Source organism: Nipponia nippon, unplaced genomic scaffold (assembly GCF_047370975.1).
Source record: "Nipponia nippon isolate SJK-2023a ecotype South Korea unplaced genomic scaffold, ASM4737097v1 scaffold_1, whole genome shotgun sequence".
NCBI classification, from domain to species: domain Eukaryota; kingdom Metazoa; phylum Chordata; class Aves; order Pelecaniformes; family Threskiornithidae; genus Nipponia; species Nipponia nippon.
The window spans coordinates 79,132,333-79,244,575 of NW_028262290.1; the positions used below are offsets into that span (position 1 = coordinate 79,132,333).

At 41.9% G+C, this 112,243-nt stretch overlaps 3 protein-coding genes across 12 annotated transcripts; 2 read left to right on the plus strand and 1 right to left on the minus strand.

Moving 5' to 3' along the window:
* Nucleotides 1-6,128: 6,128 nt before the first annotated feature.
* Nucleotides 6,129-61,330, plus strand: MARCHF6 (membrane associated ring-CH-type finger 6). Of its 6 annotated transcripts, none has more exons than XM_087760696.1 (26): nt 6,129-6,216; nt 11,007-11,103; nt 11,973-12,046; nt 21,575-21,718; nt 25,898-25,970; nt 28,001-28,169; nt 29,938-30,130; nt 30,436-30,497; nt 32,551-32,583; nt 34,281-34,332; nt 37,801-37,859; nt 38,476-38,556; nt 39,780-39,848; nt 39,965-40,039; nt 40,894-41,028; nt 41,529-41,648; nt 43,472-43,572; nt 44,274-44,411; nt 46,250-46,451; nt 50,816-50,885; nt 52,054-52,250; nt 53,655-53,789; nt 55,910-55,999; nt 57,442-57,574; nt 58,497-58,632; nt 60,552-61,330. In XM_087760696.1, exons 1-26 carry the CDS (start codon nt 6,198-6,200, stop codon nt 60,640-60,642), a joined length of 2,748 nt encoding a protein of 915 aa, XP_087616822.1. In that variant the 5' UTR covers nt 6,129-6,197; the 3' UTR covers nt 60,643-61,330. The 6 variants fall into 6 exon arrangements, with proteins under 6 accessions (XP_087616822.1, XP_087616856.1, XP_087616812.1 ...); XM_087760730.1 differs by having other exon boundaries at nt 6,131-6,216; nt 52,069-52,250; XM_087760686.1 differs by having other exon boundaries at nt 6,169-6,216; nt 11,004-11,103.
* Nucleotides 61,331-64,557: 3,227 nt separating this feature from the next.
* On the plus strand, nt 64,558-78,486 carry ROPN1L (rhophilin associated tail protein 1 like). Of its 4 annotated transcripts, none has more exons than XM_087760760.1 (8): nt 64,558-64,805; nt 65,492-65,651; nt 67,007-67,095; nt 69,823-69,980; nt 72,072-72,195; nt 72,367-72,528; nt 74,931-75,106; nt 76,863-78,486. In XM_087760760.1, the coding sequence occupies exons 3-8, from the start codon at nt 67,033-67,035 to the stop codon at nt 76,924-76,926; spliced, it is 747 nt and encodes a 248-aa protein (XP_087616886.1). In that variant the 5' UTR covers nt 64,558-64,805; nt 65,492-65,651; nt 67,007-67,032; the 3' UTR covers nt 76,927-78,486. The 4 variants fall into 4 exon arrangements, with proteins under 4 accessions (XP_087616886.1, XP_087616912.1, XP_087616896.1 ...); XM_087760770.1 differs by lacking the exons at nt 64,558-64,805; nt 65,492-65,651; nt 67,007-67,095 and adding exons at nt 67,572-67,625; nt 69,190-69,218; nt 70,629-70,652; XM_087760778.1 differs by lacking the exons at nt 64,558-64,805; nt 65,492-65,651; nt 67,007-67,095 and adding exons at nt 67,581-67,625; nt 70,629-70,652.
* A 148-nt stretch (nt 78,487-78,634) lies between these two features.
* SNRNP48 (small nuclear ribonucleoprotein U11/U12 subunit 48) lies at nt 78,635-87,459 on the minus strand. Of its 2 annotated transcripts, XM_087760741.1 has the most exons (9): nt 87,207-87,459; nt 87,016-87,129; nt 86,746-86,806; nt 85,982-86,056; nt 83,378-83,566; nt 82,338-82,459; nt 81,779-81,894; nt 80,512-80,676; nt 78,635-78,920 (listed from the first exon to the last, which is right to left on the minus strand). In XM_087760741.1, exons 1-9 carry the CDS (start codon nt 87,321-87,323, stop codon nt 78,881-78,883), a joined length of 999 nt encoding a protein of 332 aa, XP_087616867.1. In that variant the 5' UTR covers nt 87,324-87,459; the 3' UTR covers nt 78,635-78,880. The 2 variants fall into 2 exon arrangements, with proteins under 2 accessions (XP_087616867.1, XP_087616875.1); XM_087760749.1 differs by lacking the exon at nt 83,378-83,566.
* Between the last annotated feature and the right edge of the window lie 24,784 nt (nt 87,460-112,243).

The window sequence follows — 112,243 nt, forward strand, 5'->3', positions numbered from 1 at the left end:
CTTTAGCACCTTTAACCAGGCTGAGGCCCTGGCAGAGGCCCATCTGACATCATGACTGCATTAAAAATGAGTAATACAAAATCTTTAACTGATTCACAAAGAAGATCCAAGAAAATATAGGCTTTGAGTAGTAAATGTGTTTGATGTTCCATGTCAGTCACCCAACTGAAAATCCACTTCGCTGAGCCAAGCATTTTGCTCTCCTCTTTACAGACATCAAAAACATTAAGTGGTTTCTTCACTGTATTTCCTGACCCTACAGTAAAGGAGGTACACACAGCAAATGCATCATTGCCATAGGGGTAAAACCCCAGCAAAAGGTGGGGTTTATGCCCAAATTCTCAGTGTGCAAGCTACAGTAAGTGAAAGTTACTACAGAAATCATACTTCATAAAACAGAGGTCATCGGCTCTGATCAACCTGTAATAACTCTGACCTTTAGACCATAGCTCACTTTTCTCTGGCTAAGACAACTCCAATTGTTTTTCCTGTTGCTGCAAATGTTTGAGAAAAAGTAATGACAATTCATTAGAAATCTAAGCCCTTTTGTATTTTCCTCCTAGTCAGTGCAGGAGAAGCAGAGGCAATAACATAAGTGTCGTTATAGAAAGTATCTGTAGTGACTATGTGGATCATTCTCTACAATAGACACGTTCTCTTTTTGGCAGCGCTCACAGTTTTAAATGAAGTAGAACTGAACCCTGCCCTGAAGAGTTCAGTTTAATTTGGTTGCCAGTCATAACCTCCAGTAACTTCTGGAAGGTCAAGAAAAGGTTTCTGGCAAAATAAGATTGCTCCTGCTAAATACTGAGGATAATCCCTAACTGCTGTCACCTCTAAGGATATTTTCACAGATTTTTAAAGACATGAGAACCAACATGTCCTCAGAAGGACTTACAAGCAGTCACCTGACAATGCTAACGTGTTTCACACCACATCCTCTATTACCAAGGAGAAGTATGCAAAAAAAAAAAAAAAAACCATTCTAATCTAATGACACAAATATCTAACTACCTAAAAGGTTCACCTGAAGTTGATAGAAGTGTTTAGGTAAAGAACTGTATGCCTCAAATGATACTACAGTTATTAGGAATGGGATATTCTGGAAGACAAACACAGCCCTTTTTTTTTTGTTTTGCACCCAGGAGTCCTTCACCGAGCAACAGCAGCCACAGAGCTCTGAATCCCAGGTAGGTTAATAGCAGCCATCAGCTCCACGCTCAGCACAACAGTGGGATCCCAACCAAGTTGGTAGGGCCTATGTTTTAAACAGAAAATCCACTGTAACTAATACATGTCAAAAGATCCCTGCTGCCTTTAAGCAATGTAACTTGGTGATGCACATTCTGCAGATCTTAAGAAGAGTCGTGAAGTTCTGCAAATATTTCTTTAATGTGTCGAAATGGATATGTGTCAATCATCCAAGTATTACCTAGCTTCTTGAAATCTAGACATAAATAAACAGCCTTGATTTTCTTCTCCTGTCAAACCTGTTCAACAGTGATTTCTCCTGTATCGTTTTAGACTAGGTTTTTTACACTCTAGCAAAACCTCACCTCTCACTGAAAATGGTAGTGAGCATAGTTTCTTTCTTGGTTGAAACGTTAATAATCCATAGAACAAACCCTGGTGCATAGTCAAGCATATCCTCAGAAATATTTTGTAAAATACACAGATCTGGAGCCTATATCATGGCTGTGTCTGATGGTGCTGAGCCATTATGTCCATCCCTAAATATATGTTCGGTGCAGTACTGCTACGTGTTTTATAGCATACAGCAGGTGTGCAAAACATGAATCATAAGTCACATTTTCGTTCAGCAAGCTTGATTCCTCAGATAGCTACTAATACTAATCACAGCCTCGGTTCGGTAAGAAGCAAACACCAGCTGAAAGGAAACACATCGGTCAATACCAAGGCTTCGGAGTCAGTACCTGTCATCAGTCCAACAGCCTGGGCCATCCTCCTTGAGTAGCAGTAAACATTATTGCCTACGCAGTACCTTTGAGACTGCTTCTCTCCATCGCTGTGCCAGGAATCCGCTGGCACAGCAGCTACCTGCTGGTGCGGGGGAGCTTTATGAGATGTTGTGGCAAAGCGGCCAGGCACCAGGCAGCATGTCCTCTAAAGGCCCTGCAGCGCACGGGGAGGATCCAGGGTGGCAATGGCTTTTGCCGTGTGTGTTTGTAGTCCTCAGACCTTTGTGCTTTCTGATTGCCAGGTTAGTTTTCCGTAGGCCATACTTTGTGCTGTATACCAGAGTGCCTGCTCTACCAGTTTTTCTCCTGCCATGGAAACTCTAGGCCTCCCTAGCAGTGGTGCATCAGTTGTTTAGGAACCAGATACCTGTTCACCCCAAATACTGCCTGATTTTTTAAGATAAACAGACATCCATTTGGTTTTCCTTAAGATAATCCTTTATGTTTTCCACGTTTCTGTAACTTGCTGTTCATAACCAGCTGAACCATTTTTGTGGTGAGAGTCAGGCAGACAGCTGAGGAAAAGAACTAGGACAGCAGTGAAAACCACCAAACTGGTTGAGAAAATAAATGCGTTTTGAAATGTTCAGCTAAAGAAAAACTGAAAAGCATTAGCTTTTGCTGTTTGGCTTTTTCAATGCTCTGAACTTTCAAAATAACTCTAAAAACATAAGGGAATAATTTTTATGAAGTGTTGGGCTTTAACCCCAGCTAGCAACTAAGCACCACCCAGCCGCTTGCTCACTCGCCCCCCGCGGTGGGATGGGGGAGAGAATCGGAAGAGTAAAAGTGAGAAAACTCGTGGGTTGAGATAAGAACAGTTTAATAATTGAAATTAAAAAAAAAAAAAAAGAATATACAAAGCAAGTGATGCACAATGCAATTGCTCACCATCCGCCAACCAATCCCAGCCCGTCCCTGAGCAGCAATTACTGCCCCCCGGCCAACTCCCCCCAGTTTATCTGCTGAGCATGACGCCATACGGTACGGCATAGCCCTTTGGCCAGCCTGGGTCAGCTGTCCTGGCTGTGCCCCCTCCCAGCTTCTTGTGCACTGGGCAGAGCACGGGAAGCTGAAAAGTCCTTGACTTCGTGTAAGCACTACTCAGCAAGAACCAAACCATCAGTGTGTTATCAACATGATTCTCATCCTAAATCCAAAACGCAGCACTATGCCAGCTACTAGGAAGAGTATTAACTCTATCCCAGCCAAAACCAGGACATAAGTAATTTTAACATGGGAGAAAAGATGGAAATGTCATAGCACAAATGCTGGATAGTTTCAATTTTGCAATATTTATTTTGTATTCTCTGAAGAGAACTTTTGAAAAAAAGACAGTATATTTTCTAAGCATTTAAATGTTACAAAACCAAAATGTTTTACCAAAATAAAAACATGCTCAAAAGAATCTTACCTTTTTTCTGCTCCTCCCACCCACTCTAAATATGCCCTTCCTTTTTCCATAAGCTTCTGTGATTTGGGGTTACATCTATTACTGTCTCAGGTTTCCACCTGCAACATGTCCATATTTCCTCTGTTATCCAGATAATAACTTCTTTGGAGCAGAGATTTTTTTTTTCTAGTATGTTTGTTCAGTGCCTGTTGGCACTAATTCTTGACCTTGATGACAGTAAGAAGCTAATAACAACCTCCTAACATCCTCTGTACCAAAAATTAAAAACTACTTAAGCCATGGATATTTCTCAGGCAAAGAACACCTAACATATTACCAAACAGAGAAGGATTAATAGTATGTTCACCAAAAACACCAAGAAGGCTGAAAGAGAGAGATTTAATTTAATTTAACTTACACTAAAATATTCAATTTTTTTTCTTTTCTGTTTAAATTATAATGGCCTGCCTTTGACTCATGTTTACCGGTAAGCTATTGAGTAGCCCATACTGAAACACTGCGTAAGAACAAAATTTTGGGATTAATTCACTCTAAATGCTGAGAAGGTGGTATACATGTAATGTTTGTTAGTTAATTTAAGTGGCTGAATAGATTGATACAGACAGGAATGAAATTATTCACTGGCAACATATAGCGACTCATTTTAAAAGCTTTCATCTAATTTAAAAAAGCCTACCATGAAAGACCGAAATTGGAGAATTATACACATTAATCCTGCCAGGGCCTTTTTAATGTGAATGATAATATAGAGACTTTTATATGACATTTAATTTATATTTATCACAACAGAGTAACAGCAATGGTTACACGTTTGGGAAATAAAGAGTGGTAATTACGAATGTACTTGGAAATTGAAGTGCCCCATTTCTTGGGTTTTTCATCTGGTTTTTTTCATTGATTTTTCCTTGTTCAGACAAATTGAATATACTGGCATTTCTCATACCCTCAGTACTATGCTGGCACTTTTTTAATATGCCAGGATAATTTGTCAAGATGAAAATGAGCTTACTTTTAAAATAAACTGATTTTTTTTGTAAGTTGTAAGTGGGAGTTTTTTCACCTTGCCTTTCTGAGAGGAAGGGCACAGAAGAGCTCAATATGATAGCGTAGCCCACGTGTTTTATTGCAGCATTTTACTGTAATTATACAGCTACTGGAGAGCCAAACCGTCTTCACATTTTCCTGAATTTTTTTTCTTACACGGGCCAGTATCCTACATCCCACCAGCAGCTCTGATGCTTGAAGAAGGTAATCTTGGAGGTACTAATGGGGTTAAAGTTGAAGAAAAAGAGTTATAAAATTGTAGCTTGGGCACGTGCCACCTCCGCACTTTAAGTCCGGACTTAAACTACCATCCACTCTACTGCTGACATGGTGCCTGGAGGCTTCGTGTAAAGGATTTAATGACTGGTTGGGCACAAAGGGTCATATGGTAAAAGAGAGCTGAAAGTTGGTATGACTCGTTGATCAGCCTGAGGGTTTAAGATAGATGCTACAATGGAAAACTAACATAATACACACATACATTTCATCAATACAGAATTTCTATTTACCCTTAATACAATGAACTTCTGTTTTCTTCCTTAGTAAGATTCCTGCCAGCTCATCTGAGAATATCTGATAATCACAGAATCATAGAACACCAGGTTGGAAGGGACCTCAGGGATCATCTGGTCCAACCTTTCTAGCACAGTCTAGACGAGATGGCCCAGCACCACGTCCAGCTGAGTCTTAAACATGTTCAGCGTAGCGGAGTCAACCACTTCCCTGGGGAGATTATTCCAATGACTGACTGTTCTCATTGTGAAAATTTACTTCTCATGTCCAATCGGAATCTCCCTGGGCATAACTTGTCCTCACCATGTGACTCCTTGTAAAAAGGGAGTCTCCATCTTCTTTGTAGCTCCCCTTTAAGTACTGGTACATGGTGATGAGATCACCTCTAAGCCTCCTTTTCTCAAGGCTGAACAAGCCCAGCTCTCTCAGCCGATCCTCATACGGCATATGATAACTTTGTGCGCATCCGCCAGAGTACAGTTTTAATGTACGCTGTCTCAGCTGCTTAGGCCAGCAAGACCTGTACACGTGAATGACGAAGCTAAACGAGATTTTTGTGGTTTACTGTAGAGTTTATTAGTTCTGTCGGAAATTTCAGGCTGAGGGAGGAGAGACGGGATTTGAAGAAGCGGGCAGGTAACAACTGCCCCCCGAGCAGGCGCGGGCTCCTTCCAGGGCCACCACAAAATCCGTGGCCTGCGGGTTCCTGACCCCCGAAACACCGACCCTCCCGACAGCTTGGCCGACTTCAAGGCTGAATGCGGTGTTTCTCTTTGGTTTGGGGTAGAATTTAGAATCGGTTTTAGCTGTGTTTTGTCTGACTTCCGTGCTCTTCCCGCTACAGCCGCTGCCCCGGGCACGGCGGCCTCCGTGGCCGCCAGCCCTCCCGTCCTTCTCGCCCTTTGCCGCCCTGACTCCCCCTCCTGCTCGCTCCCGCCCGCAGCGGCGGGGCCGGGCGCTGCCGGAGGGGGCAGTCGCGCAGCAGCGACCATCGCGCCGCCAGCCTGAGCGGCGGCCGCCCGGCGCCCCGCCACCCCGCCCCGGGGCACGGCGGAACCGGGCCGGGCCCGGCCCGGCGGCCTGCACGGCCCCGCCACCCCCGCCAGGCGGCGCCCGCGGCGCGAGCGGCGCTCTAGCCCTGCCCTCTCGGTGGTGCGGTCTCTACGGTGCCCGCACCGCTTCCCCGCGCGGCCCCGCCCCCCGCGGTCACGCCACCCGCTCGGCCGGCGCTGCGTCAGCCGGGCAAGATGGAGACGGCCGAGGAAGGTACCGCGCTCCCGCCGCCACCCCCCCCTTCCCCGCCCGAGCCGGGGCTCTGCCCTTGCTGCCCCGAAAGGTGGAGGGGCGGGGGCGTCGCGGGGCCCGGTAGCCGCTGGGCGGGCCGGCAGCTGTTTACGCCCGGAGGGGCTTCGCCTACCGGGGCTGCAGGTGCTCGGGCCGCCGCCCCGCCCGGCCGCGCCCCTCCTCTGCCGGGACCGCCGGCCTGCGGGGGGGAGGCGGGGAACGGGGGGCGGGGGGGTGGCGCGCGCGCGGGTGCCCCTTACATAACTGCGGCCGTTGGGAGCCGCGCGGGGGGTGGGGGAGGGGAGGGCGGGGCACCGGCGCGGGGCCGGCCCGGCCCGGCCCGGCCCGGCCCTTAGCGGTGCTCGCCGTTACCGGTGCTCGCCCCGGGGACCCGCTGCTACCGGCTGCGCGCTTCCCCGGCGGGGGCGAGTGAGGGGTGTGTGGGAGGAAACGGCGGGGCTGAAGGCAGGAGGCGGGTGCTTGGGCTGGGGCAGCGCGGGGGGCCGTGAGCAGGGGACTGCCCCGGGCCTGCAAAACCCTCGCCGGGCCCAGTTTTGCTCCTGGCCGGCAGACGCTGTCGTACCCGGTCCTGTAACTTAGCGAGTTTTACATTTCCTCTTCCAGCTGAATAGCAATAGCAGCGGTAGCTGCTGCTGCTTCTTTCGCAAGGTTAACTTTGTTAGGTATGCTGGAAAATCTGTTTGAAAAATTGAAATAGCAAAATGATGCAGGAGCTGACTTGTTTCTCTGTCTCTTCTACGAGAGACTAAAACGTAGTAACTTGCCCCATTTTAAAAAAGAAGTTGTTAAAGAGATTGTAGTCATGTTTTTTAATGTGTGGTTTCCATTTTTAAGGGTGTTGCTTTACTTGAGATCAAATGCGGGTATGTTTTGTCAGCACCTTTGCTCTGCTGAGGTAATGTTGAGGAACTATATAGTTCAAGCTGATAATGCAGAACTTTCATAAACCAGGACTTCATATTGTAGTGTAAACCAAAATAAATAAAGGACGTGTGTTGTGCTCGGTTTCTTGCAGTATTTGAGCTTGCTTTGTCTTCTTAAGCAATAACTACCAATATATATTGCAGTAGCAAGACAGTTCCAAGGAAAGTGTTCTGTGTCTTGGCTTTTGTTACTTTGGCATCATTGTGAATGTAGCTTTTTATCTAGTGGCACTTGATTTTCCAGCTTGAGAAGATTAAAAAGAGAGAAAACTGGAAAAACATGAAACACCGGATGAAATAAGACAGCACTTCTGTAGAAATGTCCCTTGAGTTGTGCTGTAGACCTCTCTAGTGCTTGTGAAGACAGATGGTTTATCAAAATATTAGTGTTTTTAAAATCTAACAACTTTTAAAACTGCCTGCTGCAACTTTGTCATGCCTCTGTAGACCAACAGTTACTGACACTAATGAAATTAACAAAGGGAAACTTTGATCGCTTGGCCTCTGGTTGCCCAGAAAACATGGATTATCGCAAACTGTGAAGTGGATACTCAGAAATGACCGGCTGAATTCCCACCACTCCAGTAGTTGGTAAATCCATCTCAGTGGATTTAATTCAAACAGCACAGTTGATCGTTTGTTGCAGGCTGTTAACAGTGGTAGTCTTTGATCATACCTGCTTTTACAGGACTTGAGTAGGTGAACAGAGAGACTGGGAAGAAGAAGAAGAGGGGGCTGTTAGGCATTGTCTCCTTTAACCAAACCTTCGTGTTAAACTCTATACTTGGAATTTGGACTTTTCTCGTTTTTTTTATTTTTTTATATATGTATATATATGTAAACACACACACAAACACATATACATGTAGCCTTAGGTATTATGTTGTAGTCTTATCAATGTTGCCCTGAAAAGCTCTGAGTAGTAGGATGAAAGTAACTAGTCTATATGCTCACTTTCCATAAATACCACTAGAATGTTACAACTTCTACAGTTTCAAACTTCAGTTCCCGCTATTAGTATTTCACGACACTTGCCAGAATGCTGAAGAGACTTCCCAAGGTTAGAAGCTTTAAAGACTAGTAGCAGAAAAGACTGCGTTAGTGCCTTAAGGAAGAGGAAACCTGTGCTCTAACATTATTGTGTGCCTGAACTTCTGCTACAAAGTGTCAAATGGACATCCCGAACTGTTGGTAGCCCCTTAAGGGTGTTATGGCCATGGTGTTTCTGATGGGTTTCATGCTTGACTGACTTGTATTGTGGAGCTAGAAAACTTAACTGGATGGTGAGAGCTCAGATAAGAGAGGCAGTTTAGGGTAATAACGGTCAGAGCTCAGCGGCAGCTTCTTCGCCTCGGGATGAATGTGAGAGTTGCTTCTCTGTAGCACCTGAAAGCACCAGGTACCAGGTTTTGCTGATCAGAGGTACTTCTGTTTTCTTTCTAGTTAAATCAGTTTGCTGCTAAGTAACATAATCTTCACTTTCGGATATTACAGTGATGAACATTCTGTTAGAGAGGTGATAGGCAGGGAATCATTCTCTGCGGGAACAAAAACTGTATTGCCCAAGGTCATTCTTTCCAAAACACGTGCATGAAGAACAGGATGCGAAGCGCATGTGCAAATAGAAAAGTAGCATCTATTACACAGTGGAATGTGACAGTAGGTCACTAAGGTGCATAGCTTTACTTGGTGACCCTCAGCGGGGTTTATTGATATGAAGCTATCAGCTGCTTAACAGTCCAGATTGTTACACTCCTAATATGTTTATTTGGATTTATAGAACAAGTGGGAATATCTAGAAATTCTCATAGCCTTTGAAAAAATAAAATTTAGGTTTAACATCTTTTAGTAAGCGAACAGAAAATCCTTTTCCGAATAAAGAATTCATCTGCTTTCAGTAAAGCAAATTATGTTTTTTCCCAACAGTCTTGAGAATAAGTGGAGAGTCTGCTGTGAAAGCCAACGGACCATTAATGAGTGGGTTCAGAGAGCTATGGGGGTCTTTCAGAGATCAGCATGCTTTTAACTTGCATTCTTTGGTGCCAGAGAGTCATCTTAGAGAGCGGTTTCACATCCTGCCTCTTGTCCTGGCTCTAGTGCTTGTCTGACCCTTTATGAGGCTGGTCCAGCATACAGAGTTCTCAGCTTACTGCGGTGAAATAGCTCTGTTCGAAGGAATGCCGGAGGGAGGTGGGCACGCCACGGCTCGTGGCGGTGGGTCAGTTGAAGAGACCTGTCCTGTGCAGCCACCTGGAAACACTCTCTGTGGTAAAAGAATCGTCTGTTATGTGAAGTAGCAGTTCTGGTCGTTCTTGTCAGCAGTGAAACCAGGGGCTCTTGATGTGTGCAGCGATACGTCGTTGCTCAATATGGCTGTGACGGAAGTGCTCTTTATGTCTCTCTGTAGCATCATTGATGTGGTATGGAATATGTGTTTCTCCTAATTCTAGGCTTTTGGCCTGCATGAATGAATTCAAATCTCTTTTGTGGACACAAAATTATTTTTTTTTTCCTTTGGAGTCACTTGAATTCTTATGCTTTATGTGTAGAAACTGTTCTAATACTGTGTGAACTAGGGATATGGTCATATAGTGACTTCTCATCTTTGTAGAAAAACATTCATATTTTAGTGTTCGGTACCTTTTGGAACTTTTTACAGAAATACATTAACTTTCGGAGATGTCAACCAAGAACGAAGATAAGTGGTTCAGACTTGAAATTGCATATTTTCAGTATTCTTAGGTCAGTACTTTAAGTTGGTATTTTTCTAACAGAGATCTCTGATGTGCATTTGTTAGACTCTTGCAGGTTTGCTGAATGGTGGTTGATAGAGAAATAGTTAACGAGAAAATCCTAAACTGAAATCTTCTATAAAAATGGACATTTTGTGTTCATTTCCTTAAGAGAAGTAAAAATGCAATGGTATTAAAGGAGGAGTAAAGGGAAGATACCACACTTCTGTCAATAAGGAAATAAAATACTTAATTTTTATTTATATTTTGTTGTTTGTTTAAATGCTCTGGATAACCAAATGGTATTAAAATAGACATCTGTTCTTTAGAGGGAGAGGCTTACACTCACTTCCTTGTCCACAAAACATCTTGCAATCTTTAGTTATAAGAAAATGTCAAAAATAGAGAATAAAGAAGGTGCGGGACCTATTGAAATATTATTGAAATTGAAATTATGAAATAAGAAATAGAAAATGTCTTCCCTCTTGTGACTGGACTGTGGACTGCTAAATGGATGGCCTTATTCAACTCATGTAGCAAACTCACAAAATACCTATTTCTGTTTATTATGACGTGTTTTTTCCTTTTCACCAAGAGCACCAAGGAACATCCATGTTAGGTTCAAGAGTAGCAAATCGCGTGTTTAAGTCATTGTTAGACATTACTAACTCTCTTCTGCTCAGCCTCCATTTAACTTGTTCAAAACTCTAATGGAATTTTTCCATTTCAAAGTCTCCACTTTCAGGAAGATTATCCTTAACAATCTATGTGTTGTTTTAGTGATAATTTTTTTAGGCAAAGAGCACCTCTGCATGTAGTTTTACTGTGTCTATTTCCTAGAAATCTTAAAGATATAGTAAGACGTGTTTTGCATTTTTTATAACAGGATTGGGCAGATAACATTCTTGTTGCTTTTTCTGGTGATCTCTCAGTCTTCATGTCTTGCATCAGATGAAATCTGTCTTTCGTCCTCTTACAATTTATTCTGGCTTCGTTTTGCTACGTGGCAAAGTTTCTAGAATTTAATTGTATAATTTGTCTCGTAAATTTGAGTTCTTTAAGCAGTAGTGTTTAAGCTTTATGTTCTTGTCAGCAGATATATGCAGAGTCTGTCGGTCTGAAGGAACCCCTGAGAAACCCCTCTATCATCCATGTGTGTGTACTGGCAGTATTAAATTTATTCATCAGGAATGGTGAGTTCTGTGTCTGTGAGTTTTTAATTTATTTTTTTTTTAATAAAACACATTAACGTGTTTCTAAAAACAATACTTCGTAAGTCTTCAGGTTAACTATTAAGAAAATCCAATTTTCAGTAGAAATGTGTTAGAGGTTTTGATGTTTTTTACATGATGGTTCATTACAGTTCACAAAGAATTTAGTAATTATATATGAAAAGAAAGTACTGATAACTGTGCTTAGGACTACAGTTCAGCTCATACGTTAGCTTTATGAAAACTAAGCAGAAAAATCGGTATGTTGGGGTTTTTTTCTTCCCACTTATTGTTGTGAATAAAAAGAACATCTAACCTCATAGCAAGAAATAAAAATACCCTAGTACTTTTTGGTCATTTTGAGGTGCATGATCAGGGAAATGCTAAAGTGAAAAGTGTAATTCTGGTCTATAGCATGCATTCCTTCTGATGGTATTTTAATAGACATTCTTTCACAAATACAACAATTCTGAATCTTAGGTGAGTGCATGTGTGTGTCACATCTTGAAATATTTGTAAATATTGGTGTCACTAGTGGCTGTCCATGTCAGGAAATATGTTTTGAGTTATTAGCCTTTTCGGTAACACACTCAAAAGAATGTACTTTGTCAGTAATGTAAGTGATGTAATTGAAGAGTCGCTATTACTCATAGTCAGCTTACCTTTTTCGTTTTTTGAAACTTACTTGGTGGCCTAAGTGGACTTAATAAGCGTGCTAATTTAAGTCCTGCTTGATAGCACCCATATTCTGATTTATGTTTGGAAACAGAGAATTGGTATGTTTTCCTTAATGGAGGGATAAGGCAGAGAGATGTAATAGTGTGTCCTAATATGATCACTTTTTATTGCAGCTTAGTTCAGTGGCTTAAACACAGCAGAAAAGAATACTGTGAATTATGTAAGCACAGATTTGCTTTCACACCAAGTAAGTATGTTTTACTGTTCTTATTTTTCCAGAACTTCACTTCTTTTTTCTCTTAGTATGTATGAAGTGATTACTTTTTCATTCAGCATGATAAATCCAAACTTGTGTCTTAACTTCTATATTCTTGTTTGAATTGCAGTTCTTATGCATATTATTGCAGACTTTGTTTAAATAATGGATAATCTGGTTCTTTCATAATCTTACGTGAGCCATAAAAGAAGTAGTATTCTGTACCTTTTCTGACTGTCTCAGTCCCATTTTTTTGTTGCCAGCATTACAGCATATGGCACGTTTTCAGTGTCATTGATGAATTTGAGTGTTTGGAAGTCTCAATGTTAAGGTGAAACCACAGGAAAATTTGAATTTGAAAACCAGTTTTCAGTTACCTTTGAACTATCTACCTGCAACACTACCACATGACTTCTGTCAATTTCAGTTCAAATTATTTTGACAGATAATGCAAACGATAATTATTCCACTTGCATTTCAGTCAAGATACAGTAACTACCCAGTATTACATCGCCTTTTATGCTAGATTCAACTAAAGAAGTTAGGCAACTTATGATGAAGAATGACTGCATCTTTATGTAGTTCCCAGAGGGTTCTTAAGTACATTTTAACTGATAGTAGTAGAAATAAGTGAGGTCCTTTGGCTTGGTGGCAGGCTAGGCTCATTATTTAGTATTGCCAACTTACTGACTGTTGAACAGGTAAAGTGGTTCTTATGCTATGTATTTTTCCCATTAAATTTATTTGTGCTGATTTATTCTTTACAACTGCTGAACTCGGTTCTTCATGGTGCAGATATGTAATTTAATTTTTTTTAAAACTGACAAGTATCTGCACTGTAGAAGCTGTCTGAAGTTGGGAAAGATGATGAGGTTTGACTGTTTTAGGTGTGTGGTACAATAAAATGTACTTCACTAGTTTGTGCATTGGTAGAAAAAACTGAGGCTAAGGAGCCAGATGGTTTAGTACATGTATTGTCTCTTCCAAAAATCCTGTAATCCACCTTCCTTCTGTATATTGAACCTCAGAATTTTCCATTTCTACCAGCAATTAGTTAAACACATTAGACCATTTTTCAAATGATCAGGAGTGAAATGTACAATATTAAGTCTGTCTCTGTGAGGAGAACAGCATGTTTTATGTTGATCACAGCAATGCTTTCAGGTTATTCTTTTTAAATACTACGGAGACCTGTATAAGAAATGTAAGAGACATGTCATCTGCTTGCAGGTTTTATTTGTTAAATGTTTTTATAAAGGCATTATATTGTTTCTGTTTGGAAGCTTTGCAACTTAAAAGTGATCCCCAGTTCTCAAGCCCCCTACAAGCAAATTAGCCACTTTCAAAATTGCATTCTGCTACTAGGTCCTCTTTAGTGTGCAAGACCAGAAAACTAGATTTCAGTGACTTACTCGTTATTAAGAAGAAAGAAGACTTTCTAGTTTTGTCTGAGGGAAGAAGAGACAAAAATGTCTACTGTTTTCCTTAGGATATAGAAAAAAGAGGATGAGAAGTTCTAAATGAAATGCACTTTAGATGCGTGTTACTATTGATACTAGAAAGCTTATTCACTGCCCTTATCAACAGAGGTGTTCCTGCAGAAGTTTAATCCTTGACTGACATAGCTGTTAGCAGCACAGCTTGTAATGTAGTTGCAGGTTACGGACACGTGAGAAAACATAAATGAGTTACTGTGGTTTAACAAGTTACCATTTCTCATAGGAGCCTTGAAATTGGTAATAAGTGAACCTCTTTCTTCCCTGTGTAACAGAGTACTTCCTCCACATTCAGCCTCTAGCAAAGGTCTACTTATCTTCCTGTCACACACTGGCCACTCCCCAGACTTAGCACCCTCAGCTGATAATGTTTTCTTCCTGGCTTTCCATGTTGCACAGCATGCTTTTTTTCTACCAGGCTGCGCACAGTGGTCGCATATGTCAGGTACCTAGCACAGATTCCTCCAGCCCTCTCTACCCTGCGTCTCTTGTTTCATTGTTTCCCTCTCACTCATCACTCATGCAGTTACGGTTTCCTTAGTTTCTCTTATCCCTCTTTATTTGGAGAATAATGTGGATGTCCAGTCTGGAAGCTGGATCTGCTTGTGGGAGCTGGGAAAGAGTCACAGGTGCTGGAGAGAGAATGATAAGGCAGAGATGGGATTGATGTATATATGCTAGTCATCCAAAACTAAGTTGGATCTGGCCTATAACCATGACAGGTTTAAAGCACTTTCAGATAAGTCAATTTACCATGGGATGTGGTGGAATAAACGCATGTACATAATTAGTATCTGTGCTTCAATGGACAGGCAATAAGTTGAGAATAATAGTGCAGTAATACTAGCAACCCTCTTTTAGTTTAGCTTGGTTTGCTTGTTAAGGCTGTTGCTGTCATTCTGTCAAAAATGCTCCTTTGCTAGTATAACTTTTTGTGTATGGAGTATTCATAAAATATTCCTAGTACATATATTCTTTAAGTCCTTTACGATCTTTAAATTCTGTAACATCTTGTGACTTTAGCACCTGAGCTACTAGGTTAGTTACTGTTCGGAAGGAAGGAAAGAGTAGGAGGTTCAACTTTCATCTTCGCAGGAGTACAAAGGAACTGATTTTTCTTTTGAATAATAGCATCATTCTCTGAAAATGTTTAGTCATGTAGGCAAATAACTCAATTTCCAAATGCACACTTTGAAGCTAAATTTTATGTTTTAAAATTCATTCCTTTTCTGCAGTTTTTCAAGTTATGAATGAATACAGCTATTAAAAAAAAAAAGTAGCTTTGGACTTTTTTTGAATTATGTCAAGGTGCTTGTTCATTTTTAACTTGCGCATTTTCTTTCTAAGTTTTTAAAGAGCAACTACTCTATATTATACTTCTCCTCCCCACACATGCACTTTCCTTTGTCATGTGCTAGGATGCACTTTTCTTGATGTCACACTAAACATTCAAAAGCACTGACCCATGAAAGAAGGTGAGGCTGTATTTCCCATGAGAAGATAGTTTTCAAAACTTCTCTTTTCTGTAACATTAACATAAATATACAGATATGGAAGTAGACTAACCTGATCTTTGGTTGGAGATTGGGATGGGTTGATCCCTCTACTTCCTAAGCAGCTGCATTGCTGGTAAGTGGTTGATATGATATCACAAGCTTAGTTAATACAAAGGTTGTAAAATGGAAGGAAGCCATGTGGGCAGGATGTTCCTCAGTTTATAAATTATTATAATCTGAAATAAGCTTTTGCTTTATGCATGCAGAGTTACTAATTCAAGGCTTGCATGCACTTGGAACTCACTGTATTGTTGTAATCCTTGTTTGTTACTGTTTTTTCTCTTTCTAGTTGTTTGCCACCTTTGTTCACATGTCACTGTTAATGTGAAAGTTTGTTGGATGAGAAACTATTTGTTGATGTGAAAGTTTGTTGGATGATTGAGCACCTAAGCTTTCCTATAGTGCACTGAGATTCTCCACATTAAATATTCAAGGCTGTTTTTTTTTTTTTAAATTAATCCATAAGCCTTGATACTTTTTTCATCATCTTAAAACCTTCCGGATGTGACTAGCATATCTAGCTTAATGTGAAAGAGTTCATGGTTCACAGATTTTAAGGCAAAGAAAAAAGTATCACTCTGACATAATTGTAAAATATTAAATTATATGTTCATATTTTTAAGTAACTTGTGCAAAAACTATCGCTTAGTGATTGCATGTTGTTTGTAGTAACACTTAATTTATTAAGTTCCAAACTTTTGGATCTTTAATTTTGTACAAAATGATCTGTAAGAAGCTATGTAATTATACTAAAATGAGTGACCCATTTTGTTGGACTCGTCATTCAAAGTAATTAAGATTTTATTGGAGGATATAATAGGCTAATTTTTTTTTTACGTGTTCATTTTGACAACTTTAACACATAGCTTCAGCATTTCTAGAAAGTCTAGTTTGGAAAAACATAAACTTCTAAAACAAAATACTACATGCTGGCGCAGAATTCGGCATGTCTGCTGCCAGCTCCAGGGTGTGGAGTAAACATGCAGTTGAGATACGTATGAGTATCACTTCATATGTTTTGTTAGACCCATGGCTTGCGTGAGCAGGGGTGGCGTTTTTCTCCTTTTACCTTAGCAGTCTGGAGCAAAGTCTGCATATGTCTCAGGAGTGTGAAACCTGGAATGGTTTGGATTGGAAGAGTCTTTTGAAGATCATCTAGTCCAACCTAAAGAATAACGCACAACCCCTGTGTTGTGGTTTAACCTGGCAGGCAGCTAAACACCATACAGCTGTTTGCTCACACCCCCCCCACAGTGGGATGGGGGAGAGAATCGGGAGGGGGAAAAAAAAGTAAAATTCATGGGTTGAGGTAAAGACAGTTTAGTAGGACAGAAAAGGAAGGGAAAGTAATAATAATAATAATAATAATAATAATAATAATAATGATAAAAGCATATACAAAACAAGTGATGCACAATGCAATTGCTCACCACCCTCTGACTGATGCCCAGCCCATCCCCGAGCAGTGATCACTGCCCCCTGGCCAACTCCCCCAGTTTATATGCTGAGCATGACGCCATACGGTACGGCATAGCCCTTTGGCCAGTCGGGGTCAGCTGTCCTGGCTGTGCCCCCTCCCAGCTTCTTGTGCACCTGGCAGAGCGTGGGAAGCTGAAAAGTCCTTGACTAGTGTAAACTCTAGTCAGGAAGAACCAAACCATCAGTGTGTTATCAACGTGATTCTCATCCTAAATCCAAAACACAGCACTATGCCAGCTACTAGGAAGAGAATTAACTCTATCCCAGCCAAACCCAGGACGCTCTGTTTTACCAAACCAGTGCTTTAACCCATGAGCTATAAAACACATGGTTTTTACTTATGAATTATATAGTCAATTTCATGATCAGTGCATAAGGATGATTGAGATGGCATATAAATGGCTTCCAAGTGTAATACTAAATAGAAAATCTATGGGTGAGAGGACTGTAAGTGCGTCGATTCTGTGAAGTAGGCTAAATGACAGTTTTACCTAATCAGAGAAAGATGTTTTGCTTTCTTCCACACTAGACATGCACCTGATTAGGTTATGGGCAAATAAATACCCTGACTTGGATGGGGAAAGAGTGAGAAATGAAATCCACAGCATTGTGACAGCTGTGGAGAAAAATAAGACTATTTGAGCCTTTGTAATAAATAGTGGTAGGGTTTTTTTCATAGAGTCTGTGTCAGAAGGGTGTTGCTTTTCCAGTGTCTTTCTGCAGCTCTGCTTCCCCCAGTGAAAAGTAAGATGATGCGCTATAGGAAGGGACTCATGGGAGGCATGAAATCTGTACGTATAACATAAACTGGGAAAATACATTTAGGATCTTTATTTCCTTCTAGGGGGAAGATTTGCATTTTCAAAATGCTGCTGGCAAGTAACATGAAAACTACAAATAACTTGCCATTGTAGTTTATACTAGTTCATAATGATCATATATCTGACTTCTCTGCAAATGTTTGCATGCTTCAGAAAGCATCTACTTTTTACCTTGTGGCAGAACTAGCCATAAATGGGGGAGATAAACGTATTTAAACCTGCACAACCCGTTCTCGTTCATTGGGAGTAAGCCCTTAGGAGACAGGGAGAGTCTTGGACCATTGCTTTGGGACCAGTTACACATTGCTGATGATTCATTGTGGAGGTGGGTTTGTACAGGGATTCTACTGCTGGTGTGGGACAGGAAAGAGGAGCAAGAGAATTTCGGGATTAGGAAGAGCCTGGTGTTCTCTCTGTATTGGTAGTTTTTTTCTGTTGTGCAGCTGGCATTTATAACTACAGAGAGTGCCAGTGCTCCTGATTTTGCTGCTTCTTTTTTCTTCTTTCTTTTTTTTAATACAAGCAACAAAAGTGAAGTCTGAAACTATCCAGGTTTGCTAATATTTATGATTATCATTACATATTACGTTATCATAACAGAACATAGAGGTATTCAAAAAGCCCCTGTAATTGCTCAGATACTGCTCGGATGAGAGCTCCTTTCTGTACTCTCCATGTCATGACTAAATATCTCTCATATCCCCTTGCAAGGGAAATTGTGTAGGCAGTATAGTTTTCATTTGGATTAAGTTTTGGTACTTTGAAAAGATTGGGAAACAGAGACTGAATTGAAAGTGTGAGTTTGTTTATTTCTTCATAAGTTTAGTGGGAATTATAGCATTCAGGTTCAGCAGATTGTCCCTATTGTGTTTGTCAAAGTACAGTTGTGTGATGTTTGTACTAAATAACCTCTAAGGAAATGGGAATGATGAGAAAGCTTCCTGTAATAAACTTAAAGGTATCACTTCGGTGAGCTAGAGCATTGGGAACGTTTTTTTTTCCCCACTTTCCTGTTCTGGATTTTTTTTGCCAGCTGAAATCTGTTGACAAACTGTTTTCCTGAAAACTACTAATCATTATTGTCTACTTTCTTCCTTATTTTTTCTAGGAGAAGGAAAGTTTCTAAAGACAGCCTTGTGTTTTTCCTACCGTATTTGTGTCAGTGTAATAGCAGATTTTTGTCCTGAGCTGTGTGCTTTGGAGAAGCAAAATTGTATTTGTGTTCCTGAAAAAGTTAGTCTTATGGGAGAGGGTGGTGTGTGTGGAACAAAAACCCACCCCCAGAAAACAACCAGCCAAATGTGGCCTGGACAGCTCAAAGAACCTGAACTAAAACTCACTTATGCTCAGCCAAAGTCTGTTTGAATTTTATGCTGTAATAGAAAAAAACGATTGCTTTAATTGACCTCTAGCAGAACAATTTTTATTTGGAGGAACTGTGGTAAATAATGCAGGAAATTGGTTTCTCAAACTGATTTAGGAAGGATTACTGGGACGGGAATTAAGGGATGGAGGAAGGATGAGGAGGACAAGTGTGCAAAAGGGAATGAAGAGGATGTGTACCATGGTGGCAGGGGACAAAGTCTCAGGCCTCACAGTGGTCGTGGGGAGTGGATAAAAGGGGGTGGAATGTAGGGAGAGGATAGTGGTAGATGACAGACACAAGTGGGGGCAACTAGCTATGAAAATCACTGGCAGCAAGCTTCAGTGCTCCAGCATGCTTGCACACCAGGGGTTCCTGTCATGCTAGGAATTTTTGCATTTCACCTACCCGAATGTTGTAGGACATAGAAAGGCTTTATCTTATCATCATGGTATAAAACTTCTAGTGGTAGAAGCTATATATATGTTGATGTGTGGCAAAACAGAGAAAAAAAAGCAGTCTTCCCCTCCACCCCCTGTGCCCCCAGCTCCAGAAATCGTCAACAATCACCAGATTGCACCAAATTGTTAAAATTTGGGAATGTAGCTTGTCTTCTCTGAGTAGTAGCTACGTTGTGCATTTATTTGAATGCTCACCTGTAATCCTAAAGCCTTTAGAAAAATGAGTATGTAGCAGTGCTAACATTTGTAACCACTTCAGCTTCACTGAGTTAGGATGGACATCCTTTTTTACAATCCCCTGTGTGAATGTTCAGTAATTCCTGAAAGTTGCATTTTTTTTTAAACTTTAAACACTCCCAACTTCCCCCTAACAAATAAATCATTAATGCATAGTTAATGTTTTCCTTGTAGCCTCTTCTGCCATTCCAAAGTGTTGATCAAAATATATTTTTTGAAAACTAAAAAAAAAAAAAAAAGCCTCAAAGTATCTGCTGAGTTTGGTTGTGTTGGGTGATACCATAAATGTGTAACAAATATACTCTAGGTAGGTATTCTTGTAGAACCCTTAACAAAGGCCTGCTTGTCTCCTCTGATAATTTTCCAGAATGTATGTTCAGTGTGAGCTAAGAGATCGTTAGTAAGTCTTCAATTGGAATTTTCTGTGGTACTACCAAATTGTATACTAAATTTGTTTCTATAATAAGAAAATTGTAAATTGGTAGACAGTGTCAAAAAATGTGTGTGTCCTGCTTCTAGTTTACTGCTCTATGTTCTCACAGCTATACTTCGCTTAGCGTTAGATTTTTAGTCCTTCTTTCTTTTTTTTTTTTTTTACAAATTCCAGTTCCTTGCCAGATACCTGACAACCGAGAACCTTTGAAATTTAAAATCAGTTGCTCTTTGTCTTGCGCTTACTGTTTTGTTGTTACATTGTCTCAAATATTATCCACATGTTGTTGAAATGCACCAAACTCTCCACAATCTTTGGCTACTTCTGCATGTTGATGCTGCTTTCCTATGTTCTGGAGTTCTCTTTACAATACAGAAACTTAGAGAAGTATCCCTGGAGAGAAAAGGTTTTTTCTTCTGTAGTGGGTTCCTCTCTGAGATTAGTAAAAGGATGATTAGTAATGTAGGTAAAGGTAGCAGGGATATTCATTAGAGAAAAGGGGGGATGCAGGTCGGTTGCATGAAGCAGTGTTTCTCAGACTTTTAAGTCGAACGATTGTCCATGAGAGGGAAGGAAAGCTTTTCTCTAGTAGTTCTTATAAAAATTGAGTTCCCTTACATAGTTAAAAGTATGTGATCTTTTAAAAAATAGTCCATTAATTGTGTTAAAGGCTTCCAGCTCAGCTGTTTCCAACGTAACTGTTAAACATCCAGGCAGCAATGTCTTTGTGCAACTCCTAACTGTAGTTTATCTTCTTTATTCAAATCTGTTATTGATACTGTGCATTACCACTTCTTGGCATCCATATAAGAGTGTAGAAGCTAACTAAATGTAATGAAATTGTTAGAGATAGATGTTTTCTAATTGTTTGCAAAAGAAGCAGCCCTGTCACTGGTTTTTTTTGGCTTTAGAGTAGGGATGGGTTTATTTAAATTTATTTAAATTTAAAAAGTCAAGAAAATTTACTATTATGAAAATGTCTATACAAGCTAAGGGATTTGCATTATGTTCTGTAACAGGAGTGACCTTAGAAGAAATCTTGCGTGGTATGAAATAGATATCTGTTGAAAGTAAAAGTCATTCTGTGTAAATTTCAACGTCTGTAGATACTTAATCAGTTCCCTTCGCTTTTTCCTTCTGTGTGGTACTTTCATTTTGCATTTTTTTTTTTGTGCTGTTGGATAGCAAGTGCAATCTAAATTATCTAGCACAAACAAATTGACAGTATGCAAAATTGCTAAGTGCTCTTGTTCCTTGTGCTCTTTCCTTGAACTAGGTTTATAAGTAACAGACAGGGATATCTTTGAAGTAGTGCTGAGTAGGAGGGCTACTGAACTTAGAATCTGCTTTTTCTTGCATGCTTGAGCTTATTTTGAGATAATCAGAGTTTACCGTTCATAAATAAAGCTGTTAAGAAAACTTAGATAAATCAAAAACTAGCATGGTGTTTATTGATTTTCCCATTCCACTCAGTACACAGTGTAACAAATATGTGATGTGAATTTTTTGTTGTTGTTGTTGTTGTTGTTTGGGGTCATCTCTTGGGAATCTATAAAATATGCTTATTCTTCTAGGAAGCTTTTGTCAAATACAAACATTTTGTAGTTGGCAGGACTTATACATAAATGCTTATTTAAAAGAAGAACTGTTTCATAAGTGCCTTTTCTACACAGTTTATTCCCCAGATATGCCTTCACGGCTTCCAATCCAAGACATCTTTGCTGGACTGGTTACGAGTATTGGCACAGCAATACGATACTGGTTTCATTATACACTTGTGGCCTTTGCATGGTTGGGAGTAGTACCTCTTACTGCATGTAAGTATTAATTTTTTGTACCGTAATACTCTTATAGGCAGGAAAATATGTCACTTCCTGCAACAGTGTTGTGAGGCCATTGTTGGTTTGTTTAAATAAAACAAATCATTAAGTGAAATAATGTCTTTGAATTTTTTTCACTCGGAAGTTCTAGCTATTTGACTCTTAAGCCAGTAGTCCAATGCAGGAAGGTGTTAAGAAATAGAAGAAAATGCATAAAAGGGTTTTTAAACTTCTTATTCTAATAAAATGCTTCTTCTCAATTATCTTCTTTAAAATCTGCATGGAAGTTTTTATTTGATACCATATATTAATATTAGATTAGAAGAATTGTCCTGTTTTTTCTAACCATCTATAAATGAAAGCGCAATATTTTTTTTTATATGAAAAGTGAAATTCCTTTATAGTCATACATAAATTGATTAGTAATAAACTCTACTACTATAAGTAGAAAAAGAGGGCACATACTTAAATTACTGTGGTATCCAGTTTGAAATTCACTCTTCAGATACAAATGTAAAGAGAACTATTGATGTTTCAACAAGCTAAAAATATAAAGATGAAAAAAGGCAAAAGCGATATAGTGTTCAGTCAAAGAAATGATTAGAAGTGCATCTTTACAAGCAGTAATATACCCCTTGAACAAAAGAGCAGGGAGCCAGTAAATGCATTTCCCTAGACAGTTTGTCAGTATGTTCTGTGCTTTTATTTGTAGCTGGCACTGGCTTAGTTTGAGAATAGCACAATATTGGTATCAGCTATAAAAGACTGATCCTGTTTCTGCAGCCTGTCCTTCCTGTGCAAGAAAAAGCTTTTCTGGGCACGGAGTAAGCAAGACTTGCATTGAAACTAAAAAATATTTCAATTTCTTCCTTGTGTTTTTAGACAAATCTTGGTTTTCTACCGTTGTCTTTCAAAATACAAATGTTGTACACTTTTCTTACTAAAATTTCTAAAGGACAGCAAAATCATATTCAATAGATTAATTAAGGTAGTTATGTTTCATAACTGTCTGAAAACCCGATGCTGGCTCCTCAGTAATACTGAAATGTTGCCTGAAGTCACCACCTACAACTTAGTTACATAGTTTTGTGGTGGTTGTTTTTTGTTTTTGTTTTTTTTTTACAAATGTCATTTTTGTTTTTTAATACTCATTTACTAAGCCAACATAACTGACTTATGATTTTTGATTTATGAGTGACTGGTTTTTTTACTTTGTCATAATTCCTAACATTGCACATGTACCCCTGTTTATGGATTCCTTTAAGAACTAATGTACTGTGATGATAGAGCCATTCAGTCTAACAAACCTTGAAAAATCCATTTACTTCTTAAATTTGTCAGGATCTGTCTTGTGGATGTGATTTTTGTATAGGTCTTGTCTTCTTACATTAAATGCCTTTAATGTAATCTTTAATTTTCTGTAATATTTAAATACTTCTCAATGTAATCTTTTGCCTTCCCCATTTCTGTCATATGGCTCACATAATGATGTGTGGCTGGCTTCGCAAGGAAGTATTCTTCTCATTATTTTATATCTGGAAGAAAAAAGTGCAGCATAAAAATCTTATCAAACGTACCAAAGGAGATGTAGGGTTGAACAAATTTGTCTTCCAGATTAACGTGCTAGTCATGCAGTTATCCCATTGTTGGATAAATTCTACATTCTTTTTTGGTAATTTCACTTCTTTATTGCATACCCATCTTATATGGTTGAGTAAAAGGAATTTATTTCCCTGTGCATACCCTCAGCCTAATCCCAGCAGGCTCTGATACGCTATTGCTATTCTGTTAGCACAAAGCATATTTACATTAGTGGATGAAAAAAGGCCAGTTATACAGCTTGCTTGGATCTGTTCAGAGAAGTAGGATTAATTGGGCCAATTTATTCCAAAGTTATTTTATTCTCTGTGATAATTGTATTTAGCTGCATGGTTCCTAAGGAGAAATACCCAAGGTACCTATACAGTACATGGGGTAAGAAACAGGTGTACACGCTGAGTAAAGTGAATGTATACACTGAGGCAGTAGGAAATGCTAGAGTGGGAGTAGGGTTGTCCGAAGTGCTTCCTTTATCTCGAATTTTAGAAATCACTGTTCACACACCGATATGGCACATAAATGTATTTTTCTGGAGTGATTCAGTTGCCATTTAAAAAAAAAAAAAAAACAGCATAGCTGAAGAGAATGGTTGTATACCTGTTTCGTGTAATTGTATAGTGGTTAAAATTGTAGAGGTGTGTAATAGAACTACTTAAATTGGCATGAGTAGAGTATGAATGGAATTGTATGCGTGAGCACCAGCAGAAACAGCAGAAGGGCTAAAAGGAGTATTTGCTGTTTGCCAGAGAGCACTGTATATGTGATTTCATTCAAATCAAGAGGGAAAACAAACAGACTAAAGATAAAGTGTCAAGAAGATGAAGAACAGGACTGGAGTCATAAGATATACAGATAAGGAGAACAGGAGAACTGTGAATTTTGCCTCAGGCTCAAGAGGGATGAAAGAAAACAGTGAGGTAAAGATCCCAAATGACATCCACTCATGAAGAGTATGAAAGGCAAGTCTAAAATCAGTTCATAAATGCCAATCAACAAGAATCCAAGAGATATGATGAGCTGGTGTCCTTTGTCTTCAGTGTTGCTCACAAGTGATGCTGTCCAGACCACTTGGGCATACATATCTTAGTACTTGTATGAGAGTGAGCAAGTGAAATCTGTGAGGAAAAATAGTTTGCTTAGAGATCAATTTGCTTAGAGATCTTGTGTAATAAAATCCCCTTCCTATTCCATAAAATCTCACAGTGAGTTTTGTTACACTGGTTTCCTACCAGTGCAGTGTAATTGAGAGTTACAAGGCTTGTGTTCTTTGACCTTTTCAGCCTGGCAGAGTTCTCAGCGGTATCTTGCCCCTTTGAAGCTCCCCCACCATGTAGCTAGATAGTAGGCAGAGGCAAACTATTAAAACTCACTGGCAGCAGAGGATCAGTATCATCTTGCTAAATTTGATTCAGTGACTGTTCAATATAAAATGTGTAAGTAGTACTGACTACAATGAGACTGAACATTTTCATTAGATCAGCTACAGCCATTTTCTCTTTTGTGTTCTAACTAACTCTAGACCTTTGAATTTTGTAGTATTATTTTGTATTATTTTCTGTCCAATATCAGAACTTCAGTGGGAGGGATGGATTGCACTAGGGATGTAAGTGTTAACTTCCTCCAAGTGCTGTATTATGTCTTATATAAAAGATGAGCATAAACTGTAGCCCTTTGGGGCATTTCTGGTGGATTGACTCGTGAGAGATGCAGAAACATAAACTTTCTGTAAGTTCCAAACAGGTTTAACCAAGAGGTAATTACTGAGCTATTTATTCTAGGTCGCAGAAACCATAGTGTGCTAGTATATACTTGCGTACCTATGCCTGCCTAAAGGGTGAAATGAGAATCTTAAGAATTACATTTCTGGGTATGGGTGCCTTAATTCTTCCCTCATGCTGTTCTGAGCATCTGTGTCAGCCTCCTGTGGATCTGAACCTAATTTTCTGAAGTAGACTATATACACCGATAACCTACTTTTAAGATTATGTGACTGAAGAATCGTGGTAAAAAGCTAACATTAACTAGCATCGAGTATTAATCCATAAAACAATTATTTAAAACAGATAATGAAATGGTGAGACTCCTTGCTACAAGATATCATAATACTGAAAGTTCATACAGGTTCAAAATATGATTGAACAAATTAATGGGGGGGGGCAATCCATCAAGGATTAATTAGCACTGAGATATTATGGCACAGGAACTGAGCTGCTTATCGTGAAGCATATGAGAGTGTACTGAGGAAGTATTGCTGCAAGCATCTTTAACTTGCTTCCATGTTCTTCCTTAGGCATCTGTTGGTGTGACCAGTGCTGGAGGCTGGGTCTAACTTAGTATGGCAATTCTTACACTTTGAATGTATACTTTATCAAGAGTGTTCAGTTAAACAATAAATACAGCTTTGTTCCATGTGGTTGTATGTGGTCTTGAGTTCTGTTAGTTCACTAAAAGTTGAGATTTTTTTCCTTGTCATAAATTTACTTAGGACACCAGGTGAAAAGAGGGTACCTATGGTCCTTTCCAAGTGAAGCTATCACCAAAATCGAATTTATACCATAATTCTGTTTCTTCATGCAGGTCGTATCTACAAGTGCTTGTTTACTGGCTCTGTGAGCTCACTACTGACACTGCCATTAGATATTCTGTCAACGTAAGTACTTAAACAGCTCAATACAAATAACTTTTCTAGTCAGGTTTCACTGTGAAAATGGTTGCTTTGGAACTTAGTGTCCCTTTCTTCCAGTTATGCTTGTTATTCTTCCATCATCTTATGAGAGCAGCTGCCCATTACCCTTTGCATAACAAGATGTATGGCCAACAGTATTCCAGTAGAAATTATTTCACTTTGAAGTTCTGTTATTCAGGATCTTTGGAGATGGAAAACTGACTTTTCATTTACCAGGGCCCATTTTGTAGATTTGTATTTGATGTCAAAAAAACTTAGGCTGCAAAATTACACTTAATAATTTAAAAAATTAATTTCCTACAGTTTAAATCAGATGCCACATAGCAGAATATTAATATATATTGCTAATAATATTAATGTCACATTCTGCTTTGTTACATTTTCATATTTTGAATTTAATTTTATCCATCCTGAGCCTCTTATGTGATAAGGATTTTTTTTTTTTATTGGATTGCCTTCTAGCTGACATTTAGATTTTAGTGCTTCGATCACCATATGCTATTGAATATTGCCTATCTTTGTCTTTTTAAAATCAATATTACTTAAAGAATTGGTAAATACCAACACAACAGAGTTTCAGGCTGGTTCTTACTTTTTTCATTGTCTTGAACCTGAGGAACTGAAACTCGGTTTGAGTAGAATCAGTTGCAAGTCAAGCAAATTTTGAATGAATGTCCTGTGCGGTTCAGCTAAGTCATCTCAGCTGGGCTATTTGATTAGAGACATCAGGTCATGTTATGTTTAATTAATTTTTATTAATGGAGGGAGATGCTTGCTTGAGATTAATAACAGTATTTTTCCTGCTATCTCCCAGTAAGTGTAGATTTTATTTTTATTTTTCTGAGAAGAATCTGAAACAACTGAACCTAGAGCACCTCTTCTCCTGTCTTTTACAGTCTAGGCGAGAAAATAAGGGACTCAAGTATGTGTCAGATTTTAATGGCATGTGAAGCTGTGCTTTGACATGTATTTCTTTGGCAGAGACAATTTCAATAGCATCTTGTGTCATCTTTTCATTTTGGACTTCTTGTCCCCATGGTATTCACTGTGCTGTGCAGGCACAAGTGTTTGTGCAGCTGCATGGAGAGCCAGACAGATACTTCTTTGGGGATGGCAGAGTGCTGTGGTGGTGTATTTCTTACTTATTTTAAAGAACGCATTGCAGTTGGTTAGTTTCCTGAGCAAACTCACTGTGGTCAAGGAGTAGTGCAAGGGTGGAAACAAGTGGGAGGAGGTATCTGGAATTAGGGATGAGGGTTGCTTAAGCCAATTTAAGTACTTCTTGCATTGCATGAAACCCTAGTTTCAGTTGGCTAACTGAACTTCATTTTGCTGCTGTTTTACTGTTATAGATGACTTGATAGATTAGGATTTATAAAGTATAGGGATAATATCTGGGGTAAAAGACTACCCGAAATGTAGAGCAGTCGAAGGCAAACCCTGCAGTTCCGTTCTTTTGGTTAGGGTAGCTCAGCAGACAAAATGCTTCAGTGGACTGGGTATTATGCATCTAGCCATTTAAACAGATCTTTTACTGTAGTAGATCATTTATTTAGTGAATACTATGTTTCCTTTGCTATTCTTGCAGATTGTTTTTCCTGAACTACTCTTGAAGCTTTTCTTCATATTGAGTCAGATCTTGTTTTGCAGGAATATTTATGTTTAAACAGTAGTAATTTCACAAACCAAACCAGAGGGAAATAAAACCTTTCCAAATCAGTGTTTATCTTGGCACTTAAAACCATTTGTACACAGGTACATACAGCCTTCCTAAAAGAAACCTTCTTTGAATGGATTTTTTTTATATTAAAAAAAAAATTATGTCTAGATACTTTCTTCACCTAGAGACATAAATAAATTCAGCTTTTTGCCCAAATACCAGTTTATTTGTTGGTTTGGACGAGGAGCATCTGGTTGTGGTAGTTAACAGTGACTAAGTTTAGTCTTATTAGCAAAATATATTTGTCATTATTTTTTTTTTCTTTCTTTAACAGGGAGAACTTACTGGCTGACTGTTTGCAGGGCTGTTTTGTGGTAACATGCACTCTGTGTGCATTTATCAGCCTTGTTTGGTTACGTGAACAGATCGTCCATGGAGGAGCACCACAGTGGTTGGAACAAAATCAGCAACAGCCACTCAATGGTGTTGGTCAACAAAATGAGGTAAAACTTAACTGCTCAGTAGTTCATGATAACCTTAGAAAATGTGTTTTTGTGAATAAATACATTATCAGAACCAAACAGTAATGTTATTTTACTGCAGGGTATCTTTATTTGTACATTAGCAGAAGTTGAACATGTGCTCCTGTATAAACTCAGTGACACCACTGTTACATTTTTGAAGTTCTATAAAATGGAACGTTAATGGATTTGTTTAGTATATTTTAGTAGTATATTTTTTGTATATAATAGTATATAGTATATAATAATAGTATATAGTATAAAATAATATAATAGTATATATAGTAATATATAGAATATATGTACACTAATAATATAATATATTATTATATACTATATATAACTATACATAGTAATATATAGTATATAATACTATAGTATATAGTATATATTATATATAGTACTATATACTATATAATAATACTATATAGTATAAAATAATAGTATATTTTTTGTAAAGTAACTTTAACATTGTTTAGATTCTTATGTCTGTATCTTTACGCTTTTTAAAGATAATTTTGTGCGTATAAAACTGAATTGTCAGCCATAGTCAATGAAGATGCAGCTTGCTTTTATCTTGTCTTTCTCATAAGTATTTCAGTAGTTCATGAGGTAACAATTCACTGTTCTCAAAACAGCTGGAGGTTTTGTTGAAACCTCTGAAGCTGGAGCTTCTCTGCCCTCTCAACACACACACATGCACCCCTTTAGTGCTTACAGGAGCCTCTTGGGCAGGAGAAGAGGTGATATAAGCAATACATGCATAGGGGGAAATAATTAAAATTTTGTTTTCCCTTGTAATAAATGTCAATTTTTTAAAGACAGAGATAGAGATCTTCAGCTTGATGACTGACTTGGTTTGTCCTTGAATGACCATCTTTCTAATATAATGATAGTTTTCATAAGATCAAGAGAGTTCCCCTCTTTTGAGCACTGGTGAGACCACATCTGGAGTGCTGTATCCAGTTCTAGGCTCCCTCAGAACAAAAGAGACATGGACTTACTGGAGTGAGTGCAGTGAAGAGCCAACAAAAATGATTAAAGGACCGGAGCATTTGACATACAATGAGAGGCTGAGAGAGCTGGAACTGTTCAGCCTGGGGATGAGAAGACTCAGGGTGACCTTATCAGTGTGTATAAATGCCTGATGGGAGGCTGTAAAGAAGACGGGGCCAGAGTCATCTTGGTACTGTTGAGTGACAGGACAACAGGCAATAGGCTCAAATTAAAATACAGGAAATTCCATTTTGACACAAAAAAAAAAACAAAACCAACACCAACCCCCGCCCCTCCCCCCCAAAAAAAAACCAACCCCCACAAATGCAACCAAAACCCATCCAGCACAAAAAAAACGTGGTTTTTTTTGTTTGGTTGGGTTTTTTTTTTGCTGTACGTGTGATCAACTACTGGAACAGGTTGCTCAGAGAGGTGGTGAAGTAACTCCATCTCTGGAGTTACTCAGAAGCCAACTGGAAACAGCACTGAGCAACCTGCTCTAGCTGACCCGGCTTTTAGTAGGTGGCTTGACTTGACAATCTCTAGAGGCCCTTTCCAACCTCAGCTACTCTGTGAAGAAGTCTGAATGTTTCTCTTCCTCTTTTAAAAGGTTTAGTGGTTCCAAATTTAATGCTTATGTAAAAAAAATACATTATTAACATTTTTTCAATACTATTCATTTTTTCTATATACAGGATAAAAGTACAGAGAGAAGTTGATCAAGTTAACTGAATGCTAAATCCTGTTTCTGCAGGCTCAGGCTGTTGTAAATGGAGGTGTTGAAAACGCTGTGCTTGATCAACCTGCTAACCCGGCTCCTGAGAATGTAGTTGTAGGTGAGAACCCTGAAATTCAAGAAGAACAAGTAGATGAAGAGGAGGAGGATAATGAAGATGAAGAAGATGCTGTAGTAGAAGATGCAGCAGATGCAAACAATGGAGCACAAGGTAACAGGTGACTCAAAACAGTAATGTTCTAGTTCTTTTTAAATACAAATGAAACCATTGAAAATAGAACTGTCATAATTCAAGGAAGCTGTGCAAATTCCCAGTTCAGCTTATTTATCTTGTTTTTGCAAATTTCGTATATTTCTTTTGAGTGCTGAAGCATTTGCTTGCTGAAAAGCTATCAGCAGTTATGAGTGGAATGTTATGCACTTAAGTCTTTTTGTTCATTTAAAACATAGCACGGAGTGGTTACATCTTGTTTTGGCTGAGTCTAACAGCTGTAAAAATGGCCATTGTCTCCTCAGATGACATGAACTGGAATGCTTTGGAGTGGGATCGAGCAGCAGAAGAGCTTACTTGGGAGCGAGTGAGTAAGAATCATGTTCTTGAATTGAATAAATCAGACACATACTCGAAATGACTTGTAGTATTGTAACCATTTGGGATAGGTTTGGATACTGTTGTCTAGTATGAAAACTATCAGTAAGAGGCTTTAGTGACCTAAAAAAGACATTATATTAAAAACAAAATGTTATTATGCTACTTGTTAACTATCAAAAAGGCATTTCTTTGATTTGAAACGTAGTAGCAGCTTAAAACATGTTTTAGCACAGACTTTTCTGAAGTCTTCAACTTGGGCAGGTTTAGAGATGAATTGCAGCTTGTATTGAGGATGCTAGGTCAGATTAGGAGCACATAGGTGTTGGCGTTATGTATAGTTTAATGGTTAATTTTTGTATTCATGAAAGCGTTAAACTAAAGAAAATAGAGAACCAGAAATTTTGGTTAATTTACTTTATTTACATGTTTGCAAAAGACAAGTGTATTTCTTAAAAAATGACGGAGCATTTTAATGTAACATTGCTTCTGTTTTGTTTATGGATCACAAATTCCATAATTAGAGCATGAGATGCATGTACACAGTAATCATAGAGTAGTGTACAGACTCAAGAAGTAGTTTTTTTGTAGCTGGTTTAGAAGAAGCCAGTGTCTGAGTTCAAAGCTCACCATATGCAGCAAAATCTACCTGACGGTAGGTGCAGCAGCTTCATGTGATTTACCAGCGTCTCTAGTGCCTACGGCAGACAGTTGTAAAGCTAGTCACTGTATTCCTAGGCTGTGATATAGTTGTTGCCTTGATTGCAGTGTAGTAGAAATACAGTTTTCATCACAAGGGACAGGTCTTGATCTTTGTTTTGTGTCTAGTGAAAGCTTCTTCATTTGTTTTGAAAGATAAAGATGTTTAGTGGAAAAGGGCATATGTAGATTCAGGTTTCTGAACCATTCTACTATGTATCTCAAGATGAAGGTGTTATATTTCTGAACCCAATTTATGTGCTGGGAAATGCTGATGTACTCCTAATTGAAAATATTGTGCTGCCTCTCTATGAATATAGAAACCGGTTTCAGCAAACCCTTACAACCATTTCCAACCCTATGTGCTGGCGTAGGCAATAGACATCTAGTTGGCAATCAGTATCAAAGGTGGGGTGGGGTGGGTTTTTCTGCTATTTTATCTTGTGAAAATAGCATGCAAGCTTTCTCAATTTTCAGAAGTATTTGCATCTAGGTTTACTTTGTAAAATATGTGCAACTTTAATATCTTGAAACTTAGTGCAAAATCCTGGTACAAAATAGCCTTGAACCTCGTAATTTACAGCAGTAGTTGTGGAGTAGGAGTGTCTGGATTGAAATAGTAAGAAATCCTCGATTTGGGGGGGGAAAGGAGCGTTATTGGGGTTTGGTTTTTTGGTTTTTGTTTTAATAGATGCTCTATTTTTGGCTGTTCTGTGGATGTTTCCCATAACAGCTGTGCAGAGTGATGGAGGATTTGTTTCCTGTCTTCCCTAGCTGTAACCAATTATGTCCTGAAGTTAATAACATACAGTGTAGCAACATTATCCTGTTACTAGTTGCTTTTATACATTGAAAGTAAAATATTAAGCTTTGACTTTTCTCAGTGCAATGTAAACTGATACTTTGCAGTCAGGAAGCAAAAAAAAAAAAATCACTCTTGTATTTTAATAGAGTTGTTTAAACATGTTTTTAAATAACAGTTCAATCACTAAAATGTTTTGTAAATACAAAATCTTTGTTAGTCTTCAAAATCTTGGAGACACATACCCTATAAATTAATTGATTATATGCTTGGTTTGCCATATATAAATACATGTGTATTAAGATATTCCACATGTATATCACTGCCTTTGATCAACTGAGTTTACTATGTTGAACAAGAACTTAGTTTCTGTCTTTATCTTCAAGAATTTATGTCCAGGTTTTGTTGGTTGAGCAATAAAAAAAGCTTTTGACTGTATTGGACATCAAAAGTTGGTGTGGAAGAGGCTTCTATGAGGCTGATTTTAGATGCGTGTCATTTTTCTGATGAGTAAATAAAATTAACTTTCTTATCTTCACAGATGCTTGGACTTGATGGATCTCTGGTTTTTTTAGTAAGTGAAATCCTGCATTTCAAAAATTTCTATAGAAGTTTTTTTTTTTAAAGTAAATGTATTTTTTAAAATTACATCATTCTATTTGAAGTCCCTATTTTCGTATGATGTATGTTCTTTAAAGAGAGACTTTCATATGATGTCGTGTTCAAGCAGACTGTCTTTTTAGGAGTTTCGCAGAGTAGAGTTGTGTGTGGCATAAAAGTGGAATTTCTTAAAAGACATAGGTAACTTTGGATCACGTACTCTACTGTAAATAAAAAGTAGAGCCTTTAAAAAAAGCATACACTGAAAATACATATCTGTTCTAGCCTTAAGTTTTGCTCTTTATGTTGTGATTGAAATAGTGTCCTCATTCAGATTTCTCTGATTTGCCCTAATACCACCAGAATGCACTAGTGAATTCTTAGTGTAAACTAGATTTTAAAATTTAAGATCTTCACTTATGTTTCTTGATTTTATTTAGGGTTGAGGTTTTCTTTTTCCTGTTCCTCCCTAGAATTTTTCCCTTCTTGAATATTATTTTAATTAATATCTGTATCAAATCTTTTTTTTAAATCTTCACAATAGTCAGTCTATCTTGTGGAGCACATATCTTTTAAATTGGTTCCAAAAATCTTTATGATAATTTAGCAAAGCACTCCTAAAAAAGCTGTTGGCTTTTTAACACTTGTCTGTGGGTGAACCCATGTTGATTATCTCCCTGACAAACTCTTACATATATAATGCATATCTTCCAGTGGGTTTTGTCATAGCTTATTTGAAGGGCTCGCTCTGCTGCCCGTCCTACCTGACTGTTGGAGATGCCTAGCTCTGACTTCAGGATCAGGGGATAGAGAATGCAAAGAGTCGATGGCAACAAAACTTTAACCCATCACAGCTACATTCATTGGGTATCATCTGCCAGATCACTTATTTTTAAAAAGAGAAGTCATTTATATTTTAAAGAGGAAAAAATTATCTGTGCTCTCTTCCAGCAGTATAAATTTTACTTTATTTAATGTGTGAAAGAAATATAATTCCTAAATATGAATGTGTTTCTTGGATACTGTAGTGGATAAATGTCTCATGTCTGAAATAAAATGTCTCATATTTTAATGTAGCGTCTCATGTTTAAAGTAATGTAGTTTATTATGTCATTAGTGACTGACCTTAATTAATAATGTCAAAAGAATTACAATTCCAGTGTACTTATGGCTGAGTTCACATCTTAGCTAAAAGTAATATTAAAAAACAGAGACGCGCTGTCATTTCTAGAGTGAGAGCTGTCAGTTTTGTTAATGGGTTTCTTGTGACAAAGTCTAACTGTTAAAAGCTCAGATGAACGTTTTCTCTTTTATAAAACCAATATCCACATACATTTCATAGAATTGTTTTTAAGGGTGAAACTATTTATATTGATTTTAAAATAAAAGCTTATTTTTACAAAATAAGGATATTAAAGCCAATATAAGTGCTCTTATCTAGGTACATGTCCATGAACGTAAACAGATGCTTTCATAATCTGTCCTCCATGTTTTGGTCTTTGTGTTAGAGCAAATTTCTTGACTCTAACACGAGATGCGCTAGTTCTGGTAATAATAGGCAGTTGAAATAAGAAGTTTAGATATAAAAGTAAAGTAACTTATCTAAATGACTGATATTTATGTACTGTTTCCTTGTCGTCTTCCTCCCTCCTTCCCCTGTACTCCTTGCAGGAACATGTCTTTTGGGTGGTATCTTTAAATACATTGTTCATACTTGTGTTTGGTAAGTATCATTTGCTCTTAAGTTTAAAAAGATCCTTCTTTGTGAAGTGATAATGCAGGTTAATTTTAAGGCTGTTCTCAGAATAAATGAAGTTGTGACATCTAAAAATGGAACCACAAACTAACTGGGAATATGAATAATAAATCTTTATTGCTTCTAGTTTTGTCATTTTAATTCCTTTAAGTGAATAGGTTTAAAAACAGGAAATCTACCAAAAGCTTAATGTCAGCCAAAGCACAGAAAATAATATTTGTTTGGAATACTGTTAAATTAAAGCAGGAACCTCCTGGAATTTAGCTTATGAGCAAATGCAGTACTTTTAGGAATGGCTAGGATGGTGGGGTTTTTTTCCTTATAGTTTTTGCTAGATATAGTTAAATCACTTTTTCCATCAAGAATCCATTTTTGGAGCTCAAAATTGGGAGCGAGGGGGGCGTGCAAGAACATAGCTGACTGTGTAGAGTTGTCAAATGTGCTTTCATGTTGTGTCCAAAATTACTACGGAACAACTTTCCTTAGGTCATACAACTTAGACTGACGTAAATTTTAGAAAATAGTAAATTCTAATCAGTGGTGTATTTTACTTTATTTTCTATTCTCCTTCCTGTAGATGCTGAAGCTGAATTGCAACTTTAAATGTTTGCAAGACTGTTTCTATTTCTAGTATAAGATAGGAATATTTCCATGTTCTGGTTCCATGTATAGTTAGTGCTAGGAAAATTTCTTGGACATAAAATTTGTCACAGCTTAAAAAACCAAAAACAAACAAACAAAAAAACCCCACCAAACTCCCCAAACCATAGGTTTATATTTCTCAATCATTTGAACCCTAAAAGAAAAGGGTAAAATGCCTGCCTTATTGTAAGTAGCAGTATAGCAGTAAGCTCCCCTTTGAGAGTGTCTGGAATTCCTATTTTATATTTACTGCTTATAATATGTAGGGTAACTTTGCATTTCCACTCTGGTTTTACTGCAGAAAGGAGGGTAACAAATTTAGAATTTTTTTTTTTCTTTTTTTTAAGACCCTCCTGAGAGGCATTAGGCTGTGATTCAGATTTTTTTTGTTTTGTACCTTACACCTGTTGAGTGACACGGGAAAATAACAGCTCTTCCCTGTGCCTCAATTTTGCCCGTTTTGCTGCTAACAGAAGATTCTGGATTATGGTGCTTGAGCTCATTAGTGTTGTTAATTTGACACAACCGTGTGCAGAAGCAGCAGCATTTCAGTGACAAGATAGAGCATTTTATACACTTGAAGAGATACCAGGCACAAAATTTCACTTGCTCTGAGTTATAAGTTTAGAAAGGGATTGGTTATGTTGCTTTGGTTTTTTGAGTGGTCTTTCTTGGCAGAAGAGTTTGAGCTTTAAAAACTGATGTCATACGGTAGATAAGAAATTTTTGCTGCAAAGTAAAGCTCGCAATACTGAACCAGTGATTTCAGCATCTAGTTACTGAAACGAATCAGCAGATCAAAAGAAAATAAAAAGAATTATCATGTATATTTAATTCACAAGAAACTATGAAAAACTATAATTGTTCTAATAAGAGTTGGAAAATACTTGAATTATTTCTTTCTGATAATTAGTCTATTTTAGTCTCTAGTTATCATAAATTAATTAGGTTTTTTAGCTGCTATAAAATTTAGGCTTTTTTAATAAGTAGATAATAACTATGAAATTTCTAAATCCTTGATTTAAATTCAGTAATAAGTGAGTAATAAGAATAATTAATAAGGTTGTCATATAGATGTGTTTTCGGTAGCTCTAAGTGTGCTTTAACAAGTGGGAAACTAACAAGTAGAGAAGAGAAGGGGAGTGACTTTCCCAAGCAAGCAAGCAGGAGATCTGGGAATTTAATTTGTGCCTCTCAAGCCTATTTTTAATATCTTTCCCACTAAGTAATACTGCCTAATTTACAACTGCCAAATGTCTAGTTATTCATAATTACAGTCCTGGTGAGTTCAAATGTCACAGGAGGTACTTTCTAGAAGATTAAAACAGAAGGAAAGCATTTGGAACCTTAATTACTGATCCAGAAATTCTATGATGTTCTCTTGGATAAGTTAATTAAGTTCGACTCTAATTCATATTTTCTATAGCTCATTTTAGTACTCACAGAGGAGTTTTACTCTTTCATGCTCTTTATTAAAAGGGGTCTATTAGAAATTATCTTTTAAAGAAAGTTATTTAAAAAACATTATAAACTGTGCACTATAATCTCATAAAACACTGTCAAAAAGATATGACTTAAGTCATGAGTCTGATACCTGTAGGAGTCATGAGTGTGATTTTTTTTTTTTTTTTTTTTTTGGTCTCACTTTCCTTTCTCTTGTTCTTACTGGGCAGGAAGTGCTCAAGTCCTCCCTTTATCTTTTACATTTTTGCTATTCCCGGTAACTGCTGGTTTCTCTGAAAGGGACGTAAATTAAAACTTTCTGATCACTGATTAGGGTAATACAAGTCCTGCTGAATCTTTTCCTAGTTTTTTTTACATATTGGTCATATGAAAATGAGGAGGAGAGAGAAAATCATCAGGCTTTTCATTTGAGGGTATGTTTAGTCTACAGTAGTCCCCACAGTGGATTATCATGATATATTGAAGGCAATATAGGTAAAAATAAAAGCTTGCAGTTACTGCAGCCCTTTTACTTCCTATTGACTCCCTCTGCTCCTGTAGGAAATTGATGTTGAATTCTATAGTCCTTCGTAGCTTGGTTAGAAGACCACAGAGTGAGCTAAAACAACTACTTGATCCTGTTGCAAATACACAGGTCTCCAAAAATGGGGAAAGTGCTGTGTTTTTTAATTCATTCCTGCTGAGACCTCAGAATTGGCAAGAGTGAGTGCTCAGGACTGATGACAGTCGTTAGTACATTAATTCAAAGTACAGGACTTCTCAGTTGCTCCTCATCACTTCACTGGAGCATCATCTTTCTACCCCTCATCTTCTCTTCCCTTTCCAAATTTGTGCAGGGATTGCATTTTTCACGGTATTCTTAAGAATTAAAGCACTAAAACTGAAACCTTGCTAAAGCAAGTCCCATCTGACCAAAATGTAAAATGGCTACTTAAGTCTTCTAGTGCATGGGAAAGTGAATATACAGAACAGGTTCCTACAGCAGTCTATGAGACCGATACCACCCTAGTATGTAAGACAGAGAAACTGAATTGAACACACAGCAAGATGAACTAAGAAGGAAAAGACTGTGCTTTTATTCTGTGTAGTTTTATATTGTTTGTAGTCTTTCAGTGTGAATTCTGATCCGATTTTCAGTGTTTGTGAAATTATAGAAATATAACACTTGCAAATATTTGCACAAAAAGTAATTTTATTTTTTAGTCATTTTCACACCATTGATGAGAAGTAGAATAATTACTATGTTACAATACACATCCTGCAAATAAGGCTCCAGTTAGCAGTTTTCATGGCTTTTTTTTCCCCCTTCTTTCTGCTTACGTTATGCAGCATTTTGTCCATACCACATTGGTCACTTCTCCATTGTTGGCCTGGGCTTTGAGGAATATGTAAGTACTGTTTTCTAATTTCAAAATGAAAAAAACTGCTGCTATTTATTTAATCACAATATTTTTGTAGCGTCCTTCCACTTTTATTTGTGATTGCAAAAGTAACTTGTAGTGTCTCTCATTTTTTCTCCTCAAACCTTTTTTTAATCTGTGATTAAAAATGTTCTCACTCTTTCCAACTTCCTCCATTATTTACATTTCAAGTGAGGTTTCCTCCTTTTACAAAAAAATGCATACGTTTTGCGTTTTTTTTAACAGCCTCTTCTTCCTAATGTATTTTTTAAATTTGTGTACTGAGTAATTTTCATAGTTGATGATAATAGGTAATGAAAGCTAGGAGGTAGTGAGGTAGTGTAAGGTGACACTTTTTGTTTCATATATAGAGGTGGTTTCATGTTTGAAGAAAGTAGTTGTTAGGCTTTTCTAGTAAATGTAAACATTTTGTGTTCTTGATGGAGACACCAAAAAAGTAGTCGATTATTAAAATATGTAAAAACTAAAGAAACTTGTCATGCTTCTTGAAGAGTTGAGATTTGGAATTTATCTTGATTACATAAAAAGGAAATGTAATCTTTTGAGACTGATAAGACTTTCCCTTTTTTTCCCTCCCCTCCAGGTTCAAGCATCTCACTTTGAAGGCCTTATTACAACTATAGTCGGATATGTTCTGCTAGCAGTGACTCTAATTGTTTGTCATGTATCCTTTTGTCAGTAGTTACCTGGTTCGGATTTTACATGTAAATCATCTTTGCTGGCTGTATTTTGAGGAGGCACAGTCGTGATACAGATGCAATTAATTTACCATTTTGCTCTGCTCTTTTGGTGAAATTAGAAGGTCTCTTCTGTTCTCTTGGACATTTGAAAGTTGTCAGTGTGACTGCATTCTTCAGAACACTTGCACACATTTAACAACGCAAAATCATAGGCTTTTGTGCTTGCTTGAAGGCGTCCAACTAAATTTTGAAGGTCTGTCAGAGAAGATGAGTGTAGAACTATTGTTTTTTCCTCACTGTCCTTACGCTATTGCTGTGGGTTACGTATTTCCAGCAGAAAGAGAAATGAAGTTATGAAAATACGTAGAGTACAATGGGAACTTTATGCACATCTTTTTCATCCTGCCACATCTTTAGAGCGTGGATTGTTTTAGTTTCTCTTTTATGTCTCTAAACCACTGAGAGTTTGCAGCAAGGATTTATTTCAGGTGTTAACCCTCATTATTACAGAGAAAATTAAGTAACGGTGGATTCCTGAAAGCTAGAAGGATTTGGTCCCAAGTAAGAAGTCTGCATTCTAGCTGCATGTTTTTAAAGGGACTACACCAACTTCAATTTGAAAGAATCAACATTTGTTAGCAGTTTTCTGCTCAAGAGTACACAAAGCTAACATCACATTTAGACCACACCAATGTGCAGTGCAAACGTGGTAAAACAGTTGATTGGCATCTCTCTGTTTTGCTTCCTAAAAGAAAACAAAACAACCCCCCAAATTGTAATATGCATCCAGCTTTTCCTGGAAAAGGTGAGAATTTGTTTCAGACTGCATGAAAAGGAAAGCTACCATTTAAGGTAGGCCTTCAGTTTTGAAAGTTGCTTACTCATGGCAGATGTTTTCAAAGGCAACTGTTTATTGCTTGAGAAAATTTTTGGATGCTTAAATTAAGAAGGGTGGTAATACTGTTATTTATTTATTCATTTATTTTAGATGCATGTTTGGGGGGGGCTATCCAGCACATCAGATTGTGACTTCCAGAGTCACAGCCCATTTTGAAAATAGAGCCCTGATAAAATACATACTTCCTGTTTCACTTTTGTCTTTCATAAAATTTCCTGTTGCTGAAAGCCACATAATACAGAGTTTCATATTAATCAAACTATGTTATAAAGTATTTTTCAGTATTATTTTCTTGACAAAACTATTCAGGGTTTGGCAGCACTTGTTAAGTTCCAGCGATCACGTCGTTTATTAGGAGTTTGCTATATTGTTGTCAAGGTAATCTTATTTTTTTTGCATGTAGCAGAAAACCCTCTCAATTTAAGCTTACATTATAACTTTCTTGGCAATTTCTGTTAAACTAGTGAGATGTTCTTTTCTCTTTTTTCCTAAAGGTTTCCTTGTTAGTGGTGGTTGAAATTGGTGTGTTTCCTCTCATCTGTGGCTGGTGGCTGGATATATGCTCTTTGGTAAGAATGGAAATAAATGGGATAAAATATTTTTTAATGGTGTTTATATTTAAAGGAAGGAAAGTTCTGATGAGAAGAGAGTTGTTGATGTGAGTTTGATGACACTCTTCTGTTTTTATAAACATAGTGTTTCCAGAGGGTAAGTGTCTTTTAGGTACTGCTTAATGCTAATTTTGTTTTCCTTTGTTACTACATAAAAATTAACATGCTATTATTAAGATGATAAGGTCCTAATCCTTTTCACTTCATTTACAAGACCACTGTGATAATGAACTTACTTATAGGCAAACTTTTGTACTGAATAAACTTCTTTATGTAGCCATCTTACGTGAAACAGTAATGACTTCATATTTTAATAGTTGTCCAGTCTCTTTCTGTTTTGAACAAGATACATGCTGTGTTTGCTTGGAATTGAGAAAGACAGGGTTTTTTGTCTTGAAAAAAAATTAAGTGATTAGTTTCAAATGGAGAAAATTAATTTCTTCTAGCCTTTGTAGAAATACAGTTTTACTTAAGGGAAGAAGTATTTGCTTCCATCACAGTGCCACTTTGTTTAAACTGATTTATAACTTATGTGGTGTATGTTAGTGTTTGAGTTGACTTCTTTCTTCTTTCTGTCAGAAGAAAGAAGTTGATCAGAAATTGATCTTTATTTGCTGTTCTTGTTGTAAATGATTCCCTTTTATTTCCCAATTAAATGCTATAATTATTTATAAGGCAGACATTTAAATTAAATGCCTAGTAGTATGTATGAACTATATGCCTAGTAGTATATATGAACTAGGGTAAACAAAATGAGTAAGTGTGGAGGTTTGCCAAACTTTATTCATATTTGTTTGCTACTTACCTTCTAGGAGATGTTTGATGCCACTCTGAAAGACAGAGAATTGAGCTTTCAGTCTGCCCCAGGTACCACAATGTTTCTGCACTGGTTAGTTGGAATGGTTTACGTCTTTTATTTTGCATCCTTCATTCTTTTACTGAGAGAGGTAAGTCTATAAGAACAAGATTGGTATGTAACATAGAGAAGCTTGCATGTTGAACTGTTAGTTAAATCTTTCACGTGTGGGTATTGCTGCTACTGTGTTTTGTGTGTGTATATTGGATTTCAGCCTTACGTAAAAAGGGCCACACTGGTACTTACCGCAGTGGAAAATGAGAGTATATTTTACTTGGAGATTTTTAGGTTACAAAGAGTCCTTAAATGTGGATGTTGCCTTCAAATGACTCTAAATATATTTCAGTTGTTTAAGATTGATTAAGACTTGAAAATTAAGCCTGTAATTGGTTATTGCTTCTCTACTTCTCTATGGTAATGCTTCCTTTGTTCTATTTCTGTACCATTTTGTTGAACCTTGTTGAACTTTGTTCAATAAATACCCCTATTATGTTTAAAACTTATTTGCTGCAGTAGTGTTACCCAAAATGAAAAACAAAGAATACGAAGATAATTTTTTTTTCCTATATTGTTCTCTATTTCCTACTTCAGGTATTGAGACCTGGTGTCTTATGGTTTCTCAGGAATTTGAATGATCCAGACTTTAATCCTGTGCAAGAAATGATTCACTTGCCCATTTATAGACATCTCAGGAGGTTTATCCTATCAGTGGTAAGGACTTTTTTCAAAAATTTATGTATTTGGAAAGAAAATTTCATATGTTAGCTCCCATATATGCTGCTGCGTATTTAAGGAAAAACACCATTTTCACCGTGAAGGTGATTAGACACTGGAACAGGTTACGAACAGAATCTACATCTTTTGATATACTTGAGACTCAACTGGATAAGGTTCTGAGCAACCTGATGTAACTGAGTCTGCTCAGAGCAGGGGGCTGGGGTAGTTTACCTCTAGAGGTCCCTTCCAAACCAAATTTTTCTGTGCTATCTTCCCCTTAGGCAAAATCACAGGAAATGTTTTGTATTCAGACAACAAGTGTTTGTTTCTTTTTATGGATATTGTAAATCACCTAACTCTTTTGTGATGCTCTTAGTTATTGCAGTAAACATTGTGTGTCCAGTTTAGCTAAAGTAGTGCAGCAGGGGTAGAGTAACTATCTAGTTTTAGATTGGATTATGCTGATCCTAGCCAGTGGTGTCTGTTTCCAGGTTATCATTGTAAGATAAAAAGGTCTAAAGGTCTTGGAGATGTGTTCTCAGGCTGTGTTGAAACTGGTGGTTACTTGAACTTCACCTTTCGATTTTGCTTAGCTAATTAATTCAGAACTTTTACCAGCCTCACGCTAGAATATGGGACCCAGAATAGCAATCATTTACAGTTTACCATTTCAAAAAACGACTCAGGCTTTTCAGGGTGTGTTTCTTTCTCAGTATTTTTAAGAAATTTCTTGTGTCAAACATAAACTATTAAGTTTCAAGAAGAATTTTTTTTGCATTTTCAGTCTCTAGTGGTGCATTTATAGAAAGCATAAGAATGTGTTTAAAATGTACTTGATTTTTAATTTGGTTCCTTAAGGAAACAGGATTTATAAAAGCGGTGGTCTTCATGCACCTGATCCCCCTACTGAATTTTGATCTTTCAGCTAGTTTAAAATGTGAGGAAATGGAAACTGAAAGATCTTTTGACCTTTTGTAGATCTCAGTAATCCCAGTGCTGGGGGAGGGGGAAGAAAGTAGAACTGTCTGACATTATCCTAACTGCCAGCTGGCCAGCCAGTGCTTATTCAGCCGCAGCCCTATTTGGCGAGGGCATCTCAGCGAACTGGTCTGCCTGGGATGGAGTTAATTTTCTTCACAGCGGCCCATGTCCTTCTGTGCTTTGCATTAGTGGCTGAAACACTGTTGCTAACAGGCAGGTGTTTTGGGGGTGGCTGAACAGTGCTTGCACAGTGTGGAGGCTTTTCCTCTTTCCTGCTCCGCCCTGCTCCCCCACCCCTCCAGTGAGTAAGCTGGGGTCGGGAGGGGGCTATACCTGGGACAGCTGACCCAAACTTACCAAAGGGGTATTCCGTACCACGTGACCTTGCGCTCAGCAGTAAAATCTGTAGGAAGGGAGGAGGAAGGGGGGAATGTTCGTGGTTATGGCGTATGCCTTCCTGAGCAACTTTATGATCTTAAAGGTCTTTTCCAACCTAAACGATGCTGTGATTCTATGTGCTGAGGCCCTGCTTTCCAGGAAGTCACTGATCATCTGTCTGCTGATGGGAAGTAGCGACTGAATGACTCTTTGCTTGCGCACACAGCTTTTGCTTTCTCTATTAAACTGTCATTATCTCAATCCATGAGTCGTCTTGCCTTCCTTCTATTTTCTCCCCATTCAGCTGGAGAGGGGAATGAGCAAGCATCTGGGTAGGTGTTTGGCTGTTAGCCAGGGCTAACCCACCACACACAAGAAACCTGTCAGAGAGATGGGTGGGAAACTAGGTTTGGTTGTTTCTGCTATTGGGACTAACTTGTTTAACTTCCTTGTTTCAGATTGTCTTTGGATCAATTGTACTGCTCATGCTCTGGCTTCCTATACGCATTATTAAGTATCTCCTGCCTAACTTTCTTCCATATAATGTTATGCTGTACAGGTAAGCATTTAATTTAAAAAAGATGTTTTTTCAGTCTCCCAATAACTAGAAAAATGTGTATTTGCGCTCTTTAAGCATTAATGTGACATTGTTTGTGTGTTTTGTTTGTTTTCAATTAATCTAAACTTCATTGTTCTAGAAAAGTAAAAAGATAAAGGACGCAGATACATCATACAATTTGTCAAATAAAAAGCTACTAAGAAGAATAAAAGGCATTTTGTATTACTGCTGTAATGATAACTATTTGATTTTTATATGCCCTCAAAACACTTTCCCCTTCAACTTTATGATAGTGAAGTTGCTGCCATGTTTGTTTTTCAAAATACTCATTCCTGATTATCATTGCTTCAAGAATAAAAGAATATCTGTAACTGCATTTCTTTCTAATGATAGTAATATCTTTCTGTTTCTAAATAATAATTGAAACATGAATGATAGAAGTAAATAGAAGAGCAAATCATATTCTCTGGTATAATCTTTCTCAACATTTTTTCTTAAATTTCTTGTGGGCCTAAGTGCCTAAACACTCATGAACACTTAACCTGTTCTCGGAGTAGTATGTAAGGAAAAATGTCTGCAAAAATCTAAGAATTGTTCTTGTTGGCATCCAATATATTTTTTATTGTGGTGGTGTTAATATGATAAAAGATTACTATCAGAATGTTCTTTGTTTGACTTCCTTTTCTTCCCATTGTTTCTAGCGATGCTCCAGTAAGCGAACTTTCCCTAGAGCTCCTTTTGCTTCAGGTGGTGCTTCCAGCGTTGCTAGAACAAGGACATACAAGGCAGTGGTTGAAAGGTCTTGTACGAGCATGGACTGTTACTGCTGGATACTTGCTGTAAGTACAGAAAGCCAAAATCAACTACAAGCATTGTGTTCAGCTTGGCCTTTTAGCATGAAAGCAGCATGCTTTTTCAAGAGAGTTATCCCAACAAGTAGCGTTAATAGCTATTTTATATTTTATAGATAAATATGTGATGAAAAACTTCTATAGTGATTTCCTATGGAAGTACCTTCTTCTAAGCAGTAGCTGTACCTACTTCTGGACTAGTCTTTGACAAGTAATTCTTTTGGTACACTATTACAGCATTTGCTTAGTAAAAAAAAAAATTATAAAAGTATGACTAACAGCTTGTTAACTTCCTATTATGTGGAAAAATTAGAGGTAAGTGTCAGCAGAGCATTTCCGTGAGTCATGTAAGTAAAATTCATGTGCACATCTTGCATTTCTTACTATAAGAAGGGGGGGGGGGTGGTGTAGGAAAAATTATTTAGAACATTAAACTGAAGAAGTGAATACCTTTAAATTGGGGATTTTAAAGTTAAAAGGTCAGTCTCTGAAGAAGGATAAAACTGTATCTTTGTCAGCTGAAGTAAATGATTATACAAAGTGCGGTTCTCTAATTTAGACTGCCAGGCAGAGTTTTAGCACTTGAAATTATTTAGTTCATAAGTTGTTTGCCAAATTAGTCAAGAAAAAATTAAGGTTGATTATGTTTCTGTAAAGTTTTAAATTTAACGTCAAAGTATACTGGCATTCTCCCACCATGTCTTGCTCATTGTAGGTCGTGCCAATGCACCATTATTAGGATGAAGATTTATTCTTTGCTAAGTTATGTCTGAGACTCTGAGAAAATGAATGAAAGGCTTTTTTCTTCCACTGCAATCCAAAATATTTATTTTAGCTTCTCATAAGGAAACTCTCCCCACCCCTGTTCTCTTAGTTTGTATTTTGGAAAGTTATTTTTTGAATTAATTTGTCTGTGTTTTGATAGTGTTTAAGTATGACACAAGAAGAGAATTTCGGAGATGATAATAGAAATTGCTTTCCTTTCTCCACTGTTGCAGCTGTTAAGAACAATTGTGAAATATCTCTTCAGCAATTTCAGTTAAGCAAAGATGAAAATCTTTTCCTCTGCTTTTCTTAAAAAGCAAACTGCTGTGAAAATGTTTTCATCATCTGCCAGTAGAATATCTGCATGCATCTTACTGCTAATAAAAATTCTGCTAAAGCTGAGGAAAATTAACTTCTAAATGTTCAGATTGGGTTTGGGGTTTTTTTAATCAAACTCAAATAAGTATCTATTTCCTAATGATGTATGCAGGAAATATCAATGGAATACTTTTTAAAGTAAATTGAATCTTTCTATAATTGATGTTTTTAAAATGTTGTGAACAGGTTCTGAGCAATTTAGAATCTTCTTGAAAGACTCTGCCTGACTCTGCACTTCTGAAAGCATGTCTATAACAATACAGTACTGTCCTTGTACAGTTTAGGTTTGGAGGCAATTGTTTCCAATAGAGCTTAGTAGCACTAAAATAAAAGTTGTCAGTTGAGCTGCCTGCTTATACGAACTGAAGTATCGATACAATTTTCCTTTTATATGCACAACTTTAATACCAGACGTTTTTAAAGCAAACAGGTAAGTGATCTTTATTTGTGGCTGTATTTCCACTGTTCTAATCTGCATCCACACTAGCATTTTTTTTCTAAATATTGTGTTTAGGATGACATTGAATACATTATCAGAAAATGGCTTATTTTACTTTATCAAGATTCTGCAAGTACTCCTGTTTAAGTTTTGTACAACTTGTACTCATTCTGAGTAGGCCTATATTTCTGTAAGATTCTCATTCATATCAAACAAAACAAAGCTGAAATTTTGATTGTTACAGGGATCTCCATTCTTACCTACTTGGTGACCAGGAAGAAAATGAAAACAATGCAAACCAGCAGCCTAACAACCAGCATGCTCGCAATAATAATGCCATTCCAGTGGTGGGAGAAGGTCTTCATGCAGCCCATCAAGCCATACTTCAACAAGGAGGACCTGTGGGTTTCCAGCCCTATCGTAGGCCTTTAAAATTCCCGCTCAGGGTAGGTGTATTTAATGCATTAAGAGAAAAGGGAAAGGCATTTGAAAAATGGGTATAATTTTTTTTGTAAGAAAGATTTGGCCCACATCTTCTCAGAAGTGGTGGGTCATGTTGTTTTGTGTTTTGTACAGTTTGTATCCTTCTAAAAAGTAGACTTACAGTTCTTCTGACATACAGCTTTTTTCAGCCTGTAACTTAAGACCTTCAATTACCGTTTTATTTATAGATCCCATACATGTTGTGTATGATCTATTAGTTCACGTCTTATTTTCCTAACAGTTATTAATGGAGAGAAATACAATAACCCCCCAGCAAAAACAGGTGGTTCAGGAGTGTCTCTAACAAGGCATGGCTTTCGACGGGGCGTACTTCGGTCTTGTAGCTGAAGTGTATTTTGCTTTATTAAGAAATTAAATGGAGAACTTCTGTTGCATCTATATTAAACATAGAAACGTTTTATAATACTTGAAAGTTCTAAATCCCTACAGTTAATAAGGAAATGTTGGCAAATACTTAACTTTCTAGAATCATATATAGGTCAAACTAAATGAATTGTTTTGTTGTTACCAGCACTCTGAGTTAATCAAAAATAAACTTAAATACAGCTCACGTACCATGGTTTCAGGTATAGCTCAAGAATGGAAGTAATGGCTCAAGTTAGAACAGTGTAGTATTGCTTCTGAATTGTCCTTAAAATGCTGAATCTACCAGAGTTCTCATAACAAAGTACAAAATAAAGTGCTTCCCCCCTGCCCCCCCCCCCCCCAGTCCCTTAGATCTCAACCTAGTAGAACTGAAAGCGAATTTGAAAGTATTTTAGGATTTCACAAGTGTTGAGCTTCTGGGTGTTTGAAGCTGGGGCTTTTGGGTTGAGGGGGCAGAGTTAATTCCCTCCACTGCTGTTTTTACCCCCGAAAATGTCTCTCCACAGGAGTGCATGAGCTAGAACACTGTTGTAGAGGAACAGTGGGAAGAAGAAGCTCAGGGATGAAAAGGCTAGGGAAGCAGAATAAATTTGCCCCTCTCATAGCAGCTGCTGCTACCTCAGTGTGGTCATAACAGGAAGTCAAAGCATGCTCTGACTGAGACCAATTTAATCTAGCGTAAATACGCACTTACTGCTGAAAGGAGGGGTGCCGGTCCTCTTTCCATGGCAATTGCTCCTTTCTTCCCTTCTTAGCATGAATGCCTATGTTAGAACATACACGCAATGAGCTGGAACAGGAAACTGGTCCAGCTGAAAACTGAGGTGATACGGAGAAGGCATTAGTTAGACATGTTTGAAAGTTGAGATAAGACTTTATAGTGTTATTTCTAAAGAAAAATATGATACTTGTGACATTTTCACTTAGCCTGAGTCAAGTCCATATGAAGTTGCTGGGATGACAGACAGGTTAATTGAAATTAGTTCCCTGTTTGGCTGCTAAGGAGGTAATTAAAGTGGATTCTCACTGTGACCTGGCAATATACAACTGTAATGTGGACATGCTGCTTTCAAGGAAGGGGTGTGTTAACCTAGGAACTCATTAAATCCTTTCTAGCACTACCTTTGCATGGGTTATTTGATTTTTGTGGATGCCTCTGGATAAGGACATGTGCTGAAATAGTCTCCCCTGCTCAAACTACTGCGTAGTATAAGCTTTCAGTAATTTGGGGTGCTGACCTTGAACTAGTGATGATACCTAAACAGTTTCATATTCAGCAGTCAAAGACTGTTTTTTCTGGTCTACTTACTTTCATCTAGACATTTTAAGTTGTTCTTTGGAGACTTCTACAGAATATAGAAATAAAAAGAAAATCTGATTTAACTAAATTTCTTTCCATTGTTTTCATCAAGAGATATGACAAGCACTTGCACAATCTTGAACACATGGTAGCTCACTGATAGGATTCTATGTCCCTGGTTCCACTTGTTTAAAACATTTAAATAACGAATCATTCAGGATCATTGTAGGTGCTTCAGTTGTGATTTTTGGTGTATTGACCGTATAGTTCTTCTTGGATAAGCTCATCTTAAGAAAAATGTGTCTCCTTCACAGACTTCCACTGTGTAACACCACCGTATTTTAATTACTTTCTCAATTGGGATTTTAAGCATTTGAGAAGGGGGGGGGGGGGGGGGGGAACAGTGTAAACATCTGATCTTTTCTATGCTTTCATTAATTTTTTTTTCATTTTAACCAAGTTGTAAGATCCTAGAAGAAGGTGTTTTTTATTTAGTTTTTATTATGTATGAATGTTTTCCACTGGAACTCACTCATCATGTCCATATGGATTGAGCAAGCCATCAGAACAGCTCCTTCATGTTATTTCAGTTACAAATGAGCATGTAAAACTATGGTGTTGATTTTTAATTTAATTAAGTACATACTGTTAGTATCAAACAAAATAAAAAGATCAGATTATTTTTTTTTAATTATTCTGCATAAAAGCCTATCATTAGTTTTATCAGCCAATCTAGATAATTCTTCCAACTCATTCCTTTTTTAAACAAAGGTTCTCTTGCAGGGTCCTCCCAAAGCCTCTCCAGAACAAATGCTGATGTCTAAAATTTGTTGAATTTTCCCACTACTGCCTTGTCTTTCTTTAGCCTTCCTTTCATGATCCATAGCTGTCAGCAGAGCCTGCAGACTCTCTGGCAAGCTTTCTTCTGAGGATTTTTAGATTTTATTACTTAATTGTTGATCCTTAAAAAAAACCAAAACCAACTCTCAATAAAAATAAATTTATCATTGCTTTTCATAGACTTGGTATGTTATTTCTAAAATCCCTTTTGGCTTGTCCTGCTGTAGTTTTGAATTTCACTTACTAGAGTTCATGCATTTTCTGTTGTTTTGGGTTTTTGGTATTTTTTCCCCTGTGGATTTATTTCCAACTTCTGGAAATATTTTCTGGAAGCCATTTCTATTTTACTATTTACTGTGACAACTTTGGGGAGACTTTTTTTTTTTAAGTCTTAGGATTAATAGTGTGAGTTTGTGCCAAACCTTCACTTCAGTATATCTAAACGTGTCTCCTGTGAGCATTTTTCCTTTTGACTACTATTTTCAATATTCTTTTAATAAATGTCCTCACTTTAGCTAGTTCCCTTTTTTGAAATAATATTATTGTGGTGGATTTTGGAGAGAGGAGGACTGTTCTTGCCACATCTTTTGAGTCTGAATATGTTGCGGTCACTGTCAGTGCTTTTTCTGTGGCACGAATGGCTAGCTGCCTGTGCATTGTTTAGGTCCAAGTCAAGAGTTACTCTTCCTCTTGTTCGTTTTCTTGCTCACTGATCCAAGAAGCAGCCATGTATGGCATTTAAAAGCTTCATATCAGCTGTAGTCCTTCATGCGTTGTGTATTCCCACATGGACTGATTCCCCCCCCCCCCAGCATTCCCTAGGTAACTGTTTAGACAGTATTGGTCCCAGGCAAGTCACACCATGTGTTCCTCACCACTGAGAAGTTTTTTTGCCTGCAATCCAGTTGTCAGCTACTCTGGTTTTCTTCTCTCTGTCATTTGGGATTCCTAGCCCTAAAGAGAGTATTCTGTGTGAAAAAGAGTATGTGGCTGTCACCTGGCAAGTAATTGGGTATTGTGGAATCATCCCTCTTCACGCAGGCTAATGTCTACAAAATCACAAGATTTTCCTTCCTTTAAGCGGTGCTGAAGATCCTAACCTAGAGATGAGACTGATCTGCATTGTCCCTGAAAGTCTCATCCAGGAAAATGTGTGTTACAGATTTAACTTTCTCTTAGTAGTCTGTTATGATAAGGTGTTGGTGTTCTCACAGTAAGCTCGCTTGTTGTGTGGCTTTGATGATTAGTGAAGCAGAACTTCATAGCACATGGCGCTTGAGACATTCAAATATTTAAAGTAGTACATGAGAATTCTCTGACAAGATGTCAGCCTGACTAAGGAGCCACCAGCTTTGCTGTCAGCTGCTGATCACATGAACCTGAGGTCATCTGGAAGAACTTTCTCAGCAAGGTTTTCCTTATTGTAAAACCACTGTCTTGCTTATCTGACATACAGAGCTAGAAACCTTTCGGGGTTAATTGAGAGTCGTGCTGGTCAGTGCAGAAATAAAGAGATTATTCTTTAATGTAACATTACAAAGAACTTCAGTCATTCTGCATTCAAATATTAGTTTTTACTGTTGTGGCAACTGATGCGAAAAGAAATACACAACACCGTAGGTGTGCTGCGTGTACTGGGGATAGGTTTATCACTGATTTATTTATACAGTGAAACATCAGTTGCTATTTGAACATTCTAGTTCAGCTGCCTTTCTAGAATGATGCGTCTTTTTATATGGGTCTTTTGGCTTTGGTTAAGTAACTTTCTTATAAACTGTTTCTCTTTTTTTCCTCTTTCAGATATTTCTTTTGATTGTTTTCATGTGCATAACATTACTGATTGCTAGTCTTATCTGCCTTACCTTACCAGGTAAGTCTATTAATGTAAAACTGTGATTAAAAACAACTCGGCATGTTGCCTTGCTTAACAATGGCAGATGTTTTGAAACTATTGTTTAAAGGAGAAAATATGGAAAATTATGTCTTATTTTTAATGGTACATCATCAAATTGTAATAGTCTAAAATCTAAATGATAGACATAATACCTCTATTTAACTGACAGAGATTGCCATTTCCTTTGTTTTGTTGTAGAATAATTTTCTTTTAAGGGCAGGGCTCCAAGTGCTGAGACAATCTCTGTAGTAGTATTGAGAGAAAAAGAGAATTGATACTCTTGCACCTGCTTTACCATTTAGAGAAGGAAAATATATAGGTTGTTACCAGGTCTTCTACAGTATTTTTTTTTAATTAAATATTCCGAAGGTGTCATCATGACAGGTCACTAGGAGACTTTGAAGTGATATACATGCCACTTCCCAAATATGTATTAATAAGTACTTTAACCAAATCAAAAGCACTTTGTAGGGGTTTTTAAATAATTTGGAACAAATTAAGACATGTAAACTCATTTGAGTTTTGCAACCTGGCTATCATAGTACCATGTAATTTTTACCTCCTTGTATTAATGATGCTGAAGTCAATGATGTGTTGAGATCAGTTACGCATTTTGTGATGGTTTTAATAGTAGTACATAAAATAATTCCATTATAATACTAGTGAATAGAAACACATTAAAAAATGAAATGTAGCAAATGAGTCTCCCATTTTTGTCGGAGAGCTTCAGAAGTCCCATCAGTAGGTCTTAAAAAAATTATATGAGGTAGTAAAATAACCCAAGCATGGCTCATAAGATTTAAGTTGAAGCTTATGCACTAATCCATTATTGCCTTTGCAGTTCTGAAGATTAGTGTTTGGGCTCTGAATAGTACAGTATTCAGTGCTTTGTTTTGCCATAATTCAGATCACATTGCTGGTGTAATGAAATTTTAGGGAAAAAAAAAATCTGCATATGTATTTGGCATCATCTATGTAGCTATTTACGTAGTGCTTCACACATTTGTGCCTTATGGGTATAGTACCAAAATACTGTTTTATGCTGAATACTATTTGTGCATTGATATTTAACAATAAATTTGACAAGTATTTTTTAATAGGCATCCTTCCTTAATACATCAAAAAGTATTACTCTATTTAACAGTGTTTGTGTTTTCAGTATTTGCTGGCCGATGGTTAATGTCGTTTTGGACGGGGACTGCCAAAATCCATGAACTGTACACAGCTGCTTGTGGTCTTTATGTCTGTTGGCTAACTATCCGAGCTGTGACAGTGCTGGTCGCCTGGATGCCACAGGGTCGTAGAGTGATTTTTCAGAAGGTCAAAGAATGGTCTCTCATGGTGAGTCTTGAGAAAAATTTTTACTGAATTATCGAAAAAGTAGCTAACAAAACTTCTTTCATTTTTCCTTGCAGGTTTTACTCTGTAACATATACAACATTTTCCTTTTCAGATCATTTTGAAGTTTTTGCAGCTTACATTCCCATTGCATAGGCTAACTGTATTTTTGGAAGCCATTCAGCACAATGTTAAGCAATCTATGTAAATAAGTTTGCTTACATATGTTTATATATACATGGATGTTTTTCTGTTTTCCTTTAAAAGTGAATATGTTGCATTATATTATCCCATATGTGATGTGTCCTCAACTACATTTACATTTTCACATACACCTGGAAGCTTAACTATTACTCAATTAGCAACTTGACATTATCAAATAAAAAAAACTAGTAAAGCTGATAGATGATGATGAATGTGTCTCTACAGGGTAGCTTAATGCATATATTCAGAATGATCTTTATGATTTGTCAGATCTGAGTGTTGTTCAAATATTTTTAAAGACAAGGAGTTCAGATTCTCAGTACAGCAACAAATTTATATCACACCTTTTTATCTTGGTTTTGGTTTTGAGGGTTTCTATAGTAGATTTCTTGTCTAGTATAGTAATTTTAAACATCCATAGCATAAATGGTGTCTTGTGATGGACATGCTTGTGTGCTTATTGGACTATTACAGACAGAAGAGTAGTGTAAGTATGTATTTCATGTATTACCATGTTTCCCAAATACCTCATCCATCATTTTCATTTAGGAAATCTTTAAGCTTGTTTAAGAAAATTCAGAGCTAAAATGTAATGCTGTACTTGTCCTTTGTCCCTTCTCCTGTTCATGTCCCCATCTCCTGATCAGTTAACTTAATGTTAATTAAGTTGGACTAGTTTTGTGTCTGATTTTTGGATGATGCATGTAAATTAAGAGAATTCTAGAATAAAGAAAGATTCAAGCATGGTATTCTGAGTCTTTCGGTTTTAAGTCAGAAATATTCCATAATGAGTGAATTTTTAAGGTTTGGTTTTCAGTGGAGAAAAATCGGCAGTTTTGGAAAGATTCTACTCTAATTTTCCAACATACAAGAATACTCAATGTAATGAAGTGCCATTGGATAGTATTCCCAACTGATAACAGTCAAAAGTGATTTTATGGTTTAGAACTGTATGGACACCAGTAGGCACAATCATGCCTTTTTCTGGAGGGGGCACGGAATAGGACCCAATCTTGAAAACTTGCATTGCAAAACTATGTATGTAATAAAAATTATTTCTAGGGTTGTATATGTATGAATTAAAGGTCTGTGTAGTTTTTTTTCTTCAGCTTTATCTGTTTGTGTAGTTCAAATTACATTTTGAAGTTTAAACAAAAAGAATCCTCTGATAAACATATTAATTAGATGTCTTGGGTTTTTTAGATAATGAAGACATTAATAGTGGCTATACTGCTAGCTGGTGTGGTTCCACTTTTGCTCGGTCTTCTGTTTGAACTGGTCATCGTTGCACCTTTGAGAGTTCCTTTGGATCAAACACCTCTCTTCTATCCTTGGCAGGTGAGTTGCTCCCATTCTTCTTCTGCTGTTGATACATTGCTTTACTTAAAAGTAAGGGGTATGGGAGTTCTTGTTTCATGTTGATTTGGTGCTTCAGAGCATTTCCCATAAGTATGTTTCTATGTGGCAGAGAAAAGACAGCCAGTCTGGATGCAAAGATTATTTAAACCAAAAGGATATGCTTAGGAATTTTAAGTATGAAAAGCTGAACATTGTGGGATGATATCAGAGGATCTTTGCATTTCAATGATCAGATAGACACTTTTTTCAGTAGCGTAATTGTAAAGTTATGTACAGAAGTTAGTATAGCTGCATGTACGTATGCACAGACGTACATATTCTGTCTGACCTTTCTGGGAAGCTTTCTGCCTGCAGTTATGCAGCAAGAGGTTCAGCTGATCTTTTTTTCCATACAAGGTTTTAATTCGGTGATGATACACACTGTAAATGAAATTTTGATATGCTTTAGGATCATTCTGGTTTTAGGCTAAGATGTCAAATCATTAATACAAGATTTTGCGGTAGTAGTGTTTTGTTTTTCTTCAGTCAAGTCTCACAGGTTAAGGGAGTGCAAACTCTTTTCCTGCAAGTTGGTGGAAGAAATGAAGGTACAGTGGATTGAGTGACAAATGCTTGCACCACCTAGGCTGAATTATGAAATAACCTGTAACTCAAAGAAACCCTGAGGGAACCATAACTCAAAAGACCTAGAATGCCTATTACTAAATAACAACAAAGTGTTCAGAGATAGTGATTTTCCAAGCTGTCTACAAACAAGCTTTCATTTACTTTCAGTATCCAAATGTTTGAAAGCCATAATGCAAAGAAGAATTTGACTGCTAATTTAAATATTTCATTATTTTTATAATACAAGTATACTTTGGAGGTGTCTGTTTAAGTAAATGACTAATAAGTCAGGACATCATGTGATTGCAGTGGTAGATGATCCTGGTTTCCAAACAGTTATGGAAAGAATTTGTAATGCTAGAGATGCTAAAAATTCTTAATTTTTGCATGTTAGTTCTTTACAAATTTGTAATTAAATATACTGAAAGATTTTATTTTCATGTGGCAGAGCTTCCTCAAAATTCCAGATTAGAGGGATTTGAGACTTGTTCTAAATTAAGAAGGAGCTACTGAAAATGAGAGTAATTTCCATTTTTCACAAAAGAGAATGGAGTTATACAGAGGTTACATGCTTGAGCAAACACGAAGCAACTTTAACACTGACTTTTTTTGTAATAAGTTTTTTAACTTTTGAATGTATCTGGGGTAATAGGCATTAACAAAAGCTGTCTTTTTAAATAATTGGTTAAAGAAAATATATTTCCTGAGCAGTTTCAGAAAGTTAATTAATCTATGATGTCTTAAGTCTTACCAGTTCTGTAGCTGTTTATTCTGCCTTGTCAACCTGTACTTTGCATTCTGTTCTTGGTGGGTTTTATTGAAGAATCTCTTACAAATATCTGTAATCCAGAAAGGATTGACTTATGATGTCCAGTGTTTACTAGAAGCCCATAGTTATATTGTGTTCTTTTAATTCCATGCCATAATAATTGCAGTGTATGTTAAAGCATAAATTTTCCTCTGAATAGTATGGTGTTCTTTTGTGAAGAGCGTTCCCTTGCTTTGTTTATCTTGTCTCACATCAGGTAGGGTTTTGTGAACAATTAAAATTTAAAAGAGGGGGAAAAAACCTTGTTTCCTGACTTGTGTGAGCATCTTTGTATCTTGTTTCTCTTCTTTTTTAAAGGAATCAAAATAACTTATTTCTAGGTAAATGTTAGCAGTGTTAATTAGTTTGTACCAGAATGTTAGTCTGTTGCTTTAAGTAAGTGGAATGCTTTTATTTTGTATTTTCCTTTGGTTTAATAGTAGTAGCTGATGTTCCTGGTTCCAGGGAGCTGAGTATTTTACAGATGTCAGCTAAGCTTGAGAGCATCCTCTTTTTCTTAGGTGATTGCAGAAGATGTCACCTCTTGTAAACAATGTCCTGTGTAAATAAAATAGCAATTATCTTTTCACTTTATAAGTAATGTTAACAAGTTGCTCTAAAAGCTTTTGGTTGTCAAACTAGTTAAAAATATGTTAATGCTAACAGTCCATTTTTACAAAATTAGGACTGGGCTCTCGGAGTTCTGCATGCCAAAATAATTGCTGCCATAACACTGATGGGTCCCCAGTGGTGGCTGAAAACTGTTATTGAACAGGTAGGAAAAAATTATCCATGTGAATTATCTGTATAATACATTTTGGATGTTTTTTGAATGTGTGAGTCAGAAAATGGAGTTACTGTTGTAGTAATAGAGTAATTGAGTAAAACTCAACTAGTCTTGTAGAATCCTTTTAAATTGTATAGCCTAATCCATTAAGGTACAGTTAACAACAAAACAAAAATAAACCTCAGAAATCTGAAATCAAGAAAATGCTGCGTATACATACGTGCAATTTTATCGGGTTTGTATTAAAGTGAGAAACATCATTATTTCTTCAGATGAATTCACGTGTCCAAATACTGGACGTTATTTATGTCCACCACTCAATAACAGAGAACTTCTGCCTTCTCCAGAGCTGTAGAAATTCCCTCATTCATAGATGAGTGCCTATGAAAGACGGCATTTCCATTCCCCTTTGGTTATTAAGCAAGGCAGACAAGTTCTGTGAGCAGTTCTGAGTCACATAGCCTGTTGCTTTCTTAGGCAGAAGTATTTTTCTCTTGATTATAACCTTTAAGTTCTGTGCTTGTTGTCTCAATGAAGTATCTCAATTGTTTGTCAGAAAGTAACTTTTCAGCCCTGCGCTATATATAATGGCTATGGTGCATGTCCTGACCTCTGTACAAAAGGTGCCTCTCGTGATTAAGTCTAGCACATAGTCCCAGTTATTAAACCATTTACTGATCACTTTAGGCGTCACACCGGAGAACTGTAGTCTTAGTTCTGCGAGTGCCTTTTGATGCGTACTACGGCTCTTCCTTCTGTTCTGAATGCTCTTCCCTGGGCCTGTTTGTTGTACAGACGCTCTCCTGAGCCATCCTTACAAATGGTTACATCCAGGCTGCGGGACAGAGGCCATCACCCAGCTGTACGTGGTAGCCATTTGAAATTGGTCTTTTCCCATGATTAGTGTAGTCGTGTTGAGACCTTAGCTCCTCAAGAATTGTTGAGGCCCTGTCTTCAGGCACAGACTCCACATGCAGAGGCTCTGGGCTGCCCAAAGTGCAAGTGCAAAATAAGATCCTGTTTTCTGCCTGTGTTACAAATTTAATAGATTTGCTCTATTGGCATACACAGGATCCTCTTTCAGCAGGTTAACAGCACAAAGCCATCCCAGGTCACCCACAAAACCACCATCCACAGCTCTATTTAATGATCTTTCAGCTGGTCTCTTGCACTCCTGCAACCAAATCACAACGCTATTCCAGATTAAGTCGCTCTCCCAGGCACTATTTAAATGATTTCCTGGTACCCTCATGATGTAGATTGGCACAGAGTTTTTCCTTCTTTGACTGTGGCTGTCATGGTTTTCTTCCAGTTGGGAACACCCGTTTCCTCTCATAAGGAGGATTGTGTGAAACCTTGTAATTATTACTGTAAGCACAAAGCATGGTTTTCTTGATTGATCCATTCTACTTCTAACTTGTTCTTCTTAGGTATATGCAAATGGGATTCGTAACATTGATTTACACTTCATAATCCGTAAACTGGCAGCACCCGTAATCTCTGTTCTGTTACTTTCCCTGTGTGTACCGTACATCATAGCTTCTGGTGTTGTACCTTTATTAGGTATGTATGCATTCAGAATACCTGTTTATCATCTGATGGTTTAGAGCAATGTAAATACACTTGTGGAAATAAAAATTCAAGCTCTAGGTTATTTAAAAAAAAAAAACCAAACCAAACCAAACAACAACAACCCCCCCCACACACTATTCTGCCAGCAGATGTAATTGCTTAAGAATTGCTGTGTCATCTTAGAAGTTTGGGGGTTTTTGAGCAATGCAATACATTATTCTGACTGGCTTTTTAATAAACCAAGTGCAGAATGCATCAAGAGTATGGGACTGCATAGTATCTAACAGCAGAAATGTAGGTATCTAGCTAGTTTGGGAAAGGGATGATTAATTCATTTCTTTGAACAATCAGCCTTTAATTTTAGTCTCTCTTTAAGAGGTATACTGAGCTGAGGCCATCTTTTCTGACTTGTCAGATTCTAAAGGAAGCTTAGAACAGGTGAAAATACTGGGTTTTGTTCTGAGGTTTTCATTCAATATTAAAATAACATGTAAATTGTAAATACAGTTTATTTTTTTCAGACTTTCCTATCCCCTCATAATTGAGGGAAATAATGTTCAAGGAGTCCCATTTTATTCTTAAACCTCTCACTTCAATGCAGGCTTCTATAGTGTCAGCTTTTTTCTGATATGAGGTATACAGAACTCAGTCAGCAAGAAGAGCTGATAAGCCCAATTTTTTTACTGTGGATTTTCACTGTGTTAATGGAAAACTTTCAGCTTTAATGCTTCAGATGAGAAAGAACAGCAGCTGTCATGTTGGATCTCTGAGATAAATGGATGTGTTAGTTATTTCACAGCCTTTCTACTGAAGTTACAGTATAACAAAAAGTATAGAAGCAGGTACAGAAGCAGAAATGCATGTATTACTTTAGAAACATTAGATTATGGGAGGGTTGTGTCTTGTTTTGTAGGAGTTACCGCTGAAATGCAAAACCTAGTTCAGCGACGGATTTATCCTTTTCTGCTTATGGTGGTGGTATTGATGGGAATTCTCTCCTTCCAAGTCCGCCAGTTCAAGCGCCTTTATGAACATATTAAAAATGACAAGTGAGTATATATTGTGGAGTTTTTAATTTTTTCCACTTTAAATTGTGATAACAACTTCAGATTGAATTCAGGTGGTGTAGATACAAGGGATTTTAGGAAGCTTTCTAGACAGATGACCCTCTGAGGCAGACCTAAACTGTTCTTGGCAAATGTTTTATCTGTGGTTCAGGTAGATAAACACAGGAATAGACTGTCTTTATAAATGGAAGACACTCCCCTATATCTAACTTGAATGTGCTTTACCACAAATGAAGCTGATTGCTTGTTTGTCTCCCCCTCTTAGTCTTGAAGGACAAGTGAATGTAATAATTATGACATACCTGGAAGTAAAATCACATCTCAATCTGCTGCTTAGAAAACCACATCTCCAACCTTTTCTGCGTAACTGTTTTTCTTATTCTTTCTACTCATTAGTCCAATTAACCTGTTAAAGACCATTCAGCTGATGTGATATGGTTTGTCCTTACCAAATTTTGTACTGTTTTCTGATGTAATACTCTGTATTACTCAGATGCCTGATAAAATATTAATTTTCCCAATGTTTTTTCTGGTTATCCTGCTTAGTTTCTAAGCTTTTTTTTTTTGTGTTATCCTTATTACCTTATTTTTTTGTGTTACCATAATTACCTTATGCGTTGGTTACTTAGAAAAATAAGTTTTGAACCCCAGCAACTAGTCTTCCTAGGCTGCTTTTTTATTAAAAAGGAATAAACGAGTTTGTTGTGTTCATGTCCTGAGTTACCCTAGAACAGTTTTGCTTTCCACTGACTACAAAAGGAGTCAAACCTTAAATAAACTACTTTGAATCTTAGATGTTAGGAAGTGACTGATACATCGTTTGGTGTAAATGTGAAATTAATAGTATCTAGAAATATTAAGAGAGTTGTAACTAAAATTAAATTCTTGGCAGATCAATTTATATTTTAGCACCTTTTATTTGATCAGCTGATTTAAATTCTGTTTGCCACCTGCCTTCATAACATGTTCTGCAGTATTAGGCCTACTGTAGTATGTATAGCTGGTATTTATATTTACAAATGGGTTTTGAGCTAAATGTTAGTATCTTTCAGGCAGAATGCATATTGAATTGCAAGTTCCATTAATGTTACAGGTTGCTTCCTTGTGTAAATAAGGCATGTAAACAGCATACAAAGCTGTGAAAACATATCCAAGTGAAAATTACTTTGATATTAAATTAACTTATTAAGTGCTGTAACCGTCCTTGTAGACAAGAAGTTCGTACAACTTCTGATCTCATTTCAGGAAGTAAGCAAACATAGTCACGCTAGCCAGTAGAAATTTATGGTTTAGAAATATGCTTAATTAAATCTTTCATGTAACATATTTCAAAAGCATATACAAGTTTTTGTGACATTTTAAAATGTACAAAAAATATGTGATGGTTGTTTGGTGATGGTACCATGAGGAAAGGAGCGGTGGTGAAAAAGTTTCAAAAGGAGATGGCAGGTTTCAGGGGAAGCATTCATAGGTGTACGTGGCTCTTCTACGTGTAGAACCAGCATACAAATAGGAAGCGTGGAAAGGAATTGAGATGACAAAAAGTAGGAGTGTGAAACAGTGATATAGAAGAAGCAGGGAATAACATGAACGGCAGGAGAACTGCCAAGCTGGTGAGATAGTGAGACGTTGAAACAGATTTAAATAAAGGAATCTCACAGACCTTATGCTTGACTGGAGTAGCATTAGGCTATTTTCTCTCCCTTTCTCTCTCTGCCTGTATTCCATTATGAAATGCCTGAATGTTGATAAAAAAGATGAGGATGGTTGGAGACCATTAAAGGGGGGAGGGATCACTTGTAGAATAACTTTTATTGAAATGAGAAAGCTAATTGTGCAGCAAAGGAGACAGAGTAGATTTAACTTTTGTTAATTTCTCACTGTTTTTACTATAATCCCAGGTACCTTGTTGGGCAACGACTTGTGAATTACGAACGAAAGTCTGGGAAACAAGGCACATCAACAACTCCACCTCAGTCTTCACAAGAATAGATGGTCCTATTAAACATCTTGACCTTCCCTTTGCCTTTACATGTCCTTTTTTCATAGACTCTTCTCAGTCTTTGGATATCTCTCCCGATAATACTCTCAGCAGTGCTTTGGCTTCTGTTAGTAGCATCCAGATAGCAGTTAAGGCTCTGTTCCTTATCTGCATTTTCTGATGTTATCAATGCTGTCTGAGGTCTGTACATGTGTAAATAGAAGTATTCTGACACCCTAAAACCTTGGATTAAAAAGAATGTGCATTGTACATCTTTAAAAAACTATTATTAATTTATTAAATCTAGTTGTCACTTTATTTTGGACTGCTGTTCTGTTGACAATGTGCCACAAAGCAATAGTGCGAAGAGACAAGATGTTTTTATAAAATTTGGAGATTACTTTATGGTGTTCATAACAGTTCTTATTGTAGTAATATAGTATGATTTTTCATGAATGGAAAGGCCACACAGAGAATATCAGAAGTAAATAACTGTCTTACAGTCAGCAACAAAGTGGCTGTGGTGAGAACATAATGAACTATGTATCTTGCTGTCAAGTCTTTTTTATTATTTTGTATAACACCAAAGCTGTTGTACATTTTCTATTGCCTGATTGTTTTTCATGTGTCTGAATTTGTAATATTGTACAGTTGCTGTTAAATCAAGAAAATATTTGCTCTTCTGAGAATTCAGATGTACTCGTTGAGGCTCAGCTGGGTTTTTCTGTTTGGTTGGGGCGGGGGGGGGGGGGGGGGGGGCACGGGTTGGCTTTGGGAATCAGGATTTCCTGAATTGAAACAGTAAGTAAAAAATTTACGAAGGCTAGGTGATGGAAGCATTTAAAGGTACCAAGGAAAATTAGATAGCCTCACAACTTAAATTGTAGCCAATTATTATCAATAATAGAATTTTTCAGGACCTCAAGAGGAGGGATGAACCTCATCTGATGTGTTTGCAGAGAAACAAAGAGCATAGTGTAAGCAACGTTCTGACCTGGTCCTTAATTAAAGAGCTTGAAATCTTTTTTCTGTAGGTTACCAAAGTTTCAAATTGTAGTATGAATTTTATATTGCACAATTACTTAAAAAAAAAAAAAAAGACCCACAACAACAAAAAATCTCTTTCAGAAATGGTCACTGTGAATTTTTACGGGAATAATATTGAAGAAGCGATTCATCACGTACCGTTTGTTGCCTGTGGGGCAGGGAAATACATATGCTCTTAAAGAGGCAAGGAGAAGTTAGCAGATTCTTTGCAAGGACACAGTCAAACGAGCCACCAAATCAAGCCTGTGTTATTTCTATATGTAGATAGAGTTCTTTTGCAGTAATGTTTGGGGTTTTTTTATGTAGATATTTTAAAGAAAATACATAACAGTATCACAAAGCTTTAAGTAGCATCAAATCACATGCTTAGATTGCAGTATCTTTTCTAGATTAAATGGGGGAAATGTGAGTATCCATTGCAGTAATCAGAGAATTGATGGAACATTTAACTTGCTACTCGGTACACTGTCCTTCAGTATTCTGTACTTAACCATACGTGTATATAATTAATACTTGAGAATCTGGCAGCTGCTTTGAGATTGTCATCTCCTTTTATTGATGTTGCATCTCTGATCTGGCGTGTTTTGAGCTAATGTGGTCCAGGCTGTGATGGTGGTAGTGCATTTTTTGGTGTCTGGACTCATGTTTTAAGGCAGTGAGCACAAGCCAAACGCATATGCATCTAGTGGCAGGAGGATTGGGCTGTCACTATCAGAAGGTCAGAAACTACTATTTTACAGAATTACTGTTGTCCTGATGGTTTTCAACCACAAATACTACCCTTTGGGGTGATTTATTAGGAAATTTCCAGTGAAATGAAATCATAGAAAAATAACCAAAATATTTCTCTCTCATGCACTGTTGCTGACTAAATGCTAAATTGAGTATTCGCCCCATATATTTTTGATGTGCATAAATATTGCATTTTACTATTTACAGTGGTGTACATTGTGGGACAGATATATTTTCACAAGATTAAATTCACTGGTAACATACATTCTTACTTACGCCAAGATTCTGTCTTTGACACACCTTTCGTAAACAGTTCCAAAATGGTCTTGCCACTCAGATATTGCGAGCACTACATCATGCAGAATTTGCAGTAGTGTGGTTCTTGTAACTTTGTGTTTTTATCCAGACAAACTGGTCTTAACATTAAAATTTATTAAGAAAAAGCCTTTGTGCTGTTTCTTATTACTCTTATTTTGCAAGTCATGACAGAAGAAACTGAACTGGGCCAGTCATGTAATGTGAACTGTAGCTCTTTTAATGTCGCTTACATTATCTGTGCTCGCTCTTTGTTAGGAGAGCTGGTTTCACATCAAACTGTTGTGCTCGCTTTCGCACTGCTTTAGAGATCCCAGGTGAAGCAAAGTTTGTTTCTGAAACTGTCCACTGTGAACTTTCAAAAAAATCTCATCTCCTTATTTTTACATGTGTGTTGGGAAAGAAGATGGAGGTTACATAGAACAACAATTAAAGAACGCTGCTTTTTTTTATTGGTTTAAGTTTTAATGGTTTGCCTTATTGTGCTCTATGTACTCCTCTGGCACAGAAACTTGATAGTGAGTGTGTAAGTTAACCGAGAGCTGACGAGCTCTGTACCTGCGCCTTCCATCTGTGCTGGAGTCATACAGCATGCAGCAGTCTAATATTACTCTTCAAGTGGGAAAAATTCTGCGTGTCTGCACGCTTTCACCACAACTTGTGTTGACCTTGGGCCTCGAATGGAGGGGCTGGAGGTGCGTGCTGGCTTCGCTGTGTGCCCGTTGTGGCGCCAAGTATCTAATGCTGTCAGTCGTTCTACAGGCCTCCATCCAACAACTGTCAGACGGCTCCGTAGCTGTCTTTTGCACACTGAAATAAGTTCCTTGCAGCATGGCTTTGACTGGTTTTACACAGATTGCTTTATATTTATTAAAAAGCTAAAACTCTGCATCCTTTCTCTGGCTCCCCCTTCTCCGCTGGGTAAAGCCCAAGTTACTTGGTTTTGGTTGTGAGTGCCCTCTGGAACCCGTAACTACTTTCTGTCAGTAAGATGCCAGCTCCAACACCAATTACCGTATTCACGTCACTTTTCAGCTGAGTGCATTAATTCTTTCCTGGCTTCCCCCTAAGCTTGAGCAAACATCCTCATAAAAATCTGCACAGCAGCCCCACTGTTCTTCAGAGGACTCTGTAAAAAGCCCTTTCCCTTACAGGGCAGGAATGGCAGCGGTTCGTCGATTGCCCTGCCTGGCACGCTGATCAGCGTCGCTTTGTTTCCCCCTACGGCCCTGTCTGGCCGCTCGTTCGGACGGAAACCCTTTGTGGCAGGGTCAGCGTTCCCGTTCTGCTTGCCCTGCGCACGGCGCTGTACGGCCTCGGCAGGGAGGGGGCTTGTCCCGCTCCCATTTCGGGCTCGGGGAAGGTTTGTAATAAACCCAAGAGTGAGATTAAGACATGAACGAGGTCAAATGCCGCCACCTTTGGTCACTTTATTGAACGCGTATAGGTGGAAAAAGAGCGATAGGAAAGGCAGGAAATATTAGGAGGAAACTGAGCACGCGTTTGGAGAGATAAGCAGAGGATAGTCACCACCAGGGATCCAGCGGCGTCCCGTCGGTCCGTAGTCGCGCCTTCGGTGGTGGTGGGTGCACACACACGCACACACCCCCCGCGGTTCCGCTTCACACGCCTTTCATAGAGGGTCGTTAGCGGGCGGCGGGGGAGTTCTGGTACCGGCAGTCGGTAACTGGGCTCTGGCACATTTGGCACGTACTCACCATCTGGCACACGCGTGCACCTTTCGTGCGCTGTCCACGCGCCTTGGGTCTCGTCTTTCACGTGACCCCCCGCCACGTGACAAGTGGCCGGCCAGGTCCGGACGTCTCTGCCACCGCTCTGCCGGTGTCCGACGGTATCAGAACCTCCCGCCACCCCCGCCGGCTCACACAGGCTCGGCCAAGCAAGCTTTGGGACAATCATCTAACAGTCCAGTCTCTGACAGGGGTTCTTAGCAAAAATACCGGTAATAACAACATTAAACAGGGAACTGAACCTGGGTAGTATAATGAAGGTCAGGATGCAAAAAAAAGGAAGCTGTCTTCTGAAACAGATGAGGAAACAACTTTTACAAAGCATAATGGTAAGTTAGAGCTCTCCTACTCTGGTATTTCAGTTCTCAATTAGATTAACTGGAACTAAAGAGTTGCATAGGTAACAGCAATTTTATTAAATCTATGATTATTCCAGAAAAGCTGTGCTTCTGGTTTTAATTTCTTCATTGAGAAGTCACCATAAATTGAGAAACAATATGCTGAAATCAAAGTTACTCAACAATGGAAATTTTTAGAAGACGGTATTTCCAAAGGTCAAATACTATTCCAAAAGAAACTGAATGTTTTGAATTCAGTATCATACTGAGGAATGAAGCAGCGACAAGCTTATTTCACAACTCTGCACATCAGTTTTGCTGCTTATATGCTTACTTGCTGTTATCTCTTACTTGCTGAGTAGTGGCCAATGCCAAAGCTGCACAGGCGCTTTTTTTCCCCCCTGTATGAGGAGAAATCAAACGTATCTGGAGTCGTCTGACATCGGGGGGGCGGGGGGCACTTAACCTTATTTGTCTGATTTATGTTAAATCACTTGGCTTTCAAGGCCTGTTTCTGTTCCTGGAAAATGACGCTAGTTTTACCTAGAGGGAACAGACTTCCTCGTTGCTTACAAAAATAGAGAACACTGCAAAGCTCGTTATTTATTTATATGAATAGAATTTATGTATTAGAATCCAGACAGTGAAGACCTGCATTGGTGTGCCTTGTTCGGCAGGTGCAAATTGTGTAAATGGCCTGGTTGAGTTCGGTGAGGAACGTGCCGAATCTAAAAACACTGCTGCGTTACAATGGAGCGTACATGGGATATTTAGGCCCGTTGTGACCAGGAGTGGTGGAAGCTGGAAGCAGCAGCAGAATTTCTAAGCTGAAATCAGGTAATGCCGCTGTAAAGCAACAATTATGTCCATGGCTATACTTCTAATGCTCTTTATATAATCAGTAAAATGCATGGGGGGGGGGGAGTACTCAGCGTCTAGGAAGAATCTGAGTTACTTCTTTCACTGAAGCTACACTTGTGTATTTGCTACCTATGTTTTCATAAGAGTTTCATCAGCTTTTTCTGAACATAAATTGTTTAAGCCTTACTACCTTTATAACTTTGGGCCAAGATTCTCAACATGACCCACCAATGTCCCTCCCTCTCACTGTGCCGTGCTGTGATCTATTTTTCTTCCTCCTTGAAAGGGATTTGTTGACCTAACAGCCACATTCCTTACCTGTGTAATCCTGAGTTTCCTTAAACAACCTTGCATTAACCTGCCTGTAATTAGCAACTGTTGTCACACCACCAGCCCTCGAAACTGAAGCTGAAGCCTCGCTCCCTCGCCTACCTGTTGATCTTAATTTTCCTCACCAGCTCAGAGGTTATTCCCCCGCCCCGGCCCTGCGCAGTTAAATACCTGATCACCTCTGGCCAGTCGGGGTTGAAGGAGAGAGGCGAGCAGCGCCCACGCTCCTCTTTCTGCAAAGATCAACAAGCATATCCCCCGGAGGCTTTCTAGTACTTGATGCAGTATGTCGTCTTAATTTTTGTTACGTGTAAGCATTTCTACAAAGATTAATTTAGTCACACCTTTATAGATTAAGCATGTCCTGGAGCAGCATGCGATTAATTGGTCTCTTATGTTCCAATTATTTTTCATTCTTGTATGAAACCTTTAGCCTTTTGCTTCTTCCAACAGCTTGCAATTCATATAAAAGGATGTGTTTTAAGAACGCACAGTTCTTGATGAAATACTCACAGAAAATCTTTCTGCTTACGTGCTGCTGCGTCCCATAATATGGTCTGGCAGCTTTATGCACGATTTTGCTGCGCTGGACCAAATAGCTGGAAGAGCTGAGGGTACGACATTTACTGTGTGAGCGTCTTTAGGACAGTTCCAAGGGCGTCCAAGGACTGCGGATCACAGAGAATTTTGCTGTTTCCCTGTTAGCCCTAGACACCTTTGAAAAACTGCATTGTGAAATTAATTTAATCCCGTTCTGTAAACCCCTGCAGGGTAACGTTTGCTACAGGTATTTTTTTTGCTATTGTGTTCTTAATTGTTTTAAAGCATCTACCCATTTGAAGAACAGGTAAGTCATGGTATGTCAGAAGTTTGCTGTTTTCATGCAGTTGCAGGAATCTGCGAAGTATTTTGAGGCCCGATACTTGGCTGTATCTACGCAGAGTACTCCTGTTTTATGAAAAGATTAAACCATTGTTAACTTACGCTTTTTCATTTTCCAGAGACCACCATTTTATCGTTGTCCTGCATGGCCTTGCGTGTTCATCAGCGGGGACATAACGTGGATCAAGAAGGGCCGGCTTCAAATAAGGTTGTGTTCCTGTTCAGTAAGGGTTTGGCCTGTTTCACGCGTGCAGCACCCAAGTTTCTTTGGAGCAATGGCTCGCGAAGGCTTTCTGAAGCGAATAATCCCATTATCAAGCTCACCTGAGTGCTCGGGCTACTTACAGCCCACGTTAGAAGGAACAGGCGGGCACTGCCTATACCATCAAGCCGGGAGCCGCCCTGGCGTCCTCACAGAGGACGGGGTTCAGGTGACCTCGGGTGCTGTTTTTATCCACGAGCCGAGGTCTCGTCGTCCCCCGGGGCTCGGGGGTGGAGAGGGCGCTTTTCCTGTCAGCAGGTGCCGAGGAGCCGCTGGCACCGGCCGCACGGTGCTCGGTGGGGGCAGCCCCGCATTTCCAGGGCCGCGGAGGCCGCCCGGCTGGAGCTGCTCCTGCCCGCAGCGGGCGGCGGGGCGGTCAGTCGAGGCTCCCCGTCAGCGAGCGCCGGCCTCCCGCCCGCCCCGCCCCGGCCTCCCCCGCCGCGTTGCCCGGGCAGCGGGGCGGCGGAGAGGGGCAGGTGAGGCGCCCTGCCCGCGCCTCCCCCAGCCCCGGGGAGCGGCGGGGGCGGCAGCGGCCGGGGCGGGCAGGCCGCTGAGGGGCGGCCCGGCCGGGGGCTGCCGTTGCGGGGTGGGGGGCCCGGGGGCGGCTGGGCTCCTCCCGGCGGCGGCCTCCGAGGGGCTGCGCCGGGCGGCTGGTAACAACCGGTGCTGCCCACAGCTCGGGGCGGCCCGGGAGGGGACCCCCGGCCCTCAGCCGGCGGGAGGGGCCGGCCTGTCGGAGCCGGTCACCGGGCGGCTCACGGCCGAGCCTGGTCCTTGCCGGCTGGGGCTTGCGGGCTGCCGCCGCCGCCAGCAGCCGGGCAGGCCGAACCTGCCTGCGGCTGCTCGTTGGTCTCCGCTTTGTACCCCGAGCGCCGGCGGCGGGTTTGCGATGGGGGAACGGGAAAACATAAAATAGGAGCAGATAGGAGGCGAGAGGGGCTGGGCGGCCTTTGCGCTTGGCGAGGGAGTAACCGCGTTGGAGCGCCAAGGGGAGCTGCGGCCGTGGCCCGACAGCGAGACGTTGCGCAGGCTGGCTGGCCCGCCCGACCGCGTTTTTCTCGGCTCCTTGGGTCTGCACGGGCCCAGGAGGCTCCCTCTGGACATCGGGGAACACCTCCTCTCTGTGAGGGTGACCCAGCACTGGCACGGGTCGCCCGGGGGGGGTGTGGGGTCTCCCCCCTTGGAGACACTCCGAGCCCAGCTGGGCTGGGTGCTGGGCAGCCGCTCTGCGTGGCCCTGCTTGAGCAGGGGCCTGGACCAGGCGACCCCGGGAGCTCCCTGCCAGCCTCAGCCCTCCTGCGACTCTGCCGTTATGGCTTGCTATAGAAAAGCAGGTCTCATGCCTTTTTATTTTTTTTCTTTCTACTTTTCTGATCAGTTTTTTTATTCTTTGATTGCTTCCCAAGGGCACGGACACACACACACATGTACTCCTTCCTCGAGGTTTTTCTGTTCTCTAGCTTATCCTGAGATCCCCCACTTCTCGCCTTCAGCTTCAGTCCCTTGGCTAGAGCTGCGTTCTTTAATCATTACTGAAAGCGCGTGACCAATGTAGTAATTAAATGCACACTCTGAAGTCCGTCCCCAGTGCAAATTTGCTGCGTTGGAGTAACGAAGATGCTGTACCCTGTCGGCATTTCTCCAGAAATGAAGTTCTGAGTATGGTTTGATCCTCAAAGGAGCCTTCAGTCACAGCAGTCCCATTCCTCCATCACTGACTTTTCGTTTTTTTTCCAATACAAGAAAATTCATATTATAGGCGGAGAAAGTCATCTACCAGATACTCTTATTGTCATCTTAAAAAATCTAAAGGGATAAAGGATGCTATTACATTGATTCCTTTCTTGATGCCATTGCTTTCACTGTTCTTCCCTTCTGCAAATAGCTGATGTTTTCAACTCTTGTTGCTAAATCAACTTAAGTAGGCTGTAGTTTGTCCTTTAAATGATGAGGAGAGCGCCCAGATTTCCCACCAAATGCACTTGGATGCTATAATGGGATAAGGGCCATACAATAACCTATGTCTGTCCCTTCTTTTAGATCCTGGGGAACAGGATTCCTTGCAGCAAGTAAGTTACATCCTGAGTAAGACAAACCTACCTGTAGAGCGCCATGAGCAAAGTGCAATGCGTAATGGCAGCATACCTGAATGTTTTGTTCATTGCTGTGATTTTTTGATGTAAAGTCTGCCAGGAGCACAAATTAATAACTTTTTGCTGCAGTGTTTTTTGAACACGCAAACGCAGGAGAAACTTGGCAATCTGCATACTCTAGCTTCTGCGCAAAAATGACAAGCCTCACCTTGGTATGTGTGGTGTGATTTGTCTAGACTACCTGTTTTACAGATTCGTGTTGTGGTAGGTTTGAGGAGAAAAATCAGTTTAAAACTATCTAAAGATACCTGTTTAAAGTAGTAGTTCTCCTTACCCGGAGCTGTGGTTGGTGTCCAAGCTCCAGTCTTTTGCTTGGCGTTGCCATCAAGTTTAAGGTTTTTGGAGACGAGCAGTGCTCATCTGTTCACCCTTCTGAGTTTGTCAGTTCTCCAGTAGCCCCTGCAGTCGAGTAGGACAGGAGGGAGTTTGGGTAGAAGCATTGTTTCCCCCCATAAGCACACGCAAATTTTCATTCATGTTCTGCATCTGTGAACTGCTGTTTTATTATTATTTCCTCCAGATCCTTGTCACAGAACGCGAGCAGACCATGCCTCTTCCGGAAACAATGTTTTGTGCTCAGCAGATCAAAATCCCCCCTGAGCTGCCCGATATCCTGAAGCAATTTACCAAAGCTGCTATTAGGACTCAACCTCATGATGTTCTGCAGTGGGCAGCCGCGTAAGTCGGGTGGTCACATAACCGTGTAGCGCTGTGTGTATGGACCCACAAAATCTCACTGCTCCTGTTCATTGTACGGGGGAGCTGGCTTGAGTATCAAACCAGCCGGTGTATTGCGGATGTGTTTCTGTGCATTAACGCGGCATGTGAGCCTTTTTAAAATAGTGTAGTATTTGATTTATTTTCTGTTTCATTGAGGCTTTGGACCAGCATGTTTCTGGAATAGTTTGATTTCCAGATGGAAGAATGCATGTTAGTATTTTTGTTGTTATTGTTAATTGCTCTGTCCTTTAAGACCAAAGAGGTCCTTTAAGACCTTAAAAGACCAAATCTTTTTTTTTTCCTCTCATGTGAGACTTAATTCAATTCTTGGAATTTAAAGGAAACGTAGAAAGAGCTTTCTAATTCTTAAGCTTGCCTAGGTGTCTTTTTCATTGTTGTTTCCAGGAACAAAATTAAGGAATCTCCTTAAATGTCACTGAAATAGGAAAAAAGCCTGAAAAGTTGTGACTTCTAGATGACAGTCCGCATAATAAATGTCTCATCATAAAGTTGGTTTAAGATATTTAAATGTTTCTTCTTCTTTAACATCTTTTTTTTTTTCCTTTTCCCTCAACTGCTCCCTATCACTTTTTTCCTATCCTACAGTTTGTGTGGACAAGCACTTGAAAGGTATCTGTGAGATGTTCTTAACTGCGGGGATTAAAAAAGTCTGTGCTGTGTCCGTGAGGGAGGGGAGGCTGTTAATAAAGCCAGGCTGGAGTCTGGCTAGTCCATTAAAAAGAAAAAAAACCTGCAGGTGAATCGCTACAGCCGCAGTGTTGGAGAAAGGCAGCAGGAACATCTTAAAGCAGGGTGGGGTTTCTCAGGAACGTGATGGAGCTGCGGCGCAGCGTACCTCTGGGCGATGGACGTGCGGGGAGCTTGCCCCAAGCGAGCGGTCGGCAGCGGCAGCTGGCAGGTAGCTTGGGGCTGGTGAGAGCAGGGGCAGCGCGGCACTGCTGCGGCCACGCTGCCGGCCAGACCCCGGCCTCTGCTTCCGATTAAAATCAGAGATCGCACCAGCTGGGTCGGAGGAGCCCCTGCCGATGGGTGGGCGGCTGCTGCTGCTGGCGCACCCCTTTCTGGAACACGCTCTGGTGCGAGAGCCCCTGGGGCTGAGCGCGGTCTGGACCGGGGAGCCACGCGAAGCAGAGCAAGGCGGTGGTTTCACACGCGCTGCTGGTGTTGTAGTGCTGGTCCCTGTGAACAAGCAGATGGGGAAATGGATCCGGCTGAAAAATAGCCCGGGTGTTATATGTACGTGCATGCCGCGCATCTGTTTCTGTACGGTCACAGTACTTCAGTTCTGCAGTGCTGCTTGCTGTGCGTTTTGGCAAGTGTTTGCACAGCAGGGGATAGCCTGGGCGTGGACATGGCTCACCGGGGCAGATGAGGGAGGGTGAGTGGAGAAACCTTTAAGTTACACCTGCTAGTGACTGCATGAAAACTAAGGTTTTTTGCATGGTTCAGATTGCTGGCCAGGTATGGCAGAGATGGTTGCCTTTAAGGTGGTGGTAGCCTTGTAATGGATGCCCATTTAATTCCCTTTCTGCTCTAGTCTTAAATTTTATTTTGGAGTGGACAGAAATAGCAGAAACGCTGATGAGAGAGTTGCAGCATAATAGCCAGTCGTGCTTTTCAGGTAGTGTGTGAGGGGGATGTTAAACAAATCAGCCCTAAGGTGCTCATCAATCAAATGGAAAAGCCTGCGCTTTGGTTTGCAAGCCCGCTCTGATGTTAATACATCTCTCTGCCTTTGACAAGAAGGGCTGAGTCTGTCATGCACAAAATAAGTTAAATGCCTTAAAAATTATTAGAACATCATAAAAAGGAGTGTGTAAAGTGTGTAAAGGTTGTGGTTTCCACTAAAAAGAAAGGTGGTATCTGGGCACGGGGAGATCAGAGTTGTGTGGGCGGGCGGCTTGCCGAGTGCTGCCGGTCCTGCGCCAGAGTGTGCGGATTCGTTCACCAAACGGTAAGCGCGTTTACTTCTGTGCAGCTTGTAATGGCCATGGGCGTTGAAGTGTGTTGCTCTTCCCTTTCACTTAGGTATTTTTCAGCGTTGTCAAAAGGCGAGCCCCTTCCTGTGAAGGAGAGAATGGAAATGCCTTTAGCAACAGAGAAAACAGACGCTGGTTTGACCCCGGGACTCCTTAAAATCTTGCACAAACAGGTACAAACCGGCCTTTTACAAATGCACGGTGCTACTGAGGAATGCTGATGTGTTGGGGATGGTTTTTTAGACTGACCGTCAAGTATTTGATGTATTTTGCAGAGGGACTTTGTTCTTAGTTTCATTCTGGTTTTCGGAGTTCTTATTGTGGTACCATGATTTCGTTTAAAGCTTTCTCCCAAAGGCATGGTGAATGTTGCAGAACTGAAGGAAAAATGGAAGCACTTGTGCTTGCCAGAGGAGCAACTGAAAGCTATCCTGCAGTTGGACGACTTCGGCGAGGAGGTGGAATGGATGAAGGTTCTGGCACTTGGGTGCAGCGTGCTCGGCGGGGTATGTTCACAGCAGGAGCCCTCGTATCCAAACGCGAATGGTCGTATAGGAGGTAGAGCGTAGAACAATTAATGCAGATGGACTGTGGGGAATGGAGATTGCTTTTGCAACAGCTGGCAAAAAGTGGCTTGCATGTTTACTTCTGTTCCCCATCAGGTTTTTTCAGGGGAGCTTAACCAGAAAGAGGGGTAAGTCAGTCCTCAGTTTACTGGGGCGGCAGTAGAAGAGCAAGCATGTGCACGGGCAGCTTGGACCATGAGAGGGAGGATGATAGAGGAATGATGCTTATGGCATCAGTGTAAATGTCCACGGAGGAAAACTGGAGGGAGAAATTAAAACATCAGGTTTTAATTGATTGTGTAGTCAATTAAATTTTCACAGAAGCAGGTCATGTTACTAAATCTACATTTAATTCTTTTAATGTCAGTAATAAAATCTCAACAGAGCATTTCAACAGAATGAGAGATTACAAAAAGCACTAGGCTGATGTTCTTATGAAGCGTAATACTTTAAACGACTCCTACAGTAGGGAAGAAGGGGTACTAAAAAGAAAATACATGTTAAATAATATTTTGAGAATGTTGCAATATCTGGAGGCCCTGAATGTTAACCTGGCCTGGCGATGCAATCGTGTATATGTGTGTATATATATATATATGTATATATATATATATTTATTCATTTCCACTGTGTATTTCTTGATTCCAGTCCCCCTTCCAGCATGATTTTGTAGTTTGGGTTCTTTTTTTCATTTAAAAAAAGTAACAGCAATGTTACTTATTTCAAAAAAAAAATCAAAACAAAAACAGAGTCACAGGAACATCATTCTGATGAAGCTAGACAGTCTAAATTTACCTCCATCTATCCATCCTTTCAGATATTAAGTGAACGATTTGATTTCTGCTTGACATATTGAAACCGAAACTTAAGTTTCCTAAACCAGAGAGGAAGATGCACACAAGAAATTTACATTCATTTTCCTGCAGCTGTAAATTCTGTTCACAGTTGAATAGGGTCACAGGTACGACACACGAGCTTCTTAAAAACACTAGTCGTCTGAAGTCTCTTTCTGTAAAGCACTGATGGGTATTTACAGCCTTGGAGAAATAACCACCCAAGTAGCCTGCAAAGCTGTCTTTGACAGGTGGGGAGATGGATGTGAATAACTCTGCTGCGCTGTGAGGGCAAGCGAGTGGCAGCTTGGAGTGGCAGGAGCGGGAACGGCGGTAGAGGAGTAGCAAACTGCGGAGGGTAGAGTTTGCCGTCGTGTAGGCAGCGGCCTCTCCTTCCCCACAGAGGCCTCCCAGGGGAGGAACTATGTTAAATAAAACTTTTAAGGGATTATAAAGTGACACTTCTCTGGCCTGTGTTGTAGATCTTGAACAGATACTGCATTTATTTTAAATATTTCTGTTCTACTGTTAGGAAATACTTATTTTTTACAGTCATTGCTTTTTTTTTAATGAAGAGGTAAGGACAACTTTTGAAAAAGTTATGGCAAAAATATTACTACTTGGGTTAAAAAGGGCCCTGTGGGGTTTTGTTGTTGTTGTTTGTTTCTTTGTTTTAATGGCATCCAACCAGTCTTTGACTCAATGCAGCTCAGTGTTGAATTTTTCCACGTTTCCCCATATAGCTCAGCATGCATAGGGCACTGGATTAAAGACACTGTATTGAATAAAGGATTTCTTAAAGTATATTTGGAATTAATACTTTGAGGCATGTTTGTTCTAAAGGGAACTCAGACGTTATTTGGCTTTGACTAAAACTGAAACATTCCTGAAATGCTTTTTGCCCCAGTGGTTTTTCTACTAACTACTAAAACGGAACTTGCGTACAAATAGGGAGAATAGTAAATACCGGCATTCCTAAAAATGAATAACATGCTAATATTATGTCATAATAAAAAAGTCATCAACCATATGAGTTTTCTGGGTTTTGTAGATTTGTCTGTCTTAACTGCTGCTGAGAATTCCTTTAGATCCATTGAGATAAGAAATACATATACATACATATGTATATATACATCTACACCACACACACACACACACACACACACCCCCCACCACCACCCCCCCACCCAGGTATAGTGATGTTTGAGCTTTTACGGTAGCAGAATAGAGCAATTTGGCCATATTGGAGATAAGGCTCAGACTGCCCCGTGCAATCTTAAAACATCATAGGATTCTGGTATTTTTTACTCTTGTTTCTACTAGAACTTCATTATTGTTTCCATCCCTGGACCTGCACTGGCGGGTAAATTTGGGGTTGAATGTTGGGTAATGATGATAAAGCCTTCATCTCATTTACGCTCGCTTACAGTGTGGATTTTGTCATGGTATGGAAAGGACGTTCACGGCTCTGATACTGTTGCTCTCATTTCTTGACTGAACCCCCTGCAGTCCTTGCTGAGTTCAATGAAACACGCCTGCGAAATCTTAACAAGGGACCCAGAAGGTGGAGCAGCTCGCGTTCCCTTCGAAACATTCTCCTTCCTCTACTCGTATTTGGCAGGTATTGATGGAGAGATACCAGAGGAGAAAACTGAAGCATTCCTCCACAGAATTAAAGAACAAGCGTAAGTAAAAATCCGTGCATGGAATTTGAATGTATGGATGACCTCTGGGTTCTCCATAAACTTCTAATTTCAGGTGAATAGTCTCTCTTCAGTTTGGGCATAGCCACAATGACGGGAGTAGAGGTTGACTAAGGATATGTTGAAAGTGTACATAGTTATTTTCTGTTAAGTGATCAACATCGGGGTTTGAACTGTTAAATGATAAATTATTATTTATCCACCTTTCTTTGAAATATTGAAGTCACTACCTGGTGGTATAATTTTCCCTGTAGGACGCAATTATATACAGGTTTGTACCATCTGCATATTACTGGTACTGGAACCAGCAGCATCTTACGGGCTGCTCTTCTGATTTAACATAGACTGTAAATCAGAGAGAGAGGAACTGGGAGTCCCCACTTGAAGTCTGAAGTTTCTGTCATGTTTCTCCTGAATTACTTCTCCCTAGAAATTTTGTTGGGGAAATATTTAGCGTGTGCTTGGTTTTAAATGGTTTGGCTTTTCAATTTTTGTAGTATTAGCTACGGTAAATTGTCCTTCCTGGAATGGTCTTGGTGTTTGTTGCCTTCAGTGGACACAAAGGACAAAGGCAGGACATAGTCCCACCCGAATAGTTCATCCTGTTGTGCTGTGTGTACCAAGCTGGGGCGGTTGGGTACATTTCCAGTCTGTTGTGTTTCTGCTTGCTCTGGGGTTGGTCGGTCAGTGTGTCGGTCTTGTCAGTGAGCCATGAGCTGACGCGGTTCTTCACAGCAGGAGATGCGTACGTTGAAGGTTAGGGTAGCTTCTTAGCAAGCGATGGCTCCCCCCAGTATTATTAGGTGTCCTTACAGGGTTGGGTACAGAACCATCCTGTTGATGATGGGCCCGTTCCAAGTGCGCTGCCATTTTCTGACATGCTGTCACCGTCGTTGGTGCTCACAGCTTGTTTGTTCTGAATGCTTCTGGACACCTGCACTTCACGATGATCAACAGGGTATTCACGTAGTTGGGCTACCTTTTTCCTTGAGCACACCAACACTGTCCTGTTGCTTTAGACAGATGGTTGATCCTATTTTTGTCAGCTTCTACAACAGCAAGAACGTAAAATTCACAGGCTTGTGCCAACAGCTCTGCTAACTAGGCCTAACTTATGCCAGCTCCTACAGGTGAAAATCTCATCCCTAATAGACTTGGATTGGTCATGTGAAGTCTTGTGCTCACAGAATTCAGTGTCAAAACCTCGTAACTTTTTAGCAGAGGGAAGAGAAGATCCATCAAGATACTGTGTATATTCCTGCTAGAATTAGCGTGGAATTAGCATTAGGAATGTATGAAACTGACAGTGTCTTCAATCCAGCTCGCAGTGATAAACTCCCACTCATTTTTTCCGTAGTCGCACACAGGTCACACAAAATGCGCTTTATTTTTAACCACATTTAAAAGATCCGTAACGGGCTTGTCCTCCAAGTGCTGCCTACGTGGCACGTTTGCAGACAGGTACTGACTCTCCCTACCATCTACCTGGAATTGGTCTTTCTCCCTTAGATTGCTACCAGCTCCATGTACATGGGAGCTCAAAAACACACGAGCGCACAAATGCACTGGTTTGTTTTGTCATTACAGTTACCAGATTGACAATTTTTAGGAAGAACCACTTTTTAATCACACCGCTCTTGCTTGCAATTAATACAACCCTCAACTGTATCTTTTCCAACACACTGGGATTTGCCATGTTAAAGTGGTGTTCTGAAATGTTTGGTTTATTCCTTTCCAGTGACCAACAAACTGGCATGGTGCTGCTCAGAAACTTCCTGACCCAACCCTCAACACCATTTTGATCAAGCCTACTCTTCAGCACCAGGTGAGAGGAAAAAAAAAAAGGAAGGAATAAATATGTGGAAGAAAATAATTTTTGTTCCAAGGGCCATTATTTGCACGTTACAATAGAAGATGATCCTCTTCTCTGGCACTTCCTTTTCTTTACCCCACTCTTGAAGTGGCGCTGGAGAGGATGCTAATTGCATACACGGTTATGCTGTTCTCCTGCCTCTCAAATACCGATGCTCACACCTAGGGACCGATACCTTCACTCCCCTCTTTATATTGAATAAAATGTATTTTGTTATGGATCTTCCTACCTCTACTTCCTAAGTGATGGTAAGCAAAGAAGTAAAACACAAAATTCAATTCAGAGAAGACTGGACAGCTACAATTGGTGCTGTTTCTCATGACACTTCTGGATAGCACGCTTTTTTTGACTCTTACACAAATGGAGCTTGTCTTTTGACTACCTTGTCTGAATAAACAAGCTCTGTTAAACAAGTAGTTTTACCAAGCCTTATTCAACATGAATTAAGCCCTGTGGCTGAGCTGCTGGAAGAAACATCGACTTGAGGAAGGACGGCAATGTTCCCGTATTGTTTTCCCTCTAATTAGGACCCTTTCAGAACTTAGATAGCCTTTTCCATTCTTAGGTGGAGTTTTCTAATTAAGGATCTATTTTAAAATACATCTTGTGTTCCGACAGGAAAAGCTACTGCATGCGTCACGTAGGTGAGGAAACGCCTGACACACAGTTCAGTTTGGTTTTACGTTGAACAGCTGTAGTAGGTACAGAAGCCTAAATCAATCAGAACTAGACTAAGTATTTAGTGACAGATAGTCATACTTAATTGCAGAAACGATTGAGACAAGAGTCAGGATACTAGTGGCTACAGTAAAACTGGAGAGATTCTAGTACCAGAGGCGGCCAAAACCAGGAGCCTATGGAGTGCCCTCTCCTGGGAACTCGATCAAACAGAGGAAAGTATTGTAGGAAAGAGGGATCTGCATCCTTCTTCTTTTACAGTTGCTTACTTGGTTGAAGTAACAAGGTTGGCTGATGATGACTGTGCTGTAGCAGACTGTGTGAGGAATTAACAGGACTGGAAATTGATATAATAAAGATACCACTGAAGTTTAGTGGAATCCTCCTGCACATCCTTACTACGTACCTGCAGGTCTTAAGCCTTACTGCTTTATCAACCTCTATCACTAATACTTGTATATTACTCTACAGGATGGGGAACTCCTCCTGGTTACTTCTGGAAGGAAATGGGTACGCACCCGGTGTTTGAAAATGGCAATCAGTAATACTACAAGTGTCCTTGGTACCTCCCCACTAGTTTCTGTGGAGAGCTATATTCTCATCATCTTTGCCAGATGACATTGATCCTAAATTTCTTTCAGCATGAGCTTGGGAACAGTAACTTTCCTGTTATTGTCCTTTTACCACTAGCTGCAGTTGAAGATATTTTAGCCTGTTGGAGAACTCTGAAGCCTGCCCTCTCACCTCTGGGGTACGTGCTGTAACTAGGCAGTAAGTCAGTCCTGTCTTTCTGGAACACAGCTCCCAGAGGTGACAGTGTCAGGTGGGAGGGGAGCTCTCTTCGTGCCTTTTCACTTGTAATTGATCCTAGACTCCAGGGATTAGCTCTGTTCTATATCCACCAGCTATGGGCCAGGAAGGCAAATTAGTACAGCCTCGTCAGACTAAACTCAAATAGATGGGAGAGATCAATAGCATTTATTAATAGATGCATTAGCATCACACACGTAAACATTTTCTGATATATACTGGCTCCATCCTGACAAACCTTAACACTCTTTCATTTTTGTCTCCACGCACAGCTGTGATGCGGCACCAACATTATGTACACAGCATTACTGTCCCTGGCACAACAGCAGTAACAATAGTTCCTGTGCAAGTAATTTTTTGAACAGCTGACAAACAAAATAATCAGGGTCTGGTTTCTACTTTCTTCTTTTATGGCTGTGATATTTGTCTTCATCCCTGAAACAAAACAGAAACATTGTGTGTGCTGTTAGGCTCACGCTAACAGAATCTGAAGGGGAAAAAAAAAAAAAAAAAGACTTGGAAAATAGAAAGCTCTCATTAAATATAATCATGTCCTCTTCTAAGGAAAAAAGTAAACTACTTTATTAAGACAGCCTATTTCCCATGCTGTTTTGATCAAAGCCTTGTCCTGCGGTGCCATAGTGGCAATTAGTTTAGGATGCATGGCATCACTGCGTAAGGAAGCCAATTTTGAGACAGGCATGCATTCCCATCCATGCAGTTATCTACGGCATTTCTTCCCTACACAGTAGGGACAAGCACCCCTTTCTTCTGCACAACAGCCTGAGTCTCTGCTCAAACATAGGCCCCGCACACCTGTGGGCTTGCAGATGCAAATGTGCCCTCGCTGATGGTATTAGAAGGCGTGGCCGAGATTTGTTTCCTTTTGCCTAAAAATATGTCCAGAACTACAGAAGAGCAACAGCATTGTTTTGAAGTATGGAAAAGCTAGTCAAGTGATTGTACGTATATACATATGGCTGAACATGAGCCAGCAGTGTGCTCAGGTGGCCAAGAGGGCCAATGGCTTCCTGGCTTCTATCAGGAATAGTGTGGCCAGCAGGACCAGGGAGGTGATAGTGCCCCTGTACTCAGCACTGGTGAGGCCGCACCTCGAGTACTGTGTTCAGTTTTGGGCCCCTCACTACAAGAAGGACATCGAGGTGCTGGAGCGTGTCCAGAGGAGGGCAATGAAGCTGGTGAAGGGCCTAGAGCACAAGTCTTAGGAGGAGCGGCTGAAGGAGCTGGGGTTGTTTAGCCTGGAGAAGAGGAGGCTGAGGGGAGACCTTATTGCTCTCTACAACTACCCGAAAGGAGGTTGTAGTGAGGTGGGGGTCGGCCTCTTCTGCCAAGTAACAAGCGAGAGGAAACGGCCTCAGGTTGCACCAGGGGAGGTTTAGATTGGATATTAGGAAAAATTTCTTCACTGAAAGGGCAGTCAGGCACTGGAACAGGCTGCCCAGGGAAGTGGTTGAGTCCCCAACCCTGGAGGTATTTAAAAGATGCGCGGATGTGGCACCTAGGGACATGGCTGAGTGGTGGACTTGGCAGTGTTAGGTTAATGGTTTGACTCGATGATCTTAAAGGTCTTTTCCAACCTAAATGATTCCATGATACTGGTGAAAAAAAATAATCCTATTTATTAAATCCCAGTTGCAAACTAGAGCAGAAATCGGCATTAGATGCGACAAGCACACTTAATTGGTTAAATGGACAGTATGTCCCCCTATGCATATGTTGATCAAGAAGTAAAATAGCCTGTGGCAGTACTGTGCTAATCCTCTAGCAGGCTGTTGAAAGGGTCACCTTTCAGATGTGAGTAAATTCTGAAGTCTGGATCACAGTTTATGATCTCACAGCAAGTTCTCTTTAGTATTAGTAGCCTCATGCCACCGGCTATTTATACTGTATATGAGATTAGCCTAGCTTTTTAACGGGACTAGATATTCTCTGCACTAAATCTCATAGCCATGGCTAGGGCTGCCTGATTCAGAAGCAGGAGTCAGCTGACACTATTTATGCTCACCTCTCTCTTTTTCTCCGAGAATCTCTGTCTTTGCCTCTTTCGCGACTCCTTTTTCGTTTACTGGGACTCCTGCTGGTCTCTCTCCTATGTCTGCTGTGTTCAGTGTCCTTGTAGCTTCCTCCAGACTGCCGTGACTCCACTGAAGCTGACCGCCTGTCTTCCTTTCTGAAAAAAAGGTTATTGATTTTATTCAATAAAGATAGTTTCACAGTCACTATTGTTTTCAGTACCAGTTTTGTAATATAATGACCTAGTAATGGTATAACACAGAGGATATATCTTTTATTAAGCCTCTCTGTCTCCCCAAGAAATACCATACCTCCCAAAACAGGCCCAAAGTCCATGCTCTTATATGTGCACATCTCAGCACACTACTTAATCCAGCTAGTTGTTACAAACGCTGCCCCTCAGTCTTATCACCTCTGCTCGTGAAACAGGAGACGGTAGAAGGGGTTCACTCTTGTTTCGCTTTCAATCCCTAACTCTTCAACCACCTGCCTTAAGCCGATACCTACAGTGGGAGAACCCAGCCAGCCTGATCTCCTGTACGGCCTTTTCATTCACCTTCATTTTAATGCTGAAAACAAACACCTCGAGTGTCACCTTTTAGTTTGTTTCAACAACATTTTCATCTCAAAGATCTCCTGAAGAAGCACAAATAGACTATCACCAGGTCATGATGCCATTTTTATTTCAGCAACAAATGTTTGGAAGAGTGTGCAGTGTTGCTTGACACAGGAAGAAATACGTGTACGTAAAACACACTCCCAGTTAGCACAGCAGCACTCACGGTGATAAGAACTGTAAAGCGTCCACGTGCTTAGTAAGTTATGAAAACCTTTTCTCTGAGGTATTTTGTATTATAATATATCTACCATAGCATGTCCTGTCATGGGGTAGGGAAGGGAAAGAAATTGCGCATTTGTATTTTCAAGTGCCATTCTGTCCGCAGCTATCACATATATATATGCGCGTCTGGACACAGAGGGAGCAATATTCATTCCCCAGCTCCACTAGAAACTACCTGTTCACCTGGATCACTTGCAGCTTACCTCCTTACCCCTGAAAGAAAGTTAATAACTCATTTTTCCCCCATCCTTCATGCAGACAGAGCTTCTCAAGCAAGAGCTTAACAGAACTAGTATAAAATAAAGTGTGTGTATGTCTCAGCCAAGGTTGGTATGGGCTATTGGAAAGAGGTGATAGGATAAAGTTACAGGCTACCAGGCTGCTGACATCCCTGAGGAATTTGCCCACAGTGACATACCTTCCTGAAGATTTTGACTTCCCTCCTTCACATGTCTCTGCATTATCCAGCCTGTTCTCCTCCTGCCAGTGATTGCTGAGTTCTTCCATATGCACACCAATCACATCCCGAATCACCTGGAGATTAAGACATATTAAAAACAAACAACAAAAAAAGCAGTATGTCCTGGTAGTGGCCTGAACTAGCAACTAGACAGCACAAGGTATACATCTCAACAACAAAATTCCCCCCAAACCTCGACATCAGATGTTTTGATGGAAAGTCTTATCTGCAGAAACAGGCATTTCAGCATAAATTTAATAGCATCATTTTACAACAGACAGTAAACTATATCTTATTGGTATTTTCACATTCAAAATTTAAAAATCAGAAATGCTCCTGTTATTTTTAATTTGCTGCAACAAACCAAAACAAAAAAAAAAGATTCCTCTATAGTTTGCAACTCTAATAAGGCAGTGGAAAAAGAGACATTTTCCTTGTCTAAAAGGGTATACCATTGCTAATGCTGATATGAGTACTTCTGTGCAAAAAACTCATAGCTGTCTCTTCAGATACTCACCTCAGTGTAAGACTTCTTTGTTATATGAACATTCTTAGCCCTGTACGACTGCCGCCGCCTTTTGTAGTCTCGCATTTCAGCCAGAATTTCAAGATGGGACTTTGGACCTTTCTGACTATCATCTAATGAAAAATTGGAAGTAAAACAAATAGTCATTAGCAGGACATTAGCACCTGCAGGTATGCAAGTCTGGTACTTTAGTAAGAAGTCTGACGCATAAAACATCTTGTGTTCTTTCCGAAGTTTCTCCAGTCTTTAGTAATTATGATGAATTGAGCACAACCTTCCTCTCCAGCCTTGTTGCTAGCTGTTTACAAAAGACTAAAAAGCCACCAAGCCAATGTTGTTATGTGATCTCAGTCTCCCGACAGTGATCCAAATCAATATACGGGCTTGTGATTTGGTCAAACACCTGCAACATACAGGCCTTGTTTTCAAAGCCAGTATTACAATAAGGCACAGAGATTGAGAAAGCCAGATTATGTAAAACATTTGCCTGTGTAGACGGCAAACGCTGTCTCCTACCCCCTAGGCATAGCAGGGCCCAGAGGATAACACAGATGCTTATGTTGCACTTGGTATAGTTACAAACCGGCATGACTCAACAGGGATACACCCATTTGTATATTGCTCAAGAGCTCCATCGGGCGACTGCCAACCTTTCTTGTTCGGCTTTTGCTCTCAAGTGATCTTTAATCTCATCATCTCTTACAGCGAATACTGCTCCAAGCTGCGCAGTGAGTTGGCAACATTAAGCAACCTGAAGTCAGTTGCAGGAAAAACAAAAGATCCATCCACTCGGGTACCCACAATACGTGTGCCAAGAGCAGAGCACCAAGGCTTTCTCAGAAGGAAAACAACATAAAGGATAGCAAACTAGTGTTTTCTGATGCCAGGTTTTCATTGTGGCTTTTAAGAACAGTATGCTTTTCACAATAAAAATACCATAAGAAATTCTGTTTGGCTTTCAACAAAACTCATCTAACTACACAAAGTTGAAGTTCTGAGCCATAAATTCAATAGTAGACTGTTCTTCAAACCTTGGGTGATTTTCGCTGCTAAATCCACAAAGAGGTCACTGTCATTTTCCACAATTTGGGATCTAGACCTCTGTTTCTTTGTTTCCTCAACAACATAATCATAAAGAGCAAGGCGATCAGCTTGAGTCAGGTCACAGGTGAAACGCTTGTGATTTTGAGGAACTTCTACGGGCAGTAATGAGTAAGATCCTGGAAGTTGAACAGCTGTTATTAGTAAAATAGCATAATTATACAAGGAAACACTGACAAACTCAACAAACAAACAATGCAGTAAATACTCATGCTGTTTTCATCCTTCCCCTACAGATCTGTAAGAAGTTTCATCCTTCTTAATTTGAAAGGATAAAAATTGCTAAAAAAAAAAAAAAGGCCCAAATCCCTTCCCAGCCCCACGCAGGTGGTGTCACCTCTCTTGACTGCTTACACTGTAAGTTACAGGTTCTCATATGCTTCGAAGGGAACGCACCAGATTAGATCAAAAGGACACGCTGTATCGTCCCATCAATTTCAGCTCTTGGCTTACAAGCGAAAGCAAGAGAGAGGAGGCTGCAGCTCTAACTTGTGGGTTTGTCTTCACTCCTAACATTTTCTGTAAAGTACTAGCTGCAAAATACCCGTTGTTCTGCCAACAAAAACGAAAGCTTCTAGGAGACCAGATAACTGGCACTGTGCAAATCAGTTTCACTCACGCTGTCACTTTCTCTACGGAGCTTTTATAACAGACTGCCACAGGCTTTCATAGCTACAAGGGCTACAAAGACACTTGCAAGATGCTCCAGATTAGTTCAGATAACTAGCTTTAAAGTTACGGAAACACACGGCCTGCACAGTCTTCTTTCCCTGAGTGATCAGCCCAGTACTCACTCTTCCCATTCCCCAGTTAAAACACACACCCTCCAAACAAACAATAAATCCATTCTCAATCCATTGCGACAGCAGCAAAGCCGCTTCCCCAAAGACACAGGATGCAGTACGCTAGGATATTGCCTGCAGAAAAGCATTTTACTCGAGACCATTCAAATTCCCAGCAACCATTGACCTGACCGCCATAATCCTGCTCCCCACAACGCAGCCTCCTCCCTGCAAGGCACAATCCCACACAGACGTACGCCTCCAGGCAGACAGAAGAGCCCACAGGTAAGACAGGGTGTATGCCACCGGAGTCTTCCCAACAGCAAGGCTACAGCTCCTCTAGATCATTCAGCACTTAACAGAAGCCGAGCAATCTTTCACATCCTGCTTTCACTAAAGACACCAAACAAGAGGGAGTGGAGCCGCAGTAACTCTGCAACAACAAACCTAAAATACAGTATTTCCTTATTATTATACTTGGAGCCTAAACCAGAATTTTTCTAATCCGAACTAACAGATTTAAACACGAACACTAAAATTTTATTTTTAGAATGCACTGTTCTCACAGGGTCATGGAAGCCCATAAAAGTGCCCTAATAGTTACGTGCTTGTGATCTCACAAGAATTTCATGCCTTGTGATTAAGACCAGCTTTTCTGTCCTATTATCTAGCTATTCTAATAGTCTAAATATTGTTAGAACTTTTTTAAAAAACAAAGAAAGAAAATTACTTCCTTTGATACAGTTAGTCAAAAGGAAATTTACAATGAAAAATGCTTTCCATCTGTTTCTGTTGCCAAAGACTTCAAATCAAACAAACAATTCCAAGTCTGTAAATCTTACAATAGGCCAAGATGCCACGATGAAAACCACCCCGATACAGTTTTAGCGTTATTTTCAGAGAAATGCAGCTTGCAGTGAAAATTGGACAGCAAACACTGGCATCTAGTGGCTCACTGATGTATCTTTGTGATGCACCACTTGATAAAGGGTTTTATCTGTTTCTTCTCTACTTGGATGTGCTTGTGTCACAAATTAATGAGTTACCACTTCCCTCCAGAGAAAATTTACCCGACGTGCTCCAAACACAGTGCCCATCGCATCAAAGCTCCTTCCCAAGCAACTCCATTTAAGTTAACTCCAGTTAAGGCTCCATTTGCTATGCCGCAGAAACAAAGACAACAGGAAAACTATGCCTGAGCAAGTGCTGCTGTATTTGACTGTCAGGAAAGTAGAACAAATGCACTTTTCCTTCTGCACATATAGGTTTACCAAACTAAAGGACTACAGACAGTAAACGCTGTATCTCTCAGGTGCTGCAGGAATTTCCGAACCAGTTCTACAGTGGGTTCTATAGGCCACCCTACCTTTCTACTCTGTCTTGGGCTGAACTCTCAAAGAGAGTCTTAACCTGGTCCCCAGACTGGTCACAAAACCCACTGGAAAATGAAACATAAAGGAACTAATGAGGAGTAGTGCTTTAAGAAACTCCTGAATTTTGCAGTGTTGGTTTTCCAGTCCTGAAGAGAACTAGAGGTATGAGCACAACAGACTCAAATTCTCTTATCTAGTTGCCCCGAGCAGAGAAAGTAGTTATGGTCCAAAATATACAAGGGAAGGAATATTAAAAATAAATCAAAAAAAGTCCTCACAGCAGTTCACAATTAGAATGAAGGAAGCTGCAAGGGGGGACACAAGAGCAGCTCTCACATAAGAGCTGATAAAGTTGTCTCAGTATCAGCTTGCTACTTACCTTCACTGTAGCCTGTACCTTCTTTCGCACTTTGAGCTCTAGCTTGCTTAACAATGTGCAACTGTAGTTCTTTATCTGCAGACAGAGAAGACAAACATATCACAGAACTTTTAGTTGAGTGACTGAGTACATGGTAGGGTTAGTCTTTATTCCCCAACCTCTATCATGAAACTTATTTTACAGAACATTGGACTTTTATTTATGCATAAGGGAGAGTCCGATCTAAGAAGATCATTTTAATCTATTCCGTATTTGAACTGGGGAGGGGGAGAGAGAGAGAGGGGGAAGAAGAAAGATTTCCAGGTTACAAGGATATGGAAAAAGAAATGTATGTATACTGCAGTTCTCTTTGTACCATTACTATATCCCCAAACTCTAGGGCCAGTTTTTCCACCTTCTAAGCGTATGTTTTAATACACTTTCAGCATTTGATGCAAGGTGAACATTGGAAAAACCTGGAAAATAACTTAAGAGGGGAAAAAGGACCCTCCTTGGATTTTAAAATGAAAACGGCCAAGTGACCTACAGAACAGATGCATAATAATGGCAAATTAAGGCAAAGCACAAAGGTGAGAAAATAAACCTCCTGATGGAAACACTTAGTTTTTCTAAGAGGACTTGGAAAGTTTATAGCTGGCAAGGCAGCGGGGTGGGCTACCGCAAGGACCGGGACTCTGCCCCCCCGGGGTCTCCCCTCAGCCCCAGCTGCCCCCCACCCCGGGGGCGCGGAGGGCCCCGTCAGGCAAAGCCCCGCTGCCGCTCACCCATGGCGACGCTGGGAACCTTCAGGTTTTCGTAGAAAAATCTGGAGTCGTACATCTCAGCCTGCGGGACCAAGAGGCTCGGTCAAGGCCCCGGGGCCGCCCCCAGCGACACCGGCTGCGGGCTCGGCCGCCCAGTCGCCCCCGGCCAGCGGGGACCCCCCGCCCGCGCCCTCAGGCCGCCGCCGCTCGCCCGGCCCCAGGCCAGAAGCGCCGGTCCCGCGTCCCCCGCCCCAGCCGGGGAACCCGCCCGGGGCCGGCCCGGGCGCCCACCTCCTCCTCGGCGGAGTAGCCCATCTTGCGGAGCCGGCAGGACGCGGCGTGCCTCTCCAGCGACGCCCGGGGGACGCGGTGATGGACGTCGTAGGGGCACGGCACCCGCTCCACCTGCCGGCGGGACACGGGTCAGCGCGCGCCGACACCCCCGCCGCCCCACTCCGTCCCCCCCGCCGGAGCCGCCTTACCGGATCCCCCAGCCACACCGCGCAGGGAGCCGCCATCGCGGGGCGGCAGCCGAGGCCCCGTGACGGCGGGGCGGGGCCGGCGCCATCTTTACTGAGGGCGCTCCCGCCGCAGAGCATGGTGGGGCCGCGGCGCCATCCTGCCCGGCGGCCGGTTCCTTCCCGCCTTCCGAGCGCCGGGAGCGGCCGCAGCAGCCGCGGCGCGGCGGGAGAGCCGAGGAAGAGCTGGGGTGGGGTGGGGTGGGGAGGCGGCCCGGGGTGCGGTGCCCGCCCGCCGTCACCTGCTGGCAGGGGGCCGTCGGACAGCCGCGGCGGCCCGCAGCGCGGCGAGCGGGCGCCGTCTACCGGCGGGAGGGGGCAGCGACGGCGGCGGCGCGGGGGGGCGGTGGGTGCGAGGAAGCGGCCGCCGCGGAGGGGGGAGCCCGCAGGAAGCGGAGCGCCCCAAACCGTGCTGCGGGGACCGCTGCCGGTCTCTCAAAGGGCTGAGGCCCGGCGGGCGCCAGCAGCAGCGGTTGTCCAGCGCCGGCGGAGGGGGCTGCTCAGCCGGGGGGCCCGGGCCCGGGCCGGCAGCCTGAGGAAACGCGCCCCCGGGGCAGCGGCGGGTGGGCCCGGGCCCGCTCTGGGGTGCGCCCCGCGCCTCGCGGGCCCTTTGGGGAAGAGGAGTCTGGCAGCAGCGGTTTTCCGTGAGGGCACTGGTGCCTTGCCGCGCCTTTTGGGGCTTTTTGCCATGGAGGAGCAAAGCAGACGCGGAGGGCGGCCTGCTTTTTCTTCCCTAGGCCCAGGCGTGACCTGCTCACCAGCTTTAGCGAGGGCCGGTTTCTTTTCTGAGGGGAGCTGGTGCCTGCCTGGGCGCTTCGCAGCGGGAGCCAGCCCCTGAAAGCGCCTGCCCGTTAGCGACGGGGCAGGAGGAGCCTCCGGCTCCTCGGCGCCACTGGGCCCCCGATGCCCGTTTCCCTCTCGCCAGGCGAGGAGCGCGGCGCGGGACGGCAGCCCCGCCGGCAGCCTCACGCCATGTCCCGCGTGAGGGGGTCGGCCAGGAGCGCGCTACGTGGCGCGGGGCCAGGATGCCTGTTCCTCCCCGGCGCCGCTCCCGGGCACGTGCGGTGCAGGGGTCGGCGTGGGAGGCAGCTGCGTGGCGGCAGCGTACCCCCGAGAGTCCTGATCGCCGCCTGGCCAAAATCACGAGAGCCTTCCCCTAGAGGCTGAGGGAGCGACAGGGCTCAGTAAGACTGTAACGCAGGATGAGGAAAGAAGGCCTATCCTAAGGAATGTATTTCACGTGATTGACGTTTGTTGTTGCCTATTTTTGTCATCTATAAGAAAAGCACACATGACTGGAAGGAAGAGTGGGTTTAACAAGGTGGGGGGGCTGGGGGGAGGCAGCCTGACAGATGTAGCTGCCAGAATGACTCTCGTACATCTGCTTTTGTTAGCAGATTACAGCCCTTTCTCTCCTGCACAGTGAATTTGAGACTCGGCTGGGATTTTAGCCCTTTGAGAGATTTGCTGTCCTAGCTATGATTGCCTGAGGATCTTTGACTTCGTGTGACGCGGAATACTTACAGTTGAAGACTTCCCAGCTGCCCTTGCAATTTCGTCTGTGCTGTACTAGAGTACGCTTGCTAACCTTAGCACATTTTATCAAAAGAGTAATAAGAGCAGCTGGGCAAAACTGTTCTGACCATCTCCACTGGAAAATACTGTTTCTTCAAAATTACGAAAGTCAAGTTTGACAAAGTATCCAAGCAGATTTTTTTTAAGAGCAAAGATTAAACAACATTTTGATTTTTTTAACTTATAAATTAAATTGATAGTTAAAAAATCAAGATCAGAACAGATGCTTTGCTCTATTAAACAACAACATTTTGAATGAGTCAAAATGATCTTAGGGGTTTCTTTTCCCCTAAAAATACCAGTTCCTGGGATCATGAAACAATGAAAAAAATAGTCTCTTTTCTTTTTTTCCTGGCCTGTATGCGTTTGGGGAAATGCCTGAGAAACAAACCACTGGGATGCGTGTTTTCCTTTCTAGAGCTGTGGGAGATGCCCTGTGATACAGCACACGAGTTAGGAGGCAGCATGTGCGAGGAAGGCTGGTCGTGCCAGGTGACGTGACAGCTCACCCGCACCGGGCAGCAGAGGCGTGCCTTGAGGAATCACAGTGCGGCTGCCACGTGGAGAGCGAGTGCTCGGCTGGTAGTGTCTAGGTCACTGTCTGGGCCCCAGAGGGACAGACCTACCCACAGTCCTTGGGCTCTGGAGAGGAGCAGAAACCCTCGTCAGGGTCTTGAAACCTGAGGGATGCATTAGCGCAGACCACAGGGGGGCCTGGAACAACACAGGGCTAAGATGAAGCCTCTGAAGGAGGTTTACAAGAAAATCAAAGGCAACAGGTGAACCAAGGCCTTTTAGTACAGCAAGGTACCATGAAGCAGGAGTAAGATCCTTCTGCCAGCCACTGTGCGCTATGTATTCTGGCTGCAGCCTCTCCAGGAGCAAACTGATGCTCCCATCAGTCAGCTTACAGAAGTTCACAGCACCACTTTTCCTTCCAGGCAACGGCACGTTTACATTGGTTTCTCATCAAAGAAGGGGTGGGATCGCCACAGACTTTCAGTTACATCATCCTTCCCAGCTGGTCCTCTCCAGTTTGCGGCATACCCTCTTCTCCTGCACCCTAGCACCGTGCTGGCTGCAAGCCAGCAGCGTTGGGACTTTGTCATCAAACAACATGGTTAATAACGTACCATCAAGTTTAACACATCTTGGTCTCCGTGGTTCCTCCTGAGAAGGAGAGAGGAAGCTCCACAGCTGTGTTTCCCCAGGCAGGACTGCCGCCTGGTTGCAGCTTCCCAGAACGGGAGTACCTGAGTATGGCCCATCCCTTTGCAGAGCGGCGATGCTGGGTATGCTGGTAGTGTGATAAAGCCTTTTCTAGAGGCTCTTTCTGGGCAATATTGATCTCCAGAGAAAGTCTCTGTAGGAACCAGCCCTAAATATCCTCACCATGCAGCTGAACAATCCTAAACTGCAGGGTAAGCAGGAGGCCCAACAGGGAAATAGCATATGCGTTATGCCAATATAAAGACCATACAGCGCTCCTGGAGAACTCCTTAAACTTACCACCTTGTGTCCTCCTCCAGACTGAATTTATACTGCTGGATAATCCAGCTCTGGGCACATCGGGGACCACCTGGCTTGGGACCACACCCTGAGGCAGGAACCTTAATCCAGTTCAGTGATGCCAACCCAACAAAGCCACTCGGTACCCCCAGAGCCAAGCACCGGGCTGAAACCATGCTGAACTCACACTGCTCGTACGGTCCAAACCTTTCTGAGGGGTATCCGCCAGGAGCGGGAGGCTCATCCTCAGCAACAAAACCCTTCCCGCACAGATCACACGGCGAGGAGTATCCCTCACCCACAGCTTGTATTTGTTTTTTCCTTCACCAATAACAAAACCTTGCGGGCTTTCTGCAGCCATTTATTTATTTAGAGGTATATTGACTCCTTGAATAAAATGAATTTCTCTCTAACATGGAAGAGAAGACCGTTTTCGTATTTAGCATTCCTTCTATTCCTTAGATACAAAGTATTACTAAGAGTTGTATTGTGTTCACAGTTCCTCCTTGAAATGAAGGAAAAAAAATGTGAAAGGTCAAATTATTCATTCTTTTAAACATGCTTCTGGTAAAGATAAATAAAATAAGCTTTATAACAGCTTTCTCAGGTCTTACCATGTTTGGCATGCACATTTCTGGATGGAGAAAGGGCCAGGGAGCAGGGGAAAGCAAGCTGAAGGACGAAAAGAAACTTCTTGGGACTACGCAAAAACCAAACGGGAAGCAGCCTGGTTTATGGCCCCAGACAGCCCATGCAGGCCTGGCAGGCAGAAAACACAGCTTTCGATCTGCAACTGTGATTGATAGATTTTTTTTCGGGGCTCCACCCCAACATATTTGGCAAAGTTGCAACCAAGTTCTCAGCATCCAGCCTAGCAAAGGGCATGGAGTAAGCAGCCAGCGCCTGGCAGAGCCCAAACTGTCCTGCAGCGGGGGATTGCTCCCCCAGGGGATACGCCATGGAGAAACTGCCGCATCCCTCGCGGGGCTTAAACCACGGCTGCTTCGGCAACACTCGCCCGTTGGACTGCAGAAACGGGGGACGTCGAATAGGGAGGCGGGGGGTCCCAGCGCCCCGGTGGTGAGATCGGCCATACCCACCTCAGAGCAGCTGCGCTAGCTTGCCTTTGCAGGGATAGCACCTCTTCCCCCTTGCCCCCGGAGCCCAGGTGTCAAACTCATGTTCTCCAGGGAAGGAGATGTGGTATCCAGGCTGATAGCGCGGGCGTCACTCAGCAAAAGCTACTGAACTAGAGAGAGATTTTGTAAAGATGAAGCACACAGACACTTGAATTTCAATTTTCTTGTCACCGCTGCTATCTTAGACTTCAGCTAAGATGGCACGCTCAAAATCTGTAACACAGATTCAGCTGAATCAGCTTTGTTATCTGCAGGGACATGAGGTGAACTTCTCTAGCGCACGTGAATCAATTTATAGAAATATTCTTCATGGCATAGGCAGATTTTTCAAAAATTCCCTTCACCAGACCCCTGACCAGAGTTTAATTTCCATCGTTTGCTCTCTGAGTTCTAGTTTTGTTGCCCTTCCAGCTCGTCCCAAAGCACTGCTGTGGAGCAGTACAGGTGCTGATGGCAACCGGAGAGGTCAGAGGTCTGCCTCACTGGTTCCTCTGCTTGGGGGCTGGAGCTGATTGATTCCTTCAGCTGTGTACCACTCAGAGCCTGCTGCAGGTCCTTGGCTCCCGGATCTTCATGCTTATTCTTTCATAGCTTAGTCCGGTTCACAACTACAGCCTAAGGTTTATTTTACAAACTGCAGTACACTGGACACTTCCAAATTGATTTACAGGCGGCAACTCTAGCATCTGTTAATGCCTTATTGATTCCTCTTCCTGTATCTCCATGTGATCTCTCATGGATTCATTGGATTTAGATCAGTTTAGCAGGTTCCGATCATCCTTATCTTTAAAGATAAAGCAATTGAAAGCTTGGTGTTGCCCCCATGTGCCAGATTCGTATGGAAGCTACGTAACCCTCTGTGCTTAAACATAGTGACAAGACGTATCGCTGCAGGAATATGACAGAAAACATTCTCACTTGACAGAGCTGGGAATCCACCATTAAACAGGCAGAAGTAAATCCAATGTCCTCTTGCACACAGAAGTTGTAAATGTGTGTGTTTTTCAGCTTGCATGGGTTTTTCCGTTTAAGCCCTAGCACCTTCACAGTTGCCACACTGCGATCCTTGATCCTTTGCCTGCTCCCTCTGCCCTTTCTTTGCTCTGAGCTTTCCGCCAGGGCAATGCCCGCTGCCTCTCAGGGCCGAGGTTCCTCACCTGCCTTTTCCTCCTGAGCTGTTAATCGCCTGGCGGGCACGGTCTGGCGTCTGCTTTCAGCACATTCATTTATTTAACACCCGTTATGATTAAGCATAAGCCCTGCGAAAAGGAAAGCCTCTTCCACACTTATTGTCACAAATACTGCCGAGGTGGAAACCAACTAAGCCAAAAGGTGACCGAGACTCAGTAACTGTGGAAACTGGCAACTTCTGGCCAGTGACTCAGCCCCTGCTTGTGCTTAGCTGTGCCAGTGCCCTGCGTGCCTTAGGCGTGGAGACCCTTCCAGCACGGGCTGCTCGTGCTCTTTGCCAGGAAGGACAGAGGAGCCTGTGGTTTTCTTTTCAAAGCACGCTATTGATGTACAATTGATGTCTGCTTGAAATGAAGAGATAACAATTTACTCATCCGCTTGCTGTTTCCATGTGTCAGTCTTCCTGGGGAGGCTTTACAGCTCTGTGCTTGACGTGAGGCTGCCTAACGTGTCCCAGCCAGGAGCTCGGGCGCTGCCTTAGCTGCTGAGCAGCATTGTCTTCCCTAGAGGTAGCTCCTCACTAGTGACCGTGAGCTGAGCAAGAGAGCCCATGCTGCGCAGTCCCCCGTGTCATGCTGCAAGCTGCTGCACTCTGCTGACTGGGGCTACAAAGCCACCGCCAAGGTCAGCCAACGAAGAGGCAGCCTGATGTATTGGGTTTGTGTGGCAAGGTTTTGGTAGCAGGGGCGCTACAGGGGTGGCTTCTGTGAGAAGCTGCTAGAAGCTTCCCCCATGTCCGATAGAGATGGACCCGCTGCTGGCCAAGGCTGAGCCCATCAGCGACAGTGGTAGCGCCTCCGGGACAACATACTTAAGAAGCGGGGCGGGGAAGCTGCTGTGCAGCAGCAGCCAGAGTGAGAATATGTGAGAGGAACAGCCCTGCAGACACCAAGGCCAGTGAAGAAGGAGGGGGAGGAGGTGCTCCAGGCGCCAGAGCAGAGATTCCCCTGCAGCCCCTGGTGAAGGCCACGGTGAGACAGGCTGTCCCCCTGCAGCCCATGGACATCCATGGTGGAGCAGATATCCACCTGCAGCCCACGGAGGACCCCACACTGGAGCAGGTGGATGCCCGAAGGAGGCTGTGACCCTGTGGGAAGCCCGTGCTGGAGCAGACTCCTGGCAGGAGCTGTGGTCCCATGGGGAGAGGAGCCCACGCTGGAGCAGGTTTGCTGGCAGGGATTGTGACCCCGTGGGGGAGCCACGCTGGACCAGTCTGTTCCTGAAGGACTGCACCCTGTGGAAGGGACCCATGCTGGAGCAGGTCATGAAGAACTGCAGCCCGTGGGAAAGACTCATGTTGGAGAAGTTCATGGAGGACTGTCTCCCGCGGGAGGGACCCCACACTGGAGCAGGGGAAGAGTGTGAGGAGTCCTCCCCCTGAGGAGGAAGGGGCGGCAGAGACAACATGTGATGAACTGACCGCAACCCATTCGCTGTCCCCCTGCGCCACTCGGGGCAGGGAGGAGGTAGAGAAATCGGGAGTGAAGTTGAGCCCAGGAAGAAGGGAGGGGTGGGGGGAAGGTGTTTTAAGAATTGTTTTTATTTCTCATTACCCTACTCTGATTTGATTGGCAATAAATTTAAGCTAATTTCCCCAAGTTGGATTCGTTTTGCCCGTGATGGGAATTGGTGAGTGACCTCCATGCCCTTATCTTGACCCACAAGCCTTTCATTATATTTTCTCTCCCCTGTCCAGCTGAGGAGGGGAGTGATAGAGTGGCTTTGGTGGGCACCTGGCATCCAGCCAGGGTCAACCCACCACGCCTGACATCAGGCATAATCTAGTATATGTGCGCCCCTTCTGGCAATACCCACAGCTTCTCTGGATTGCATGTAGCCTCGGGCTGCAGCCCCAAAGGCATTGGTGTGAGGACAGGTGTAGCGGGCTTGGGAGAGGTGCGAGGGAGGCTGGAGCCGGGGCCTCCTGTGTCAAAGTCATAAACCAGGACTTGAGACGAAGGTGCTGGGTGTGTTCATCAGAGGTGGTCACTTACCAGTGCTGCGTCTGTGGGAAGGTCTGAGAGCAGGGTCTGCATGTCCAACGGGCAGAGGACAGCAGAGACACCAATAGCCCATGGCCACCTTCGAAAATGTATGCTTTACTGCCTCTTTGCTTCGTTTTCCGCAGTAACAGGTCCTCACACCAGAGCAAGAGCTAATGAATTAAGTATTTGTTAATTTGTTATGTAGCTGAAAGGAGTTACCCAAATTACATTTCCCTCCCTCTGTGAACGCATCTAAGGCTACAGCAGCAGATGGGCGCTGCTCCGCATGTCACTGTCCCAGCTTTCTGCCAGGCCTTTGTCCTTGGGTCGCTGTTGCCCCTGCCTGGCGTGCATTAATAGGATTGTATTTCCTGAGCACGGGGAACCTGCCCAGCTCATCGCCCACCAAAGATCAGCTGGAGCGGGCAGTCCCCTTGCTGCCCACCCAACCCTTTGTCAACAGGACATGTGGAAGTGCCTTCCAGGGAGAGGGACGCCATCCCTCCCTGTGTGCCACCTGCAACCTCTGAAGCACCTCACGCTGCCAGGAGAGCCAGCTGAGTCCCAGCCCCACATCACTGCGCTGCAGCCAGACGGAGCCCTTCCACACTCTGGCAGATGAACTGCCACATGGGGCAAGGCAACGGGGAGCCGAAATAGCACAGGCCTTACAGCGCTCTCAGCACTTACACCCCTTCAGAAGCTTCAGAGCAACACAGAAGTCATGTGTCAACCGCATGTTTCAGCTGGTACTAAAGTCCCCCTTGCATTTGCCATGTGGGTGTGTCCTAAGTGTGCCCCACTCTGTGCTGGTACAGGAACTTCAGCTCCTCCCTTGGGGACCACATGTATGCCCCAGGCCCTGGGGGGCCCTTGCCTGCATGGGGCCAGTGGACCATGTCCGGACACGTATGGATCAAGCCACCTGCTTTTGCTGCATCTGCAGACTTGTACAGCTTTAGAGGTCGCTTTGAAAATGTGGCCTATCATGTTCAGCACTATTAGAGCAGCGAATAATGATAGCTGTCCCATGTATTGCCATTTCTTCTCATGAGGGTGTGTGAAACAAGCAGTATTACTTTAAGCTGAAGCACCATTTCAAAGGAAGTCCACGGGAAGGAGAAACTTACTCACCCGCAAACAATGTCTTTGGAACCAAGAGTCAGCAGACACAACAACAGGCCAGGTTTTATAACAAGCTTAATATCCTGGGTGTGGATTTGCAAGTGCTGCCTGCAAGCATCCTTCCTCTTGCCGGAGGATTAGCATAGGGGATTACAGATGCCCTTTGAAGAGATTGGCATATGCTCAGATGGTCACGCCGTCTCAGGCTTCCCAAGCACATGGGGGCAGGGAGAAGGAGAAAGCGAGCGCAGGGGAGAAACGGAGATCCTGCTCAATAATTGCCAGTGGGGGAAACAGAAGGTGGCTTTAGCTCTCACAGGGACTCATAATTCAAGATCGCTGTACTTGCTGAGCTCATCAGTGATGGGATTTCATCAGGCTCAGCACAAAAATTGCACCCCAGCGGCATCACGTTTGGAAGCTCAGCCTCTCGGCTGACACACGAAACCGAAGTGCTGCTTGCTTGTGGTCAGAAATGGCCCTCAGGCACTTGTGCGTGCCTGAATTACAGCGTCAAACTCCATGTCCCGGCTGGTTTCTCTTGACTCTACACACACACGAGTCATTACGAGTTTGCAGTTAAAGTACCGTGCTCACCACACACATGCTGTGGTCTCCACATCCTCAGCACGGGCTTCTTTCCATCCTCTGTTACTTCTTTGCAGTCTTTCCTCCCCTTTCCTCCTCTGTCAGGCCTGTGCTTTTGCGGTCATCCCCGGCTCTTCAGTATCCCTGCCCATCATGTCAGCAGCTGTGTGCTCCCAGGTCTTTCTGATGCTGTTCACTGAGACTCAAAACCTTCACTGAAAAGTGGGAACTGCTCCACTGTGCTGTTAGGGTGTTACCTCCAAACAAGAAATGTTCCCCAGCTGAGGAAAACACCCCGTTTTGCTGAGCCCGTCATTATTTCTGCAGCTCTGAACCGTCCTGCTGCACATCCCCTGACAGGCGCTTTGTCTCTCACAGCCTTGCAAAGCAAGCAGTGGCCTGACTGTAGCAAAAAGGAAAAGCACCTGCCCTCACCCGCTTCACTGGATGTACCTTCCATCCCAGCGCGCGCACACAGCACCCCCGCACACGCTTCCCTGCAAGTGTGCATGAAGAATTAGGTTATTTTCTTTTAACAGTTGTTTATTCCACTTCCCAGACACTCACGCAGAACCTCTTCGTGCCTGTCAAATGCGCTGTGAAGTGTCTCATCTCAGATACATCTCTCATTCACCACAGCAGAAGCAATTATAGGAACACTAATAGGACATATCTTAAGACAACAGCGCCATTCACATCAGCAAAAGCTGTTAGCAAAGCAAAAGCATGTCAATAATCAACCCAGGGTCCACCTAATACATACACACAGTTGTAAGCTGTGTTAAAAGAGCTGCTTTAAAACTATGTCATTTAAACTGCAAACTCAAATGTAGGAAAAGCCAGATTTGTAGCTGAGGGTCCACACGCGGTGCTGCAGCCTCTCACGTCTGCAGCACGTATGGAGAACAGTGGTGCCTTGGCGGGCGGGCGGCAGATCGTACCCATACGTATTATACCTGTCAATACCCCAGGAGAATGACCTGAATTAAGATGTCACGCAGACAGCTGTGAATTACAAAACTATTGGTAAGGCTGCCGGGCACCAGGGTTACTCTGGTCTATTCCTGGCTCCGGCAGCAGAGTCTTAATGGGGTACGGCCATGATTACGAGCAGGATAAGGAAGAGCCCATGGCTGGAACGGCTCCCTCTGAAAACCTCTAGCTGCCTCTGGGGGATTTGGAGCTGTTCTGCAAGCTGCACCTCCTGTCCCAAACCTGGCAAGAGCTCTCTTCTTGCTGAAGAGGAAGGATATTTGCATGTCTTACAGGAATGGAGATGCGGCCAACGAAGCCAGGATACCTAAATTCAGTTTTGCCTTTCCTCGACTGTAGGTGCCTACATAGGAAACCAGAAGAGAAACACTGATTTAAACCAGATGCTTGTGCAAGGCCTGGTAGCTGTCTCTGCTCTTAAATTCCTCACTCAGTATTGGAAAAAAGCAACTGCTACTGCGTACCGCTGAAAAATGCGAGGTCCTGCAAACCAGGCTGTTTTTTGGTTGCGGAGATAAACCCCAGCGCTGAAGATTCAGGATCCCGTTCCCTGATAGCTGAGCTTCCCCCTGGCTCCTCAGGGGACTGACGGCTGAGGGGCAGCCCCCCGGGCGGCAGGCGGCAGCCGCAGGGCGGGAGGCAGAGCAGCGCTCGGCGGCTGCCTCCTCGCCCTGGCATCTGTAGGGGCAGCAGTGCAGCACGTTGTAAACACGCAGTTACTAAAAAAAAGCCTTAGCTGTGGCTCCTCTCACTCGTGGCAAGCAAGCCTGATTAACCCGGTCGGTGCGTCTCTTTTTTCACCGCGTGACCGCAGAAGCACGCTTCGGGTTGCACCCAGGGTTTGTTGCTGCCCAGGGCCTGGTCACGCTGATAAACGAGACGGCCACCACCAGTTTACCCCGGGGAGCGACACTTGGCCTAAGAGCCGAATGCCAACCGATCGTTTCTTAGAAATCCCAGCTGCCCAGGGCAGCTGCAAAGCTAGAAAGTGCCTGGGGCACCAGTGCTCCTCCGGGGGAGAGGGGCGAGGCTGCCCGGGGCGGTGGTACCCGCCGAGCGCCTCAGGCGGCTTTCAGGGCGAGGCGGTTTGTGTTAAGCACGGGGAGGAGAAGAGCGGGGAGAGGTTTTGGGAGGGGCACAGCGCTGGGAGCGCTTCCCTTGCCAGGGCCGGGCACCAGGTGGGGCTGTGGGAGCTCCGGCGGAGCCCCGCCGCCCGGCGCAGGCCGCGCCCTGCCGCACACAAAATGGTCGCGGCTCTGCCTTGCGGCCCTGGCTCCTCTTTGCCGCACCCCTGCCTGCTGCCGGCGGCGGTGGGGGGGGCCTCACGCCTCGCTGCCCGGGGAAGGCGCAGCAACACGGGTGCAGTGATGCTTCAGCAATGAAGGAGTTGCACAAGGCCTTTCCTTAGCTGCTGGGGGGTCTGGTGTCTTTGCATCACCAGGGGTGGCCTTCAAACTCCTCCCGGTGTAAGCCTGGAGTGCATCCATCCCTCTGCTTTTCCCCATTTTATTGGGGCTTTTCTTTCCCAACCCCACGAGGGACCCTGGAAACCTTCCCCATCCCCCCAGCAGCTCAGTGCTCTCCTCCCGCTCCCGTGGGCCCCTGCGCCGGCCCCGGGCGCAGACGCGGCGGGCAGAGGCCAGGGCTGCAGGCAGGCGCCTACGGTCTGGCGGTGCGAGGGTGGGCAGGAGCTGGCAGCAGCTCTCCCCAGCCGCGCACCGCCCTACGCCCCGCCAAAATGGAAATGCTTCCAGCCTGACGCGTGCATTTTGCCCGCACTTTTCCTCTCTGGGGCTGTCAAACAGAGATACGAGAAGATCTCAACTGGAGGAGCTTGTGCCAAACTCGGGCTGAAGGCGCCATGGGACAGGCAGAACGGCTGCGCGCAGGCAGATCCCACAGCAGTAACTTGCCATGAGCAATTCTGCAAAACCCCTGTTTCCTGCAGCCAGCGAGCAGGCTTTTTTTTTTTTTTTTTTTTTTTTGCTTTGAAAATTAACACCTCAAATTAAGATCACTCCTGTGCTTGTTGATGGTTTGGCCTATTGCAACGCTATTTCAGACAACACAGAGGATATTAGAACTTGTCAGCTACTCGTTGATTTTTTTTTTTTCCCCCCTCAGTTTGAAACGTGAATTGTTTAAAGCCCAGAGGATTTCACAGGACTCTGCGCGTTATGACAAAATGACAATGGAAGCGAGGCGAGGTTCCTTCAGCTTGGCATTGCTCTTCTGTTTCTGAACTATTGCTTCTAAAAATCTTTCCCACAGTAGCAATTTCCCAGTCCAGCATTCCCTAGCTCTTGCTCAGAGTCTGAAATTATAAAAAAAGAAAAAAATTTCTAGAAACAAAACAGGCCTACAGGTTCATCTGTCCAGAGATATTTTTCAAGAGGCTCCTAGGAATTTTCTAATATCTTCTTCATTTCCCTTATACTTGTCCAGCCTCACTCATGAACTCTATGAGTTGGAAGCCAGAGATTTTTAAATTAAAGAGAAAATCCCCAAGGAAATAAGACAGATTTTTTTTAACATATTATACACATGTAGATAATGTATATTTATAAATTATGTATTATTTATGTATATATTTAAAAAGGTCAACAGTGTGTATATATACACATATATATGTATGAATGTGTGTGCATGTATGCATAAAAGGTCAACAGTATGAGTAAAGAGAGTCTCGATATTTTTAGCTGTTCTGTCCAATTGAAAAAAATACTGGAGGTCACCTAGGATGGCAGTAAAGGCTTGTAATCATTACCCTCTTCCGCAGGTTTTATAGGCTTACCTGCAGAAACCTTCCAGCTTTGGAGAAAATCCCCACACACCCTTTTTCCACTAAGCCTGGCAAATTCAAAAACGATCATCATCATGGGATGTTTTCCATCTAATTGTGTCGGGGGGGAAACAACTGCAGATTACAGTATGATTTTCTCTAAACAACCTGCATTTAAAATGAACTAAAGGGCCTGTGTGAAACCAATCAAGGAAAGAAAAAAAAAGTGAGGTGGATAACAGATGGTCCCACGGTTAGGGGAAGCTCTCTGAAATGAGCTCAGGCTAAGCTTCCAAACAAGTAGGCCAAAATAGCTGCTGCTAAATGCTGGAATCGTTTTCAAATACACAAATCTGCCTGTAAATGAGACAATGTTTCTACTGAAAGCAAGACCGTAAAAAGTACAACCTCCTTATTCTGCATACTTATTAAAAGTGCTTTATGAAAAGCATGCATTGCTGTTTGCTTAAGTGCCAATAATGAACTTTTATAACATACTTGTCTTTGCCCTGTCAGCCCAATACAGGTGTGAAACCAAGAAATGCTTGGTTTATCTTTCTTACTAGGAGGTCAGAAAATCTGGTTGCAATAATCTTAGTTGTATTCCTGTATTCACACCTCATCTAAAGATTGATTAAGGCCCTGATCCAGCAAAGCACACAAAGGCACGCTTAGCTTCAAGCAGGCCTTGATTTATACTTTCAGTGACTTCAAATCAATGGGACGAGACATGAGCTGACAGTGCACGCTGGCAGGCTGCGCCCAAACGCGCTCCAAATTCTGCATGTTCTGACATCCGTGGAGGTTGTCCTTGGTAGAGCATCGGACAGAAACAGGACCCAGCTACAACTGACTGTGCTGGAAGATGAACTTTTAGAGTCTGAACAAAGTTTGTAGTCACTACTTTTGCCTTCTGCAAACATTGAACAATCAGTGCAACACACCAAGGCTTGAATTCTTCTCTTCTTGCATTTTTTACCAGTTTCATAAGGATGTTAACCTAACATGACCATCGCTGCTTTACCTTCTTCCCCAATATGCCAGAGGCAGGGTCTGAATTTAAAGTTGACAAGTTGGAGAAACAGACTGCAAAAAAAATGAGGACAAAATTTTGTCAAGACAAGCACAAAGCACTACCCTTGGGCAGGAATAATCAACTTCATGAGTACAAATTGGGACCAAATAGCTAGGAAGTGTTGGAGAAAAGGTTCTGGGCATTACAGTGGATCATAAACCGAACACAAGCCTGTGGCAGACTGCTGTGCAATAGGTCAGCACTACGCAGGACTGTATGAACAGCAGGATAGCAAACAAGACTTACAAGTAATTCTGCAAGTACTTCTTATGTTCTGTTGAGCACTTGTAAGGCCCCTGCTGGAGTATATGCCTGGACTGGGCACTGTCCTTCAAAAATGAGAGAGATCTGGAATAAAGTGATGTCAGCGAGGCTGTGGAAACTCCAGCACTGGAAGCTTGTAAGTACAGATTAGCTAAATGCTAAACTGACAACATTGGTAATGTTTACTCCTATGCTTGGGCAGATGTCATCCTGGGGTTCATGTCACCTCTGTAGTGACCAGTCATAAAACACATGTTGACAGGACAACGAGGCTATGTGTTTGACCTTCAGAAGACAGTATTATCCAGGTAACTAACATCACCGTGCTCACGTTAACGGGGTCAGAGAAAACACATAGTTGCCAAAGATCTCATCTCTTGTGGGAACCTGGGAGCAGCATCAGGGAAGAATCTTATGGAAAAAGAAAGCAACACTTCATATCACCGGGACATGTTTTTCTACACAGAAAGCCTTTCGACAGTAAAAGCGTGCTATGGCAGGCCCCCATCAGTTCTCCTTTCCCCATTTGAGACTTTGTGATTGTAGGCAATAAGGAGGATCGCTATGCTGCTCCTCCGCACAGGTGGTGATGGCAAGGGTCTTGCCTGTGTTCCCCTGTGACAGGAGTTTCATTGCTCCTCTGCAAGACACCGTGCAGGAAAATTGCAAAGGTGCAGCAGCACAGACTAGCTAATGAGATTATGCTCTTGGTTTCCCCTAATGGAGAAGGGTCATGGGAGATCAGGGACGTTCCTGCCTGACCATGCATTGCTAAAGAGAGACTTGCAGAAAACCAACAAAATGGTTTCTTAACAACATGCTACTCAAGTCCCTCACAGACATGCTTGGCTTTACCCTTCTAATCTTGGTAGCAGGGTGGAAAATCTGATTGCAATTAATCTGACTTGACAAATGGAGAGCAGAGCCAGAGAGACAGCAGGGCTTGCTGAAGGCAGTGACGCAGCTGGGCAGCAGAGCCGGGCAGCAGAGCTGGGATGAGCATTCAGTCTGGCCTGACTGGGACTCCCCTGGGGGGGCATTGCTTCAGGTGCAGGTGGGTTACACCTCCTAGTGCAGATCTGAGTAAAACCACCATAAGTATCTGTAAAGAAAGCACACTTTTTTCAGTTCTTGCTCAACTCTAACTACCAACACAGTCAATAAATATTCTTATCACTCTTGCAAATGAGTCAGATTCTGCATTACATACTGTGTTACACTGCTCTCAATGTCTACTCCTCCCATGCTGCCACATGCAGAGCAGCACTCCGGCTATCTCACACTGAAAAGGAGACATTTTGGTAGCAAAAATGAGACTTGGCAAGCAGCACCGCTATTGCGCACATCAGGCTGGACTGGGGGTAAGGAGAAAAGCAGACAGAGGGGAAACCATAACATTACACAGTATGAGTAGTAGTACTCCGAGATTTCATCTTCTATATATGTAGCAGTACAAATAACTTCTAGGTGCTTGTATGAGGGAAAAAATATTTTCATATATACATGCATAGAAAGAATGAGAAACAACATATCACCATGTAGTACAAAGTAAATTGCAGTTGACACACAGATTATTTTCAGGGGAAACAGATTGGTTTTATACCTACGCTTTTATTGAAAAGACTATGGAGGGACAGACTATTGAACTGTTCATCATGCTCACCTTTACTCTTTATTCCTTTTCTTTTAAAGGCACATAGTTTTAAGCTCCTATATGTATTGCTTTATGTACTTTTCACTGGTCATGTTGGAAGGTAAACTTGCCCTAGAATAATTCTCACCTGTAGAGTAGCACAAAGGCTAATACAAAGATTTTTGCTCTTTTTAAGCTGTGATAGCCAATATGATGGCTTTTTCTAAATTGCTGTTTTAATGGTTTTGCTATTTCAAAATACGTTCAACTATTTTGCTATCTTGTTTTGAAGCTCATTATTTCCCAGCTGGGAATATAGCAGACTGTGGGCTGAGGCAGCTGGCAGATGGACAGAGAGGAAGAACTGCCATCCCTCAACAGGCTACACCCACACTTGCTGGGGAATTGGTTTCCTCAAAGCACAGCCCCAATTTAGGTTAGCTGGCAGCAATTCCATTTTGAAGAAGTCTTATGATACCCAGTGTTAAAAGAAACAGAGTCAAGAGCTCTAAGACGTATTGCTACCTCTCACCCACCTTTAGGGCAGCAAAACCCCCTACAACACATGATAGAGTAAAAAAATTCTATCACAAATGAAGACGCTGTTTTCCCTCCTCACACTTCATTTTCTTATGTTTTAAGCTATGCACATTCAGAACTAATGGAAAAACACACACAGCTGATTTTCAGGTTTGCACGATAGCTGCACCAAATGCTTGAGGCAGTAGAAACAGCAGTTACTCCAGTCAAGCTTTTTGAAGGGGGAAAAGAAGGAAGTCCAGGCACCCTCTTTTAGAGGTCTAAGAAAAGAAGTAGTCAAAGTAGACCTCTGAGTGATGAAACATGGGGATTTCCAAGGGCTATTTTAATTGGTGCTACCTACAACAGCAGCAATAAATCGGGTTTATTCTGATCTTCCACTTCAGAAACTGTTTGACTACACAGCTGGGAAAGTTTCTTGTGCATATGTGGTCTTGTATTCCAAAATAGACAAGAAAGTGCTAAGAGCATGTGGAACGTGACTGTGCAGCTTTCACACAGGCAGCAAAACAAGGGAGCAGACTGGAGGACCACAGGGCTGGGCCACAAACGCCGCCGCTGAACAAGCGCTTTGGTTTCGTCTGCCATTTGGAGCCCCGAAGGGTACCATCCCCACCAGCTCACAGGCGACTCCCCTTGTCCCCTCCAAGTGAGCCCTCAGTCAGCTGGTGTCAAACTGTGGTGACAGTCCAGAGACTGGCAATTGTGAATTTAAAAATAAACGAATAAAACATCGGATCACACATGGCGAAATTCCCCTTCCGCTACCACTGACCTGTTAGCATAAAAAAAAAAAATGCAGAGTGCTGTGCCTTCACCAACGTTAGCCACTATGAATGAACAAAATTCATGACTTCTCTTAAACATCCTGCAGTAAAGCTGGTACTACCACCTTATGGTAATTATTCACTAATGACAATTTTTAGACCACCAGTAAGATCGGTGCTTTAGGGAGTTCTGTCTGTCCAGTCAGAGAGCAGAAACTACAGGCACTTTAGGTGAGTTGTTCATTTCTCTGTACTCTTAGTGCAGTTGCCGGCTGTAAATAACTGTTTCCAAATTAAGGGAAAGGCACAGTATATCCAGGAGACCTTCTGAGATTTACAGAGACGCATTGCAACAGTATTCACTTGGCAAACACAGTGAGTTATTGGAGCTGCCCTACACTGCCCTACTCTTGCTAAAGTGAAAGTGCCTCGACTTTACCAGAAAATAAAGCATATTAGCTAAATGTAAAAAATGAGCACTGGTCCTCCCTGGCAATTTTCATTTCTGCTCTAGGATGGCTGTAGTCCTGTGATCAACTGCTCCCATGCAACTGACTGTGTTGGCATTGCACACAAATTAAGAAATGCACTCATATACTGTAAATTACAGGACTAGAGCCTCAGACTTTTAAATCCTTCAGGACAGAAGACCCCTTTTAGCAGGAGTTATACACAATGTATAATAAAAGCCCTATGCATAGCATAATAATGGCCTACTACATCTATCATTATTATTGATGATCATATTATAGTAGTATTAACAATTTGCTTTATGCCAAAATTTCCCCAGAAAGCAGCTGAATTGTTGAAGGCACTAAAAAGTTTTCCTTTGCTATCCTAACCTGTGGCACAAATATAGAACATCAAAACCCTGTAAAAAAAAGCAATACACAGACATTCTTCATCCTCTTATTAAAAGGCACTTTCTTAGGCAGACGTTAATTATTTAACAAGCAATTTAATTCACCTCATCAACCCACTTTGCTTGGTCTTCTGCAGCTGGCTGCTCCAGGCTGCTATGCCTGCTCCCAGACTGCCAGCTCCATGCAGCCTCAGTGTCCCCAGCTGCCAGAGTCGTGGCCGTCACCCACCCAGCCCCAGGCACCAGCCCTGCAGCCACCCGTGCTGCAAGGCTGCTGCGCAGTCCCCGGCACACCACCCGCCTGCACCAGCCAGCACCCGGCCAAAGAGCTCCCAGGCACTGGGCAGGTGTGAGCGGGGGACTGCTCCCATCAACAGTCTGGATGCAGCCACATGGTTTTGGGAGGTGGGAGGGAAGAACTGTGTGCATGCACACTCTACCATATCAGTCGGGCTCAGAAAACAGGACTTGACCCCTTCTAGTGGCTGCCACAGATGTTGCCTGTGGGTCTCAGCACACTGCAGCACTCTCACCTCTTCATATTTGAGCACACTGCTGCCCTGACTGGAGCCCTCATCTTCACAGATGTCCAGATTTGGGACACAAGTCTACATTTAGGCACGCATTTTGGCTTTTTTTCCCTCCCAAGCACAGCAGATGGAAAGCTTGCATCTGCACTATGTCCCCTTGAACGACCATTCAAGCAAGCTCCTCTCCACAGAATTGGGGGAATGGCAACAGGTATGGCTGCATGCATCTCACCTGAATCTACCATCAGCAGCCCTTGCTGTAATGTCACACAAGATGGCTCTAGGGTCCTTAGGAATGGATTTATCAAGAAGATGAAAATTTCCCCCTTTAGCACTGGCTGATGCAGCCTTGCAGTACTGAAAGAGAGTAGAATAGCAGATGTAGGGACCCTCATACAGCCAGTTTGGAGTTGCATCTGTCCTCATGTAAAGAGAAAAACAAAACAAACACTCAGGAAAATATGTTTGCATGTAGCAGGAACCTACTTTCAGCAGGTGCCCAAGCCTGGGCTGCCCTTGGAGCAATGCTGGGACACCACATCATACAGGTGAGTCAGCAAAAGGGACAGATAAAGCAATAGGGCAGTTATGGCCCCAAGCATGTTTCTGGGGCAGGGACCCTCTTTGTGGAATTGTAGCCCTGCATCCCACCTGCTGACCTCTCTCCCATCTGATCCCTCCAGCACCTGCTCTGATTTTTAAAAATTTTAAAAAATTAGTCATCATCATCTTTTACTTTCCCAGACACCTCTTTAAGTCTTCCTTGATCAGTCTGAGCAGATCCCCGTCTTGTGACTTTGCTGGGAAAAGACCATTTTTCTAATACTTAGAGCAACTGTCTTTCCGTGGAAGAGCACTGTTGGCTCTGTGAGCATTGGTGTTCGTGTCCAACACAGTAAAAGGACAGATTAGGCAAAGGACTGCCTTTCAAAGAGAAACCTGTGGTTTTAAACAGATAAATATTGAGACCCCCAGGAGCAATTAATACCCAAGCTGGACATACACATTTTCTAATCCAATGCACTGTATTTTACTCCTAAACATATTGTAAAAATTATGGAAAAGAAAAAAGACGCTTTAAATGGCCATTATAGACTGTTAAGCATACTTTAGCAAGACAGTATTATGCCTAAAAGACAACCAGAGTCCTATGAAAGAATCAAGGGAAAAATTAACAGCACAAGAAAGAAAACTCACTGCTGTGGAAATTGGTCATTAGCAATATGGCAGTACTGCAGCAGTTCAGCCAAACAGTCCAATTTGATTGTCAGCCTGCTGGTTGTGACCATTTTCAGGATGCGGCTGGTTGCAATAATTCACAATTTTTTTCTTAACACCGTAGGTTAAATCCTGATCACTCTTAATATCTGTTACTAGTAAAGAAATCTCATACCTGAATAGTAAAAATAAACTGTTACTCATAAGGTTTTTAAAGATGGACCTATACATTATATAGTTACATTTTCAATAGAAGCCTGAATTAAGGCTTATGTGTTGTTTTTAAACTAAAAGCATGTTAGCTGCATATGATCAGAACATTTGTTCAAGCTTACTAAGAGACAAATGGGCTTGATTAATAAGTACCTGCTGAAATACTCACTTTAATCAGAAACTTCATATCAATTGTTTTAATATATCAAAGATCAGGAGAAATGGAGATTCACTGATTGCTTATTAGCAGCATTCAAACCCTGTCTGTTTTTGCTCTACAGACTTTACTTCGGTAGATTAAAAGAATTTCTTGGCTCCTAATCCAGATGTTATTTTCTCAAGGACCTTTCAGGAAAGGAGGGCTTGTAGCTAATGGAAGGGTCATATCCTTATTTCTAAATGGAACATAAATATATTGCGTGACCTGGGGGAACTCGTTATGCTGTCAGTTGCTTCACTTTCCTCAAAGAAACTGAATACATCCTTTACTCTTATTTACTGTGGGGATTATTTCATTAATACTTGTAAACAAATCTTCAATGGAAGATAAGATACAAGTACTATTTCTTTTCTCTTTTGAAAATTTTCAGAGCATAATGACATGAAGTTAAATTTGAAACAAAGTAAATTTTATAATTTTGCTTCTGGGTGAAGTATATTTTCCTGACTTGGCTCCATTTGCTGATGTTGACCCCATGTGTCAGCCCCGAATTCAAGTAAATTCACTGTACCATTGACAATATGGCCACATCTATTTTTAGGATTAGTGTGCGCACAGCCAGCATGCTAAATTAGCCACACATAATGTAAACCTCCTTTCCAGCTGCTGAATTGAAATTACATGTATAACACCAGAAGATGGAGTCCATCACTCTTCTGACAAAGGCCAAACCACTAGGGCTGCTGAGTGGTTGCCCATTTAATGCAGTGTGGCCATCTATAGTATATTACATACGAGGCTACACCTCTGTGTTAGTCTCTCAGCTTGTGCCATAAATCAGGCAAAGGTTTTTTTTAATGCTCTAAGGACTGTTTTTCAGACACACTCCTCTCTGTACAACTAATGGGCTCAGACAGCTCCATCTGTAATGAGCATATTCTCATTAGAATATTGTCTCAAGGTAGCACTCTGCAAATTTACTTTTCTGATGCAGTCAAAAATTTGAAGTGAAATCAAACTGTGAAATGCCACAGTAATGTGTAATACATTTCTAGTCTTGCCATCAGAAAGCCCTGGGGCAGTAGCAGGCAGGACACAAGGGTTGAGGTTGGAAGGGACCTCTGGAGATAATCTGGTCCAGCCTCCCTTGAACAAAAATAGGGTCCTGGGCAGCCTGCTCTAGATGACCATGTCCAGACAGCTTTTGATTATCTGCAGGAACAAAGACTCCACAACCTCTTTGGGCAGCCTGTGCTAGTGCCTGGTCACACCCACAGTAAAAAAAGTGTTTCCTGATGTTCAGATGGCATCTCCTGTGTTTCAGTTTGTGCCCATTCCCTCTGGTCCTGTCACTGGGCACCACTGAAAAAGAACCTGGCTCCATCTTCTTTGCATCCTCCCTTTGGGTATTTATATACATGTTGATAAGATCCTCCTGAGCCTTTTCTTCTCCAGGCAAGAGTCCAAGCTCACTCAACCTTTCCTCTTATGGCAGAGCTGCTCCAGTCCGTCATCTTTGTAGCCCTTTGCTGGACCCTCTCCAGTATGTTCATGTGTCTCTTGTACAGAGGAGCCCAGAACTGGACACAGTGCTCCACATGTGGCTTCTCCAGTGCTGAGTAGAGGGGAAGGATCACCTCCCTCTACCTGCTGACAATGATTTGCCTAATGCAGCCCAGGATACCATTTGCCTTCTTTGAAAGTGAGCACATTGCTGGCTCATAGTCAAATTGGTGTCCACCAGGATGCCCAGCTCCTTTTCTGCAAAGCTGCTTGCCAGCTGCTATATTAGTGCATGGTGTTGTTCCTCCCCAACAAGGTGCAGGACTTTGCACTTCCCCTTGTTGAACTACTCAAGGATCTGTTAGCCCATTTTTCCAGCCTGTCAAGCTCCCTCTGGATGGCAACACAACACTCTGGTATATCAGCCACTCCTCCCAGTTTGGTGTCATCTGCATTCTGCCCCCTTACCCTTATCACTAATTAATATGTTGAACTGGATTTGTCCTAGTACTGACCACAGGATTACATCGCTAATTACTGGCTTCCAACTGGACTTCACCCCACTGATCACTCCCTGGGCCCAGCCATTCAGCCAGTTTTCAGGCCACCTCATTGCCTGCTCAGTCAGCCCATACTTCATAAGCTTCACTATGAGGATCTTACAGCAGACAGCACTGAAAGCCTTACTGAAGTCTAAGTAGACAATATCCACCGTTCTCCCCTCATCTACCATGCCAGTCATTTCATCACAGAAGTTTATCAAGTTCCTTAAGCATGACTTCCCCTTGGTGAAGCCATGCTGACTACTCCTGATGACCTTCTTGTCCTTCATGTGCCTGGAAATGATTTCCAGGATTAGCTGCTCCATCACCTTCCCAGGGACTCAGGTGACACTGACCAGCTTGTACTTCTCTGGGTCCTCCTTCGTGCAGATAGGAGGGATGTTTGCTTTCATCCATTCTTCAGGCACTTCTCCCAGTCACCACAATCAATCAAAGATTGAGAGTGGCTTCACAATGACATCTGCCATCTCACCATCTCCCTCAGCAGTCATGGGTGCATCTTGTCAGGGCCCATGGACTTATGTATAACCAATTTGCTTAAGTATTCCCTGACCTGATCTTCCACCAAGGGTATATCTTCCTCGTTCCAGACTTTCCTTCTGGTCTCTGGGACCCCTGAAGACCAGTCTTGCTAGTAAAGACTGAGGCAAAGGCAGTATTCAATACCTCAGCCTTTTCCACATCCTGTGTAACCAGGTCTCCAGTCTTGTTGAGCAGCAGGCCCTTCTTTTTGTTTTTCACATCTGTGGCCAAATTCAGCTCCATCTGGGCTTTAGCTTTCCTAACTTCATTCCCAGATGCTTGGACAATGTTTCTGTATTCCTCCCAGGTTACCCATCCTAGCTTCTACCCTCTGTGTGCTTCCTTTTTGTGTTTGAGTTTAGCTAGGAGCTCTTTGTTCATCCATGCAGGCTCCCTGGCATTTTTGACTGACTTCCTATTTTGGCATGGACTGCTCTTGAGCTTGGAGGTGATCCTTGAATATTAATCAACTTTCTCGGGCCCCTCTTTCCTCCAGGGCCTTATCCCACAGAACTCTGCCAAGCAGATATTTGAAGAGGCCAAAGTCCACTCTCCTGAAGTCCAGGGTTTGAGTTTGCTTTTTACCCTCCTCCCTGCCCTCAGGATCATGATTTCTACCATCTCACAATCACCGCAGCCAAGGCTGCCTTTTACTTTCACATGTCCACCAAGCTCTTCATTGGTGAGTATGAGGTCCAGCCAAGCCAACCTTGTTGGTTCCTCTGTCGCTTGGATGAGGAAGTTACTATCAATTCACTCCAAGAACCTTCTTGGTTGCTTATGTTGGGCTGTCCATCCAGCAGATTTCAAGGTGTGGTTAAAGTCCCCCATGAGGATCAGGGCCTGCAAACATGAGTCTGCTCTTATCTGTCTGTAGAGGGCCTCATCCACTTGTTCTCCCTTGTCAGACAGCCTATAACAGACACCCACTATAATGTCACCTTTTATCCTAACCCATAAGCTCTCAGTTGGCTCCTCATCCATCCCCAGGCAGAGCTCCATGCCCTCCGGCTACTTTCTCACATAGAGGGCAGCTCCCCCTCCTCATCTTCCCAGCCTTTCCTTCCTAAAGGAGCCTGAATCCCCCCATTACAACACTTCAGTCATGAGAGCCATCCCACCATGTCTCCGTGATTCCAGTAAGACTGTAGCCCTTCAACTGTGCACAGATCTCCAACTCATCATGTTTATGCCCCATACTGTATGCATTATTATACAGGCACTTTAGAGAGGCACCCTAGCATGTTGAGTTTTTGGAGAGGGTTTGGGGGATTTCTCCATATTGGTGCCCTATAGGCACCTTCTTGCTTATATGCAAATGCTATCCCAGATAAACCCCATTTTCTTGATTTTGTGTTCCATTCCTGTCACATCACCCCATGCTCTTTGCTCGTTCACCCCGTCCAGCACGCCCTCAAGACTTCTGGTTACTCTCTCCCTCCCCTGTCATTCTCAGTTTAAAGCCCTCCTTACAAGGTCAGCCATCCTATTGATTAAAATAGCTTTGCCCTGCTCAGTGAGGTGGATCCCATCTCTCCTAAGGAGACACTGATCTGCAAACAGGGTCTCATGGTTATAGAACCCAAAACCCAGTCACCAACACCAGCTCTGTAGCCAATTATTGACCTGTACTATCAGTGTCCTCCTCTTCACCCCCTTTACCCTTACTGGAAGGATATTAAACACCACCTGGGCCCCCATGTCCTTGACTACTGCCCCTGGAGCTCTGTAGTCACTTCTGTGCCAGGTTTCCCTGGCAGTATCATTTGTGTCCACATGGAATAACAGCAGGTGGTAGTGATCAGAGGGTTGGAGGAACTTCAGCAGTCCTTCCACAACATTCCTATTCCTGACCCCCAGCAGGGAACAAATCTTTCTTGATGATAGGTCAGGTTGACAGATAGGTGCCTCTGTCCCCTGCAGCAGGGAGTCATGCATTACATGGACTCACCATTTCTTCCAGGTGGTCTTGCATGGTTTAGGGTCAGGTGGACCAGATCCTTTGCTTGAAGACATATCTGGCTTCTCTTCAACTTTGAGGCTGGTGAACCTGTTTTGCAGTTGTAAGCCCTTAGGTGGGGCAGGAGCCTTTCTCTTGGTGCCAAAAGTCACCAGTTTCCATCCTTCCCCTTCTCCAGCAGTTGCACTTACCTTAATATTAAGGTGGATACTGCCTGCTTCTCTGCTGCAGCTGAGGTCTGGGGCTCTTCAGGCCCTTCTGCTGTGTCTCAGATAAGACCCCATCTATCTCCCTTTTCATCCCC

What these genes read in the sequence shown, in the direction of transcription:
- MARCHF6 (XM_087760686.1), top strand. An exon ending in AAATTTATTCATCAGGAATG is followed by an intron (nt 11,104 to 11,972) that starts GTGAGTTCTGTG and finishes TTTTTATTGCAG; the next exon opens with CTTAGTTCAGTGGCTTAAAC. An exon ending in CTTTAAAATTCCCGCTCAGG is followed by an intron (nt 46,452 to 50,815) that starts GTAGGTGTATTT and finishes TTCCTCTTTCAG; the next exon opens with ATATTTCTTTTGATTGTTTT.
- ROPN1L (XM_087760760.1), top strand. Translation starts at nt 67,033, where the DNA reads ATGGCCTTGCGTGTTCATCAGCGGGGACATAACGTGGATCAAGAAGGG. An exon ending in AAGGGCCGGCTTCAAATAAG is followed by an intron (nt 67,096 to 69,822) that starts GTTGTGTTCCTG and finishes TATTTCCTCCAG; the next exon opens with ATCCTTGTCACAGAACGCGA. An exon ending in CACAGAATTAAAGAACAAGC is followed by an intron (nt 75,107 to 76,862) that starts GTAAGTAAAAAT and finishes ATTCCTTTCCAG; the next exon opens with TGACCAACAAACTGGCATGG.
- SNRNP48 (XM_087760741.1), bottom strand. Translation starts at nt 87,323, where the DNA reads ATGCTCTGCGGCGGGAGCGCCCTCAGTAAAGATGGCGCCGGCCCCGCC. An exon ending in AGGTACAGGCTACAGTGAAG is followed by an intron (nt 83,567 to 85,981) that starts GTAAGTAGCAAG and finishes TTCAACTTCCAG; the next exon opens with GATCTTACTCATTACTGCCC. An exon ending in TCTCGGAGAAAAAGAGAGAG is followed by an intron (nt 78,921 to 80,511) that starts GTGAGCATAAAT and finishes GTTTTGTTTCAG; the next exon opens with GGATGAAGACAAATATCACA.